This window comes from Carassius gibelio, chromosome B13 (assembly GCF_023724105.1).
Source record: "Carassius gibelio isolate Cgi1373 ecotype wild population from Czech Republic chromosome B13, carGib1.2-hapl.c, whole genome shotgun sequence".
NCBI classification, from domain to species: domain Eukaryota; kingdom Metazoa; phylum Chordata; class Actinopteri; order Cypriniformes; family Cyprinidae; genus Carassius; species Carassius gibelio.
In genome coordinates, this window is record NC_068408.1 from 23,811,991 (window position 1) to 23,956,169 (window position 144,179).

General features: G+C 37.1%; 3 protein-coding genes across 6 annotated transcripts; 2 read left to right on the top strand and 1 right to left on the bottom strand.

Annotated features, from left to right (window-relative positions):
• Positions 1-31,729: 31,729 nt before the first annotated feature.
• phf10 (PHD finger protein 10) lies at positions 31,730-46,290 on the bottom strand. Of its 2 annotated transcripts, XM_052573072.1 has the most exons (13): positions 46,123-46,290; positions 45,634-45,746; positions 44,354-44,484; positions 44,134-44,217; positions 43,792-43,934; positions 42,787-42,936; positions 42,457-42,566; positions 42,178-42,328; positions 40,560-40,670; positions 36,786-36,894; positions 36,372-36,560; positions 32,604-32,723; positions 31,730-32,135 (listed from the first exon to the last, which is right to left on the bottom strand). In XM_052573072.1, the coding sequence occupies exons 1-12, from the start codon at positions 46,273-46,275 to the stop codon at positions 32,638-32,640; spliced, it is 1,530 nt and encodes a 509-aa protein (XP_052429032.1). In that variant the 5' UTR covers positions 46,276-46,290; the 3' UTR covers positions 31,730-32,135; positions 32,604-32,637. The 2 variants fall into 2 exon arrangements, with proteins under 2 accessions (XP_052429032.1, XP_052429031.1); XM_052573071.1 differs by lacking the exon at positions 31,730-32,135 and having other exon boundaries at positions 32,455-32,723.
• An 822-nt stretch (positions 46,291-47,112) lies between these two features.
• actr2b (actin related protein 2b) lies at positions 47,113-62,499 on the top strand. The gene is made up of 9 exons (XM_052572490.1): positions 47,113-47,281; positions 49,782-49,892; positions 52,603-52,818; positions 53,552-53,624; positions 53,754-53,890; positions 55,341-55,490; positions 58,716-58,861; positions 59,037-59,169; positions 60,299-62,499. The coding sequence occupies exons 1-9, from the start codon at positions 47,234-47,236 to the stop codon at positions 60,467-60,469; spliced, it is 1,185 nt and encodes a 394-aa protein (XP_052428450.1). The 5' UTR covers positions 47,113-47,233; the 3' UTR covers positions 60,470-62,499.
• A 2,379-nt stretch (positions 62,500-64,878) lies between these two features.
• Positions 64,879-105,656, top strand: spred2b (sprouty related EVH1 domain containing 2b). 3 transcript variants are annotated; one of them, XM_052572830.1, is made up of 6 exons: positions 64,879-65,295; positions 87,377-87,554; positions 87,784-87,952; positions 90,844-90,908; positions 99,957-100,097; positions 100,916-105,656. In XM_052572830.1, the coding sequence occupies exons 1-6, from the start codon at positions 65,270-65,272 to the stop codon at positions 101,567-101,569; spliced, it is 1,233 nt and encodes a 410-aa protein (XP_052428790.1). In that variant the 5' UTR covers positions 64,879-65,269; the 3' UTR covers positions 101,570-105,656. The 3 variants fall into 3 exon arrangements, with proteins under 3 accessions (XP_052428790.1, XP_052428789.1, XP_052428791.1); XM_052572829.1 differs by having other exon boundaries at positions 64,881-65,295; positions 100,913-105,656; XM_052572831.1 differs by lacking the exon at positions 64,879-65,295 and adding an exon at positions 73,930-74,445 and having other exon boundaries at positions 100,913-105,656.
• Positions 105,657-144,179: the final 38,523 nt, after the last annotated feature.

A 144,179-nucleotide genomic window follows, 5' to 3' on the forward strand; every position in this document is an offset into this window, starting at 1 on the left:
AGTATATTTGCAGCACGTTTACCACTCATTTAACTAGTTTTCTGAAATGTAATAACATGCAAAGTATAGTGTTATAAAACATTTTGTTAGATTTACAACATTGGAAAAGCCTCATCACAATCTATGAAAAGGAGCATTGTTATACAAATGTTGGTGCACTTTTTTTAGAGATCTGAGCATGTATGTCCTCAAACAATGCATGAAGCTATTGTGTTTGTTTAGAGTTTGTTATGAACAGTTTCTCATCTTAATGATGAAATGTAAAGGTCTAGATGTTCTAAACACCCGATTGCTCCATGCACAATGAGATCTCCAAACTCCCACTCCACACATCAGTATGTGATTCCTCAAGATCTGTTCTGATTGTGGCACGTCATGCAGAATTTTCTTTCAGTGAAGCTGATCCTTTGTTCGTGTATTTTCTTGTTTCAGGTTTCACTTGCTGTTTAACCACAGAAGTTTTGTTCTCTTCAGTAATCTGCGGGTCGCGTTTCATGGTGAAGCACATTTGCATGACAAGAAAAGTATTTCAGCTGAGCTTGGTTGTTTAAGTGTTTCCACGTCACGGACAGATCTCGTCACAGATTATAGCTTCTCTTTCTGTCGTATAGGCGCTGTCTCTCGTCTTTGTTCAGGGAAGAGATGAGTGATAGTAGTGTACGACATGCGTCGCAATCGGCCTGTATGCGCGACCTTACTTCTGCTTGGCGTGGTCCCTATAAAGCTATTTTCTGCGGCCAATCCCTTCAATAGCAAGTGAAATTTTGACAGATTGCGGTGAGAGGCGAACACGAGCATCCGTAAAGGGATTTGGCCACAGTGATGACCCACTCTTTGTTCAGGCGTAGTGGTCACCTGTCAGTCCTAACAATGCAGAGCCGCCCCCTTTCAACTCTTGCAACCTGGGCCCTTAGATCTCATTTGCTTTGGTAGAGAAGCAATTCAGAGTCCTGCAAGGGAAGTTTGGGGGAACAAAACTGTTTCATCCAGGACTATTGAGAGCAAACAAAAAGAAGTCAGTGGGTGGAAGAGCTGCTGTTGGTACACAGAACATAAGTAAGACGAACCATTTGAAGGACAACTTTCATCCGCTAGTATCAAACCTATTCACAGTCGCTTTTGTGGGCACACGTAGCCTACTTAAACAGAAACTGCTTTTAAAAGCATGTTATCATGACCCTTTACTGCATCTAATACATTCAATACAAAAATAAAACCATGTGGTAATGCATATTTTTTTGGATAATCTAGCAAATTACATATTTCACAAACACAATTCACTTTGACTCTTTTCTCAGTTGATTTGGATGGATCTGGATGGGAAAAACCCAAAAGATAAAAGGTAATTTATAACAAATTAATGATAAATGTGACTTAAAACAAAAACAGCTTCATGTAAAACCTCAAAACAAAATAATCCACAGAGTAAAAACATTATAAAACATGGAAACATTTTAAATACTGCTAAATTTTGGTTGGTTAAGCCACATTTGACACACATTTCCAAGTGAAACAGTATATCAGGGTTGCCAGGTCTTCACAAAAACCCTCCCTATTGCTACTCAAAATTAATCCAAAACTAGCCCAATCGAGTTTCAAGGGGGTCCCCCACTGAAAATCGTGTCCCAGGGATGAAGTACAGCCGGTGGCAACAGTGGTAAAGTAGCCCAGTTCTGCCGGAAAACCACGGACTTGGCAACATTGCAGTATAATCCAACTTTTTCCATGGGGAATTGATTAAATCATAAAATGAAGATTTTTGCATAAAGTCAATTGGATGGTAAGCAACTGAAGTGTGGGATGGATCGCTGATAAGTACAGCTGATTTACTAACACTTAAGTGCAGTTTTAAGTAGCGTTTTTAATCATTTCTGATGAAAAGTTTAACTTTAAAGTACATTTTAGGTTGTTGTGTTTTAGTAATCCTTTAAATAAGTGCACTTTGATTAAAATGCATCTGCTGTGTGTTATTCAATATTACATTTAAAATGCATATACTGAAAATGTCTAATTATATTCTAAATTCCAGCTTTATCAATGAATAATTACAAATACATAAAAAAAAAAAAAAATGCATGGCACACATTTAATTAGAAATTACATTTATAGTTTGTCTGTATGTAAACAGTTTAATGTAAGTATATTTTTATATACATTCGATGGAACACTTGTCATTTCATAATTACAGTACAATACAAGTCCTATTTAAGTTCAGCTTATTGCATTTAATATAAATTTAGACTATAGTTTCTTTTAATTGCATTAAACATAAAATGTCCAAAACATGAAAACATGAAGTATATTCTTTTAAATATTGTAATACAGTACTCTTTTTTTTTGTATGTAAACACGTATGCTAAAATGTACTTCTTTTTCAAAGATGTGTAGATGAACACAAAGACATTTTTTTTTAGTGCATTAAAAGGAAAATAGCTTGAATATGATTTAATGTTGACCTTAATAGTTCATTATCTTGACTTGTTCGGGGCACAAATTTTCACATCACATTTTAAACTGACAAATTTCTACTGGTAGGCAATATTAGTAGTATATCACTGATTAGCATGGTATATACTAGTGAGATAAAGAGCACAATCTACTCAATCTAGTACTGTTTTCATTACATGTGTCTGAGTCACTCCATGCTGAAAAATCTTCAGGAATGTGTTCACTTCAAACAAGTGACCGACACACTGATGGCATCTGACCACAACATCTGACTTATCCATTGACACATGTTTAAAACAAATGGACGAGTGATTTACACGCATGCAATCAGCAGAACTATTTCAAATGTCAGGTATTTATGGAGTTCAAACCAGCTTTTGGTGTTTGCACAGGCCACACAATGTGTTATTATTTGACCGTTTGACGAAAGGGTTTATTTATCTTAAACTCTACCCAGGTAGGTTTTGAGGACACTTCATGACCTTCTCCATTCTGTCCCAAAAGTGCCCCTTGACATTGCCCAGGAGAGACCACCCAGCCAGGAGAAGACAGTGCACCTCAGGCCCTGGAGATCATCAATCACCCTCGCTCTCCACCGGGGACCCAGAAAACCTCTTGACTGATGTGAACCCTGTTCCAAAATAGAGCCACTGATCTGGAGAGGGTGGCGTCTTTGTTTTTAAAGCACACTGAAAGACCGAGGCTTGTCACAGCTGAAGAAGAAAGCAGCCGCCAGCCTCACAAGCTTATTCACTTTTTCTGAAAGCAGAGACTTTCTGATAATTACAAACTGGATATACAAATTGGGAATGAAAATTTTTTTTTTGATGTTTTTCTGCTCACCAGCGCTGCATGTATTTGATAAAAAAAAAAAAATAAATAAAAAAAAATAATAAATATACAGTAAACCAGTTATTTTGTGAAATAATATTAGAAATTTAAAAAACTATTGTCTAAGTAATATATATATATATATATATATATATATATATATATATATATATATATATATATATTCCTATGGTGCAAAGTTGATTTTTCAGCATTATGACTACAGTCTTCAGTGTCACATGATCCAGATACCATTCATGACCAAGAACAATTTCTTATCAGTATTGTTGTGCTTTATATTTTAACATGTTTGTGCTGCTTGATATATATTGCATTGCTATTTATTTATTTATTTATGGGAATGTAAAATAAAACACATAACAAAATGATATAAAAAGAGAAAGCATTTCTTTTATTCTGCAAGGATGCATTAAATGCTTAATGAACTGATCAAAACATTTATAATGACACAAAATATTTCTGTTTCAAATGAATGCATTCATTGTTAATAATTTATGATAGCACTGATAATAATAAGAACTATGTTAAATACTTGAGCACCAATAACAATTTTGCTAAAAATCAGCATATTAAAATGATTTCTGAGGGAAAATGTGACACTGAAGCCTGGAGTAATGATGCTGGAAGTTCAGCTTTGCATCACAGGAATAAATTCCACTTTAAAATACTTTCAACAAGAACACAGTTATTTTAAATTGTTACAATATTTCAAAATATTACTATTTTTACTGTGTTTTAAATCAAATTAATACAGAAATGGTGTGAGACTTCTTTCAAATACATTTAAAAACTTCACGATTCAGTATTAAAAAAAGAAGTTTGACTAGTAGTGTAAGCAAATAAATAAAAATATAAACAACCAACCAACAAAACAAATAAATTTATTAATTTATTTTAATTTGGGGAATACATTTCTAGGTTTCACTATGATAAAGTCCTTACAAGCTCTAAACGAGTGACCAGCATTCATGAAATTTATTATCAGCAAAGTTTATTATTAACATCTGCCGTGTCTTCACATCTAGTCCTGTGGTGACTGGGGCTTTGTGGAAGATAAAGGTCAAAGTGCCTTTTGCCCCTGGTGCTCCTCTTATGAGAGTCTCCTGGAAGTGTTATCATAGGACAAATATACATGACGCTTATGCCTAGACATAAACCAGTAGTAATATAAATGTGCATCCCAGGCATCACTGTCCATTTCACATGCATTTCAATACATTATGTGACTGCATTGTTCAGCATCTCTATTCTTGCCCCTTATTACTAATCGTCTTGCATCTGATGGTTATATCATGTGTAATATTGAAAAACAGATTGGCTGTCTATGATAAGATGCTCACTTCTGACAGTTGCTGTGTGGTAACAGGTCTGCAGGCATGGCAATAACTTCCTCTGCATCGTGGGAACTGCTCGTAGAAGACAATGATTGAATTCACAATGGTGCATACAAAGGCCACCTTTGGGAGAAACCATATCCCATGGCATGCTGGGAAAGAGGAGCAATAGCAGCAGATGTTGGGAAGACTATAAGCGACAGATGCCTCTAAAGCTAGCATTCAGTCCGTACGAGTGGATCACACATCCCCGAGTCCGGCGTAAAAAAGAAATAGAGCAGGGGGCGAATGAAACGCACACAAATAATAGCAGAGGAGGTTCTGCCATAAAAGACAGACAGCAGTAAATTGTGCGGGGATTGATGTTTGTGTACTTAGAATTGTTTCGGAGTGTTGTAAAAGTTCTTTGTGAACATCTCCGAGCTCCAAGACATTGAAGTGTTGTTGCTGTGACAGTGACGTAAGCTTGATGCGGATCTGACAAGTATTTGGTGAACTTGAAATGTCCGAATGTCATTGCACTGCATTGCAAAATATCGTACAAAGTGGCTAGATAATATCAAGCACAATATTTCACAAAATAATTATTGTAAATGATAAAACAACTGATAAACTGTCCAAATTAAGTAAAATCATATTATAACATCTTGTCAAACATTAGTGGATTGTGTTGAGAGTTAATGTGATGAACTACATCTGTCATGACATTTGTGAACTTGAGTAAAAATGAATGAAAATCACCTGGAAAGCAGAAATGGGAAAACTGGCTCAAGTTTGCAGGTAAGCTTAATTTGCTTGATATTTTGTCCTGTATAAAATTATATTCATGCATTTAAATGAGTCTAACTACTGGTCGACTAAATAAATAAATATATAATTTCATAATTTATAATTTATTTAATAAAAAATATAATATTTTTGTAATTTGAAATAAACTAATAATTTAGTCAAATATATACAAAAGAAAAAAATTATTTAGTTTTTTTTTAGAACAATACATCCATCCATCCATCTATCTATGCATTCCATTATGCATATATCTATTTATGCATCTTTTTTCTCATTATATTCCAGTTCCTGTATTGTGCAATATTAGACTTTTTTTCTGACTGTTTTTGAGTCCCATGTGTGTTGGGTTATAATGTTTTTGTTCTTTTCAAGGAGTTGTGAAAGTATAAGGCAAGTCTCTTTGCTATTATATCCCTCTAAAATTAAATCCGAATTGAATGACAAAAAACAGATGTCACCGATTCAAAATTGGAAACAAAGAATGCCAACCATTGGCTCAACAAAGCTGAATTATATAAAACAGGAAGAGAGAAACTGACACTTGCAACTCTTTCTAATCCCAGGCCATGTTCAACTGGCCCTGGTGACATCTCTATTGGCAAGATTTTCATGGATCAAGAAAAAAATACAACCAAAGCCACCCGATAATGACACGCGAGCGCCTTTAAGAAGAGCACTTCATTGAGTCCACCAGCGCAGAAGATATAAACATGCATACACAATATGCATTCTTCCATAAAGAACACAAAAGCCATGCAGAAAAGGCTCAGAGAAACCAACAAATGCAAATGAAGAGCACGTGAAATGTAGTTGTCACAAAGAGTTAATAGCTATTTATACTTTATGGCTGTTACGCTGTTATTTAGCCTGTGTGAACCAAACTCAGGAGTCACAAGCAGCTGCTGGTCTTGAATATGAAGATCCATCAGTGACCTATGAAGGTCACTGCATAATGAATTCAATAGGCTTTAACTGAAGTATAACTCTCCAAACTCAACCGATGGCATCCGAGTGTCCCGCAAACACAGAAAGTCTACTGTACACTTTGGCTTTTAGGCTCCAATTAAGTGGAGATCTGTGCAAGGCCTGTGATTGGCTGTTGAGAGGGGAGTAGTGGTGCACTGCTCTTCTGAGGCATGATCTGTGGGAATGGACAAGTGGACTGACGCCTGATTAATGACCTCAAGCACTGAATGCCCTGCCCTCTTCACATGATAATCATTTCCAATGCCAGATGGGGAAAGTTGAGGTTTGTATCTTTCAGGACAATGAATGACAATTCTTTAGAGCGAGGGACAAAGGAGGGAAGCCGGCTAACAGGCTCTTGCACAACACTTGGATGGAATGGGTGGAAGCTTTGTGTTTACAGAAAATGGCCATATAGAAACATCTTGCTGTGATCCTCTTTACACCACAGACTTTGTTTGAATTCTGTTTGTGCTTATGAATAAATATTTGAGAGGACTGAAGCCATAACACGAGGATGTTGGGAAGAGAGGGGCTCTTAGCCACAAAGAATCAGCGAAACTTAAGTTTAGACTAAAAGAAAACATAAAGTGCTGTTTTCCAAGACTAGTTTCTAGTTACTTGTTACTGTATAATTAGTGCAAATTATGCCCCTTTTGAAAAAAACAATCTGATAATGCATTGCAAAAACTTGCATCCAAGAATGGTGAAAAACAAAAAATGTTAAATGAAAAATATACTTGTATAAAATTTTATTCTAATAATAATAATAATAATATGCACTACCATTCAAAAATTTGGGCTCTGTAGAATTTTGTGTGAAAGTTTTAAAGAAGTCTCTTCTGCTCAACCAGGCTGCATTTATTTTATCAAAAATACCGTAAAAACAGTAATATTGTTCTCCTTCGAGTGTAAACTAAATGAGCCAGTGCACATTGGCATGCGATTATAGCATCCAGCTGCAGGTGATCACAGCGTGAGTATAAGAAGACAGCAGGTGCAATGCATACCAGTTTCTCGCTTCGGAGCCGAGCTACAACATCGTTCTGCTCCACCCTGTGTCTTCAAGGCATCACCAGGCATCGCTACCTCCAGGGGATGGAGCTCTATTGCCTCTGCCGCGATCTAAGGCTCATCCTGGCAGCTGCCAGGTGAGAACTACTTCCTACAGTAGCATGGACAGCACAGTGGTGGCAAACACCACTCCTCCAGCACCCCCCCCCCCCAGGTCGTGGATGGCACCCTTTACTGCCAGAAACTGACCTGCTGGTCCCTCCTCCCTCACCACTCTTGATGGTGGTGCAGCAAAAGGGATATTTGGCGATTCCCCTAGTGGAGCATTTGGTAGCGATGCAATTGTGTCAGAGGTCCACCTCATCCTAGTAAGTAGACCCTGGCCTGTAGGCATTCATCTGGTCTAAACGGCAGTGCCTATATGGCTTGCGGGGAAGCTGCTTCCACCTTACATGCTATGGCATTACTGTCATCTGTCGGCCGCAGTGCCCCAGTCTCCTCTTCACTGAGGACGGCAACCTGTATCTGCCCCCGCTCTCGTGCAGCATCCACAAAACCCTCCAGCCAAGCAGTGTCAATGGAGCCAAGCTTAGACATGCTGCCCCCGCCTGTCCAGGCCCCCGTCAAACCTGGTGGCGAGCAGAGGAGCATGCGGCCTTGAGACAGGCGACCCAGAGATGGAGGGATCTGCTCTTTAGGAGATGGTGAGAGCACCATCATGGCTTCACAGTCGAATGTACTCAAATTCTCAACAAAAGAGCAGTTTTCACTTTCTCTGGGTCTAAAGAGAGCACGGCAAGTTGCGTACAGCCCAGTTCTGAACCTCACTCATCCTCCTCCTTCATCAGCCGGCAGCGGGTGGTTCGAGAACATCATAAAAAAGGTCCTACTCACGCACCCTATTCGGTCTGCTCACAAGCAGCCCGGGTTGGGTCCCTGGGTTCCACCTCTCTGTGGGTACGGCTGTGGTTCCACTGGTCCTGATTGCACAGTGTCTGGGTGCCTGGCTAATGCTACCCAACCCATTGTGCTGGCTTCTGCGGACCATTAGCCTCTGGTATGTGATTCAGTTTGCCAGACGTCCCCCAAAAGTTAAGCGGCATCCTCTTTACAACAGTGAAGGAGGCTGATGCTCCTGTTTTACGGGCAGAGATCGCAGTTCTACTGGCAAAAGACGCAATAGAGCCAACTTGTTGTGTTGATCCTTCCACGTCACAGACCATTTCTGCGGTTTGCTTTCGAAGACAGGCATATCAGTACAACATTCTCTGTCTTCATGTAAGTCGCGGAGACGGGTCTGGTTCCCCTCAGAGAGTTCTGTTCTCAATGATAAGCTCATACTAGCACAGTCTCAGGATTAGTTGTGCGAGCACAGGGACCTGGTGCTCCGGCACCTCAGCATGTTGGGCCTTTGGGTCAACTTGGAAAAGAGCATACTCTCACTGATGCAAAGGATCTCTTTTCTCGGTATAGAGTTGGATTCGGTTGAACAGACAGCACGCCTCACAGATTAACGTGCACGGTTGGTGCTGACCTGCTTAAATTCATTCAAGGGTAAGACAATGGTCCCACTTAAACTATTTCAGAGGCTATTGGGGCATATGGCAGTTGCAGTGGCAATTACACCCGAGCTAGGCATTGAAGCACAGCACTCCAATGCCAAGTTACACCAGGCTGTCACCAAACCTTCACCCTGTGGACAGATCTTACATTCCTCCGGGCAGGTGTGCCCCTGAAACAGGTCTTCAGGTATGCTGTGGTTTACACAGATGCCTCCACCACCATCTGGAGGGCCACATTCAACAGGCACACAGTGTGAGGAGTATGGACTGGTCCCGGTCTGCATTTGCATATCAATTGCCTAGAGTTGTTAGCAGTATGCCTAGCCTTGGACCGTCTCATTTGTTCATATGTATATTTGCTCCTGATACCTTCATCAGGAAGGAACAGTTCCGCAGCATCCCTGTTCAAAGTGGAACCGGTACGTTTTCCCAGTGTTATCCAATCTCACTTGCCACTTTTCCACTGTTGGGCCAGTGCGAGCCAGTGCTTTAAATGGGCCGGGTGGGGTTAATAGCCTTGGACCTGTAGCACTGAGGTCAAAATAGCACTGCTTTGCACTGGGCCAGAAGCTCCGCTGCGCTTCACTAAAACCCGCCCTTAACACGCCTCTCAAGAACAACTTCACAACTCCATCATTTCACCAACAAAGAGAAGTTATGAGAAAACTAATAACAAACAAGTCACGGGAACTGGCACGATAACAAAACCAACACGATAAAGGCGGCCATTAGTTTGCATGCTTTGTTAAATATTTAAATCCAAAAGCATCAATGTTTTACTATAATAAATGATACACTGATCATAATGAATTAATTTATCAGGATTGAAAATTAGTCACACAGAAATAAAGCTTATGAACATAGCCTGCTTATTCAGTCGAGTAAGCCTATATACATCACATTTAGAAAGAATAAATATTTCTTTTTTTTTATAAAAGCTCCTGAAGAAAAAACATTTTTATATTTTTATGACTGCCTATACGGAGCTAAACTCTCGAGACAAGACTTATGACAGATAAAATATGTTACTTAAGTGGTCGCATTTACCATGTTTACTATGGTAACGTTAATGGATAGCGTGCATAGTCTTTTGCATCACTTACAAATATTTCTGCCTTGTATGGTGATTATATTCCATATGGATCAAGTTATTTCAAACACTCGCTGCCGACTGAAAGTGAGTTTTGAGCTGAACTTATTTTAAAAAGTTTTCAATGTTGATGTTATGTTAGCTTTATGAAATGATCCGCGGCGCTGTCACTCTTCAGATGCTGGGAAACTCCGCCTTTAAGAACCACTCCTCTAGCCCCAGCTGGCCCGCTTTGGCCCAAGGTTTTGGCCCGTTGGCCGTCGGCTCTGAGGAAGCACCGACGAGGCACGATCAAGCATCGTAAATGAGAGTGGAAATGCAACTGGACCTTGTACGCACTATAACGTACAAAGTAACGAAAAGTGGAAACGCTACTACTGAGTGGGTAGTGCTTCGACAATGGTGCCTCGGCCTACAACAAAAAAGGGTGCAGGTGCCTCGCACAGGGTACTAGAAGCGGCAACATCCATGGTGCTTTGGTAGGAACCCCAATTCGTTGTTCACCGCGTCCTGTCCTGTCCCGTCCTGTCCTGTCCCGTCCTGTCCCGTACCGTACCGTCCCGTCCCGTCCCGTCCCGTCCCGTCCCGTCCCGTCCCCAAAGCTGCTGTACCACTGCTGAGCAGCCGGGTCCTTGGCTCGGCTCTTCAGTAAAAACCTGCTGTCTTCTTATACTCACGCTGTGATCAGCTGCAGCTGGATGCAATAATTGCATGCCAATGTGCATTGGCTCGTTTAGTTTACACTCGAAGTAGATTGGCTTATCAAAACGACATCCCAATTCGTCGGTCACCAACTTTGACATCTCCATTCCCTCCTTCAGGGAACGAGGGTTACCATATGTAACCGAAACGTTACATGTCATAGCTTTACATAACTTTATTACAAAATAAATGTTACTGTAATCTGTTTACACACACACACACACACACACACACACACACACACACACACACACACACACACACACACACACACACACACACACACACACACACTTATGGATATGCTTTATTTTTTAATAAAGATATTTTTAATCTGTATTTACAGTTTTTCGCATTTATCTCAAAGTAAAAAGAGATGCTAAATCAGAAGTCTGATTCTTTGGTGGCTGTACTTTAAAAGTAAATGTTTAATTTATTTCTGCGGTGCCAGTCTTCATTATTCAGAAACCATACTAATATATTGGTTTGGTGCTCAGTATTTATTTTTATTTATTTTATTGTTATTATCAATGTAAAAAAAAAAAAAAAAACATTTTTTTTTTCATTCTTTTTTTCTTTGCTACTTAATACTTATTTGGATTTTTTTTTTAGAATTATTTGTTTAAAAAGGTTTAAAAGAGCAGTATTTATTTGAAATATGAAAATTATTAATATTATGTCTTTACCATCACTGTTGATCAATAAAAAGCACCTCTCCAGAATAAAATAACTCATTTTCAAAAAAAAAAAAAAAAACCTCCAAACTTGTGAACACAGTAGTGTATATTATTATTATTATTATTATTATTATTATTATTATTATTATTATATTTTACTCATTTGATACAAATATTACTAAGTAATCAAATCAAACCTAATTCAAATTTAGCTATTTTACCCAACATTTACTTATGCTACGTATTTTGTAATAATGAGAGTATCATGCTGTTAGCTCAGCAACAAGCCAGACTCATTTGAAATAATGTGAGTGAAGTCTCGTTCTTGTGTTAGTTTTTATTAATGTTTCAAATCTGCCACTTATATTTCAGTTAAAGTGTCAGTTTACCCAAAAAGTTAAAATCCTGTCACCATTTACTCACCCTTATGTTTTTCCAAACCTGTGCGAGCTCCATTCTTCGCTGAGCTCAGAAGAACATTATTCTGATGTTAATGTTGATATCCAGACAGTTGCTGGTTGCCACTGACTTCCATAGTAAGGGATACAAAATAAATAAATAAAAATACTATGGAAGTCGATGGCTGTAGCAGCATCTGTTTGGAAAAAGGAAACTCATACAGGTTTGGAAAAACATGAGTGTAAGGAAATGTTAATTTTTGGGAGGACTACTCCTTTACAAGGCAGTTGAGTAAGTCAGCACATGGGCCTTTCCTCCTGGTCTGCAGGTATCTCATCCTCTCATCCTCTGTGCATGTGTCAGTATGCGTCTTGTGAGACCTGTGGCTCGATACTGCCTCCTTCTCAGATCTACAGGCTTCTCCAGCTCCGCAGCGAACAGATGGTGAGCATCGCCCTATAAAGGGATGACTAGCATTGTACCGTCCCTGCCCTGGTAACTGCTGGCCTGTGCTGGTATTTTCTCATCCTCAACCCCCTCCACAGAGCGATGGCAGCTCCGAGCTCTCGCACTGCTTCAGTATGTAAATAAGCAGACAGAGATGACCTGCTTTCATCTAAATATGAATAGAGTGAGAGGAGGCCGCTCCACAGGGAGACTGAAGAGCACAAGGGGGGCAGGGCCTGCTCTCTGCTCCTCCCTACAGACCTCATTGTGACAACATAGACCAGACACGGTAAGTAGTAGACGGAGGCTATTTATACTATTTATGTAAATGGAGGCAGATACTGTTTGTACCTCAGTGTACATTATTAAATAGTATGCAAATAATATTTATATTCAGTGCATATGATTAGATTAATTAAAAAACATTTAATGGATGCAACCTGACTGGAACGTCCCTATCCCTTCTCAGGTTGCTCAGCCACTAGGCACTTAATTTTCTTTTTTTTTTATGTATGAGAAAAAGTGGGAAGAATGGGATCAGAGCTTGGGTCAAAAGTTGGTTTGAAAATATAGTTATGTACAAACATACAATATGCAAAACAGTATCTTAAAGCTGCAGTAGGTTACTTTTGTAAAAATATATATTTTACATATTTGTTAAACCTGTCATTATGTCCTGACAGTAGAATATATGAGACAGATAATCTGTGGAAAAAAATCAAGCTCCTCTGGCTCCTCCCAGTGGTCCTATTGCCATTTGCAGAAACTCCATCGCTCCCGGTAAGAAACAACCAATCAGAGCTGCGGTCCGTAACTTTGTGTTCAAAATGTAGAAAAATGTATATAATAAGCGAGTACACCATGAATCCATTTTCCAAACCGTGTTTTAGGCTTGTCCTGAATCACTAGGGTGCACCTATAATAAGTGTTTATATTTGGACTATTTTAGATTGCTTCGGGGGTACCGCGGCGGAGTAACCCAGTACCTTTGTGATTCTTCATAGACATAAACAGAGAGAAGTAGTTCCGGCTACGATGTTCTTCCGCAAGACGCAAGCAGTTCTGTTTATTAATCTCTAGAGTTTCAAAAGTTACCAACTGCTGCTTTAAGGCTATGAACTTTATTTGAAAGTTTTTTAAGTTTGAGTATATTTATAAAATCGCAAAGTAACATAAAAAATACACTGTCAGAAAACAATGTGAATTTTTTTTCTCTTATTAAGAGCTTGTCATTGGGCCAGTACCTTCAAAGGGACACCTTCATACCTTCTTTATCCCTAAAGAGTGCATATCAGTACCTCAGAGATGCACTCTTATTTTAGTATTATGAACACTTTAGAGGTAAAGAAGGTACAAAGGTGTCCCTTTGCCTCAGTGACAAGCTCTTGTATCCCTAAAGGTTCAAACATTTCTTTGTCTGGGAGTGTACTAAGAACAATTATTTTTGTATCCTCTTTTAAAATCTCTAAAGTTTCATATTGAAGTGCTCCACCTCTTGCAGGCTGATGGAACAACCTTCCAGGCAAACAGCAATGCTTCCTCTTGTGGTAGAATAACAGAGAGTTGTTGATTAAGATGAGCTATGCTGAGAAGTGATAGCAGACGAGCAGTGTTACTGCTGCAGGAAACTCTGCCTGTTTCCTCCCTCGAGTCCCAGAAACACAGCGAAAACAATGCCATCGATTGGTGTATGGATTAGAAGAGCAACGATTTACAACCAACACAATTTAAGTCTGCCTTTTTACACAACGTCCAATGTTAAAATAGCATTATGATAGAGACAACTTTTTATAATTTGCAACACTGCTCAGTGACAACATAGCAACGTTGTGTGTGGTTGCCAGGTTGTTGCTGTGTAGTTGCTAGGGTTGGTGGCCAAATGGCTCATCACAAAAAACTCTTCGATGTCCTGCTCTCCAGACAGGCTTTTTGACAGCTTATCATGCAGGTGAATATTAAAGGTCAACCAATATTGACTGACATCACAAAGTTTTATTTGAAGCAAAAAAAAAAAAAAAGGTCCTGTTTACTTAATGGCTTCAGTGAGAAAAAGAACTACAATCCCATGAAGCGCCATGATTGACATTAATTGAATTAATAATGATGGAGAATTATTTATTGAATCTATACAAACAGTATGTTTTAAGGTCATTGTGGACTATTAATTTGTGTACAAATATTTAAGTACTGATTTAATTACATAATTTGCAGTGCTTCATGGAAATGGGTGGAGCTAAAGATCTCTTGTGGTGCACTTTACTCACTGTGACTCTGATTGGTGGAATATTCTGAGCAGCATCATGGGTAATGTAGTTTTCCATCACAAATTCAACTTTTAAACATTATTATTTAAAAACAATATATATGTTTAATAAATGTGAATATAAGGGTTCAGGAATAGAATACACAACCAATTAAGAACCTCATAGCTCACATCAGGTCAGTCTTTAAAGGTTTATCGGCTATTGTTGCCTTATGAATGGAGTTTGTGCTTCCAAAACCCGAATATTGTGTTCTATAGGAGCTATGACACTCAGGCGATGTCAAAATAAAAGTCCTGATGAAAACCTTATCGGTCGTTGCCGATAATTAAAAACAAAGCCAAATATTGAACCGATATATCGGTCCACCAGTAGTAAAAATTAGAAATGTAATATCACACCACTTTTTAACAAGCTGCTTGATTTAAGGTATCATGTCTTTTGCACAAATTGTACAGGACAATATCAGTTTGAAACTGGTGGTATAGCAATGTTTTACAGAAAAGCAGCAAGCTTTCATTGATGGCAGGGCGCCTTTTGGTATGTGACATCCACTCTGCGGTGACATCCTGCACCGGGCCAAAAACAAACAGAGCGCACTTGCTCTAAGTCCCACCACAAAGCAGCACTGTCAGAGCAGATCAACCCGCCACGTTCCCCAGCCCAGCCGTTTGTTCTCTGGGACCTCTGCTTGCTGTCAGGAGGGATGAACGTTAACGCTCCTAGAGGTCCGGCGAGTGCCACTGACAGGGGGTTTCTGCCTGCCCTGTCTAATGGGCACAGGGTGCTCCGCATGCCCGGATTTGTCATTTGTGAGATTTAATTTGTCCAAGAATGAGCCGGAGTCAGAGGTCAGTCGGTTGGAGAGCCGACCTGCTGACAGGTTGACCGTTCACGGGGGGCTAATGAGAGCGCTCGGCCAAGTGAACGGAACAAAGGCAGACGGATTACATGGACTCATTTGTTGACTGGAATCAGTAACACCAGTCACCCGGACTCACATTTCCTCCCATGCTCAGCACCGGAGGACTCTATTCATGGAACGTCACACACAGACTTTTTGGGCGCAAGTGATACACGTGCACTTTTTCACTCTTTGCACGCATGGCGGCTCACACTGCATTGGGCGTCATCGATTTTGTGGCTCTTTCCACTTGGGTTGCAGCATTGTCACCGGCGGGTCCCCCTTTTATGTGCGTCTTTCTTTTTCCATTTGCCCAATCACTATTTCGGTTTAGCTTATTTTATTTGGCTACTGACCATCACTAACAGGGAGATGACAATTGAGCCAAGAGCAGCAGTGAAACTAAAGTCATCAAACACTTCAAAACATGTGTGTGTGTCCTCAGTAGATTTAATACACCTATACACAATCTATAAAATAGATTTTGAGCGAATCAAACAAAACTGTTAAGTTTAATGTTAAGTAATATGTTCAGGTGGTATTTGATTTTAAAGTCTAAAGGAAAAATGATATTATGATTAATAATTGATAAATATTTTTTTTTACTTACATTGATTTTAAATACATTTCCTCACAGTTATATTATATTAACATGTTTACTGCAATATAGTGAAAGAAAAAGCATTACATTTAAAGAAAGCATAGTTTCAAACGGTAATGGAAATATTAAATACGAATGATGAGAATTAAATAAATAAATAATATATTATATTTTCACTTATAAAATCTAGATCAGGGTTTGTTAAAATTAATTAAATCATAAAAAATTAAATATACTAAAACATTTAAAACCACAGCAATATAGTTGATATACTATTATAGTTTTTGGTTTTAATTGTTTTCTATTTTCCATATTTATTTTAATTTTAGTTCACGTTTTGGTAAAATTGTGCTGTGTTTTTGTCATTTTTATTTATTTATTGTCATATTTTAAAATGTGTCTATATATGTCTATATTTCATTTTTTATTTCTTTTTATTACATCAGTTTAAACAAAATGAAAACGAGAACTAGCAACTAGCTGAAATAAAATTTATCGTTTATCGGTTACCGTTTCTTTTATTTCAAGTTACATTTTATGGTTTTAGATTTAGTTTGAGTTAACTGTAATAATCCTGTGCCAATCTAAATTAACCATTAACTGACATAAGAGAACTGTGAACAAAATTTGTAGCTCAATTATTGAAATATTTATTCTAAATCTAATGGGGAATAGTAATTATTTTATGTCAGAAGGCTTTTGCTGACAAAAAAGTTTGGGAATCCCAGCTGTACAGAATCACTGTGAACTACAAAAAATGTGTAAAAAGCCAGTCTTCAATTAAAACTTCTCTGTATGTGGTGTGTGTGTGTGTGTAAATTTGTTCCAGTGGAATGCCTCTGATATTGTTTAGCCTGATGAGGTCTGGCTAAAAGTTTTACTGAGGAAGTGCATCAGGACCTAGAGGAAGCCCTTGCCAGTATCCGCCCTCTAACTACTGCACAGGGAAGGGGAAAAAGAAATGCTAATGTAAACACAACCACAGCCATAAACTGTCTGACTGAACCTGACACAATGTAGAGTGTTTACCTTTCACTCTTGTGTGTTGACTGATTTTTATTTGCTTAAAATGGCATTATTTTTGTCCTGTTGTTGCTCTCAGGGTCTGAAACAAATGTTTTCGAATCAGAAAGTCATTACAATGAGCCAAACCATGACTTCAAACCTGAAAACAATGAAAGAGGAGCTGAGAAATGCTATCAGGGCTTTTAGAGGTCTCGCTGCTGGTAGTGTTCAGCAGGGTGAAGTTTACCGTGCCAACAGTGTGTGCCAGCATTGTCAGCAATGTTAAAAAAGTGAAAGAAATGTGTGTGTGTGGGGGGGGGGGGGGTATTATTCTAAATGACTGGGTTAGAGCTTAGAAGCAAAAAAGTCCACTAGACAATGAGCAAAAATCTGTGATTTGCAAGGGAAGATTTCTGCTTGCTCAGGATTAGATGTATTCTCATGGAACTCGTGCTGTGAATTAGATAAAAAATGCATAAGCCATAAATCAAGAAATTACTTCTTTTTCATATGCAACAAAAACAAGATTATATAGGTTAAAGGAATACTCATCCCCAAAATGAAAATTTTGTCATTAATCACTTACTCCCATGTCGTTCCAAACCTGTAAAAGTTTTGTTCGTCTCCGGAACACAATTGAAGTATTTTGGATGAAAACCGGGAGGCTTGTGACTGTCCCATAGACTGCCAAGTAAGTTACACTGTCAAGGTCCAGAAAAGTATGAAAGACATCATCAGAATAATCCATCTGCCATCAGTAGTTCAACCGTAACATTATTATGAAGCGATGAGAATACTTTTTGTACCCGTATAAAACATAAATAATGACCTTATTCAACAATTCCTTTGTCAACAGTCTCCTCTGTGTCTCTCCACATCACTCAAACTGCCTACGCTCTTCTGTGTCAGCCGCTCCACAAGGATGCGCTGTTTTCTTTCAAAATCAGAGCTAAATACATGTAGAAACAGCGCATCTTTGTGCCTCGGCTGATACAGAAGAGCATACGCAGCATACAGTGATGGGGAGTGACACAGAGGAGACTGCTGACAGCATGTCAAACACACAAATATAAGCCCATAAAAGCAGTAGGCATTTACTTCCAAGTCTACAATCCGCTACGCCTATTCAAACAGAGCGTTCTGATGAGGGGGGTTAAAGACAGGACAGAAAATAGCCTCTTACTTCTAAATGATGATGTTTTTTTATGTAAAAATCTTGACATTATAAGTGATCTCAGAGAACGGTACAAAAAAGGCAGTTTGACCCCCCTTAAATGTACGTACCAAACTTCAACTTCATCATGTAAATCACGTTGCAAAACAGAGAAACAAATAGAGACATAATTAGCATAGCTGCTGTTCCAATCAAGCAAAAATTGAATAATAATGCACATTTGATCAGATATAACAGCAGAATAAGATTATGAAATGCATTATTTGAATGCTTGGCAAAGAGGTGTGTCTTTAATCTAGATTTAAACAGAAAGAGTGTGTCTGAACCGAACATTATCCGGAAGGCTATTCCAGAGGTTTGGAGCCAAATGTGAAAAAGCTCTACCTTCTTTAGTGGATTTTGCTATCCTAGGAACTACCAAAAGTCCAGAGTATTGCAACTTTAGGGAGCGTGATGGATTATAGATTGGTAGAAGACTAGTTAGGTATGCAGGAGCTTAATCATTAGGGTCCTTATAGGTATGAATAATACTTTGTAACTGATACGGAACTTAATAGGTAGCCAGTGCAGAGAATATGAAATTGGGGTTATATGATCATATTTTCTTGACCTGGTAAGGACTCTAGCAGTTGGATTTTGGACTACCTGTAGCTTGTTTATTGAGGATGTATGGCCATCTAGAAGTGCATTACAACAGTCCAATCTAGAGGTCATGAATGCATGAACTAGCTTTTCTGCATCAGAAACAGGTTACATGTTTCATAGCTTGGCAATGTTTCTAAGATGGAAGAATGCAGTTTTTGTAACATGGGAAATATGATTTTCAAAAGACAAGTTGCTGTCTGATATAACACCCAGATTTTTGTCTGTAGAGGAAGTAACAGTACATCCGTCTAGTTGCAAACTGTAATCTACGAGATTCTGTGCACTTTTTTTGGTCCAACAAGTAATATCTTTAGTCCATAAAGATGCACAGTTGAATGTCTTTTAAATTATTGGTCATCATTTTAACACACTATGTTAGCTTAGATAATTTAGAAGTTTCATCTGGTCTCATTGAGATATATAGTTGAAGATTATCATCATAACAGTGGAAACTAATCCCATATTTTCTAATAATATTACCAAGGGGCAACATGTATATTGATACATACAAATAGAAGAGGACCTAGGACAGATCCTTGTGGCACTCAATATTTTACTGGTGATAAATGAGATGACTCCCCATTTAAAAAACTAAATTGTAGCGTTCGGACAGGTAGGATTTAAATCCATCTTAAAGCCTGCCCTTGAATACCTGTATAGTTTTGTAATTGATGTATGAGTATGTCATAATATATGGTGTCAAACGCAGCACTAAGATCAAGTATTTCAGATGTTTATCTGTTTTAGTGTCTGCATGGCTATTCTGTAGTCAGTGAAGTAGAGAATCAGTGGTGTGAGTCAGACAGCAGCATTTGTCATATTTAAGAGGAACTTCTCTTTCTCTGATGGATTTCTCTGAAATTTCCAAACCACTGGAAAGCACCTTGACACTAATGCGACTCCTGGAAGAGTGGATGGTAAAAACGGGTTGACAGTATGTTTAGACCAAGTTTGATACGTACAGTTTGACAAGTATTATCATGTATTTCAGATTTAAATATCCTAAATGTGCGCACCTAAAATGTATCTAAGTTAACTGGTTAAACACGAATAAGCTGGTTTTATTTATTATTTACCTTGACTGGATCAACCTAAATAAATTAATTTATACCAACAACACTAAATTTTATGGGCGTAATCAGGTAGAAACAGCTCTTTAAGGTAACAGTGATAGGTTACTACTTACCACATTTTTGTATGTAAAAATAAAACATGTGATTGGTAATTTTACATGTCAGTCATGAGGTTGGTTCTTTACCAGAACAAGCAGCAAAGTGGAGCAGATTTTATGTTGATAGTCAGAAGTCTGGCTATATAGTGTACAGTAAGTGAACAGACTGTGCTATTCACAATAAGTCACAAACTATATTCCACGTTGCATTTTAGTGCTCAATTCCTAATGGCTTAGTAAAAATCACAACCCTGATTTTGAGCTTCAACAATGCTACTGCCACTTTGATAACAAGGAGAAAACTCCTCTTGAGACAAACAAGACTGATCAAAGATCCTGACTGAGACTGAGAGGAAGCACACTAATAATGAGTTTACATTCTCAGTTACAGGGACAGCTCTATACCTCAGTTCATTGCCTTTCTTAAACACACCGGCAGCAGTCACCTCTAAGTACTGTGCATGGATGTATATTTATGTATAGAGACAAGCAGCAGTTCCAAAGGATTTCCACCATCACAGGAGGGTCTGCCCAAATTATGAGTCAGGAACAAAACAGTTTCCTTGGAATCTGTGCCCATTTCCTATTTGACAATCCAAAGAATGAGCCTTTCCTTACTGTGGCCATTTCCCTCTCATATCCTGAGACCACCCTTTCCATCCAGACTTGTTACAGACTTAACTGTTTCAACCCCCATTAAAAAAAAAAAAAAAAAGGCAGACAGTTCAAACGATTCTATAATTGAAATTCTTTCCATTTACTAGTGCTGCCAATATGTTAGACAGATAATGGCCTGGCTGATATTGACTATTTAACTGTGCATGCACACAATCAATATTTTTACATTTAGATTTTTTTTTTTTGTTGCTATAATCTACCACATATCATCCTGTAAAATGATTAATAATAATCTTGAATCTAGCAAAAATCAGAATTAATGTTCATTTTTCATATTGTACTGTATATGAGAGGATTTCAAACTATATTTAAAGTGGTTGGTCTGATTGGCTGATTGATTGGAAATTATTATAAATGGCAAAAAGTGTAAATAAAAATAAAATATTTGATCTGAATAAAAACTTGATTAGGTTTGTTCACACACACAATTTTTTTTGTCAGTGTCTAAATTAATCTAATCCGATTTCAGATTCAGAAAGTTCACATACTCACATTGTGTATGAACTCATACAATACAATTTGTACATAAACATGATCATAGAAAAAAGTAAGCAGGTCAATACATACATACATGCATACGTACGTACATACATACATACATACATATATAAAAATTAATAGATTGCAGTTTTCACCTAAAAAAAGTACAAAGAAGTTGCCTGAGTTCCTGACAAAGTGGGGCATGCTTGGAGAAAACATCTTTTGGAGCATGTCCCACTCTCTGGTCAGTTCAAGGAGCCAGCTCATTGGCTTTATAAAGTGGAAAGTTTAATGAAGTGGCAGGCGAGGGAATGGTGGGGACAGTTCTCCGCGCACAGATGGCCCTTTGTAACTCCTGACACCTGCCAGCTGCCTGCTCTTCAAACTGATGGTGCTGGGGGGAGAGGGGACAGCCTCTCTTCTAAGCTGCCTACAGTGGCTGAGGTTGACCCCCTAACCCCTGGTGTCAGACAGGGCCAGCCTATGTTTTCTCTCCTCCCAGTGGGTCTCCAGCTCTTGTCTATGGCTCCTCACAATCCACACAGCGGCCTGGGATCCTGCCTGTTTTGGCAGCCTTTTATAAATGAGCCAGGGATTAAATGCACTGAGTTCATTATGAACTTGATGAATCAGTAATTCTGATACTGTTACCAGCACACTGCAAAGAAAATGTATTTTTTATTTGTTATAACGCAGATCCTGGATAGTGATTGGTCAATACATTTTTCCAGCTGTGCCGACCCCTGTGAAAAAGAAATGTGCTTAATTGCATTTAATGTGTACTTTAAATCTAAACAAATAATAATATAAACACTTGATAATACTACATTCTACATTTTAACACTTTAAAAAAGTGCACTTTTAGAGTAAAAATTAAAAGTTTTAATTGAAGAAGTATCATGTTTTAATCATCTTTTGTCATGCTTTAAAGAAATACACTGAGGCTGAGTTCACATATTTGCTTTGCAGGATATTGCTGGTGTGTTTTGTGAATTCAAAAGAATGAAACATTTCTGAGAACAGCATGAATGAGTATGTTTTAGTCTGTCTGTTACATCTGACACCTGTGATTGAGAAAGATGGATTGCTGTTTGCGAGGTAAATTGGGTAATTGCACTAAATGGTAGAAAGTGTTTTCTTTGGTAAATGTTTGTTGTATTTTAGATATTTTCAGAGGTGGGCGGTGTGAATGGAATCATTAAAAGGATCTAAAATTATATTAGTGTGAAAGATACAAAAGAAAAGGCAAATGTGGGTAAAGGTAAGGTTATTATTTTTTTGTCATAATCTACCACAAATTAATCCTGCATTTATTTGATAAAAAATAAACAGTAATGTTGTGAAATGTGATTACATTTTAAAATAACTGTGATCTATTTTGAAATATTATTAATTCCTGTGATGCAAAACTTTAGTGTCACACAAATCTGTGAACATGAGTAAACTGGAAGTTAAAGGGCTAATAAAAGGAGCTGTAAATGAAGGGACAGTGAGAATTAAGGACAACTTCTATATAATATTCAGATATTAGTTGGAAGTGAGAGGGGAGGTTTTGGGAATTTAATTGAATCTCGTCTTAGAATTGGATTGAAACATTTTAGACCTGGTGATTTCAAGTGGATCCCTTGTGTCTCAGTTGTCTACTACTGGTTAAGGATTGTCTGATCATCTGGCCATTTAGTTTTCCTGTATTTACCTGGTGCCAGTATCTCCTCTTCTCGTATTGTCTCATATCGGAAAAGGAGATCAATTGAGCTTTCTGACTTTTCTGTTTTTATTGATTCCTCATTAAGTGGTTTCTCTTCATCTGATCCTCTGGATCCTCTGCTTCAACTCATCTTTGTAATAAGTCTCTAATAAGACTTGTTTGATACCAAGATTGAAAATGTACGCAAGGGTATATATGCTTTTACATCATTGTCGTCTTCTTCTGTTAATGTTTCTTATTCTGGTACTGTTTTTTCAAACTTCTGCACACTTGATTCATACTCTCTTCAAAAGGAGGATTTTCATATGAAGCCAGTCACTTCTTTACTTGAACCCATACCTACTAGTTTATTTCAGTCATGTTTAGCTTCCTTTGTGTCCAGTTGTTTTGAATATTATATATGACTCATGTTGTCCCACCAGCTTTTAAAACTGCTGCAGTTACCCCAGTACCAAAGAAGACAAATACTGATTATGAAAACCTTTCTAATTTTCTTCCCATATCCAATCCTCCTTTTGTTGTAAAAATTTTGGAGCGAGTGGTTGCTTCTCAGTTAAATTCTCATGTAACTGAAAACAATCATTTTGAGCTTTTGCAATCTGGCTACCGCAAATTCTATAGTACTGATTAATGATTTGTTAATTGCTTCAGATTCCTGTTGTCTTTCAATTTGATCCTCCTAGATCTCAGTGCAGCTTTTGACACTGTAGACCATTCGGCTTTAATTACTTGTCTACAAACTGTTTTTGGGGTATCTGATACTGCACTTAATTGGTTTAAGTCCTTCCTCTCTGATCGTAAACAATTTGTTTCTATGGGTGAATTTAGGTCTAAAATTGGTGTTGTGGAATCTGGAGTCCCTCAGCTATCAGTTTTGGGGCCCTTGCTTTTTAACTTCTATATTTTCCCACTTGGTCAGCTTTTGAGATCTCTTGGTCTAAAATGTCACCTTTATGCAGACGATATTCAGATTAACATACACACTAAACCTAATCAAGAGTCAAGAGTCAAGAGGCATGTATTTGTTATTTGCATAGTTAACACTGGGGAAAACTGGGCATTGAAATGCTTGTGACGAGGCTCAGACACACAGTGACAATAACAAGACATAAGACATAGACGTACATGGAGAGCACTGAGATTGAGTGACTACAGTGCCCTTAGACAGACAGAGCAGTATATACAAATAAGTGGAAGTAACAGGTACAATAAAGGTAAAAAAAATGACACTGTGCCTATTGATTTTATTTCAACATGTATTTCTGGGATAAAAGTATGATTGTCACAAAATTTTATTTGTCTTCGTGAAAAAACTGAGGTTATGCTCATTGGTCCACACCACCAGTTACGTAAAGCTGGATCGGTTGCGTTGTCCGTTGATGGTTCAATTATGGAGTTTAAAACAAAACTAAAGAATTTGGGCCACATGCTCAAAACACTGTCAAAACCTTTTTTTCCTTCTTAAAAATATTGCCAGACTACATCCAATACTGTCTTTACCTGTTTCTGAGAGGCTGATTAACACCTTTGTGTTTACCAGGTTGGTTATTATAATGCCTTGTTGGCTGGGGTGTCAAAACTACCCTAAACAAACTACAGTTAGTGCAAAATTTGGCTGCTAGAATCGGCTACCTATTAGTTTCAGGGTTGATTTTAAAATTTTGATGCTTACTTACAATTCTTTACAAGGGTTGGCACCTCAATATTTGTCTGAGCTTTTAAATCCTTATACTCCAAACTAACTTTAACATTAACCCGTTTACGGTTGATGGGCAACAGGGCTTTTTCTTCATCAGCTCCAAAACTATGGAATTCTTCACCGATTGAGATAAGACAAGCTAAAAGCATTTTTAAATCTCACCCTTAAAACTCATTTTGTTAGGGCAGCTTTTAATTAAACATTTGTAATATTTTTAGATTTTTATTTGTCGTTGTTTTAATTGTATTTCTTTTCAGATTTTTGCTGGTTGTATTATTTTATACAGTGTATTGTTTTATTTGTTTTTGTCCAGCGCTTTGAGATCAACATTTAAAAGCGCTATAAAAATAAAGTTTATTATTATTATTATTATTATTATACATTTCACAAATTTCACTAACATCAGATGTCATGTCCTTTTAATTGTCTAGTTCAACATTCGTTCTCAGGTAATTTACATTGTAACATTTATTAATAGACTCTAGCACAGATAGCAGTAAAGCAATGTCACAATAAACGAAAGAAAAGATTAATATGTAGGTAAACCTAGATGTAAATCTGCTTTAAGAAGTATTAAACTTTTGAACATGGCCAGAATGAACAGGTGCTGAGAGACAATTTCAAATTTGAAGTCTAAACACGGTAAAACTGTGCATCTTTAAGGACTAAAGAAACAGGGCAAAAACTGATACCTTAGCATGGTCAGCATGTCTACACATACAAAAGAAATGTGTTCAAAATTGCATTATTAACACGGACAAACTACGTGTTGCAAATTTCATTCACTCCATTTAAAGGCTTTTGACGCCATCAGCCTTCCATACATATTGACTTACACGTAATACACACAAGTACAGTCTCACCATCTACACAGATTCACATTTTCTTAATTTACATGGAGATAATAACAGCATCATTATTTAAAAATTGGCACTTTGAAACCCATTTTCAAAAGTTTCCATTTTCAAGGCCCCCCAAATGCCATTGTTAAGTAAACAAATGGTCAAAATTGCTAACAAGTTTTCAGTTGAAAATGGTGTTGTGTAAACACCCCCTAATAATATGCTAATTTGCTGCTCAAGAAACATTTATTATTATCAATGTGTGTAATCACATATGGTGTTTAAGGGGGGACACTGTAAATTTTTTGATTTTGGGCTTTTTGGCTTTTCATAAAGTGTTGTTTCAGACTAATGGAACGAAAACATCCAAAAGACACTGCTAAGTATTTCTTTGATAGCACTTTATCTATTTGTGTCAATAGATTTCAATTACAAAATGCATTTTTAAAGGCCGTTTTCTCAAAATAAGTTTTTTTTTTATCAAAGACTGAGCCATAAAACTCCACTTCAGTAGCACTTACACAGACCAAGCTTTACATTTTTATTCCTGTCTATGTTCCAAAGGTTTTTACAGAGGGATTTGTTCATTTTTAATTTTTTTGGTTAAATACAACATTTTATTCCCCCCAAAATTGTGAAAATATATTGTTTTCAGGCAGCTCAAAGTATTTTCAGTGACAAAAAGAGATACGCAGAATTCCCTCTGTAAAAACATATGACTCTAATATGTCAAAAAATGTAACAAGAATATTGAAATTGACTTCACCAAGTGATCAGATTTTTGTACTAGAATGTTATGCAAATTAACGCATATTTCATTAAATAATGCATCATTTGCATATTTAAACATAACATTTTAGAAAACTTGTAATACAAAAAATATTTGCAATCATCAATGTAATCAATTAACTTAGTAAGTAAGGGGATAACTATTATCTTCTTCTTTTCTTTTTTTTTTTTTACCTAATTCTTTTGGGTAAAAAGCTGAGATTTTGTGCAACAGTTCAGTGTTTCCTGACTGAGGTGTTTTACAGATGATTCTTCCTTTCTATTATTTGAGCAAAACATATAAAATATATTTTAGATATTTTGCATTCTGTTAAAATGTTTAACATTTTACTAATAAAGTATGTTGAAATGTGGAGGGAAATACATTATTAATGCATTTTGATGATTCTAGGGATTCATTTTTTTTCCCCCAATCACATTTCAGACTCAGTTTGTTTTAAAAAAATCCAGTTTACTCAAGATGCCTTATAAGGTTATGTTGTATCTTTTTAAATATTTACTTAGCACTGTGTGCAATGACCATTTATTATTCCTGCAACATCTGGCAAGGACGTACTTTCATAAATCATGACGAATATTATCATGCATACTTTACACAAGAGGACGATTCTGGCACAACTTTACATAAACAGTTCAAGTTTCCACAAACACCTTTTCCTATTGACACATCAGACAGGGTGAGATCTCACAGGACGGGTGATGGGCAAGATGTGAGTCAGAGTCTGTAAATATTGGCCACTTGAATTACATCTTCTGCACATGAAGGGCTGGGAAGTGATGTCAGGCCCACAGCTGTCATGCCCCAGCAAAAGGGAGCAGTAAAACATGGGCTAAAGACATACGGGCAGAACATTACCTCATTAAAAGCTTTTTGATATAGTATGAAAACACGCAAAGATGGAAGAGTACCTCCAAAGAAAACAAAAACTTTGATCAAGAGTCATTTTATATCATAGTAACTGACAAAAAAAAAAAAAAAAGTATACATATTTGTGTGTGTGTGTTCACTGCAAAATTAAATGAAAATGGAAAAAAGGATTTATGTATATATTTGTATATATATTATGTGGTAGTAATTGTTTTTGTATAATTGGTGAAATAAGTTATTCTTTCATTTAATTACGAATTCTTATTTTATTTTTTGGACTTTAGTGAATACTTAACTGTTAAAATGGTTCATATTTTTACAAACAAAAGTTTGGGGTCAATAAGATTTTTTATTTATTTTTGGAAAGAAATGTTATTATTATTTTTTTACTGAGCAAAGACATACATTTTTATCAAATGTGACAATAATTTAACAAATTATTTCTATTTGTCTTTCTATTTAAACAAAGCTGTTCTTTTTAAAATACATAAAAATAGAAAATTTTGATATTTCATTATTTCACTATTTTTGTTTCTCTGTATTTTAATTTATTTTTTGCAGTTTTGGTTGAGAAAAGACTTCTATCAAATAATTATTACTGACCCCATTCTTGGAAAAGTGGTGTATGTACTTCCAGCATATGGCTAAATGTAAACAATGTTTTTGTTTTTTTCTTAAAATCACAAATTTTACTGTAATTTAAAATGAAATGACATAAAATCCAATGTTAAACCATTATGTATTTTTGTTTATAGTGAATTAAAATCAATAAAAAAATCACAAATCATAAAAAATAATAATGATAATAAATATGAATAATAAATAACTTTTTCTGAAAAATGTGTGAAACATTTTAAAGTCAAACCGGCCAGCCCTAGGCCCAAACATGATGAGAACGTTTCATGTTAAAGTTTCCTGAAGATCTTCAGATGCTTCCTTTAGAGCCGAACATATCAATGACGGCACTTTTGTGGAGAATCCCAGTGTATAACGGTACGGGATAGAAGTAGGACGGGTGATAATGGACGTGGCTCTTATGCTCCTCTCAGAAGGGGAACGTTCCATCACTGCGCTCCTATAGGACAGAGACAGCTGGTGAGCCGCATCCTTTTCTGCAGATCCCATCATCTTCTCGCTGTGGGTCAGAGTAAATGAGTTCTCCCAGAGGTCAAAGGTAGCGCTCCCCTTCCCAGGAGTCCACCCAGCCAGAACAACATTCCCTTGAAACAGGAAGGGAGGGCATTGTCCATATGTTGTCTTCACTCACAGGGCACGGACCTGCTAGGCTGTGACGTTCAGTTAAGAACTGCGAGGTGTTTGAAACTTTTAGGGAAGCAGAAATGTGATATGACATTATTATGTCAGCCTTTGTATCCTAAAGCTGGCAGAAGAGCTCAAGTAAGATTCCATATGCTGGTTAAACACCCAAAACCTAGCGCCTGTTACCTACATAGACATCCTGTCTGTACCTCAAAAGTGATTTAAAACGCATCCCACGTCAGCTCTCCATTCATTTTTCCCATAGGGATTAAATAATAAAAAAATAAGTCTTTGTTAAAGAGCTTTAAGCTGTCAACCCAAACCGATCAGCAATGAGGTAAATCACAAAATTACAAACTTTGATTTAAAGCAAAAAAGTGTTTGAAAATCAGACAAAAGACTATGCGAAGGGTTAATTATTTTTTCCCCATTCATTTTCCCCATAGGGATTTTTCTTCTTCAATAAAGTGTTTTTAAGCCAAACCAAACCAACGAGTTACAAGGTAAACCGCACTCTAATATTGAAGTATTTTCACAGCTTTGTGAGACTCGATTACATCCGTGGTGCTTCATGAGAGTGGGCGGAGCTAAAGAGCTCTTCTGGTAATGATGTAATAATGCGATTTGATCACTGATTGGTCGGATTTTCTGTTAAGCTTCATGGGTAATGTGGTAGTTCACAAACATGATTATTCAGTTAAAATAATATGAATAGAATATGTTTTTCTATGAAGAAGATGAATGGAGTTACGGTTGCGCTCTATTGGCCATCCTTTTAGAAGAAGCATCTGTACCAGCCATCTCCAGTTAAGGTTTAACATCTCAAGTCCTTGTTTTGGCCCAAAGCAACAGCATCACTCCTCACCAACCAATATCGCTCGCTATGAGTTTGCTCTGCATTATTGTTAAGAGTCCAAATACATACAGAACTAATAAACAGCCTTTATTCACTCCCATCAACAGCTGGACATAACTAGCTTGTTCTTTTGGGTGTTAGCACAAACTGACCTCAGCATCAACGACCCAAAAACAAAGAGACTGAGCATTTCTATTGTGACGGGGCAACAGGTGTGAGGCAGGTGCCCCAGCGACTGAGTTCCTCCGTTGATTAACTGCTGTCTTGTGGTAAGAGTAGTTTTAGCGCCAAAGAAACAGAAACCGAGTGAAAGTTTGGGAGTTTGTTATTTGTTAGCCAGCTGTCCACTCAGTATGCAAGGAGTTGTTTAAAGACCGTTCATTTAAACCTTGTAATGTGGTTAAGCTGTTTAAATATTGATTTTTATATGGCGATACAAGCACTACTCCTTTGTTTGGACACAGGTCTGACAGCAGTACAAGAGGGTGAGTACATTTTAAAGGGATGGTTCACCCAAAAATACAAAATTCTGTCATTAATTACTCAGCTTCATGTTGATCTAAACCTGTAAGACTTTTGTTCATGTTCAGAACACAAATTAAGATATTTTTGAAGAAATCCGAGACCCTCCCAAAGACAGCAATGCAACTACGTTCAAGACCCAGAAACGTCAGACACTGTCCATCTGACATCAGTGGTTCAAAAACGCAATGTTACCAAACTACGAGAATACTTTTTGTGCGCAAAGAAAACAAAGGTAAGTATTTATTCAGCAGTTCTTCTCCTGGTTTATTCATATCTCAACATATGGGCCTTAGCAAACATTTCCAATATTTGTAATCATATACGTTAATAACTAGCAGCAGCTATGCAAAATATAGGTTATAGCATGAGCTATGACAATAAATCACTAATGCATTTGGGTATTTGTTCTGCTTTTGAAGTCTTAACATATTATGGTTTGACTGATAGTTTTACATAATTTGGCTAATCCTAAAGCCATAATTGCTTTTAAACCCACCGACTGCACATTGGGACTTTGTGTGGAGGGTTAAAGAGCTGTGTTTGTGATTCGTGTAAAGGGTTGCTCCTCTCATGCAGCTCATCTGAACTCTGTGACTCTTTAACATGAATAAGATTGTGGTGCAATTCAAGGTGTTTATATATAAAAGGCTATAACTGATTTTCAGTAATACATCACTTGATTATTCACAGCATCACATCATTATATTGTGACACAAACCTTTTTTTAAGGTGATTTTTAGATAAAAAAAAGACACACACGCGCGCGCGCGCACACACACACACACACACACACGCGCACACACACAACATGTAATGACTGCTTGTGCAGCTGCTGTTACGTCACTTTGTTTTTCATAAAGAGATTTTACTGAACACAATTGACTTTAAAGATATAAAGCAGTTATAAAAAAGTTAAAAAAAGCATATATAAAACAGTTAAAGCAATATTACCAAGGAACCATGATTTATTTAAAGCTTCACTGAAGAAAACAGTAAGAAAAGAAAAAAAAACGAAAGAATTGTTAGTAATTGAAAGTTTGGTTATGTTAGATGTCAGACAAAAAGGTTAACACAGCGACTTCTGCTAAAACTAAAGTAGCATAGTAAAATTAATCTGCTTTCACCTAATTATAATATTAGGACAAAAAAAGTGAATAAAACCATTAGTATGTCTTTAAAAACTGCGAGTTTAATATTTCCTCAGATGACCCAGCGCTTCTGCTCTATTAGTGATGTTGAGATGTAAAGAGAGTAACTGCGCCCTCGTGAGGAGCACCTCTCTCTCACACCACAACAGAAACGTTATATATAAACTGATTTAAAGGTCTATTACCTCACTGCGATTGGCAGTAAAGGCGGCATCCATCCGTTTCCTCTCCCACGTGAATGTTATGTCAAATATCTTGCATGCAAACATTAAAACAGTTCAAATATTTTGAACGCATTTCTTACTTTACTCGGACTGTCTGAATCTCCACCGCAGATTCGCCAAAAATAATACACTTTAAACTCCATCACCTACGTCTCAATCATAGACTGTATAAGGTCTGAATACTATTGCATCAGAGAAAATATGCAACAAATTGGCATTTATAAAGAAATTTGCTGAAAAAGAACTGATAAAAAGTGAATGTAGTTAGGCTTAGCTTAATTATTACTATTTATATTAAATATATTTTATATATCAATATTTGTATATTTATATATTATTGTCTGCATATCAGAATCATTTCTGAAGGATCATGTGACACTGAAGACTGGATTAATGATGCTGAAAATGTAGCTTTGCATTCATAGGAATAAATTACATCTTACAATATTTTACAAATATTTAACTTTTATTATTATTATTATTATTTAACAAATAAATGCAGCATTTGGGAGCATGAAAGACTTTTAAAAACATGTAAAACGCAAATTGTATGTGTGTGTGTAGATCAATAGATAGATGATAAAAAGAGTAACACTGTGTGTCATTAGATATCTGCACACACTCATTCAAAGGTTTAATCTTTATGACACCCATAAGACATAAAATAAGAAACACAATAATATACAAGGACATTGAGTTTAAATTTAACATGTCATCCTGTAAAAATGTATTATAACAGATCAGGACAGCCACAGACTGCATACACTTTCCCCGGTTGCATGCATCTACTTTTCTTCAAGGCTGACCGCTCATTTTCTTTCCAAAAGAGAGCTTTTGAGAGTTACCCGATGCTGTTCTGATCAAGTTACACAACACCGAACAGCCAGACATCACCTGCGGCTCGCTCAACACAGACCCCGACTGCTCAATGGAAAGCTGTATCCTTTGTAACGGGGCTGTCACAAGTGTCTCTTTTCTAGGAAGCAGGCTGGCGTGTCCTTTGTGGCTCATACACACCTATCAGGTGTCAGAGCAGCCGTCTCACACACACACACACCTGTTAGCTGCCGCTTCACTATTGACCTCCACGTGGCATCTGCTACACAACACAATACAACACTAAACATACAGCCCCATTCACTAGACAGAGAGAGTGGAGACGGATGACGGATGCTGTTATGGTGTAGTTAAAACACGCCTCCTGTCGCTCCATTAAAAACATAATTACTGCAGCGGGACATTTCAGGTATGGATTAAGACTAACAGAAATAACTATTAAACTCTGGAGTGGGCAATGTCTAATACAAGTAGATCAGTAAGACACACACACACAGAGTCGGTTTTCAAATTTATTTTAAACAATGAACCAATACAAAAACCCTTATCTTAAGTGGAAAAATTGTAAAAAACAACAACAACAACCTGACATTTAATGCAACATACAAAACTCAAATGGATTTCAAATAATAGAAAAGAAATTAATACCCAAGTGTTGTCAAATTGGTCCACTTTTTGGATCTTACTTAGTTTTTTTGGGTGTTTTTGTTGTCCCTTTCTTCTGGGGTGTAGATGGCACTTTGCTGCATAAATCACAGACCCAGCAACCTGTGAGTAAGAGGAAAGAAGGAAAACGTAAATAAATAAACACATAGAATAATATGGAATACGGGTTTTTGGGACTGGGACAAAAATATCCCTTTGATGGAAAACATTTATTTTCAACTTACCCTCACACTCACTCACAAAAAATATAAAACGATATATTTTTAAGTCTATTATAATAAAATAAAATAATTCAGAAAAGGTGTGATTAAATTAAAACTACTTTCAAATTTTGTCACTGTATATGTTAAACTGCTTTAAACCCTCCCCCCCCCACATCAATCTACACTCCATAATGACACCGCACAAAACAAGATGTTACAAGGTTTGTAACATCATTGCAAATGTATTAGAAGAAAAAAAAAACTGAAATGAAATTCTTGGACTGTGAGAAACAAGATTTTCTGGTCTGATGAACCTCAATTCTAAGCATCATGTTTGAAGGGAACCAGGCACTGCTCATCACCTGCAGAGTATCATCCCCAAAGTTAAGTGTGCTGGGAGCAGCTTCATGCTGTGGGTCTGTTTTTCAGGGACTCAGAGTAGAAGAAATGCTCAAAGCACCAAAATGAGATGGCCTTAAGGAAAACCTAGTCCAGGTCATTCAGAAGCTCAGACTGGGCAGAAGGTTCACCTTCTAACAGGACAATGAACCTAAACACACAGCAAGAGTGGTTTATAGACAACTCTGTGAATGTCCGTAAGTGGCCCAGCCACAGGCTGGGATTGAACCCGATCAAACATTTCTGGAAAAACCTGAAAATGTGCGTCTGCCCCCATTCAAGCTGACAGAGCTTGAGAGGTGAAGACATGTGGAGAAGAATGGCAGTTCATTGCCAAATGCAGATGTGCACAGCTTGTCACATCATAACCAAAAAGACTTGAGGCTGTAAAGGTGCTACAGCTAAGTACTGAGTTATGGGTATGAATACTTATGCAATGTACAGACCAAACGTTTGGACACACCTTCTCATTCAAAGGGTTTTCTTTATTTTCATGACTATGAAAATTGTAGAGTCACACTGAAGGCATCAAGGGTTATTTGAGCAAGAAGGAGAGTGATGGGGTGCTGCTCCAGATGACCTGGCCTCCACAGTCACCGGACCTGAACCCAATCCAGATGGTTTAGGGGTGAGCTGGACCGCAGACAGAAGGAAAAAGGGCCAACAAGTGCTAAGCATCTCTTGGAGAACTCCTTCAAGACTGTTGGAAGACCATTTCAGGTGACTACCTCTTGAAGCTCATGAAGAGAAAGCCAAGAGTGTGCAAAGCAGTAATCAAAGCAAAAGGAGGCTACTTTGAAGAACCTACAATATGACATATTTTCAGTTGTTTCACACTTTTTTGTTATGTATATAATTCCATATATAATTCCACATGTGTTAATTCATAGTTTTGATGCCTTCAGTGTGGATCTACAATTGTCATAGTCATGAAAATAAAGAAAACTCTTTGAATAAGAAGGTGTGTCCAAACTTTTGGTCTGTACTGTACTTATTTGCAGAGTTGTAACAAACCTGTTTTGTGCTTTGTCATTATGGTGTATGGAGTGTAAATTGATATGTTAAACTGCTTTAAATAGCTTTTTTTCACAAGGCTGCAACATGAAAAACCGTGAAAAATAAATAAATAAAGGGGTATGAATACTTTCACTAGTAAACTTTTTAATAGTGCTGTCAAATGATTAATTGGGATTAATCGCACCCAAATATTTTGATATATTTTGATGTCTATTTATATTCATATAATTTATATATATATATTTATATATATATATATATATATATATATATATATATATATATATATATATACAATCCAGAAATATATACACGTGTGTGTATTTATACTGTATATACATAATATACACAATACACATACATATGTTATGTAAACCAAAACTACTTTAAGTATCTGTACTTTACTTTAGAAATTTGAAAGACAAATTTCTTACTTTTCACTCCACCTAAATGTCTATCAAGGTCCTCAAAGTAGAAAGTCGTTACCGCAGCAGCTTTGAAAGTCAGGTGGATTTTTTTCAGACAGTCTATCAGTAATCATTCTTGAAGGGTTATGTGAAGTAATTTAGCAAAATTGTTTTTAACACTGACAAGTTACAAATGTGATGTATATATTTACAACAATTCAATAATAAATTAATATTGTAATGTATATTAGACACAATATCATCTGATTTAGCAAAATTGTGCAAATGAAAATATTACATATAAACAGTTTTGGGGAAAGTTACTTTTAAAAGTAATGCATTACAATATTGCGTTATTCCATAAAAAAACAACTAATTACATTACCTGGTTACTTTCTATGGAAAGTAATCCATTACGTTACTTTGCATTTTCTTTTAAATATGAGCAGGGCTTGATTGTTTTTATTTATAAGAAATTATATTTTTAGAAAATATAAAAGCCCTTTAACAACAAAAAGTGTAATAAACAAACTTCAAGCTAAAAAAGAAAAGTAAATGAACTTCTGTACAGTAGAACACAGGAGAAGAACACTCTTCAGCAATAAAAAAAAAACAATGAATCACAATTGTTAGTTTATCTAAAGTAATTTTTGCTCATTTCTGATGCTGGATCATCAAAGGTCAGAAGCAAAGACATTAGTTAATAAAATTGGATTAGATACATTTGTGTTGTTTAACAATCATTTCATGGTTTTAATTAATTTGGAAGAATACTAAACCAGTTTTTCTTTCTTTCTTTTTTTCAAGTGGGTCCGATATTTCATTGTAAATAAAAAGTGATGCGTTACCTAACTACTTACTTGAAAAAAGTAATCTGATTACGTAATTCACATTACTTGTAATGCGTTACTCCCAACACTGCCTGTAAAGCCACAGAAGAGCTGTTGTGCATCTTCTAACAAAACACTAGAGTTTCCCACAGCTTTACACTCTATTTGTGGTAGCACTCCCCTGCCCCCATAATAAAATAGCGGTTTCTCCGGTAATGACTGTAAAGCAGCGCTGAGCTCCCAAACGCTTCCTTATCAAGCATTACATGCAAGATGAAATGAAACAGAAAAGCATGTACGTGGATACGTGGTTTACATTCAGATCAAAGTGTAAACAACATATCTGCGTACATACTTGCATACTTACTTGCATATGTTGTTTACATATGATGCAGTACTCTCCAAAATGGCACTATAGCTAACGCGGTGGAGACAAATTGTTCAATTAAGTCATTATTTTTGATTTCTTTGTGCACAAAAAGTATTCTCGAAGCGTCGTAAAATTACGGTTGAACCACTGATGTCACATGGATTATTTTAACCATCTCCTTGCTATGTTTCGGAGCCTTGATCGTGTAAGGATCCTTGTTGTCTATAGAGATTGGAATTCATCAAAAATATCATGAGGGTGAGTAACTAATGAGAGAATTTTCATTTTTGGGTGAACTATCCCTTTAAGTACTTTTACAAGCGAGTACATCTCAAGTACAAATCTGTCTTTACAACTTTCACTTGTAATGGAGAAATATTTGACCAGCAGCATCTGCACTTTCACTCAAGTAACAGAGTTGTGTACTTTGTCCACCTCCACCGTGATACCATTAGCTCAATATTGTTTTTATCCATTCATATATAGTATACATTTCTGATAAAGAATGTAAGTGGGAGCCTCACCCAGAGGAATGGAGTCCATGCCCACACAGAAGGTGTGGAAACCTCGGTCACACTTGTCACAGAACATCATCTCCTCCTCATGGTGCGGCTGCTCGCACACGGTGCACGTCTTGCACTCCATGCACTGCCAGGGGTACATCTTGATCTGGGACACCAGCTCCACACTCATGTCCAAGCAGGACGGGTGACCTGAGCACAAACCCAGGCCGCTCATAATCTCCACTTGACTCGCAATGTTATAAAAAAACTGTATTTCTGACACAAAAGAGATATCATAACAGCCTCCAGTGAACAGTTTTGGAGCGCTGACCGACCGTCTACTACACTGAAGAGAAATGTTTGAGGGAATAAGCACTAGCAGGCTAAACGGCGAACTAAACAACTTTGCATTAGGAAGAGTGAGTTTGGACTTACCGCTGTTCTGGCACTGGGAGCAGTGGATGAGAGCCTCTGGTTTGCCTTTCCTGTTGGCCTCCTTACCCTTCTGACATATGCCACATATAGCATTGGGAATGACCTTAGGCTGCAAGGGCAGAGTAACGCTATAAACGCCAGGCAACCAAGGTCATACACACCATCTGATAGTCTGCTTGAATCAAAACCACTACGATTTTTAAGATGAAATGAGTGAAAATACTAGAGTAACCTGGGTGTAGGATCTTAGAAGGTATTAAAATAGCCTAATATTTAAATTTCAAGAATAGTTGATGCATATAAATGTATAAATACATAAGCAACAAAGACAAAAATTAAATAAATCTGTTTCACATATATCAGTATAAAACACACTACCGTTCAAAAGTGTGGGGTCAGAAAGACTTTTTTTAAAGAAAGAAATCATTTAATGGAGAAAGAATACATTAAACTGATGAAAAGTGACAAAGTTCAAACATATTTCAATTATATTATAAATGTATATTACTATTCATCAGAATCGTGAAAAATATTCACTTTTTTCAATATTGACAATACATTTTTTTTTTACTCATGACACTGAAGACTTGAGTGAAGGCTATTAAACAGAAAACTTAATTTAAATCGTAATTATACTTGAAAATATTAAAATCTTTTCATTTATGTATTTATTTTATTGAATAAATGACGCTTTGGTGACATTTTTGAAAAAAATCTTACTGACCCCAAACTTTTGAACAGTAATGCATATAAATTACAGTATTTATATCAAGACTGAAATACAAAGGGACCATTTGAATGAAAAATCTTGAAGAGCATTTCAATAAAACACAACATTTAGCAAGACAGAACATAATGCATTGTTGAAAATTCACGTACTTTGGCTAAAAGAAATGACAAAACACATTAAAGTACTATTACATACATACATACATACATACATACATACATACATACATAGCACACGCCAATTTTAAAGAGTAACGTAAGTGCATAAAGTCAGAACACCAAAATATCACACAAGATTGTGTTTCACTTTCATTCAGTGCTCACAGACATTAAGAAATCTCTCTACAGTCTAATGTCTTTAAAACCTCTTTATTCAAAAGGTTCCTCTAAATACTGACATGTCAAAGGCCCTACCATAAAAACCATTCAACTGAAAAGAGCAGTGACAACATTGTGGAAAACCAAACTAATAATGTCAAGAGACAGGCCAGACTACAGGAGACACGCTCAGATGTTAGTGAAGCTCACGGTTACGTTAACAGATGGACAAAACCCAAAACACCAGCTGAAATAAGTGGATTACATCTCCAAAAAAACAAAACAAAAAGCACATTTAATGCTGTTCAACCACAAACACTCTTAACAAGACTCGAGGGATTGCATAAAAGAGGGATGGAAATCAGCAAATAACAGAAGCTGTACCTACCGTCTTTCACATGTGCTGCACTGATTTATGACTGAAACACCACATTCAGATTAGATTAGCGTTCCTCGTTTGGTTTCAAGGGGAACTAGGAAGTGTTTTCAAATGTCCAGAAGGCTAAACGCTACACTATTGTCACGTGACCTTATACAGTTTCATATGAGTGCCGTATAGTTCTCATCTCGCAACAAAACTGGCTAATTACATTTGGGGTATATAGAATAGTAGCGTGCTAATCAGAAAATAGAGTGGGACAGTTTCCACCGCCAACACTTCCAGAGATAACAGAACTACAGGGGAAACCAATAACGGAGACGGAGCTAAAATAAGCCTAGAATAGCTGGGGAGTATTTTAACATTGCTTTAAACAGTCCAACAAATCATGCAAACATGTCTTCCACAAGAAAAAAAAAAAGAAAAAAAAAAGAGAAATTTTCAATCAAAAATATTAAAACCGTCAAAACAAATGTAACTACTGCACAAAGCATAATTTAAATAAAATGCAAGCACGTTGCTAAATAATTTCTTGCATTATAACACAGCCAAATTACTGTCTTGTTTTGTATTGTGGATAATTTGTCATGTTTAAAGGTAAACCTTTTGTTGATCCAGCAAGCATTGTAACAATAAAAAAAAGCAACTTACACAATTTAATCAGAGTAAATCAAAGGAAACACAGATATCAAGCATATTTAAGGTGCCCATAGAGTCAGTGTAGAAACCACTGATAAATTCAGTTTGACAATGTGAAACCAAACAATAGTTTGATAACCATTTCATGCCTGAAAGAGAGTAATGCATCACTAGTATGACAAATAAAGGATAAATAAAACTTTAAAAGTGCACTCAGTAAGTTTACTTTAACCGTTAAAGACACAGTTAAACTATATTAAATTATATTAATTTTTTTTCGAAAAACTTTGGGTGAACTACCCCTTTAAGAGTAAGCGCACATTAAAGCTGCAGTAGGTAACTTTTGTAAAAATATATTTTTTTACATATTTGTTAAACCTGTCATTATGTCCTGACAGTAGAATATGAGACAGATAATCTGTGAAAAAATCAAGCTCCTCTGGCTCCTCCCAGTGTCCTATTGCCATTTGCAGAAACTCCATCGCTCCCGGTAAAAAATAACCAATCAGAGCTGCGGTCCGTAACTTTGTTTGTGTTCAAAATGTAGAAAAATGCATATAATAAGCGAGTACACCATGAATCCATTTTCCAAACCGTGTTTTAGCTTGTCCTGAATCACTAGGGTGCACCTATAATAAGTGTTTATATTCAGACTATTTTAGATTGCTTCGGGGGTACCGCGGCGGAGTAACCCAGTACCTTTGTGATTCTTCATAGACATAAACAGAGAGAAGTAGTTCCGGCTACGATGTTCTTCCGCAAGACGCAAGCAGTTCTGTTTATTAACCGCTAGAGCGTCAAAAGTTCCCTACCGCAGCTTTAATTATATTTTACAATAGTCTAAATAGTTATGAAGACATAACTTTGTACAGTCCTTTTATGATGTTTTAATGGGGTCAGAATTGTTTTGCATTTTTAAATAAATTGCTTATAATTCACAAATAAATATAAAAAGTGTCACAAAAGATAAACCAACGCACAAATAAATATAATGATATGCACAAATATATGTTAGGAGTTAGGAGTGCTTGGTGCTTCGTTTATTGCTATTAGTAACTTGGTTGGGTTGCAAGAGTCTGCATCAGCCATTCTCCCAAAAGTCCTATTCCATTCTTTTTTCTTATGACTATACATCTGTAAACCAGGGAAACATTACTGAGTGCACCCTTAATATTTCTTCAATTGTTCCATATCTATGGATTATTAACACTTTTCTTTTAGTGTTTAGCAGCCAAATGAAACTGCTCACATGCCCTTCAGTTTAACCGACAGGCAAGCAGGCAGGAAGAGAGATAAATAGAGGAATTTTAAGCTATATGAAATACTGTTCATTTTATAAGGGTATATACCTTCACAAGCGCATCACACAGCAAAACTAACGGCAGTAACACACAAAAACGTTATTGCTCCAAAGGTCTGTGCAGAACACAGGAACTGTCACTGGGTTTCCTGGCACTGAAAAAATGGGTGCCATTCTTCAAACGGAAAATCAGTTCCATTGACACGTGCAGTCCTGATCTATGACCACCAGGGGCAGTGTGTGTGTGTGTGTGTGTGTGTGTGAGTGCGTGAGTGTTTGGATAAAGTACTGATCAAGTCAGAAGAAAGAGGACTTCTCTGCTGAAAGTGCTGGAAAAGAGGAGTGGCGAAAAGGGGAGAAGAGAGGTGTTGGGTTATTTTAAAAAAGATCAGGGGCTTTTTTCTTCTACCTTGTACCCAGGGAGCGATTTGTGTTGGATGGTGCGAGGAGGGCCGTCTTTGCTCTTGACTTTGGATTGAACTCCGCTGTCTTCATCCGAAGTGTTTCCTGATGAACTGTCCTGAGAGTAAACATGAAATAAAAACATTCATTTTATACACTTCCTATTATCTGCGAGTTGTAATGTTAATTATAATCAGGGGTGAAGACGTTTTTCAGCCTGGTTCTCACAAGAGCACCTGGAGAGGTCCTCACAGTGAACATAGTGTGAGCCATTAAATATATATAAAAGTTAAATATAAAGTTATATTTTGTTTACATAATATATGAGTGTGTATTGTGTATATTTATTATGTATACATAAATACACACACATGCATGTATATATTTAAAAAATATATATAATAAATAAATGTAATATATATATATATATATATATATATATATATATATATATATATATGCAATATACATTTTATTAATATTAACATATACATGTAAATATTTTAAAAATATATACTATATGTGTGTGTTTTTATATATACATAATAAATATAAACAGCACACACACATATATTATGTAAACTAAAATTTTTATTTTGGATGCGATTTATTGCAATTGATCATTTGACAGCCCTAAATAATAGTGCTAAAAATATTATTGCCGTTATTTATTATACATTTTTTTTTTATAAAATAGTAACTAAATAATAAAATGTAATACAATAATATTTAGACTAGTATTAAATAAAAATACAATTATTTTATAGTAAACTTAAAATGCTAATATTCACTTTTTTCACATTTTCACACTTGAAATCAGCAAGCTTTTATTTTGGCGTTTAACAGCAAGTATTTGCGCTGCCGGGTTTAGCGCGGTGTCGCCAACATAGCAATTTTGTTGCTAGATTTAGCAACTTTTCAGACTACCCTAGCAACCTTTTCTTTAAAAAGCACCTAGCATCAAATTTAGCAATAATTTAGCATTTCAAATGAAACAGGAGGCACTCATTTTACTCTGAATTACACACAAAAAAAAAATAGGAAATTGTCTATCAGAACGCAGAACAGTTACAGCTAGTTGCACCGGTTTAATCATAAGTGTTAATTTATAATAACACCTTGTTATTAGTTTGTACCTGCAATTGTTTATACAGCGCATGTATTTTAGCAGTTTATACTTTATGTTTAAATGCGTTTACGTTACGTCATAATTTGCAACTTATTATTAATAGTTAGTAAAGTTTAGTTATGGGATCTAAAATACAGTCATGCAGAATAAAGCATTTAATTTGTGCTTAATAGAAGTACTTATAAACAGCTAATACGCTATAAATATGCATGCTAATAAGAAACTAGTTAATAGTGAGACTTTGTCCCTAAAATAAAGTGTTACCAATAGTTTTAGCTCACACTAATAATACTTGTCCCAACCTACATTTTTGTTCTCTTTAAATATCACTTTGGATTTTTGGAAATGATCCAGAAAGCAGAAGGGATTGCAAACACTGCTTTGGGAAACATTAGGAAACATGCCAGATTGCAGAAAAATCTTAACAGTTGTACACAAATATGAAAGCAACCGTGATGATCTATTAGCAGCAGGTACTCTTATGAAATCAGCTTACCGAGGAAGCTTTATTTTTTTTGCCGTCTTCTTTACCATCCTCCCCATCGTCTGAATCCCCATCACTGTCCAGGGCAGGCAGCTCCGGGTCCAGTGGAGGCTCGTAGAGAGCCGTGTTCAAGGGCAAGTAGCGGAGCTCATTTGGAGAGTACCTACAGATGTGGATGGGCGAGAGAAGCCCAGTCAGAGCACTGAACCAGTTCAAGCAGATTGGTGGCTACAGTAAATCAGAAGCTCGGGAGGATTTCGCTGTAATTAAATCATTTATTACAAAACTCACCTTTTGTAGAACTCCTGGAACTGGCCAGAAATGAGGGCAACTGGGTACGGACCGGTCTTGGTTCTTTCTGGAGGGAGGACTTTGTATCTTCCTTGAGGTACTTGAATAATCTACAGGTAAAAGAGAAAATGCAAACAAGCAATGAGAAATAGAAAAAAAAGCATGTTTTTAAAATCATGCCAACGTGAGATATAGTGCTTTCAGAGTCACTGCAAAGGTGTTTCCAAGCTATTGGTAGGAACGTCCCTGGGTTTTCTGGGTGGTGAAGCAGTTTTATATGCATTTTCAATCAATCAGGTTATTAGATTAATGAAGAGGATCATATCTTACATGTGTTTGGAGGTCGAAATAAGCCCTCCTCTCCTCCATCCGCTCTCGGTTGAAATTACTGTTGAATTCAGCAGCTTTTTTCGCTGCTTTCTTTATGTACTCGGGCACTTTACTGGCTTCAACCTTTTGGGGATTCTGTTGCTGCATTTGCTAAAAAGAAAACAGTCAGTCCATTAACACTCACAGACTTTTAGCCAGTGTTTATCACTATTTAGATTAGATTAGATTCAACTTTATTGTCATTATGCAGAGTACAAGTACAGAACTAATGAAATGCAGTTAGCATCTAACCAGAAGTGCAAGAAAATAGTGTTTTATATACATATAAGTGCAGAGTAAGAGAAGCTATGGTATACAGAATGTACAGTGGAGTTGCTATATACAGTATTGAGCAGAGTATATACAGAATATAAATATGAATGCAAATGTAGGGATTGTATGTACATTATGAACAGAGCAATGTAGGATTATATACACATTGTGAACAGCAGCAATGTGAGAACAGTGGTAATAAATACAGTTGCTTGAGTGTGCAAAAGTATTGTTAAACAATGTATTCTATGCAAAATAACAGTAGTGCAATGATACTTTTATAGAAATTGTTTACTGTGCTTTGTACAGTAACAACTTTAGACAGTTTATAGTGTAATAGCTTTAACAATGTGCTTCCTGTGCAAAATATGAGTAGTGCAAATAAATGTATGTAAAGTACTGTGACCAGTGCAGTAATAAGGCAGAAGAAATCACTCATGCACATGATTCTTCAGAAATCACTCTAATATACTGATTTGCTCCTCACAAAGCATTTATTATTATTATTATTATTAGTGATTTTGAAAACAACTGCGCTGCTTAATATTTTATGCAAACTAAAACGCGTGAAAACCATTGTAAAAAGCATTTTTGATCAACAGAATGCATCTTTGCGGAATAAAAGTTTTAGTTCTAAATATGAAAGATGAATATGTACATTCTATAATAAATAAAAGAGTGTGTGTTACTCACCGCACTCAGAGTGCTCACAGAGTATTCTTTAGTGATCCGCTGGCGCTCTCGCTCCTGGAGTATGACAGAGTACTCTGCATGTTTGCCTGGATACTCCTTGATCATCAGATCAATGACTTCATCACTGCGCAGAGCAGTCAGACCTGCCCAGAAGAGAGGAATCCTTGCATTTAACTTCTCATCACAACTATTACAGCAGTGACAGGTGGAGCAAATTATGCATTAAACCACGTTTCAGTTTGTATACAGACAACTCCATCGCATACTTTCAGAGTAAGAATAAAGAAAATGTATACATTCAAGATATAAAAGAAACAGAAATGAGAAAACCTGAATTCTTACCCAAAGTGCACTGTGTTTCTGTAATGACATTTTGCTCTCTCAGATAAAGTTTTTCTTTGTGAGACAGGTCTCTTCTTTCCAAATCTGGTATGGAGATGAAAAAAAAAAATAATACAATACAAAAATTCAATAGTAACTGAATGTGTAATTTATAACCACTATTTGACCAATAACATGAAAACTCGATTCAGTTTCCTCTGCAGACAGTGATTGTTCACACCTGGATATTTGCGCTTGAATGACGTGACTCCCAAATACTCGCTCACTTGTTCTTGTAACATGTAATACTCCCCCGTGTCGTCCGGAGGCCACTTGTATTCCGTCAGATTCTCAGCAGGAAAGTATGTAAGTCTGTAATGAAAGAGAACGGCTCTATACACGGTCAAAGTATCAATGTGTCAGAGAAAAAAAGGGATAAAACAGTTTCAGACAGCCAAAAAAGCCATCAACAGACGACACCTGTGGATTCATAGAAATACTGGAAGCTACATCAGTGAAAAACAATGGTAAAATAAATAATATAAAATGAATATGTTACACAAAATAAATGTTTTTGTTTACATAATGTATATGTGTGCGTGCAGTGTATATTTATTATGTATACATAAATACAGACACATACAGCATATATTGTGAAAGTATTTACATCTATAGATTTATATGAATAAAATGTAGATTATATATAAATACATTAATATATAAACATAATTTAAAAAATATATATATATACATGCATGTATGCATAATACATCATTTGCATATAATCAATTATTTTGGTGTAGTATGTTGATATTTACTAGGAGAAGGAGAAAAAAATGTATTCTCTGATGAATCACAATTCTCTCTTCAACGATTCTGAGCTTGTTTATTTTTCCAGATGCGGCGGGCTTCATTGCACAGAATTTGCGCTGTGAGACACGTGCACATTTCTTGACAATCTGTGCTTCCACCCGCCGTGTTTTACTTTAGATATGCTTACATTTCTGCCGTTTGGAATGCAGTACTAGTAGATGCACGAAGCTCGCGCACTGGCAGACTTTCACGTGCACTTTGTGTTTGTTGTCCTGAAGTGCAATTGCGGATGCCGTTAAATGCATTTGCATTTTCAGATACTTTTATATTAAAATTGATGTACACAAAGTCTTTTATGTTTTCAGAGCAGGACACAAGATCTGATATCGAAATAGATCTGTGCTTGAATGCAGCGCGTTAAAGCGGCCATTTTCTATGATCTATGAGGAAAAAATAAAAATCACTTATTTTAAATAAGCAATTGTTTAAAAAAATGAAATAAAATAAAGTTAATTTTGAACCAAATAAATTTTATATAATATTTACCCTATTCACCTAGGTGTCTTGCTTTTAAAGGAATGTAGAGATCAGCATGTGCAAGAGTAAGAGTGTGTGCACTGATCTGAGTCACACAGATCAGCAAGTGTGTGTTGATCTATAATAGAGTCATATATAGATCAGTGTGTGTGTGTGTATGTGATCTCTCACCCCTGCTGTAGCTCGTGGCTGGATGTGTCGCAGCTCCTGGAGCTGTCCCCGGAGCCCATCCTGCGTCTCTTGGGGGCTTGACTGCCATCACTGGAGTTCTCCTCAATGTCATCCTGTTTGAAGGGTCAGAAATATGATTCTGTCAAGGATTTTCCAATCTGGATTGAGTGATATTATGTTTAGAAGGGCTACCTAGGTCTGAAGCCCATCAAATCATAATATGAAGCCTTGAAAACTATCAATTATTGTCCAAAAACAGCTAGGAAGACACAATATATTTATTTTAAAAGCATAATTTCTCAGAGCATCGTATGTTCAACTATATCTTTAGCTCCATCGGCTAGCAGGCTAATAGTAAATAAACAAAGACGACCGTTGCTCACATTCGAGCTGTTATAGACGCAGTTACTGCACAGATGTATGCCTTACAGACTACAATGGTATAAGTGTTGTCTGTGCGACAAAATGTAACCCTAAACACCCACAAACCTTGACAGACTGCGTCCCAGGAGTCGCGGGATTGCTATCGCAGGGTCTCGGTGAGAGAATAACCGCTGCCATGTTGATGTTCTGCTGATGAAAGAGCGTCACATTCCGTTTTTCCGACCGGAAACTAGGAGCGCGAAGAAGCGTTCCGAACATATGAACGCAACACAAACAACACACACTGCGTCAGCGTCACACACTGAGATAATATATTCATTTAAAGATTTTATATCGTAAACAAGATTTCATTTCAGTCAATTTATTATCTACATTTGAATCACTTTTAATTTGAAAAATATATACGTATATTACATGAAATGTGTTACGTGTTTGATTAATTAATTGAATAGGCATAACTTTTTATTCATTTATTAATAATTTATTTATTTATTATTATAAAATTATTATTATTAATTCATTTAAATTGAGCTTTTTTTCTTTCATTTAAGTTTTTATGTATTTATGTCATTTGTTACACTATAAATGTATTTTGAAGTGAAACAATAAATGTCTGGTAATGTCTTCTTGTGTCTTGGAGCATCCTGTTGAGTTATTTTTATTTTTATATATTATTATTTTATATTTTACATTTACATTTAATCATTTAGTAGATGATTTTTATCCAAATAAACTTACAAATGAGGACAATGGAAGCAATCAAAACAGCAAAAAACAACAAAAGAGGACACACAATTATATACAGTAAATAAAAAGAAAACAAAATAAATAGAACAGAAAACGAATATCGAAAGCTAGTGTTATATGTTTTTTTGAAAGAAAACAAGCTGTTAAAAAAAAGAGTACAAGTCTTAAAGAGTAAAACAAACAGATTCACAAATATCTTGAATTGATGTGTATTTTTCTACTACATAATGACAAAATATTATAGAAAATAATGTGCTTACTGCAGTGAAGTCTCTATGAATGACTCCCAAAGTGTCCAATTGCAGACCGCATGGAAGTCATATCATCCAATCCGAACGAAGGAGGCGGGGCTTGTGAAAAAACAGCGTCTCTGTCTGAAACAGGAAGTAATATCTGCTGCTGCTGAGTGCTTTTGTAGCACTTTGTTCAGAAAGTTGGGCTGCCTTTGACGGCTCCGGGGCTTTGAAAGATGGACAGCCAAGGAAGAAAGGTGGTGGTTTGCGATAACGGAACAGGGGTACGTCCGCAACTCTAACACCTGGCATTATTTTTGGTATGACAGACAGACAGACCCCTAACAGGAAGTCATGAAAGCTTAGCGCATCTGGAAGGAATGTCTAACAGCTGCATTTACTCTTCCCTCATATTCTTCTCTGCGTTATCCGACTCTAAAGTGATCTATGTTCTAGATTTATTATATATATACAAAAAACAAACAAACAAAAAAAACCACAGGCTGCATTAGACGCTCACAGCATGCACAGTTCCTGCTAAATGTGGTTTGATTTGGTTATATAACCCTGATATATATGGTTACAGTTAATCTATGAATGCTGCCTGTTATAAAATCATCAACTTGCTTTGATATTAACCCACGCTTTGCACATTGCGAGCACCGGGTGTCACTTCCTCACATCGTCGTTAGAGTTAGTCTTGCTGATATCAAGTTCACTAATGATGGCGACGATATATCTATGTAGATGATAAGAGTAAGTCATTATACACAATATAACTGATGCTTAAAATCATATGTGCTGGAATTTGGGGGCGTGGTCGTATGTCCTGACGTCATGTTTGGCTTGTGTGTGACGTGGGCAGGTTTTAAACTCTGGAATCTGGAAATAATTGTGGTTCAGGAATATTTAGTTTATTTTTTCTTTAGTAATCGCAACTTTTTTAGGTCAGGAAACAGAGAGCCGTGAGTCAGAAGGAAGTGATGTCAGCTGTTAAAACCACTGCTTGCTCCGAGGACCAATAAATGAGCCCGAAAGCCTTCTGACCATTTTTGGAATATGCTAATATGAGAAACAATCGATTGAGTTTAATATAAACAAGTATTTTTGGGGATGTTTGATTCATAGAGCAAATACTGTCAGTGAAGGATAAAACAAGAAGTCAAGAAACTGCATTTCAAACAATTAAAAACACATTTATTAACGTTTACAAACCAGAGAATGCTACAGAAATGAGACCTTAAACACAGAAACACATTGTAGGCCTGGAATAAGGTCTGTGGTTAACACAAGCCCAAGATATTTTCACATTTTATATGACAGCATAAAATTAATCCGTAGTATCACTTTTTATTTTATTTTTTATTTTTTTTTATAACCACACTTAAACTTATAAGTGTCTTAAAAAATTGTTAGCCTGAATGCAATGTAAGTCGCTTTGGATAAAAGCGTCTGCTAAATGCATACATTTAATTTTTAATTTTAATAAAAAAAAAAGCAGTTGCTGAATGTGTCTACAGAGGCTGTTGGTGACATTAAACTTTATCACGCCAAGCTGGGAAACTCATCGACTCGTTATATTTTACTTTACTCGTGCTCTTGCGGTCTAACTCTCTTTCCATCGTTTAGTTTGGAAATAACGAGTTTTCAGACACTTTGTGGTGGTGGTGATACTAAAGTCATGCGACCATCGTATGTTTCTTTTTAGCCTATAATTTGAGTTTATTTTTACATCCGCCAATTGCATTTAGACTTCAAAGTTGATAGTTGTGTTTAACGTATCATGAGGAACAATGCAGAAGTGATGTTTGACTGGTAAATAATAGGACCTGGAGATCTTGTTTATTTTGGCCGATATCGGTTCGGAACTTACAAACATTGCAACTGCATTGCAATCATTTACTAAAATACCATTGGTGTGGAAATATTCTGAAATCTGTAAATGGGGCAATAACACGGACCACAGGTGAAGCAGGAGAGAATAGACGCTCATGCTAAATGTGTGCAGTGTCTTTGTTTGGATTGTGATTAAAATGCAGTGGTCATCTCTAATTTAAGTGGCTACAGATATTTTACTGTTTAAGGCCAGTTCGACTTTAAAAAAGAGCAAATAATCAACAAATAAATTTGCTTAAAAAATAGCAATCGTATATTGGAATAAGCCCAGTTGCTTGTAAAACAAAATCAGAATCAGCTTTAAAAAATTATGATCTGTGCACAACATATGTAAGAATAATAAACCTTTGTGTGTCACAGAGGTTGTTTTTGCAGCAATCAAAAAATCTGTGGATAAAAATCCGTAATGATTTATCTTAAAGGAAACCAGGGAGGTGCCAACTTGTGTATTTTCCTATTTTTTTCGGTGCATTTTCGCATTATTATCAAAAATGTGTAAATATAAGGAAATGTTCAAATGGTGTATTTCCAGGCATGGGTAAGTCATGCTAATTAGCTTAATCGTACAGCGTTATTGAATAAGAAGTTTTTCTAATTATGTTCATCTATAAAATATTTAATAGACTAGAAACTGCTATTTGTGAGTGCGATCTAATTCATACTTTTATCTGGTAATCATAAACGCTTGTAAAAGGTGTGGGAACCCAATTAATAAATACTTAATATCCTCTGCAGCAGCGAGCCACAGAAGTGGCCAATTATCAACATGCAGTCAAAAATGAAGTTTGGTTTCGCTGTCTTGTTTGCTCTCCTCTTTAACGAATTAGATGATGAACACTGTATTGCTTTGCTTTATTACTTTTCTCTCTCTCCCTCTCAATCCTTTAGTTTGTCAAGTGTGGCTATGCCGGATCCAACTTCCCAGAGCACATCTTCCCAGCGCTGGTGGGCCGGCCCATCATCCGCTCCACAGCCAAAGTGGGCAACATCGAGATTAAGGTGAGCTCCGCACTCATCCTCCACTTTCTGGCCGCTCAGATGATCCACTCAGAGAGTTTCTGAATGACAGTAGATAATACTACTCTATCTGTTGATGGGTTATCAGAGTTGATTCTTGAAACTTATTTATCTTAGTTGTTTCAAAGTGAGCCTTCATTCTCTCCTGTTTGAACGTTTAATGCTTACACTCTTCCCTTCTTGTTCTTCACATGAAGTAGAATAAGAAAAAAATGGTAAGTGCAGCCTGACGTGTGTTTTGTTTAACACTGAGCATGTTGCACCATGCAGTATTTCAAAGATGCTCATATAGTCATTTATTAATGAGATTTGAATTCTTTTGATGCATTTTGTGGAGTAACAAAAAAAAAAAACAAATTATATATATATATATATATGTGCAGTAGACACAATATCCAATATAGACATACCATTTCTTTTAATGTTTTTCTTCCCTCTCTCTCCAGTTACATGAGCCATCATTTAAACCAAACATCTTTTGTAGCAGCTGAATTCAAAATGTTTAATACAATATGTACAATACAACATTAATGCAAGTACAAATAGTCAAGGATATATATTTTATGGAATATTTATTTATTTATGCGTCATACAATACTATACAATAGAAAACACACAGTAAGATTTACCAAAATATATTTATATTAGAAAAGTTGAATATATATAATGCTTTGGATAAACAAAACATTTTGAATTGGTTCACTAAAACTGACAGTTTGAGTTAAATTCCAATGGGAATGAATCAAACTTTAATACTAATATTTAGTTGTTGTTTTTTTTTTTTTGTCTTGCATAATTTGTTTTCATACTCCAATATTCACCTCGGTGCATTGCTCAAAGTGCTTTTACTCTGCACTTTGTCTTCTGTTTCAAAGCTGCAAATGTTTTTCACAGATCTTGGCAACTATTCAGATCCCCACTAGACAGCTTTATTTCCTCCTCCTCCTCCTCCTCCTCCTCCTCCTCCTCCTCCTCCTCCTCCTCCGGTCTGAAATAGATTTAGCAGAAGTTGGCCTTAAGATGCAGGGAAATGTTGATGTCTCTGCACTTTGTGTCTGTCTGTTGAGTGTCCTCTGGCCTCTGTAATGTTTGAGGAACTAGAAGAAATCCTAAATAGATGCTGATGCTTTGGTGTTCCAAGATATTGTTTCACACACAGAGTTCCTCTTTTTGAGAAGCCTGCATTTCCCTTCTCAAATAAACAAAATGTTGCTGTAGCCGTGCTGTACTCAGGAAGTTAGTCAGACGGATGAAACTGAAGGACAACAGGCCTCCATTGAAAACACATGACACTACTAAACACATCCTGTAACAGTGCCAAAGAACAGATGGTAGTTGTGCACACTGTGATAATCTGTATTTATAATGTGTACAATTAGACGCCCACAGAACCTTCAAGATTTCTAGAATGGGCCAAAGTCACACCTGAGCAATGCATTAAAATACATTTTCAGTAAGAGTGTTCAGTACTTAATCCCTGGGTCATTCCATTTTATACACAGAACTTAATATTTTGAACTTATTTGTTTTGTTTTCTATGTATGTATGGGCTACTTGTGTTGTTACTGACATCTGGTGAAAATTTCATGTCAGCAGGCCTTCAGAAATATTTATACTGAGAAAAATGGTGAGGTGTTCAATACTAATTTTACCTGCTGTAATTACGGTCTTGAAGGTACATGTTGTACGAGCTGCCACTAGAGGGGGCACTACCAAAACAACAACAGTCGCGTGGTTTCATGACGCTAAGGAGGAGCGTGGAATAATGGGAATTGTTGTCTTCTGCCTGACGGCCATCAATCAGACGGAAAGATAAATCATGGATTTAACGCGAGTTCAACGATTTGCGCGAGTAGATTACATACAAAGTCAATGCAAAGACGCGATCAGACTATGGATCAGACATGTCCTAGTGCGGGTCTAGAGACGCGATGCCCCACATTTGCCGTGTATGCCCAATAATACTAATCTTGTTGATAGTTATAATAGCATACGTTTTCTGTAAAAATACGAATCAAAACAACTGTCGAGTAAAACAAGCGAGATCGGCATCTCTTTCTAGTTGAAGTTTGTCGCGAAGCTACTTCTGCATTTGTCCACGACACTGTTGTCATGTGGTTTCTACGTCAGTAAAGGCGGTAACAAAGGGATAACGTCATTGACAGGCGACTGCACTGCCCCGTGTCACTGTTCAGAATGGGAATTTTCTCATGATTTACAAGTAGTTGGAAACATTAGAGATATTTTTAGTAATCGCCTAGAAAAAATATATAACACTAGCCTAGTGGTTTTTGTATATTTTACTGCAAATATCTTACAAATTGTACCTTTAAAGTCACTGAGCAGAGAAGCCTGTGAATGGAAATGACTAACACTTTGTGCATGAAGGCATGCTGGCTCTAGTGAACGAGAGCAGCATCTGTCTGTACGCTCCTCTCACCCCAGGGCCGTGTGGACCGTGCTCCAGCTTTCCTTGAGGCTTCCTCGTGCCTCATACTGTAACTCCGCACAGACTGTGGACGGGCTGTGACAGATCTGGGACGTGAGATTCCTGCTGCTGTGCATCTGTTGTGGAAATGTTGATTCTGGGCTGCCACATTGAAATGTTTTTGGTGGAGACTGACCTGGGGTTTCGTCATCATAGCTGTGAGGTGAGGTGGTTTTTCTAACCTGTGACCTGTGATTGCTTTAGGATCTGATGGTGGGAGACGAAGCCAGTGAGCTGCGCTCAATGCTGGAGGTCAATTATCCCATGGAGAACGGCATCGTCAGGAACTGGGATGACATGAAGCACTTGTGGGATTACACCTTCGGTCCGGAGAAGCTCAATATCAACTCACGCGACTGCAAGATCCTCCTGACCGAGCCTCCCATGAACCCCACCAAGAACCGTGAGAAGATCATAGAGGTGTGTAGATCAGACCACTCAGGTCAATCACTCCAACACACATTTCACCTATATATATATATATATATATATATATATATATATATATATATATATATATATATATGCTGTATATACTTTTCTTTCCATGCACTCAAATGAAGCATACCCTCCTAAGTTTGTATTATATTGCTATAATGGTGATTTGCACGAGTTTACTTATTACCATAGTGCAAAATTATGTCTTTTAGTGTGAAATCTGAAAGCTAATTCAAGTATCTGATCTGAAAATTAAAGAACAAGAACCAAAAAAAAAACATTAGGCCTACATTATCCACCTTATTTTTAAAGTAAGAGCAGACGCAGGTCTCTGTAACTTGAATGCACAGGGCTTCCAGTTATTTTTAGCTATACAAAATTGCTGCTTAATGTTGCAAAACTGTTTTTTGTTATCATTTTAGATTATTTGAACATAGTATTGTAATCATTACACTGTTTTGTGGCTCAAATAGTTTCTTTTTAGCTATAGTGGCTGTATGAATGAAGTTTCACACATTCAGAGGAAATCCAACACTTATGCATTGAAACTAAATAGTTTTTTAACAGTGTTGTAAAATAGCTGATATACATATGTGATGAGCAGCAGAACTATTCAGAAAAGAAATTCTTTATAAACTGGACTTATAAGGTGCTATTATAATGAGTTTTCTTCATATTTCTTTGGTTCACTTGTCTGTGTCCCACTGTCCTTTAGGTCATGTTTGAGACATACCAGTTTGCAGGTGTTTACATCGCCATCCAGGCAGTTCTGACGCTTTATGCTCAAGGTGAGTCATCCTGCTTTAACCTCTACATGTTGATTTGGCAAACATTTGATTGTACCAGTTTGTGCCAGCTATCAGTGGGTCACTTATTTCAGAGGGTGTCTCAGTATTTGTGTGTTGTGCTACACCCAGGCCTGTTGACAGGAGTGGTGGTGGATTCAGGCGATGGAGTCACCCACATTTGTCCTGTGTATGAGGGCTTCTCTCTGCCCCACCTCACGAGGAGACTGGACATTGCAGGACGGGACATTACACGCTATCTCATTAAGGTACACCATATTCCGGTTGCCCTGCTTCAGCATCTTGTTTAAAATAATGTCTAATTCAAATTAAGTGTCTAATTCAACTTTGTTTTGATTTCCTCATTTGACACGTCAGACCGTAGATGTCCAACATTACCCTAAATTGCTCTGTCTACACACATTAAAGCAAACCTTTTGAATTATTCAGTCCTAGGCGCCACATTTTGTGTTTAAAATTGCAAAATGAAGGGTTGTAGAATGAAATGAGGAAAAAACTAATGATATAGAGTGGGGGAACTATGATTTTCCTATTGGGTTTTATAATAGTGTTTAACAATTTATAAGTAAGATAATGCCTGTTTCAAATATAACTTGAGGATACGATTACATTTTGTTTTAGTGTGTAAGCCACAAATCCATACATTTACATATTCGCGAAGTAGCCGAACATTTGGCCGCTAAACTATTATTTATCATGTTGCACTTCACTTGTGTCCCAATTTCTCTGTAAAACAGCATCCTTTGCTACGAGCAAATTATTACAATTATTTACATGAGATGTGTAGCTTTTTGTATGTTTGGTTAACTGCGATTATGATGAGTAGGCTACGATGTCAAGTAGGGCTGCACATATTGGGAAAAAATGACATTGCGATATTTTATTTTTCTGCGATATATATTGCGATATTTTTTCTTACAAACAAAAATAGAGAGAGTAGAGAGAGAGAGAGCAAGACAGCGCTCGTGTTCTTTGAAGATGGCTCGCTCTGTCTCTCTCGCGCTCTCTCTCTCTCTTTCTGTCTCTCTCGTGCGCGCTCTGTCTCTGTCTCTCTTGCGCGCACTCTGTCTCTCTCGCACGCTCTCTTTCTGTCTCTCTGCCCTATTAAACTTGCATGTGTTTTTCAGTCCTGTCACTGATAAACTTTCTCTCTTTGATGGTTAAGCTGTGCAATTAATCCGCGAATCACATTCGTCAAGGGCCGGGGAGCAGCTGGCATGTACAGTTAATGAATAACAGATCAACTGCGATGTGACTATCGTGGATTCGTGCATCGCGATATCGATGCTTAAACGACACATCGTGCAGCCCTAATGTCAAGTTAGCAGGGCTAGAGCTAATATTTTTTTCTGTGCGCTTTGTGCATGTTTCGCATGCTTGACATCAAATGAATTATATAAGTTGCTTTGGAATACAAGTCAGAGCATGTTTCAGATGATAAAACGATTTTAAAGGTTGCATTGGCTCAAAAGTGCACTATTGAGGAAAAACAAAGATAAGTTGTATCGGTGTGTTAAGTCACGTTTCATTACAACATTCAGAAATAATGTAAAATACTGATATACAAATAAACATGGGCTCATGTGTCTCTCTCGTTCAGCACACTTTGTGCATGTTTTGCGTGCTTAATGTTGACATTTCAGATGATACAAACCGTGACTTATATTCCTTAAAATGTCCTCAATGTTTTTGTCACAGTTGCTCTTGCTGCGAGGTTACGCCTTCAACCATTCGGCGGACTTCGAGACGGTACGCATGATGAAGGAGAAGCTGTGCTACGTGGGATACAACATCGAGCAGGAGCAGAAGCTTGCTCTGGAGACCACCGTACTGGTGGAGTCCTACACGGTCAGTTTTATGTGACGCTGGGAGGAATTTCACGAACCGTTTTAACACAAGCTTGCGTTCTGAAAGGGTGTTAACGGCCTGCGGGGTGAGAGTATCCTTCTCGCTGAGATGTTTGAACGTCACCCTTCAAATGTTGCAGCATGTGAGACAGAAGTTTTTCTGGCTGGGGTTTTTAGTATGTGGTTTCACAAATTTCCCGCTGGGACGAATAAGTGTTCTGCGTTTCTTTGGTAAATGCTCTTTGGATTGGATTTAGCAGCAGGGAAATTCTTCAGTCTATACTTTGACATCCTGTCTGTGAGTCGCACACTCTGCTGGATTCTGATTGGCTGCTGGATATGTGATGAAGCAGAGCGGCCTCAAGGGGGCAGCAGCAACTCTACTCGAGTTTGTAGACATGGGTGTGGTGTTTCTTCTGATTTCCTTTCTAAACCTTTTCTTTTAAAAAAGAAAGACTTGAACGAGCAAGTTTTGAAACAAGGAAGGTTGTGTAGTTGCTTAACCAGCATGTAACATCATTTCCTGCGTGGCCACAGTACTTCCCCAGCTGGGAAGCTCTGCGTTTCAGACCTCTGGACACTCCTCAATGGGCTCTTTATATACTCATAGCCATTTTGTCATTAGTCATCAGGGTTATGCTTGGCTGCGGGTTCCCCTTCAGACCTGAGACTTTGCTCAGTGCAGCCAGTCTAACAGGAACATCCCATGATCAAGTTCAATGTGAAGTAGTGAAGCATGTGATAAGAAACCAGCCAAATGTTGACACGAGGAGATATACCACAGCATTAATCAGCTAGGTTACTTAAAATAAATCATAAATACTCGCTGATGTCTTGCCACTGTGGACAGTTTAATAATGCAAGTCACTAAGAAATGAATACTTTTATTCAGCAAGGATGCATTTAATAAATCAAATGTGACATTAAAGTAATTTATATTTTGTTACAAAAGGTTTTCTGTAAAAAAAAAAAAAAAAAAAATGTTTTGACCTTTTAAATTCACCAGAGAATCCTAAAATATAAATACCACAGTTTCCGAAAAAGATTTAAGCAGCACCACAGTTTTCATCACTGATAATAGTAACGAAATTAATAAGTTTAAAAATAATAAGTTTAAAAAATGTGAAAAAAAAAAAATTATTCTGATTTTCTCAAAGAATAATAAAAAGGATATAGTTTGCTTAAAATAATAAGCAGCAAAAATTTTTTTTTACTGAAAATAAGAAGAAATTGTCTTGAGCAGCAGATCGGCACATTAGAAGGATTTCTGAAGGATCATGTGACACTGAATTGAAGACCACTTTTCATCACTGGAATAAATGACATTTATAAATTTTATATTCACATAGGAAACAGTTATGTTTAATTGTAATACTATTTTATGACATTACTGTTTTTAATGCATTTTTGATCAAATAAACGCAGCCTTGGTGAGCATAAGGGACTAATTTATATTTTATAAAAAATAATCTTGCATGAATGTTGAATAAATCAAATATTTGGTGATTCCTTTAAGAAAGAAATAGTATGTAATATTGTTACAATACCTGATAATTTTGATGCATTTATGAATTCTAACACTAACCTTGCTGAATTTAATACTCAATTTAATAATAAAAAAATAGGGGTGGATTGTAAATCTAACGTCTTTAGAAAAGCAGTCATTTTATATAAGCAGCATTAGCATCAGAAGTTTATTGTGACTTTTTAAAGTATTGGCAGCCCTATATAAATGCTCAATAAAGCTCTTTATATTTATGAATTTGCAGCAGTGTTGGTTAGTTACTTTCAAAAATGTATTCATTACTATTTCTAATTACTTAATATTGTATTTAAATTAATTTATTAATTACTCTGTCTGAAAAGTAATTTAGTTACTTGATAACTTAATAATTGCTAATCAGGCTACATATTAAAACTCCCTATAAACCATAAAGCATAGGCAAAATAAACTCTTTATACTTTCAATTTGAGTCAAACATACAGTAGAATAGTTTAGCGTTTTAGCTTTAAAACAACTGTTATACTTAAACATTTTTATAAAACATTTAACCTTCATTGGTTAACAAACAGAATATCTGAATAACAAAAAAGCTTAAAGGGTTAGTTCACCGAAAAATGAAAATTATGTCATTAATAACTCCCCCTCATGTCTTTCCAAACCAGTAAGACATCTTCTGAACACAGTTTAAGATATTTTAGATTTAGTCCGAGAGTTTAAAGTCCCTCCATTGAAGCTGTGTGTACGGTATACTGTCCATGTCCAGAAAGGTAAGAAAAACATCATCAAAGTAGTCCATGTGACATCAGAGGAATTTTTGGAAGCATCGAAAATATGTTTTGGTCCAAAAATTACACAAATGACGACTTTATTCAGCATTGTCTTCTCTTCCGTGTCTGTTGTGAGCACGTTCAGTGATGCTGCTGATGTATGACGCTGCTGACGTGTTTTCTGGTGCCCAATAACAAAGATAACACGTCAGCAGCGTCATACATCAGCAGCGCCTCTGAACGTGCTCACAACAGACACGGAAGAGAAGACAATGATTCATTAAATGAATCTTAATTCTTTTTCTTTTTTATCTATTAAGGCGTTTGCACACAGGTGACTGCATATAATGAGCTCAGATATGGGAAAAACTCAACCTTGCATTAGTTTCATAAGAATGGCATAATCAGAGAATATTAATTTTCAATTTGTGTCCTCTAGATGATCAGTTACAGATGGCGTGTCCGATACGGGCGAGCGGCGTGTCTGTCTGCTGATTTGAATTTGTTCATTTAAAAGCAGACACTTCAAGCTTTCTCTAGTCATATTTCTCATGTCTCCGTGTCAAGCAGTTTCGGTTCATATTTGAGATGCGTAGAAAGTTGCTCATGGAGACCGAAACGACAGAAAATGCACCCTGTTTGTTTTGTTTAGTTTACAAAAGCACAATGTTTTGTTGTTATTGTCAGTGTACACAAATACCATTTTAGATTCCACTGATTTTAGTCTTATCTGTATCTGAGTATTTAAGGTTTCTCAGTTCAATATTGATTTTAGAACTGTTGAAATTATTTACTGTATGTAACGCAAGTACTTTATAAGTAACTGTAATTATCTAAAAATGAACAGAAATCCCTTACTTTACTCTTTTCAGTGGATAAGTAATTTAATTACAGTTATGCGTTACACCCAACACTGATTTAAAGCCTTAAAGTTTTCACATTCTCTGTTCTCCAGCTCCCTGATGGCCGGGTTATTAAGGTCGGAGGGGAGCGGTTCGAGGCCCCAGAAGCGCTGTTCCAGCCGCACCTCATTAACGTGGAAGGGGTCGGAGTGGCCGAACTTCTCTTCAACACCATTCAAGCAGCAGACATTGACACCAGGTGAGCTTTAACTCTAGTTTACACCACACAGTCATGTGACACTCATTATGTGTCACTAAAATAAACAAAGCATCATCTAAAGATGGCCTTGTCGTTTCACTAACTTCACCCTTCACCCCTCCAGTATCAATGAAGCTGACTGTGTGTTTTTATCTGTGCTTCCCTTCTCTCTCAGATCTGAGTTCTATAAGCACATTGTTCTGTCAGGAGGATCCACCATGTACCCCGGTCTGCCCTCTCGACTAGAGAGGGAACTTAAACAGCTCTATCTAGAGCGGGTGCTGAAGGGTGACGTTGACAAGCTCTCGGTAAGTTCGCCATTTCTATGCACGTGTAAACACGTCACCCTGCAGACAGAAATAGCCTATTTGCATCTAAGTTTGAACTTCTTTGCAAGTAGGGCTGTGTTATATAGTGATTATTCACAATGATTTAGCAACATTGTGAAAGCGGCAAAGAGTCGGTGTCTAAATCAATGTAAAAATGGTTTACTTATAGTTGCTTTTAAAAAAGTTGAATTTGCCAGTGCACTGCAGAGTTTAGCTCCATCCAGGGCAAGATTTGAATAGCCCTGGTCTATAGGTTTTAGTGTGAGGCAAAGCATATAATGCAGTGCAATGGAATGACAATTGATTTTTAATAATAAATGTAAATAATGTAATCAAATAAACCTAAGTTTCTTCAGTCCAGTAAATATTCATAGTGAAATATTGCTAAAGGTTATTCTTAACATTTACTCAACTCTATTTAAAAATCAGCGAAATGATATGCTAACCACAACCTGTGTTTACAATTATACGGAAAGGCCGTAAACTGTCAAGGCATGTAGTAGATTAAAGATTTTTCACTTGAAATTTGCTTATCAAATACGATAAAGTAGGCTTTATAGGGTTAATCCGGGACAGAATGGAGTATTTAAACACTCAGATGTGTTGTAATGCCTCTTGAGTACCAGCAGGTGGAGCTGCATCACGACACCAAACACCTCGGTCAGCCCCAGACTGCCCAGACGAGCTCCAGCTCATTTAAAACCTGGCCACTGGCCTGGAAAAGCATTTCGGGGAGCCTCAGAGTGGGCCGCACGTCGGTCCTCTATACATAGATGATCAGTTACAGATGGCATGTCCGACACGGGCGAGCGGCGTGTCTGTCTGCTGATCCCCAAACTGTGTTTAAGGCAAATTAAAAAGCAATCGACTTTACCCGAAGGCCTGCATGAGACCCTTTCAGCCACCTGTTTATATCCCGTTCAGGGTCTGAACACGGGCTCCGCGTACACCGTACACCTCATTATTCTCCCATTTGGGTTTGCCGCTCGATTCCCGACTGGACAGTGTGCTTTTAATGTGTATTAAAGAGATCCATTCAGAGCGTTCAAGCGTACCTGGGTCAGATGCAGTCCCCTGAGGTCACGCTGTCTGTTTAATACCCCCATAGAAATTCAAGATCCGGATCGAGGACCCTCCCCGCCGCAAGCACATGGTGTTCCTGGGTGGGGCGGTGCTGGCTGACATCATGAAAGACAAGGACAACTTCTGGCTGACGCGGGAGGAGTATCAGGAGAAGGGCGTGCGCGTTCTGGAGAAGCTCGGCGTCACTGTCAGATAAACACGGAAAAAACATCCCACGACCCCGGCGTCTCTTCTACATCACCTGTCTCTTCTGTTCTGCCAGTGAGTCGTGTCATCGGTGTGGATTATGGAGGGTCCTCTGCCACTGCACTGGCACGTGTGACTCTACACCATTAGTAATATGCATTGCTAAGAACTTAATTTGGACAACCTTAAAGGTGATCTTCTCAAATTTATGATTTTTTTTTGCACCCAATAATAGATGTATCTCGGTCAAATATTGTCCTAATAAACCATACATCAATGGAAAGTGTTTTTATTCAGCTTTCAGATGATGTATACATCTCAAGTTCATCATATTGACTCTTATGACTGGTTTTGTGATCCAGGGTCACATGTGTTTGTGTGCAAAGCATTAGTGGAGATCGGGTCATTCCTGCCTTGCAGTACATTTTCTTTTCCGCTTCATATAATGTAGAATATTAATATAATTGATATCATTTAATATATAATTATATATATATATATATATATATATATATATATATATATATATTACCATTCAAAACATTTGGGTCGCTAAGGTTTTATAAATAGTCTTTTCTGCTCACCAAGGCTGCAGTTATTTAAAAAAATACAAATTGTGAAACATTAATACAATTTAAAATAACTGTTTTCTGTTTTAATAAATTTTAGAATGTGTTTTATTCCTGTGATGCAAGGCTGTATTTTAAGCATCATTATTGCAGACTTCAGTTTCACATGATCATTCAGAAATCAGTCTAATTTGCTCGTCATCAATGTTGAAAACCATTTTGCTGTTTTTTTTATTTTTTTAACATTGATACAGGATTTTTTTTTCAGGATTCTTTAATGGTTTCAAAAGTTTAGTTTAGTTTTCGTAATGATGTAAAAGTCACTTTTAATCATTCTAATGTATCCTATATACCGGTATTTGGATTCATTTCTTTCAAAAATCAAAAGAAATAAATCCTACTGACCAACCTTACAAACTTTTGAACGGTATTGTATACTATAAATGACGAATCAAATATATATCTTAAATAAAAAATTTGAAACTCCGTTTTTAAAGATAAAATTCATATTAATTTGAGTTTTTGCAGCATCATGATTAAGTGTACATGGATGTTTCACTGTATAAAGGCCCGTTCCCACCAAGAACGCTTAACTATGAAGATATCGTCTGTTTATTTTACTTTAAATATCAGCAGTTCATTGAATGAAGCCTGTGATGTTTTGTCATTCCTGGTTTAAGCCGAAATTATGATATGATCAAAATCACAAACAATTTCTATGAAGTCTCAGTCCCTTTCTGAGCTCTTTCTTTCCGACCTGGTAGGCAGGCTTCCTGTCATTTGTCTGAATAATACATTTTTAATGAATGACATTTAAGTGTCTGAAAGGACTTTTACAGACAGTACTGCATGACAGAAATGACCCAATCAGCGAAGAGCAATATTAACATCAAAGCTTCCTCATGCTGATTATTATGAGCTGTAATGAATCCTCAGCGCGCCCCGTTCATCACGGGATGTGTTCCTGTGACAGAGACACAAACGTGTTATCATCGGGGTGTAATGTAAGAGCAGTTCTCTGCCAGTGTTACAACAACTGAACCTGACCAGCCAAACCTTCTGCTCTTGCTGTCTCCCAGTGTGTCGTGTGTACTTCCAGAGTAACAAGAGTTACTCACAAGTGTTCATTATTATTATTATTTAGCATTTTAAGAGTTTGGACTAAGAGTCTGTGGGATTTTTACTAATGTATTTATCAAGCAGGCCAGTCTCTGAAAATTATTTTAGCATTCTTCAAAATACTGGTTTCAACATCTACAACTGAAGTTTGATGTGGCTCATATATATATATATATATATATATATATATATATATATATATATATATATTAAGAAGATGGGATTTGTTTTGAATTCTGTTAGTCCCTTTTTATTCTAAGTATTGCTGTTGTTGTTTAATTTTTACTTTTTTATTCATTTTCTCCTGCAGTGCTGTGTCTGGCATGGAATAAAGCAATCTTCTGCAATATGACTCAGACAGTTGCTTTTATTTGGCTAATGATGTCTTTATGTAAATGAGGTAAGAAAGTAAATCAGATTTGGATAATATTGTTCTGGACCAATTGTTACTAAATTGTCTGGACACATTTATAGTTGAGGGATCTGCTTCTTTATCATCTCATGCATATATTTGAGACACCATCTATTATTTTAAATACTTTTATACAGTCCCAAGCACAATTTATGCAAGTGAGTCTTTTTTCTTTCTTCTTCTTATTTATTTGTTTAGTAATATCTTTTTTGGATCACAGCATAACTGCTGAATGCTGATTTAAATAAATAGTGGTTCATATATATATATATATATATATATATATATATATATATATATATATATATATATATATATATATATATATATATATATATATAATAATTATTATTATTATTTTTTTATTATTATTATTATTATTATTTTTTTTTTTTTTTTGCTGTGATTTGTACTTTTTTTTATTACCCCAAACCACACTCAAATCCACAAAGTGGACACTTAAACTTTCTGTAAATATTTCACCAGGTTTCAGGTGATCAAACATTATCCGTAGCCACCAATGAGAGCTCGGGACTGTCAGTGAAATGTCACAAGATCCTGAGGAAGGCATCACAATGGCGTTCTTATCTTGAAGTATGAGTGAAATCACTGTAACTGTTGATTACTACTGAGGTAGTTTATCTATAGCAGAGTGTTCGAAGTTTCAAAGTGTATATGGCCTGAAAAAGCCACTTCCTGATTACTTTATGGCATCTGAGATACTTGGATAAGATTTCCAAAATGCTGCTTACCGGCCAGTGCTGGCAGCTCTCTGTAAGTCAGTGTGTAGTGTGTAGTGTAAAGTGATTTGGTGAAGAATGCTTTTAAGGAAGTCCTGATTTAAAGTGATCAGTAAGGAATCTGGACACTCGCTGGTGACCGTAGCCCTCAGTTCTCAAAATAGCTCTCCAGTCACTTGATCAAAGCATGTCTAATCCTCAGCTTTCCCTCCGAGTCAGAAGTCACACAGATAAGGAGTCTGTGCTGTCCACCTTCGACCCTGATTACACTTTTTAAGAGGAAGTGATGCACTAAAGTAGCACTTCAAAAGCCTTTGTTGTTGTGTAATGTTAGAGATCACTGCTCACATAAAGTGGACAAAAAACATGAACAAATAGGAATTATTTCTACAGCTGTGCTGACCAATAGGCAAATTCAGAAATACTTCAAATTCTGAATTCAGAAATATGTGGAATCAGAAATCATGGATAATATCCAGTTTCTGTAAGTTTTTGCTATAACTGTGTTCAAAGATGTTTATATCCATTCACTAAAAGAACCTATTCTATTCATTTTACTGAGGATCAAGAAGCAAAGCACATTCATATCAATAAAATATTATAAAAAACATTAAATCCAAACACATCTTTATCAAATTACAGAATTGAGGTTCCAATTCCATTTAAATCATTATAATTTAAAAATAAAAATAACTGAGAGGGGAAAAAAATAATTTTCTAATTCCTAACCCTTAATTACAGAGTTACAACAACATTAAAACCGGGTTTATGTTTTTCAAACATATTTTTTATTTTTATTTAATTTTTTTTATGTGAAATTCAACATAAAATTCACAAAAAATAATATTAGAGTCAAAATAAAGTGCTGCATGACAACGAAAAAAAAGTCTGATAATGATTATAATTTTTTTTTTTTTACATTTTTGAGAGAATTAGCAATAAAGCAACATTGAAAAAATAGTCTGATAATTATTTTTTTAACACTTTGGAGAGAAACAACAATAAAGCAAAATTGTTCATTGCTCCTAAATGCAAAATGAACTTTTTGCAGCACATTTGTACAGCGAATGTGATACGGAACAAATGCATTCAATTTAAAATACTAATAATAATAATGATGATGATAAAGTTCTAGCCTAAATCCATGAATGTAAAATGTAAAACTAGGACAAAATATATATTTTAAAAACTGACTGTATAGTATAGTTTTACTTGAGTTTGTGTTTGTTTGTTTTTTTGTCTTGCCTTGTTTTTTATTTTTTGTGTGTGTTTCTTTGTTTCGCTGTTTTTTTGTTTGTTTGTTTGTTTGTTTTTTTGTTGTGCAGCTTAAAGACAGTCAGTGTATCATCCTGTCTCCTTTTCCTCCTTCTGAAATAAAGCACGGCGGATTCTTGATATTATTATAAAAATGTATGAGCGTGAGAATTAGCCGATATGCACGGTCTAACACTTCTTCAGGTGGCCTTAGGTCATATTTTGATCAGCCTTTTCAGACTTTCTTCCAAACCGTCTGATCTGTAAAACGAGTCCCACCGATTCCCGAGGCGCGCGTCCTGCGGCGTGACGTCACCCCCAACCCCCGCGCGCGCGCCCGCTGCACAGTAATCCAACATGGAGTGATCAGAGATGGGGCTCGTCGGGGCCACCCTCCGCAGCACCAGCGCTGATTCAATCTAGAGATCCTCGGAAACACACAGAAGCGCTCAAACTGTGGGGAGGTACTCGGGGGATCTGATTTAGCCTTCTTTGATTCCGAGATCCTCCAAGGTTTTCACCAGCAACTGGTTAGATCCAGTGAAAAAAAAGAAAAAAAAAGAGAGAGAAAGAAACGAAAACCCATCGGAGACGAGGAGAGGAGAGAGAACGAACTATCTCATAGCCGAACGAAATGTGAGGATTTATTGGGAAAAGACGGGCATAAAAAATGACGAACGGACACAGTGCACCCGCTGTGGGATTTGTTTAAGAAAATGATTGAAGAAACGCACTCAAACGAGTAAGTACCTGGAAATAAATGTCTTTTTGTAGAGGGTTTGTCAACATGTCACATCAGTCTAGATGATGGAATCTGAAAACAGTGCTCTGAAGTTTAGCTAAACCGTTTTACGCTGATATGTTTCGTGGTGTTGTCTTCGGAGGAGCTGATGAAGTCTGAAGGAGGAGGGAGATGAATCGGAAATATTTTCTGAAGGGATCTGATGTTTTAAAGGCCCTTCCCGGAGCTTTCCTCTCTGTTTACGCGTCACATGTTGTTTTGCGCCCCAGAACCATTCTGTTTGTTTGTTTGTTTCTGAACAACGGAGCTTGCTTTAACATCCTCTGGCGGTGAAAACCGAGGTGTTTTTCTGTTCTGGAGAGACTGTTTCATTGCTCGGGTGATATCTCCGCCATTAGTTTCTCCTCGTCAGGCGCTTCTCATTTGCATATAGTGCTTCATTCATAAAAACACCGTTGGCTCGCGGACAGTGCGTTACACGTATGAGAAACAACTGCCGTTTAGTCAGTTTAATTGCGCTTGAAAGCGTTAAGAATGTTGCCCTCCGTCGAATAATAGGTTTCTGAAGCGGTTTTGACTCGTGTATGTGTTTTCCGCCGACTCCAAGGAGGACTTGCTCTTACCAGGCCACCTATTATCTGTCATGTCCTCAGCTTTATCTCCTAATTCACTGTCCTCCCCTGACAGGATCGCTGTCTCACGTTCACAGCAGTGTCCTGGCGGATGTCCGACGGTAGGTCGAAGGTCAGAGCAGTTGTTGTTTGCGCTCATTCATAAAAGCTGTAACCTCCAGCCGCTCCATTCATGACTGCAGCGATCAGAAAACACGACTTTCACACGTGCTTGTCAATAGCCTGTTTATTACAGAAACACACAGACAGGTGCAACTGAAAGATGAGTTGCTCTACAGTTGGTGACCAAGCGTATTTACTAGTTAATTACCGCCCATTAATGTATTATACGCTACAGTGTACTTTTATGAAATGTTGCCATGTTAACTATAATATTTCAGAAATAACAGAGCTTCTTACTACAATAAAGTAGCGATAAATAAACATTTATAACGAGCTTATTCACGTTTTTAATATTAAGGAGAAATGTAAGCTTTTTTCTTACATGGGTAGTTAAGCTCAGGTTATATTAGTTATTTTATATTAGTTTTAACTTTGGACAGAAAGCCTTGTTAGAGTTGTGGCTGCTACAGTAGGCCTCAGGTTATATTAACCTCTTAACTGCCACCCGGTCCCTCTGTGGGCAGCCTATGTTTACTTCACTATATTACAATTAAATCCTAATCTAATCATGACAGACTATATCGTTAGAAAGGTCTAAGACTCCTAAATGGATATTTTACCAATCTTTTTTGTTAAAAATGATGTAGGAAAAGTAATAGATTAATTTATGGCAAGAGTGCACCTCAAAAACCATACATCATAACAGGAGTTCTGACCTTTGTCAAAAAAAAAAAAAAAAAAACAACAACAAAAAAAAGAAGTCTTCTTTGTTACCTTTTTCTCTATCACACTTTAGAAATCATCAGAAATGATGTATCACTAGAAAACATGAAATCTTAAAATGCATCCTTTGAAACCCATTTTAAAATCAAACATTGCATTATCATGAAAAAGGTACATCAAAGTCATGTTACAAAATGTGTCGATGTTCAAAAATGTGAGTGACAGTTAACAGGTTAAGTGTCCCTGAATACTACGTACTAACATTTAAACTAATCATTTGATACAAGACACCTATTTTCTGCATGCTATTATTATATATCGATATATAAAATACCTAATTAAATCATTATTTACACTGTTGACCCTAACCCTATCCCTAACATAACCATATCCCACCTAGATATCAGCAAAACTGTTTTTTTATACAGTATGTCAACACTGTACCAAACAACAATGATAACAACTATTATTATTATTATAATAGATTATGTTTTTATTATTTACTTCAGTGAATAGTAGTTAAAGACATTTAATATGTCTTTAAGTGTTCCTGTAGCTCAAGTGGTAGAGCATTGCATTAGCAAACGCAAGGTTAACAAGAACATGTTAGGAGAAAATTGTTAGCCTGAATGCAATGTAAGTCGCTTTGGATAAAAGCATCTGCTAAATGCATACATTTTAAATTATTTTAATTTAAAATGTAATATAAATAGGACCCTACAATAAAATTGTTATGGCCTCTGTCATCAAAACATAAAATGAGTGAAATATTCCTAAACTTCTCACACTTTCGTAATTCAGTTCTATTTTGCATTAAAAGTAACTAGCTTCCGTGATTCATGTTTATATACGTTCTCCTGTCGTGTTATTTAGGGACTAGTATATGATTAAGGCCAATAGGATGAATGTGATGCAGCACTCAAACACAGTCATACCAATGGTATTGATCTCTGTAATAATGTTCCCAAACTAACATTTGACTCTGCCAGTAAATAGTGTAGAAGACAACAGTGCAGAATGACTTTCAGGAAGGTCACCCCAACCGGTCCCAATCCGCTGCCCTGAGCAGGAAAAGTCGATTTCAGATCCTCGTTTTCTCTGTGACTCATAGGAACAGCCTCGGCACAGACTGTGTGTGCCGTAAACAAAAGTATTACTTTCTGTCTGTGGATGATTATCCCTAAATTTACTCTTCAATTCACATTCTTGGTTTTCTTGGTCTATTAGAATCTGTTTATACGCTTTCTATTACACAGTGTAATAAGAAAATAATTGTAGAAAGTAAAAGTCATATGACATAATTGTTGACATGCTTGCTTGATCTACAGCAATAATTAACCTTAATGCCTTGAAATGATGAGTGCTCATGTTACAAGGGGCAAACTCAGCAGTTTTACAGCCTTATGTCTCGCTTTCTATTAATTTGATTTAATATTGGTATAATGTTAGTCATATAATTCCCTTTAAGAGGATGTTGTACTGTATTGCTTTCCCTGGCTTTTGTCTGGAAATAAAGAGCTTTACTTAAATCTGCTTATTTTCTGATCGTGTGTTTTGAAGTGTTATGAACCGGGGATTGACTGTTAAGCTACTACAACCAGAAGTGTTATAAAGTACTGCTTTATTGTTAAATGGGATGTTTATGTGTTTGGAGCGAGTTTTGCTTCATGAGTCATGCTTTGTTTGAAGGCCACAAAAATATTCATTTCAATGGCAATCATGGTTGAAATTAGATATTTAAGGACACAGATATATTTATTTGTTGATCTTTTTTTTTTTTTCTCACATCCTGCACTACACATGCATTTAGGACACAAGTTTTAGTCCTTCCTCCTTAGAAGTTCAAAGAGTCATTTAAAGATTATGTAACTGATGCATTAATATTGAAGCTGGCAAGGATGTGCTTCACATGACAGCGTTGAGTAAGTTTTTTTTCTTCTTCTCCTTAAGACTCTAAATATGTGATTAAGCAACAGTTCATAATGACACATAGAGGCGCTAATCATGGTTCTCAGTATTTTGAAATGAGTGGAATATTGCAAATATGCTTAAAAAGAAAAGCAGTGAAAAAAGCTACGAGCTGAAACGTTTCACACTTTTTTTCACATGCAAAAACGAAATCAAAGAACAATTTGAGATTGGGCTTTATTTGCTTTCGTTTCAGTGTGTTATCGATTTAATATTGTAAATAACAACGCTAACTGAATGATTTAAGTTCTTCAGAAAGTCAAAGAATATATGTTTAGCAGAGAATATATTATTGTTACTTGGTGTGTGTGTTTTTGTGCAAAAAAAAAAAAAAGTTGTGACACTTTCATAAAAAGAAATGAATAAAAAGAAATAGCGAAGGCGCTGCTGTCAATGATTTAACAGCGAAAGAATTTGAAGCATGCATGTTGATTCTATAATTTTTAAGTAGCTTTTAAATATCGTTTAACTTTATTTTACACACTTAAGACTTTATTTAACAAGTTATTGCATACTAATTTTTCTACAATACCATGCAGAACTAGTAAAGTGCATCAGCTCATCGGAAATTTCACAGAAATGTCGTGAAGTAAGCTTTGCAGCTGTCTGACAGATTTCAGAGTTCAAGAAGTGCTTTTCTCATTCGCCGTTATCAGAAGTCCAGCGCTTCTTATGAATGTGTTTCACATCCTGTGGAAAAGACACAAGGGCCAAGTTCTCCAGTCTTCCAGGCTGTTCATTTTTTTTATTCGATTGTTTCCTTGAATGTTTTTTTTGGTCAAACCTAGTGAAATGCGATGGTTTATTTGTGAAGGCCACTCTGCTGCTGTCCAAACACAGCTCCCGGTCCTCGAGAGAATGAAAGCGTTGTCAACTTCTCACCCCTCCGTGGTCCTGCTGAGAAGGGAACACAGATAGCTCTTCTGTCGCGGCCCAGACAGGAAGCCATTATCTGCGCTTTATTGAACCTGTTGTTCTTTTTCATTCAATCAGTCCTCCCCTCCACCCGAGAAGCATTGCAGAGCCAAATGCGGTCTTGAGAATTTCCCTGCTCTCATATGGAAATGTGCAAGTGTCCACTGGAAGCCCAGTCAACTGCACAGCTCCTTTTATTCAGTGCGTTTCCACGGCCCAGTGACCAGCCATTCAGAAATAAGCTGACTTTTGCCAACGCGTTCCCAAGATGGCAGTTCCCAGTCCAGTCCAAGTCCAGCCGTCAGTCCCAGAGATTATTATCTCTAAATCAGGATTCAAGTCGAATTGAATATCAAATGCAATGGGACGCCTGGACACGAACAATAGCTTTGGTATTACTTGCCACCATTATTTAGTGCTCTTTGTGTCCTTTCTGGCCTTCAGGCTTGGTTTTCCCCAGTCTCAGGTTCAGGATGGAGTTGATATGACACTCAGATCTGTGGCTGAATAGCACTGTATTCTGCTTGTAACCGATGTGTTTTTGTGTCAGAATCTAAACATTGCAAGTGTTTCACACTAAAAACCACCATATAACCTCTATAGCAATCTTTCAGTTTGCGGATATAAATATATATATTTTTTAAATAAGGTTGTCAGATGGTATAACCATTAGATTCAGAAATGAATGCCAAATTCTTGCTGGTTATACCACTTGACACTGCTAATAAAAATGAGGTCTAAATTTTCAGCAGCCATTACTTTAGCATCTCGTTCCAGGAGCTTTTTGTTTTATTAGACATTATGTTAAGTTGGCAATAGTTCTGCTTTTGATGCATGCTTTAAAAACTGTTCAGGACACGGGAGTAGTCATGAATCTGAGGGTGAGAGAAGCATCTTGAGCTTATTTGATATTTGCATGAGCAATAATAATAATTTAAGCACGTGATTTCACAGGATTCCACAAAACTCCCTCATGTACTAGTCTTTTCAAGATTCAAATTCCTTCATTGTATCGCCTCAGGTGTACAAAATAGACATGCTGTAAAAAAGAGAGTCTTGTTTCCTCTTCCCTCTCTTTTGTAGATGGCTGTAAGTAGAGCCAGGCAGGGTTACACAGACCTTATCTGAGGAAGTAACAGTCTGCCCTTATCAGGTTTGGTGCAACTGTTTAACCCGCACCTGCCAAAAGAGGCGGAAACCACTCTGCCCCACATTTATAGAATTGCTTTTCATTTCTTTCTTGTTTTTTTTTTTTTATATGTGTGCCTTGGGGTGCCTGTGTCTGTGACTAATACACATGGTTTAGAAACTGCCCAGAGTATACAGAATATGCACAGAGAAAGCATACAGTGTTTGAACAAAATGACACTGAGCTCTTTGTCTGAAGAACAAACTTAAATGTAAAGTTTTCAAATCTCGTTCACGTTATTCATACCAGTTCTGTTGGTACTCAGTAATGTCAAACCAGGCTCATCTTCATATGACCTCTCTATGCTGTCAAGAGATGTGCAAACTTCTAAATAAGAGCAGTAACCGGTAATGAGCAAGCACGTAAGGTCTCTCTTAAACCATTTATTGAACTTCGGTGTCTTTTATAAATGCATTAAGCCACATAAGGTAGGACTTATATACCTGGTAAAATCACTTTAATGCACCGCCCGTATTGGCTTATTGCTTGAATAACCAAACATAATTTCAGGTAAATGCTTTTCGTTCTTTCCTGAAATCATATTTTCCTATGAAGCCCCTTTCACACTGCACGTCGGACCCGGCATATTGCCGGAACATTGCCGGGTCGCCTTCTGTGTGAAAGCAACCACGTCCCGGGATTGATTCCGGCATTGAACCCGGGTCGGGGACCTAGAAACATTGCCGGGTTCAACCCGGGACGAGCACTGTGTGAACAAAAGCCAGATCTAATGCCGTGTCGAAGTGATGACCTGCGTTTCGCGCTACTCTTTTACCGGCTGTTACGACTAAAATATATGTGCAAACTGTAATGAAGCAGAGATCAGTTAGTTCCTCACTTTCCACTCTGACGCCAAGATCATTTGCTTGCTTCAGTGAAAGTATAACGTGCCTAACGTTTTCGACTCGTACATTACACGTCACGCCCTGATGTCACGTGTCATTACGGGATCTTTACGGGTTGTGTGTGAAAGCACGCACATATCCCGGGTCATCACTGGCAGTGTGAAAGTGCAAAATCTAGCGACCCGGGAATAATTGCCGGAACACTTTACCCGTGTATTTGTCGGAATGGCAGTGTGAAAGGGGCTTTAGTTAGAGCTGGAATATATTCAAAAGCAGAGCAACACTCTTGCTGATAGAGTGGCTACATGATTGTGTCCCATCCCCCAGAATCCACGTGTTTGAGAGAGAGAGCGAGAGAGAGAGAAAGAGCGCTCTTCTGACTGCTCTGAGTGTTGCAACACTCATGTGATAATGTCATGTGTTCACACGTCTACTGAACGTCCACTGCACCACTGGACTGGATAGCAAGGGCGGCCTGTATTCCTGTCCATTCTGCTCTTGTACAGCTATAATGCAATTTGATGGCTGTTTTTTTTCCTCTTTACATTGAAAGAGTTGCAAAGAAAAAAATGCAGGCACCAAATTGCATCATAGAAGTATAATGCAATAGACAGTTCTTAAGTGTTGTCCTGGATGCATCTGGATGCAATGACAAAGTCTGTTTTGTCACTTTATATTATTTCGTTATTCAAGACTGTTTTACAGTATAGCCAAGTTTTTGATTATGACAGAAAGTCCAGTCTGCATCGCAACTGATTTTGTTCAAGAACTGGCCATTTAGACAAGGAGAGACAGTCTGACTGACTTGTAGAGCAATGAACCAGTTTGCTTTCATGTATCGCTTAGGTTTTTTACCTATAGATTATACATATATATGAATTATATTTGGAATAATAACTCAGCATCAGGAAAATAAAATAATAATGTAACAGTCATGGCAAATGGTTTTACAAAAAAAAAAAACCCTATGTGGCCCAGACAGCAGAAAAGCTTCTACTATACAACTGTTACAATTTGAGACTGATTCACATTTAGTGATGCTTTAAAATAAAATAACCATAGATACAGTATAGATACAATCAAAAACATTCATGTACTGGTGAAATGTTGGCAAATAGCAAAATAAATAAATAAAAAATTTAAATCCCATGGAATAAAAGTGCTGTAAATGCAAGAAATGCAGCAACAAGATAAGATGTGAAATCATATATCTGAAATAAAATCAATTATTGGATTTTTTTTTAAACCAGTATATGATTCTGACTGCATGTAGCAGAAATTGCAGAAATGCAATTTTAACTGTTCCAGCATCTAAAGTATGTGAAATATTGATAAATAACACCAGAGGACAATATACAGTACCTGGCAAAACCGGTTGGAGCGCAGCGTTCTTCATTTCATATGTGAGATTCCATATGCATCTGTTATCATGTTTTCATTAAATTACTTGTTTACATGTCAGATGAAAATATTGTTTTTGATTTGTAATTTTATTTAAATTTGTATTTTTTTTTTTTTACAATAATAAGTATACTAGTACATAGTACAAAATATACTTGGATGTTTCTGAAGTATACGTAATAAAATAAACTTGAAGGATCATGTGACACTGTAGACTGGAGTAATGATGCTGAAAATTCAGCTTTGCATCACAGGAATAAATGGCATTTTAAAATATATTGAAATAGGTAACAACTTTTTAAAATTGTATAAATATTTCACAAAATAACTTTTTATAAAAAATAAAAAATAAATAAAAATGCAGCCTTGGAAAGACTTATTAAAAAAAAAAAAAATACAAATAAAAACAGTAATGTAGGAACTGAAATAACATTATGCCTAAAGCAATCATTCAGCCAAAAATCCAATTCTGTCATCATTTACTCACACTCATGTCATTCCAAACCTGTTTGAGTTTCTTTCTTCTGCGGAACGCAAACGTATTTTGAAGAATGTTTTGGTGAGTAAATGATGACTGTGAACCTGTATACCATCCATCTAAATAGCATTCATAGGATTCAACTTCTGCACGATTCCCTGGAAGTACATGACTCTTCAGTGTATATATTGCTTATAATGAAATATTCAATCGTAAAACATGTCTGCTTTTGAATGGCCTCCAATGTAGAAACCATTGGGTCAAGGTTCAGCTTGTTAGTAAATGCCACAACTGCACAATCTAACTTCCAAAAGCATCTTTCTTTATCGACGGCTCTCTTTGGTTCATCTCCTACAGTAGATTGAACAATGCTATGCGCTCAAACAGCGTTCAGGACCAGCTCTCCTGTTCGCATCGATGATTGACGGTTAAGATGTAGGTGTTTACACAGCGTATAGTCGGCTCTCGGCGTGCGTGTAGGTGTGTTGTTTGATGTAGAGGGGCACAGTAACTGCACTGGTTCATGTTCGGTTGAGCCCACACCCTGTGCTTGTGTGGGTGTTGTTGGTCGTAGCTTTAGCTAGAGGTGTAGGCGATTGGAGATTATATGCTCTGCACGTTAGACCGTGAGAGAAAGAGAGAGAGAGAGAGGGAAAGCTGTGCTGTAGGCCGCCAGCTCAAGGCAGAAATGGCTGCTTGCGGATGACTCATACTCCAGCACTCCGAGTGTTTGTCAAGGAGACTGAATCATACAGTGTGTGAAGAGGAGGCTTTCTCCCTGCTTTCTGGACACAGACATGCTCGGTCTCCGTCCTCCTGAGCACGCCCGGGAGATGCTCGCCCCACCGATGCTGTGAGCGCTGCTGCTAGATACGCAGAGATGACCGAGAGCAGTCGGTAAGCCCGGTCCAGGCAGGTTTTTCCAGATTGTTCTGTTTTCATGTGGCCTTTTGCTCTGCGTTTGTCTGTCAGTGCTACTGTTTCTTTCCTTGCAGGTTCGTAAAGAACACAAGGTGCTGTTTTGAACGGCGAAGGTGGCAGTAGTGTGGTCCATGTTGCGACGGTTCAGTTTCAGTTGTAGTAGTCTGATGTAGTCAGTTTTCAGCAACTCTGTGCAAATCTGTGTAAAGATTTAGTATGAAATAAGTCAGTGTTGATTGGCTGATAGGAACAGAATAAGCAGCTTTACTAAGCTCTCACTCTATAGCCCCTTTCCTACTGCATGTTGGTCCCAGAAACACGACCCTGGATTGATTCCTGTATCGATCCCGGGTTGGGGACCTAGTGACGTTGCCAAGTTCAGTCCTAGATCAAGCTCTGTGTGAACAAATGGCAGAATCAATGCCGTAAAGGGTTTGTCTTAGTGATGATGCACGTTATCGTGCAACTCTTTTACCGGGTGTTTTGAAGGCAGATCAACGTTTGCGACAAAAAAATATGTGCGAACTGTAATGAAGCAGAGATCAGGTATCTCCTTACTATCCTTGCTGAAGCTGAGTTCGTTCGCCAGCTTAAGTGAAACAGAACGCGTCACATTACACATCACATCGTAATGTCAGTGATTTTCCGGAATCTGGAAACGTGTCTTTACATCCCGTAAAGACAGGTTTCCAGATTCCGGAAAATCACTGGCAGTGTGAATGAACCACTATCAAACAATCCCGGGACAAATCCAGGGACACATTATCTGTGTATTTCCGAGAATTTCTACATGAAAGAGGCTTATGTAAATGAAATGCTGAATCTCAGACACCTTAAACTTGGTCATTGTTTATGATGTGCATATAAGCATGATCAACTTGTGAGTCATGTGGACTGAGTTGTTGTTGGTTTTCTTCATAATAATTTTGTAGCATTTTTGCAACATTGTACATTGCATGGCACTTATTTGTACCTGTAATATTTTATCCTAAGTTTTCCAGTGGCCAGAAGTATTAATAATTATTTTAAAATTCAACAGTGAGAGTCACCTGTGTGTAGGATGGCCGGAGGAGCTTTTTGCCGTATGGGAATTTTTCATGTAACGTAGATTAACCGTGTTCTTTACACAATGTTTTGTACAGATGACGTTTGAGTGCCGATTGCTAAATAAATATTTCCAGGTTGTACATAAACTATATATATAAATCATGGGTAATTAACTATCTGACGTCAACTAGTTTCCTCCCTCATGTTACTTTACAGAGTTGGGAATAGCAGACTAAGGAGCCATTTACACAACAACGTTTTCAGCCAAACACTGTAAACGTTTTATGTGGTTTGCCTGTTCGATTACATGACTACAGTGTGTTGGGGTTATCGTTATCGTTATCGCTTCCATGTAAACGCCTGGCATACATAATACAGTGTTTTTGGCCATTTTCGCGGATATGTGTATGTAATTTTGAAAACATTGTTGTGGATACGTCAAACCTTTCAAAAAAGCGAGGGAAAAACTTTTCAGTTTTTTCTACATCACCTAAAGTACTATGTTTCTGTGATTTTAGTTAAATAATTAAATTTAGCTGGTATCACGTGTATACTTTTAAGTCTCTTGCTACTGTTTACATCTGTTCAAAATCATGACATAAAAAAATTAAAAACTCCTGTTTCTCAGGTGTCTTTACCACTGTTTGAGAAAGACTGTGTGTTAACTAATTCCATAGTATGCTGATCATGCAATCATTTAATGAATATGCAATTTTATGATTATAGCATCCAATAATGATGTGCAATGCATTTCATGAATCACAAAGGACCATGATTTTACCTAAAAATCTTCTTTACTGTTCTACTAAAGAAAAAATCAAATCGGTTGTCCTGAGAGTGAGTAAATTAACAGCAACTTTTAATTTTTGGGTAACTATCCCTTTAATTGAGTTATTGCTTTTATGGAAACAATATGATAAGGTATACTAACATTCAATTAATAGTTTTATTAATATTTTAATAGTGTTTAATAGAATACATAATTTCTTAATAAAAAAAAATATTTAATTTAGTATTTAATTAAACCAATAATAATAATATTAATGGAAATAACCTATTCTTCCACCAAGTGATTCACCATACAGAGTTGTTTTAGAGTTGGAAAATAATATATCATCCAGAATCAAACACACAAATGGTGTAATTGTAGCATAGTTATTTCTTTCATTTGTTTGACCTGTTTTAACTACTTCATATAGGTTAATTGTTATACGAAGGGAAGGAAGCAGTGTTCTTAGCATTCTCAGTGGTACACGCTTAATGGAGGGCTAGTACCCTCCATCATGTTCAATTGTGTGTTTGGAATAAATCATAGTAATTAGCCAAATATTTGCTGTTTTGATTGAATTGATTTGGGAGTAATGTTTCCAGCATCTCATGAATGTATGATGGTAAATGGACTGCATTTATATAGCACTTTCCACAGACCCCATGGCCATCCAAACCGCTTTACAAGTTGCCTCACATTCACCCATTCACACACTCATTCATACACCGACTGCGGTGGTGTCAGCCATGTAAGGCGCCATCCAGCTCGTCAGGAGCAGCTGGGGTTAGGTGTCTTGCTCAAAGACACCTCAACACTTTGCCAGGTGGAGCCAGGGATTGAACCACCAACCTTCCTGTTTGTAGACAACCTACATGAACCACTGATCCACTGCCGCCCCAAATGATGATCCTATATTTGGCCGCACAGGAGAAGATTCTCTGAGTTGTCCATTGTTGATCTCATTGAGACTCTGGGAAGAGGTGGCGAAATATGATTTAAAGCCTTGAGAACATGGACAATTCCACATTGTGAGGAAACCATTGTGCTGCATTGTGATGCTGATGCCCCCTGATGGTAATCAAATAGACTAAAATCATGGTGAGATATCCGTTTATCCGTCACGCTCTCCTGACTTGGGCCAATCTACAGGTACACCAAAATACCCATTCAGTGATTCTGCTGAACGTTTTGCCATTCTTAATTCTGTAAACTGGAACTTGTAGGCCTTTATCTTTGAGTCGGTTTCTAGTTTTTTTTTTTTTTTTGCTGGCTTTTAGAGGACACCTAATAAAGAACCCCAGTGGTTTTCTATGACATTTAATATGGTTAATTTGGAAATATATACATTAGGGCCGGGACTTTAACGCGTTAATTGAGATTAATTAATTACACAAAAAATAACGCGTTAACTAAGATTAATTAATTACAGAAAAAAAAATTCCCGCATTTTTAATAACTTATTTTTGCACCGCGGAACGTTTCTCACTGGATTTGTTTCGGCGGACCGATTATACTGAAGCACCAACTAGCGTTCGCTCCGCATATCACTGCAGCCTGCAGCACATCGAGCCTCAAGTATCACCTCAACGCAAAACATATAGCAGCTAGCGTGGACTTTACACTTTATGTTGTATCATATTATTTTGTTGGTGCAACAGTTTATGTTGAACTCTTTATTGTTTTGGCCACGGTTATTGAGAGTTGGACTTAGTATGTTATGGCCTCTGAAGCAACAGAGAGATGTTTTCTAATAGTCAGGGTTTCCAATGTTCTGAATGTAATTGACAGTATTGTGTTTTACTTAAAAACACTTTTTTTACTCCACAAATTTTACTCCATTCATGTTAAGCAGTTGCTTTTAACACTGATATGATCGTTAGTTAGCTGGTCATCTTTTCCAAGTAAATAACCGGGAATATTTATCATGCTGGGACATCTACCATCTGGCTTTCTAAGGGGAAAAAATAGTCATAGAACTACAGGCATGTGACAGACACATGTGAATCGTGTGCATACACACATATAAACACACACACACAACAGAATGTACGAAGGCAGTGAAAGCCACGACTCGCTCTGCTCGTTGCCATCCCCGGCTGGAAGGTGTCTCAGTGGCTTCTCTCCCATCTGTGCCACAGTGGGCCTCAGGCCAGCGTAAGCCAAGAGCCAACACAGGTGACACTCCATCAACCGGAGCACAAGCATCTCCATTCAACTGTTATATATAATATTTGTAAAATGGTGCCTTTTTTTAAATACGCTTTTAACATCAGTCAGTCAAGCTTTATAATAATCAAGTATTATTTAATATAACTTAAGTAATTAGAAGTAAATTTGATAACCATGTTTGAATGCTTATTAGTCATTTTAACTGAACATTTAAACTTGAGAGGTGTTTTTTTCTATTATTCAATGTTTTTGACAAATAAAAAAGATTTAAAAAATTAAGATTTATACACCATCTGAAAAATGAATAAATTAGCTTTCCATTGATGTATGGTTTTGTTAGGATAGGATGATTTTTGGCGAAGTGTTAAAAGTATTTGTAAATCTGGAATCTGAAAAAAAAATCTAATTAATGATAAAATCGCATTTAAAATTGTCCAAATGAAGTTCTTAGCAATGCATATTACTAATCAAAAAAGAAAATATATTTACAAAATGGAACATGATCTTAACTTAATATCCTAATGATTTTTGGCATTAAAGAAAAACCAATAGTTTTGACCCATACAATATATTTTTGGCTTTTGCTACAAATACACCCCAGCGACTTAAGACTGGTTTTGTGCTCCAGGGTCGTACATGTGTTTATCATACAAAGAGAACTTGTCTCTTCAGACTAGATTAACTGCTTGATTCATGTGGATAACAATGTTTTTTTATGAACTTTATGAAGCATCAAAAGTTTGATTGCATAGACTTGCAGTTGAAGGGACAGTTGTGTGTTTCAAAAATGTTTGGAATGACATGAGGCTGAGTAAAAGATGACAGAATGTTACATTTTAAGTGACTCTTTGGATTTCAGTCTGTTTCTGAAATGAAACTATTATACGACTCCTTAAAAATTGGATTATAGCACAGATGGACCACTTTTAGGATACTTTCGTGGTGCTTGACAGCCACTGGTCACTGTGTGCTTTCACTGTATGGAGATGAGCGTTCAGCGTTCCTCTAAAGAAAGATTTATACAGGTTTGGAACAACATGAGGGTGAGCAGTTTTCATTTTGGAATGAACCAACACTTCACTGAACCTTTAATATTTAACTGATTTTATTTAACCTCACAAGGAGATTTTAGAAGATTACCTGTGGTTCAAACAATGACACATTCTCCATTGCTTCAATAAACAGTTAGACTTTCCCCTAAACTCACTTGTGTTACAGTCAGTCCAGTCAGGCACTTTAAACAGCATCTGAGCAGGTGCCACAGAAATTACCCACTTCACCTTAAAATGGAAGTGAGAAATTTATAAACCAGACTCAATACAACATAATGTATGTATATTAGGGCCGGGACTCGATTAAAAAAATTTATCTAATTAATTAGAGGCTTAATCGAAATTAATCGCATATAAATATTTGACCTGAAAACAGTGAGAAGTAATTTTTTTTCACATGGATTTATAGTATACCATTGAATAATGACTGAATAAATAAGCTAAAGCAACAAAATATTGTTTATTTTTGTTCAACCAAGTCTAGCAGACCAGAGCAATTTTTGCCATGAAGTGTAGCAATAGCATATTTAGAAACTATTTAGAAATAGTACATTTCAGAAATTCAGGAAGCTTATAGGTGCGGGAACCTTACAGGAACAAGCTTACACCAAGCGCAAAACAGCGGTGTTTGGAGAAGCTCTCAGCAGCTCCCTGCAGCGGCACAGAGACCTGAACCATTTACCTCAGTGCTCACATATGGACATTGGGAATAATATTGTTTACATTGTAAGTCACCTTGCGTTCACGCTGTTAATGGCTTTAATCTAACCCGGACATTTACATCTCGCAATCACACATTTAACTACCCTAGCTAACCCAGAACTGGTTTGTCCACTTTGCAGCCCCCCACACAAAAACCTGTTACAGTATGTGTCATTGGGTTAAAATCAAATTATAACTAAACATACACAGCTTTAGCCTACATCAAAACATGTTGGAAACGTTCATATACATTGAACATCTCGTTACAATCTAGTCTTCAGTCGCAGTTACTTTGTCATTTTGGTCAAGAAGTGTGCTAAATGCAATGTAATTACAAAACGCTAAAACGCATGTGAATAAACTTACTTTGGCCAGTACAACACTGTTTTCATCACCTGCTGTAAATGGACCCAGCTACAGCAGAAAGCCTCGTAACTTTCCAAAGACTTGTGGCTTTTAAACTCCTGCATTGTGTTGTAACTTACACCAAAAACAAGATAATTCACAATGTCCCAATATGTGCGTGGAAGTATTGTCCACGTCTCTGTGCCATTCCACTGCAGGGAGCTCGTATGGGACGATATTTTGGATGCCTGAGAGCTTCTCCAAATACCACTGTTTTGCGCTTGGTGTAACCTAAAAAAAAACTGTATTCCACTGTTCCTATGTTTTCCATATGTATCGTGAGAGGTACTGGAGCAGTTTTTAACGCAGCAGTAACTTCCAGGCATGGTAAAAACCTCCTCTACTACTGAGTTAACAACACATGTAAACAATCCTGTTTCGCCGCCGGTGTCCTGCCAACATGGCGGACACTGTGATATCGAGGGGAGGGGCTCTGTGCTATGACGATAATCTCCTCATTCTCAATAGAAAGATTTTTAAAAATCCTTACAGTGATCATGAACGACTGGAAAGGTCATGGAAATACATCGCTCAAACAGCACAGGAATTTGTTCTCAATATATTGTAGCATGATTTTGATGTCTCTGTCTGCATCAAATATCAGAAAGAATATGTAATGCCTCCTGTTTTAAATGTCTGTTGTCCCTAGAAGGACAAAGGAGATAAACAACAGGAAGCAACAATTACATCACGCAGGAAGGAAACAGCCGTCTCTAATTTTAATCACACATTTCCTCAATACCTTCACTGACTATAAAAAGAGCATGTTAGAAATTTTGCATTAATTGTTCAGACTGACAATCATTCATATTTGCGTTTAGTTTTCTAATATATATCTCACCCACTCACCCCATCATGCCCTCCAGAGTGTAAAGGGGTGCGATCTTTTAAACTGTACGAGGGAAAATAAGGAAAAAATGGCTGTTTTTTTGTAAATTTCCACATCACAGATGGATAGAATGACTCACTCTCTCACACACACTCAGACATAAACACTCACACATACTTTAGTGACATTTTCACTCGCCATTCTGCGTTTAACATCCAGGTTTTCTCATGCGTCCTCTTTTAGATCTGTCATGATACAGCGTATCAGGTAATATTAGCAATGCTTTTAATCAATATATATGCACCAGTCGAGTAACTGACTGATATTGGACATTTTGGCATAAAGGACATGGTAGTTTCCCTTTATGTAAATGATCAAGAATCATTTGTTTTCTGGTTTTAATTATTTATTGGTTTATTATATTTTTTTCTTCTGGTTTTAATTATTTATTGGTTTTAATTATTTATTGCTTAATGTCATTAAATATTGTGTAAAAGATAGAATTTACTAGTACCTTTATTTTGTATTTTTTTGCCATGCATTTTTTTAGGTCTCATTTCACCAACAGAATTATATAAATTGTATGTTGTCTAAAATAAAAAAAAATCATGTATTGATTCATCAATATGTGGTTCTTTTTTTCTGAATTTCAAAAGTTTAACATTTACTTAGATCAAATTTACCTGAGCACTATATCAAACCATGCCATTTAACTACAGATAGTGTAAGAGTTTTAGGTGAACCAGTGGTTAAATATAGCCACATATCTCTGAAATTATGCATAGAGAAACTCGAAAGAATGAACTCAGAAACAAAAACATGCGCCACCATCACATAAGCAGCACTCTGGGCACTCTTGTTTTTGGGGGGTGTTCATTTGCTCTGCCACAATACTTTAGGATCGATATTTTCACGTTCTGAAGGCTTCAAGTGCCAGTAAAACCAAGTAAAAATGCATATGCTTTTCAACAGCTGTAATTTTCGTAGGTGTTCTGCGCTTGCGCAGTGTGAAACACAGGACGCTATAACAGGAAGAAGAAGCTCCAGCGTATCAACTACCAAAGTTGTCTCTGTTTATAAAGCTTGGCATGAATGTATTTGAGAGTAACTGGGGTAAAACCTTAAGCTTCTTCAAAGTTTTCGTCACGGCGCCCGCCGCTGTTTTTTACTATCTTGAGAATTCAGAGATCGACGAGACTTTCCTGACCTGAATAATTTGTCACACTGCGCATGCGTGAAATGCGTTAAAAAATTTGACGTAATTAACAACAAACAACTAATTAACGTAGTTAACGCGCTATTTTTGACAGCCCTACTATAAACACACTCCAATAAAAACATATATATATATATATATATATATATATATATATATATTTCTTTGCTTTACAACAAGGAAAGATGTTTAATTTTCATTAAAATCTTAATTTGATATGATACATAAATGTTAATACTGTAACAAAACAATTTTTTTTAAATAAAATATGGATTAGATGAAAAATCTAAACTAAACTTTAGATGAAAATAAAAATGTGAAATTAAATGAAAACTGAAAATAAAATATAAGAATAGAAGATTCATTTAAAAATATTATTGTTCTATAATAGTATTTAAAGAATACTAAGATAATGATGTTACATTATACATACATTTTTATTGTGGTTTTGAGGTGATATATGACCATGACAAGTTCTTGAAAGATTACAAATCTATATCATATCCGCACACTGTGTGCTTTGATCAGACAAAATCTCCATGTGTCTGTTCAGGTATAGTTTGACACCTTTTGTCCCCAGTACCCCAGACACCCGACGGGGCATGAAGGACGTGTGGTGTGAAACTGTGAATCCCACCGACAGCTGCAGCTTAGAGAGGAGTCACCAGCCCTCCACTTGTTCAATTATGAAAAACACCTAGTTTTATTAGGAGTTACATTTGATTTGATTTTAATTAGTCGCTGATATTGAATGGCTCTGGCATAGAGTCAGTCCCCTGGCCTGGCTCTCTTAGTCTAAGTACATTAGACACTGCTGCTCCACAGGACTTCCTCCCTATTAATTCTAATCTCACAGACAGCATTTCTCTGTTTCTTTCCACTGGAAGAGCCACATCTACATAGGCTCAATCACTGTGTATACTAATAGCAAATGGATGATGGTATTACCATCATGGCAGGTGCTGTCTATGCCATGGCTCTGTGTTTTGTAGATCATGTTGTATTCTCTTTCATTAGACAGAATCTGCTTGGATTGTTCTAAACAAGCGCATTAACTCCTCATCTGCACACGCTGTCTTTGAAATAGGAATCGTCACCACATTTCTTGTTAACATCTTTCATTCATCGCCGTCTCGTTTGTATTTGGACATAAATGGAGATGGCTCCAGATCGGCAATATGTTATTTGGTTTCCCAACAAGGTACATCGCCCCAACACAAAATCAGTTTGCTGAATGCATTTTCCTGCGCTCAAACCCTGCCAATCTAAAGGAAACGCTGTGTATGGCGTTTGCGGCAAATTGTAAATTACCATAGACCAAAAACTTCAGTGTTCTACAGCAGGTGATTTTTAAATCAAATTAAGTCGATGTAATTTTAAGGTAAAATAAAAAGAATCATCCTATAAAGAACTGACGTTTACTTCTGGCTTTTCAAACATGTATGCAAGTTCTTCTTTACAAAAAAAAAGGCACATGTCTGTGCCTCAGACATGTAGCTCTGCACTTCCAGTGCTGAACGGCTGCCCGTGTCCTGCACACAGATTTCGAAATTCTTCCACACAACCGACATGATAGTGAATGGTTACAATGTAGTCTGTGCATGCCAGTGATGCATGGGTCAATGTATAAACATCCCGCACCCGACCGACGTTTTCAACTAACCCGCCCGCAACTCGGGAAGTAGAAAAAGAAAATGAAGATATTGTACCCGACCCGCTTCCTGACCCGCATTTTTTGTAAAGGAGTAAATGCTCATCGTAGCAAAGATGAAGTTGACGATGCGGACTCGCCGTGAACGCCAGAGAGAAATGCAAATTTCATATGGATTACATAACCAGAAAGTAGTATTTATTTTGGTTTGCATATTTTTGTTTAAAAGTAGACATTTCAATCATTCTGTAATATATAGCCTATATTTCTCAAATCTGTGAGGCACACACTGAGTTTCGGCGCCCTCCAGTTCACATGCAATGCAAGTTATCGTGTCGGCGCCTCATTAAATTGTCTGCTATATATTTGCTTCTTATTGTTAAATACAGGCAATTGATTGATAAAGCATTGATCAAAATTAAGATACAATTTATACAAAACGAAAATCTTTTAAAAATAGTTTTCTATAAAACAAAACTTAATCAAGTCGCCATCATATTTTACCAAAAACAGCGCTGTTGCTCCCAAGACTTCATCTTTTCTCTTGCCGCCTCCATCTCTACCTGCAGACTGAGCTCATGCGTCATCTTCACGCCAGTTATTCAGCCAATAAAGTGTAGGCCTATGTATTTAAACATTTTGTCTAGTACTATATAAATTACAAAGGTTTAATTGGCATCTTTATTTCAAACGACCCGACCGACCGCGACCCAAATATTTTTGGATGACTCGTAACCACGGATAACCGCGGGTGACCGCAGGGACCTGCTCATTTTGGATCAACCCTCGCATCACTGGTGCACGCGGGCGCACTTCCAGAAAAAATCCAAGAAAAGACAAACACCGACCGATCGCGTATTTTAAGCAAAAACCGTCCAGTTCCGATTTATGGCCGGTCAACCGGTACATCCCTAATACTAATAGTACAGCTGATAAATCCTCTTTTTCTGTGGAGGTACAATAAAATGGATGTGGAAGCATTTCGCAGGCATCGGCGGGGCTTTATACTGACTTTATACTGAAGTCTTGCAGACTTGGAATATCTGAGCCAAATTCCCTTCAAACGTCTGTTTTTTAAAAACATGGCAAATCATTATCTGATTAAATTTCTTTACAAGATTGCTTCCAAATAATGTGCATGCTCTTTTAACTGATTTACTATATTGAGTGTTGCGGTTTCTCCCAGTCATTTCTCCTCTTCTGCTCTATCTGTCTGAGCACAGTTTGAGACCTTGTGGAGATCGCTTCTGAAATCCTAGAGGAGACATGTCTGAGAGCTAAGGGAAATATTTAAGATATTTAAAAGTGGCTTTTCTTTCTAACTGGTTATTTATGAGTTCGTAGTTTGAGGGCTTAATGTAGAGTGTGAGCGTTCACACGTCCACGAGGCCCTTTCCTTCCTCTGGCCCAAGCTATTGATTTGGTTGCTCTCTGCTCTTGAGACTTGCCCTCACCTCCTCGACCGTCCTCTCTCCAGCGCTGGTTAATTATTGAACACGGCAGCTCAGGTTACCATATAAGGCTGACTGTTGGCTTTCATCGCATTACAGAGGAAGAACGGTTGAGTTAGTTTGAAAGTAAACCTGGCTCAAGCTCTGGACTAGTCTGAGTGCAGATGCCTCTAGGGAGGACTTTTTAAAATGTGATTTTAATTTTGCTTTCTTGTCCCCTGGCCATGTGTAACACTTGTGAAATTTGTGAGTTTCTTGCTGACAAGCCGTCTTGTTTGGCCTGAGGTGTTGATGCTTGATTTCCCCTTTGGTGTGTCTGACATCACTGTGTGGAGCCGCAGAAGAATGGAAAATATACAGCTGGATTTAGAGTACAACTGGACAGTGAGGCTAAAATAAGATATTTTATTCATTAAAATAAAATGCATTTCAGTAAATGAATAAAATTACACTTCCATTCAAATGTTTAGGGTCAGAATGTTTTTTGCGTACTTTTAAGAAATTAATACTTTGTTTTCAGCAAGAAAGCATTAAATTAAATTGTAAATTTGTAAAACAATTCATAATGTTGCAAAATATTTTTTTTTTAACAAATGCTGTTCTTTTGAACATTCAGTTTATCAAAGAGAAATAAGTAGCTACACAAAATTATCGAGCATCACAAATATTTTCAACATTGATAATAATAATAAACGTTTCGTGAGCATCAATTCAGCATATTGATGCTGTAAATTCAGCATCGACTTCACAAGAATAAATTACATTTTGTAATTATTTAAAAAGATAAACATTTTTTTTTTTAATAAAAATATTTCACAATAAGTCACAGTATCCACACTTATCCACAATTCCACTTCTCCATACTATTGAAATCATTGGCTTCAGCCAATGCTTACAAACATTGTATTCAACAACTTGAGGGTGAGTAAATGATCACATAGTGTCGCGTAGATTGAAGGTCTGGAATTCATGGCAGCTTTCACTGGCTAAGTCCCGCCCATGAGGCCATTTGACCGACATGTCAAACAACCAATCACAGTTCGTTTCATTCATTGTCACATTTCGAGGTGTGGAAATGTCGCCACAAAAACAGACCTGTGTGTATAACTCTTTGACATATTTTAAAGATTCTATGCCGCAAACTTTAAATATTTAATACTTTTGAAAATCCACTGTTAAGTTGATCCTGATAAGCGCTCGTTGTCACAGTATGTATTGTCACGGCGGCTTTCTTCTTTCGTGAAGGGGTTTGGCATCACGGTATCTTTGTTTCCAGGCGGAACGTTAAAGAACACAACATAAACGTCTCACAGAATTCCTGTGAAATTCAACCAATCCGATGACGACTTCGACACTCCTGAAGTGTTTCCACATCATTTTCATTTTGGGTGAACAACCTCTTTAAAAGAGAGTAAATCTTAAAACTAGTCTTTAAGAAACTTTATGGTAATAAATAGCATTAAAATGGTCACCATTTTTACAGTGTATTGTTTTATCACCAACAAAATTGTTGCAGATACATAGCAAATGTTAGATATATGACCCCAATTTGGATTATGTCCCACTCGTGTGTCTTTCAAAGTTAAACTCTCTCTTTCTCTCTCTCTCTCTCTCAGTGACAGTTACATTGTGCGCGTCAAAGCGGTGGTCATGACCCGAGATGACTCGAGTGGGGGATGGCTAGCACAGGAAGGTGGGGGCCTCAGCAGGGTGGGCATCTGTAAGGTGATTCCTGCTGAGCTGCCTGGCCGCAGCGACTTTCTCATCCATGGCGAGCGCCTCAAAGACAAGCAGGTGTGGCACAAATATTCACAGTCTTCCTCCCCTGGGGCTTTTAGGAAATCAAGCTGATTTGCAACCTGGGGAGTTTTGCATGCTGGGTTCTTTTCCAAGACAAATCTGGTTATGAACCCATTTGTTATGTGATTTGCAAGACTTTCCTCGGGCAGTGACCTCTAGCAGAGCAGAGCAGCGGCAGGCTGTGGGCTCGTCCCTGATATCTCTCACTTGTTTTGGCTGGCAGGTGATTTTGGAATGTTTCGTGAGGAAAGATCTGATCTACACCAAGGCCACGCCCACATTTCACCATTGGAAGGTCGACAACAAAAAATGCGGCCTGACGTTCCAGAGCCCCGCCGATGCCCGTGCCTTTGACAGAGGTGTGCGGAAAGCCTTGGAGGACATAACGGAGGGTGAGAACATTTATATTTAGACAAAACCCATGTATACAGGCTTAAAAGTGCAATAGGGATTTGTATATATCACTCCGCAAAAAAGATTTACTCCTAAAAAAAACATATTTTACTTTTAACAAGATTCTTTAAAATTCTACACACACAAATAAGATGAAGACTCTAGTCATGTAAGTTGGGTCCCCCCTCGTGGTGGCAGCTATCTTGAGATCACATGACCTGCTGAATAACTATTCACTTAATTTCGCCCTTATTATTTGTTGGCTTGGGTATCGAGAACTGGTTCTACTTTAGAACCGGTTCCAAAATTCCAAGAACTGTAGATATCCACATTTTGGACATTCTGCTTATTTATTTGTGTGTGCATTTTATTATGATTTTAAACCATTCAAGTGCAAGAAGAAATAATCTAGTTTTCTGTACTTCAATCACACATCCAAAGCATGTACACAAATAAAAGTCGCCTCTCAGATTTCAATTTTCTTTTGCGACTTTTTACTTAAACTGACAAATGCACAGAGAATTGTGTCAAAATAGCTTTGTGAACAGAGAGTTTTGTTTTAAGTTGAAATAACGCACGTAACAGTATATTGGCTTTGTGCATTAGGTCTTAAAGTGACAGCAGCCTAATAATACCACTACTGTCTGTCATTAATGTTAATTAAAGAACAATAGAAAAATAAATATCTCACAGATCTTGATTTGAAAACTTAATAAGGGGTTATCTATATTGTATTTGTAAAAAGAAAACTATGCAGTGGTATTTTACATTTGATTTCTGTTCCTGTATTTAATTTTGATATTGCTAATTTGTTTGTTTTTATTTTATTACTGACTGTTTACTTGTCTTTAATAATGTTTGAAATCTATATTTGTTAGTCTAGCTTATTTCTGCTGAAATGTTTTTGTTTTGTAGGCTGTTAAATTTTGTTAATGGTAATCAGCTACAACATAATGTTTTGCACAAAGACAGCAGAAATATGTTTGTTTTTTTAATACCTTATTGGAATCGAAACAAGGAATCACTAAAATGTGGTTCCCAGCTCTAGTTATTAGACACTTTTGTATGTGGAATAAATTAATCATAATAAGTACGATTTGTATGTTCAACAATTGTGTGCTGCATAGGGTTGTGCCGATAGACGATACAACGTGTATCGATGATAGAGATATCGATGACAGCAGATGTCTCTGTCGATAGACAAGACAATATTAGGCTCATTCTCCTATTTATGTGTTAAATAATAATAATAATAGCTATTATTATTTTTATTAGGCGGACTATTATAATTCGGCTATCAAACTGCCCAGCTATTTCACTTCAGCACCGCATTTCTCACACACGCACACACACACACACACTTATGCATGCACGCACACACACAAAAGAGGATTAGAGCCTGTAGTTCATAAAGAAGTTGTCTGCTTTGACTCGGATAACTCGTTAAATCCATGAAATGAAAGAGATAGAAAACGTGGGGTTGGTGTCCCACACATTTCATGGCTGCTACACGGCAGCGCGCTCTTCTCAACCATGAGAGATTAACTCAGATTAAATTATAACAAGGCGGCAGAGCGAATTTATCATCCATACAGTAGTGGTTCTCACGTAGTCCTTCTACGTCATCATCACAGAGTGTGCGTTATAAGTTAATTGAACAGTCTCTTAAAGGACACACCGCATTATAATGTGATGCATGCAAAATACATAGTTTTGGCCGTTACGAAGTCTCCATCCACAAACAGACGTACATCGTCTGCAGATATAAGGTATTTCATTGCACTTTATATGCCTATATATGTGGAATATTTTAAACGAGCCCTCACTAACTGAGTTTAATGCCACAGTTATGTTAGAACGCATCTCATTCTTGTTTCTATTTCGGTGCATCGATCTCGTCATGAGGCGCGCGGTCTGGAACGCTGTATGACTGATGCAGCAGTTCAATTAAACTTTACTCCAAATATATGAACTTGCCTGTTTTGAATACTTTATATTTAACATGTTAGTTTATGTGCTATATTAGTGTCAAACTGTTGGAATTTAAATTAAATCTACTATTGATTTTCACTGTTCACCGTTTTACAGTTCACCGACTGATTTTGCAGAACATTTAGACTGATAACTTGCCTGCACAGATGCGGCAGATTTGTCACAGGACGCATGATATGACAGTTGCGTCCAACTATATATGTACTAGCAATTTTAAAAACAGTACTTTTATATTTAATATTATTTTAGCATTATGTTTGAAAGTATATTTTTTCGATTATTGGTGATTCCATAGGCTCTCTCTCGCGCACCTGTGCGGTTTAAAACACCAAATAGTTACTCTATGACAAGAACAAAGAGTCTCTCTCTTGGTCCACCCATGCACGATAATATCGTGTATCGTCGATCTCACGGGCTGACGATATGAAGATTTGAAAAATTACCATATCGCCCAACACTAATGCTGCATCCACACCAGTAGGTGTCAGTATAAAGTCTAAGAGCACTGTTGTATTAGCTAGAAAGACAACAAATTTTTTTTATATCTAAATCAAACAGGCATGTTTACAACAGCATACTACCAAGCTATGTTTACTATTTTGGAAGCACTTTGTTTTTTAGAATGGCAAGTGCAAATACGTATTTCATAGTCTTAAATGTGCTGCAGGACTGTAAATGAAGTATAAGCACCTATGTGAAGGGTGGAGAGGACGTATGTTAGTAATGTGTAGCCAGTGATCCACTCTAGGACATCTGGATAGTGTTGTGTTTCATCCATCAATCAATCTTTCACTGTCTCTTTGTCCGTTTCTTTCTCCAACCTCAAATACCACCATTAACTGACAGGATATGTAAAGGTCTGTCAGCTCATGTCTCCTTTTTGTGTGTTTTATTTTAGGCTCCACAACTTCCTCTTCAACACTCCAGAATGAGGCTGAACTTGGGGACGATGATGTGTTCACAGTAAGACCCTTTGTTTTATTACCATTATTTAATGCATCATAATTTTATCAATATACTTTTACAACATACAAGTGAACGGATCCCATAAAACACAACCAAACAAAAATCCCTAGAGCACCTGAAAATTAATAGAAAAAATTAATTATGTTTAGATTTTTTAATTTTTTATTATTACATTAGATTTTGTCTCTCAAATGTTTTAAATCATAATGTGTCCAGACATTTTTTTGAAATTCCCATTATTCTGTCTAGGTTTTCATTTAAAGGTGCTGTAGGGAACTTTTGTAAATAAATATTTTTTACATATTTATTAAACCTGTCATTATGTCCTGACAGTAGAATATGAGACCGATAATCTGTGAAAAAAATCAAGCTCCTCTGGCTCCTCCCAGTGGTCCTATTGCCATTTGCAGAAAGTCATGCGCTCCCGGTAAAAAATAACCAATCAGAGCTGCGGTCCGTAACTTTGTTTGTGTTCAAAATGTAGAAAAATGTATATAATAAGTGAGTACACCATGAATCCATTGTCCAAACCGTGTTTTTGGCTTGTCCTGAATCACTAGGGTGCACCTATAATAAGTGTTTATATTCGGACTATTTTAGATTGCTTCGGGGGTACCGCGGCGGAGTAACCCAGTACCTTTGTGATTCTTCATAGACATAAACAGAGAGAAGTAGTTCCGGCTACGATGTTATTCTGCAAGACGCAAGCAGTTCTGTTTATTAACCGCTAGAGCGTCAAAAGTTACCTACCGCAGCTTTAATTAATACAAAAGTTTTATATAATATATATATTGATTGACTGATCGATCGATTGATTGATTGAACAAATATTAAAGGGAATACAACAGATACAAATATTATGGGTAAATACTTCAAAAATAAATATAATTTAAGTAACATTTTAAATAAATAAAAAAATCCAGTTTAAAACACATTTAAAATATAGAAACAAATTAATATATTTATTTTCACATTACGGTAATGAGAATATTTGAATAAGATTCAATGACTAAGTTACAAAATGTAAAAAAAATAAATGTCCCAGAATGCGCTTCCTTTTTTCAGCTAAATTTTCTTTCTTTTGACTTAGATATTATGGAGCCCTGCACAGGACATACAGAGGAAAACAATATATAATAAATATATTAATTTGTTTCTACGTGTTTTTATTATTATTATTATTACTTTTTTTATTTGTACCTTTGTTTTAGTTAAATCATGGCCACATTATTTTTATTTGTTCCCTCGCGTTAATTTAGTTTAATTTAAAATGTAACTAGATTTAGGTAAAAAATTTCTACAACTAGGCCACGATTTGTTGACAACAAGAGACTGAATTAGAGAATGTTTTTATTGAATTTCTAAAGCAATCAAAGAAATGACAAGTAAAACGTTAAGTGAAATGCCTGAAGTAATAATAATAATAATAATAATAATAAAATAGTATTTTCTTGCTCCAAGAACCTTTATTTTATGAATTGTTTTATCTTGTTTTTTTCACCTTATGACCCAGACATGTTCTTGACGTGTCATGAATTTTGCCCAAACATATGGGGTGTGTGTGGTTTAGTTTCATGCTATATGGGCACGTACATTTTGAAAGCAATATTTAGTAACTTCCTCTTCCCTTCAGCTTTCATGTCTGCGGCTTTGGTTTGAGTGTGTGCGCAGCGTCCCAGAAAAGGCCGAGTCCTTGTGATATTTTTCCCCCGCCGAGGCTGCCGTGGAAGAGACGGGCCTTTGTTTTTTGAAGATGGTTGATGCGATAGCAGCGCAGGCAGCTTTCCTGTGGTGCTTTCAGAGCAGGCTGTGCCGACACTTGGCTTTTACCCACTTACTGTCCTTTTGTCACAGTCACAGGAGACCAGGAGCAGCAGGCGGGTCAGGAGACGACTTCCTGCTCTCCCCAGTAAAACTATCATTAGCAGCTGCTTCCTAGCTAACTGCCATCCTGATTTACTGCCGCCCAGGGTGGAAGGAGGGGGGCACGCACAGGGGAAGCCTCATGGCTCCTCTTTCACTCGCTGTCTGTCTCGCTTTCAGGCCAAAGGGGTAGACTGCTAAGCCAACGACCCCGAGCTTGAAAGGAAACTTAATCCAACGTTTCTTTCCTTCCTGGAATTGATGCTCTTCACATGCTGTTGTCCCTGCATTCAGAAAACAGAATGAGATTTACCTGCCTGTTTTGTGGGACACACGCGCATTGTGAAGTTGAGGCACAGAGTTGTTGGTGTTGGTGACCTTTCCATTTATTGCCTCAGACAGCAGAAATGCGCGTCTGGATTTACAGCTCGGGGTGATTATGTCGAGGGAAGTTGTTCCTCTGCTGGGATGTGTATTCCTCCTGATGGTTCCTCGTGAGCTAACCTATACTTAACCTCAGCTCGATTTAGCTCATTCAGATCAGGGAAAGGACTCGCTCTGCGTCTCTGAACGCCGGGCATTTAGCAGGGTGTGTCGCTTTGAGACGCCTGGTTTTGGGACGCTTGTCCTTACACAACACCTCAGTCTAGAACTGATCAGAAAGTTCACTTTTAAAGAAGTAATTTCGAGTTTTTATTTTTATTTTAAAAGGAAGAATATTCATTTTTTTATGCACCAATGCACACACATAGATTTGCACCAAATACATAAATATTTAATACACAGTATTACATTAATAATACAGCATTACATCGAAATTATTGCTGTATTGATTCATTTTACTTTACCAGCAAATAAAGAGAAAATTATACTTTTACACCTCATGGTTTTATAGAAATTATTTTTAGACACGTCTTTTATATTTATTTATTGTATAGCGTGCTTGAGAAAGCCAACATAATGGTGTTATTAAAAAAATTAAGTCGTAATAATAATAAATTAAGTCGTAAAGGATGAATATTTTATTATTTTTAATTTTATGCACCAGTGTAACTATAAACACATATACAGTACATAGTTTTACATTTATAATACAGCATTAAAATGTAATGGAAATGATTGCAGTATTGATTCATTCTATTTCACCAAAAGAAAAGATAATGAACAAAAGAATGAAAGAAAAGAGGAATGTGAATACTGGATGAACTTAACAGTATTAGACAGAATACTTTTTAAACACATTACTTTTCTATTTATTTATTCTATTATGTAAGCTTGAGAAGGCCAACATAACTGATGTTGTATTTATTATTATTTATTTTTTTTGAGACTTAAAATGTTTCTGTTTTATTTTATACTAGCTGATCCCAGAAGCAGAAATTGGTAAATTAGAGAAATGAAAAACAACAACAAAAATTATTTTAAAAATAAATGTATACATCAGTGTACCTATAGTTACTGTTATTTCACCAAAAGAAAAAAAAAAGAACAATACTGAAAGGAAGAAACATTTTTAAATTATTTCTGAATACTTTCCAGAAGTTGTTTTTTTTTTACATCATCATGATTTCATATTAATTATTGTTTGTAAATGCATTACTTTTCTATTTATTTATTGTATTATACATGCTTGAATTTTTTTTTTTTTTTTTATCTCACTTTCAGAATCAGAATTCCAAAGATGCCAAAATTCCGTGTGCTTACAGTGATGGACTGGTGTAAGAGTAGTGAGCACCAAGTGATTCATGAGCTCCACAGGTCATAATGCTGACGTAAACCCATCACAGCATCACCCTACACCAGTGATCCTCAAATCTGGCTCGCGAGATCCAGTTTCCTGCAGAGTTTAGCACAGACTCCAATTAAACACACCTGCCTGTGATTTACTAATGATCCTAAAGACACTGATTAGCAAACTCATGCGTGTTTGATTAGGGTTAGAGCTAAACTTCGCAGGAAAGTGGATCTCGCGAGGATCACTGCCCTACACCATGATAGAAGCAGCGTGGTGATGCTCAAAAAAAAAGAGTTATCAGTTAAGAACAATGAGTGTTTTGTTAGGGTTTTTTTCAGCCAATCTAGGTGTCCTCATCATTTTACACACAGAATGGAATTGGTCAAATCAGCAAGAAAGAATGATGATAACCACCGTTGTTTTTGATGCACCGCTAATCTGAATAGTCAACATAATGTTAATTTGTTAGCTTAATAACAAAGGACTTTATGCTATACATAGCATGTAAATGTATAGGTACAAATATATGACCAAAACACACAACAAAATGAAACTAAAATTAAAATAAATGACTTCCTTTCTTCTGTGGAGCACAATAGGAAAAAATTCACGTCCAAACCACTAAGACAGTCTTGTCAAGCAAGTTTGTCATGACAATACTTTTAGTGAACAAATCTTTTCATAAAGATTATAGTACAACATGTAAACAAGTGCTACATTCTTTTTTAGTTTAGTTATTTGAACTGTTCGTATAAGGTTTCAGGTGTGTGTCTGACTTCCAGAATGCAAGAATAGACGCTTTACTGTACACTTCAATAAAGTAAGTGAGGGTTCCAGACTTTTTTGGTTGTGTGTGTGTTGTGTGACAAAAAACAACTTCCTGTGCAGAAGTCAGGCAGGATAAGGCTTCGCTGTATAGAGAGCTCCCAGCCAAGGCCCTGGAGGATGCTCAGAGGAAGTGGGATGGGGAAGACTAACAGTTCTGGGAAGAGGGAAAAAAAATAAGGTGGAAAGAATCAATGCTCCTTTATGCAAGAGGTATAGAAGCTTTATTTAATTATCGTCTCCGGTCCTTCGCAGCACTGGGCATCTGTGTGTGGAGTATGTGTGCGCAAAGGATCGCAGCACTAATCACAGCAGTGGAAAAGATACTGGTGGCCATCCACCCTGCCCTGCCTCAACCTCAAGGTGGCTAATTATGGGCAATTTGACTTGGAACTCAATTAGTTCCAGCACATTTTTCATTCCCTAGTTTGTCTTATTGAAGAATTATAATTGAAAACACCATAAAAACCTTGTTGTCAGTGGTTTGGAGCCCTATAGAGAATAAAAAACCCTTTCCAGATAGCATCGGTCATGCATGTAGCTGAGGACACGCTTACTGTATATCCAGGTGTTTGGAGTGTTCAAACCTAATTGCTTGAAGCAGAAGAGCTTTTGATGGACTGCAAAACCCTCAGACCTACAATGCTAACTGCTAACCTGTAAAGCATGCAGCTCTCAAGACACGTTCCTCTGGCTCGGCAAAACGCTATCTGAAGTCCTTCAAGATCCCCATTTAGCCCTGCCATAGTTTCAAACTCCTTTAAACTATTTGGCCAAATTTTGTTCAACATGATGACACTCCAGTTTGTGCTTCAACTTCTTGATAGAATATGGTTGCATCACGCACATAAAGAGAATCTTTATACAGATTGTCATCTCTCAAACACTTCAAAAATTGTGGCTTATCACGCACTACAACATATTGAGATTATCATCATGCCTCACGTGATCTCTGTTCTTCAGTGGGAACTGGAGGTGAGATTTATATGCCAGTTTTAATGCCTGTTAACTGTAGTATGCTAGCTAACATTAGCCTTAAGGGCAAAAATTATCACTGTTGATTATCAATACCATTAGCACATTAGCTTAAAGAGCTAGCAGCTTTTTAAATTCAACTCTGCTCAAAATTGAGGGGATTTCTCCCAAGCTCTTCTCTTTTTCCATACACTTGTGGTATGTATGTTATACAGGCGTGTTGTTGTCATACTTTCACAAGCCATTCCTCCATCCCCATTGTCCAACAGACCTATACGGCAGCTTGTTTTGCAGTTGCTGTTTCAAACCTTCACTCATTCAACTCTGTTTCCTTGTAGACTTGTCTCTCATTGGCTACTGTGAAATTACTGATGCAATCATAGTCGTAATCATTCTGATTTAAAATCCTTCCGATCAGCTCTCAGACACATTGGGGCCACTCCGATAATGTTTGATATTATCGAGGTGGCCCCAATGTGTCTCGGGAGGCTTTCAGATTGAGTCTGAAAATTGGGCAAACATCGGAACCAACCGAGGTCCTGGAAAAGATGTTTTCTCTGATTGTGGGCAGGAGTAATTTGGGGATAATCCAGTCCAAAACTCCTGTAGTCTGAGCCCAGCCTTAACATACAGTCAAACACATAGCCTTTCAAAGTGTACTCAGTGTGATAGCATGAAAAAAAGATACTTAATGGACAGAAGAAAAGACACCCTAGTGTTCACACAAAGACAGAAGTATATGATGGACTTAAAAGTCAAGCAATAGGTAATAAAATACCCTTTGACTTACATTAATGAAGGGACCCACAATATCTTAGACACTTGGAGATGGGCTCACAACAACCCAGAAAACCCTACAACCCCATAGCATCATGCTAAAAACACTCAGAACTTCTTAATAACCTTCTTTAAATATCCAGGCAAGCTTTCATGACACCTTTGCATCAATGTAGCAAATTTTGCACAAACAAAAATCGCACGTTTCCATCAAAAAAATAAAAATTAGCTTTTCTTAATACTGTCTTTTCTAAAATTCAGTTTTTGTTGCTGCTCGTGTAGGCATTGGTCCTTTCAATATGTTGTTGATGGCTTACATTACTGTCACTGACCTCTGTACCGAGTTGTGGACTATATACAGGTCTGGTTTTGACCGCTGCTTCTGTATTTTGTGCTCTTCATGCTGGTTCTCTCTCAGCAGGTCCTATGGGGCCACATTATGCTATATCTGGTTACAGCCAGTTTGTTGCTCCCACAGCTCTGGCCTGCCCATTTTGGATTGGTCTGTTGTGGTTTCGTGCCACAGGGTGGCCAGCCTAGGACTTAATGAAGGGGGGCTCATTTGTGAAATTACCCAAAAGACTTCAGGTCTCCAAAGCTTTTGACCCCCTCCCCTCATTATCTCTCCACCCTCCCCTACTGCGCCACTGATTGCGTGTCATTAATGGGCCAGCATCGGCTCTGCTGCTGAGGTATGCCTTTGAATCAGTGTTGTGCCACATGTGACTTTGAACTCTCTTGTTATCTGCACTACGCTACACACATTAGAGATTTTCGATAAGAAATGCAGAATTTGTGTAGGGGGTTGGCCATTTATTTGCGGTGTGCAATTTTTGGTACATTTTTGGTGCTTTGTTTCAAAAACTAGTGAACTACCTATAGAGTCATTTTACAGTATCATAGACATGTTTCAATGATAAAAACAGTTTGTAAACGCATGTTGAATGATAATGCTGCCTACTGAAGCCCAAAGTACACTTAGGTTTTGCGCACATTTGCGCATTTTTTGTAACTGTAACCACAGGTCGCACTTTTGCGCTTTGACTTGATTCTGCACTAAACAGTTCTTCCACAAGGTGGCAACACTATCCTGAGTCACTGTTTCAATTTGTTCATTACAAATTGTTCATGAATTTATTTTTAACACTGCACCCCCATTTTTCGTGGGCAGCACCCTCAGCACCCCTACTTCCCGCAGTACTGTAAACGATCACTGTAATACATTTATGTTGGTTCTGTTCATGCTAGGCTGCATGGATGTGCAGGGAGTTCTTCCCCAGAACAGTTCCACCCCACCAATCCAAACTGTAAGCTAATTGTCAATCATCTTTGATGATAGTGGTCCTGATAGGTCCTAGGCCTTTAGGTTTCATTTGGTTCTGATGCTGCGTCAGAGGACAGCTGCCCATGTAGGCGGTAGACAGCAAGGCAGCTCACTATTTTTTAAAATCTATTTTAACCTTATACTACTTGAGTACTTTGGCCCAGAGGTTTTTAGACCTGCAGTGTAAACATCTGAAAGGGTCTGTGTTTTTAATTATCTCCAGCTTTCCTCCTAAACATATTTTTAAGTCATGTCGGCTCAGGCTTTCTTGGCAGTGCTTTGAGGGACGCCTCTATTATTTTTGGCCAGCAGTTCTGAGGTCTTTGTATGAAGGAGAAACCAATGCCTGGCCAGGCTGGACCCAGAAAGAGAGAGAGAGAGCTCGGGTCAGGGTGCAGGGACATGTCCAGCCACCGGAGACTCCTGTTCCTCTCGCCTAGCTGGAGTTTAGCCTCAAACATGGAAAACTCAGTTTGAGGGGCACAACATTATCAGATGCCAGTGATCTAACAGTGGACGGATTCTACAGACCCCATGAATGGCTTAATAAACATGGGTTATCAAAGTAGAATCTCTGTTTATTTGGCATATTTTATATAAAGTCAAATTGAAATACAGTCTCTCTCACACACTTTTAGCTACACCAAAATAAGACTGGAAGTGTGTGTGTGTGTGTGCGCGTGTTTATGCTCACACTCCACTTGGCAGGTGGATGTTGAAGGCATCCGGTTCAGCCAAAGGAAGGATCTCGTCCAGACTCTCTGCCACTAATCATTTCCCAGCCGCCCTGCCTGTCTGTCTTTCTGTCTGTCGTTTCTATCTGTCTGTGTAGTCCACCTCCACAGGCAGCTGTCTGACTGCACCATTCTTATGTTTTGTGTTTAAGACTGGAAACTTTTTTGCTGGAGTCTCAGTTTTACTCCTACAAGAGCAATTCTACACAATGTGTAATATATTATACATTAGATAAAGTTTTGTCGCTCACTTTAGCAGTACCTTTTTTTCCTCAGTAGCATTGATTGATTTTGATATGTATGGCACAAGCACCGAGGTGTCCTGTAGGTTTCTCTGGTGATGTTATGGTTCAGAGCTGTTGTGTGTGTGATGGCCTGTATCCCAGCATGCTGGAAGCATTTGAGTTCCTCTAATAACAGGGAGACTTCAGAGATTTTTACAGATCCTGCGGCCTGGGGCCTGATTTTTTTTAATTGCACATTGAAGTTTAGCCACGTCACGTCGGATTGACTGCGTGTGTGTGTTTATGTGCAGTGTACGGCCGTGTGTGTGGTGTATTAATGTGTAGCTGTGAATCAACGCCAGGTACCCATGACATCATGGAAAACCGCATTTACTCTGCAAAACACCTGTCTGTGATAGGGATTGTCTCTTTGTTTTAAAGTTTCCTGGACAGTACATGTACTGGTTTCAACACTGTTTTTTTGTTGTTGTTTTTTCTGATGTGTTTTTGGAGATGATGGTTCTTCATTTGTGAATGTCTGTAGGTCGTTTGAGACCGAGTTTGTCATTTTTCTCTTTTGTTGTTCAGACTGCCACCGACAGCTCCTCGAACTCATCTCAAAAGAAGGAGATCTCTACACAGCTAGTGGCCACCTCCACCTTCTACGAGCCTCATCTACATCGCTGTATTCTGCAGTACAGACCACCTGAGCGCTACAGCCTAGATCAGGTGCGATAGCTGGAGGCGCATCAATATTTGCATGAATTAATGAATATTCATACATCATCTAGATCAGGGATACTGAAATGTCATAGCTCAGAGTGTTTTTTTTAAAGAAATGTATACTTTTATTCAGAAATGATGTATTAAATTGATCAAAAGTGACGGTAAATATATTTATATTGTTACTGAGGACTGCTATTTCAAATGTATATATGGCAGAAGTTGAAAGTCTGGTAGTGTGTGATTCTGATTCAAATTTTAAAAGCGGTGTAGCGTATTCTAGCCTTAAATCAGATTTAGTGCTGGCATACAATTAATTGCGATTAACTGCATTCCTAAACAAAAGTTTTTGTTTACATAACATGTGTGCTGTTTATATTTATTATGTATATCTGAATACACACATGTGCATGTATAAATTTACGAAAAATATGTCAGGTTTATATATTAAATATATTTATATATAATATAAATTCTGTAAATACATGTAATTATTTTCAGTGTATATTTATATACTGTGGTTCCACTTTATTTTTTGTTTCGTGAAAATTCTAGTGGCCTAAGACTTTTGCACTGCACTGTACATAATAAACATACACACAAATATTATGTGAAAAACTTTTATTTTTGATGCGATTAATTGCGATTAATCGTCTGACAGCACTAATCAGATTACGTAACGAGTAAAAGATTAAACATTTAAATAACATTTTCAAATAAGTGACACAATCCAATATTGTGGGAGGATACAAAGAGCTACGTTCTGTGATCTTACAGACACAGTCGTCACTTTTGTGCTCTTGTTTTCTCTTGCCTCTCAGAAGTTCTCCAGCAGGAACCCCTTCCCGTTTGAGGACGAGGAGATCGTCCGAATCAACCCCCGGGAGCGCTGGCTGATCACAGGCTACGAGGACTATCGATACGCCGCCGTGCCGGACAAGTTCACCCAACCCTCGGACTCGGACTCGTACGTTCACATCGCTAAGAACGAACCCTTAAAGCATGACTACAGCTACCCCTACGTGCCCAGCTCCGACTTCAGCCAGTGCGACCTCAAGAGCCACTGCGGAGGCGTAGTGGCCACCCAGCCGCCGGCGTTCAAGCTCAAGGGCAAGCGAAGGAAAGAGGACGGAGAGCGATCACGCTGCGTCTACTGTCGGGACATGTTCAACCATGAGGAGAACCGGCGCGGGCAGTGCCACGACGCCCCTGACCCCATCCGGACCTGCATCCACCGGGTCAGCTTCATGTGGTGCGCCGACAGCATGCTCTACCACTGCATGTCCGACCCGGAGGGAGAGTACTCGGACCCGTGCTCGTGCGACTCCAGCGAGGAGCGTTTCTGCCTCCGCTGGACGGCCCTTCTGGGTCTGTCGCTGTTGGCGCCTTGTCTGTGCTGCTACCCTCCGCTCCATGTGTGCCACCGCTGCGGCGTGGCCTGCGGTTGCTGCGGAGGGAAGCACAAGGCCGTCGGCTGAACGAACCCTAAACACGCCCCTTGGAACGCTAGCACTGAGATGCGCAGGAGCAGACTGTACTTCACTTTACGTTCTCTCCTAGCTCCAGAAAACAGTTGGTGCATTGAAAACGTTCTCTCTTAGTTGTTTTTATAAATATGAAAGTATATATATATGTGTATGTTCTTTTCTTTTCCTTTTGTTGTGGATGCTTCTCTCAGTTCCTCGGCTCTCCTGGAGCCCTCATGTCATTGCATTACTTATGCAGGTACTTTATATTTTTTACACTGATTTGACTTTTCAAGAACTTGAATCGCTTGTTGTTTATACGGCGCGCAGTCGTTTGGGAGGAAGTTGCTGTTTACTCTTCCTGAACAGGTCCGTACATAAACTGGCATTTATATCCCAAGCCCTTTAACCGTTCAGAACAATAACAGTGAGATTAGCTCGAGACACTAAAAAAAGTCGGAAACGTCCGTTTGTAGTGCGATTGTGGGAGAGCGTGTCGATGCATGCATGCGTGTTGTAAAGGAATGATAACATTGTATCACAGCATAGTATTGTCGTTATTATATTTAAGCCAAATTTACATAAGCTGCATCCGGAGTATATGTAAATACTGTATGTGTTTCAAATCGAACTATTGTAATCATCTTCAAGAGCCACAGCTGCGCTTCAGACATGGGACATTCGCCTTAGAGTTGACTTCTTTTGGACGCGAGGGTGGCTTTTGAGTCTGATGCATATTTGATATCCAAAGATTATTTTTGTCATATTTATTCTCGCAGTTAATCGAATCACCAGCCAAAGGAAGGAAAATAAAAATTGAGAGAGAAATCATCAGACTGTAGGCAAAAAAGCACATCCATATGGACAAAGAGAGGAGTTTCCAGTGAGCCCACGCTGCTTCACCTGCAAAAAATAAATAAATAAATATATTTTTTTTAAACATCATAATTTTTGTCTTGTAAAACATAATCTAAATATCCTCATAACAAATTACTTAAGAAAATATACCCGGATTTGGGAATGCTATCAGACGATTAATCGTGATTAATCAAATCAAAAATAAATGTTTTTGTTTACATAATATATGTGTGTGTGCTGTGTATATTTTGTATGTATATACAAATGCACACAACCACACACACACACACACACACACACACACACACACACACACATACAGTATCTATATATATATATATACACACACATATATTATGTAGACAAAAACTTTTAGTTTGGAAGTAATTAATCGGTTGACAGCACTAGAATTTGGTTGGATTTGACCTATTTTTTGTTTATTTATTTACATATTTATGTTTATTTAAACAAACCTCACACAGTTTTATTAAATTATACGAAGACCTGCACGTGGCATGCAAGAAAAAATAAATAAATTGTGCGCACAATTTATTAATTCGTTCCCTCAGTGTAATAAAAAATACAAATGATTAATATTCTGTTCCCTCGATTTAAAAAATTCTGCGCACGATTTACTAATTCGTTTGCTCAGTGTACTAAATCTTGCACACAATTACTGTTTCGTTCCCTCGAATTACTTTAGGGAAAGAATTAGTAAATCGTGCGCACAATTTTTTAAATCGAGGGAACTAAATGGTAAATGTGTGCAAGTTTTAGTACATCGAGGGAACAAATTCGTAAATCATGCGCACAATTTTTTAATCGAGGGAAGTAATAGTAATAGTAATCGTGCACATGATTTAGCCTGCTATTTTTTCCTGCATGACATGTGCTTTGCTTCGTAGATATTTGCTTACAACAAGAAAAAAAAGGAAACAAGTCGATACAAAATAATAGTTTGTACAGTTTTGCTTCTCATGTAATCCTTGTTTGTTTCATTCAACTGTTGAGATATTTTACTGGAAAACAAGACAAAAATATGAATGAATGAAATTATTTTATGCTGTCTACTCGATTTTGTTTATTCTCCAGAGGGAAAAAACACTAAAGCGCTATATATTTCTTTCCCCTTATTGACAGATGGCTCATAATTTGTTTCTAGAAAATGGAAGGAATTGGATTCTCAAAGACGTTTTACCTGTTCTCTAAGAAAAGCAAAAGGAAACACAAAAATAAGCTTGATTTTAAGGATGCTTTATAGAGGGACGTTTTCCAAACCGATCTCCAGTTTCTTCATGACAATAACTCAACGCCTTAATTTTTGAGAGGACATTAAAACGAATCAATGCAGTTCCTCAAAAAAGAGAAAAAAGTGAAAAGATATTTTTTAATGTATAAAACCCCAATAGATATGCCTTATGTGTGTGAGCAGTAAAGAGTGTACAGTATATGTGCGTCAGATGCTTCTTCAGTGACAGCGAGAAACTCTTCAAAATAAAGGTTCTTTAATGGTTTGTTGCAGAATACTTCTCCTCAATTTAAAGGTCAAAACAAATTCTTGATGTTACGTTATTGGTATAAAGATTCCGTTCGGAATCGCATGCTACTCTCACATAGTTTTTTTGTTTTTTGTTGTTGTTGTATGCAACATTCACCGGATTTGACTTGACCCTCTGTTTTCAGTGTGATTTTCAGGCCTGTTCACGTTATGAATTATTACTATTGTCCACACCATCTGACTCTGATTGGCTGTCAATGGTTATTAAAACTTTATATAGTACGAATTCTTGATGTGAGCAGGCTTAGAGAGTCAGACACAATTTTGACCATTTCTTTTTAGACTCATCATTTGATCGGATTGGAAATGAATATATATTTGACACAAAATTGGATTGGATTGAAAAATGTTTTATTTAATTATTATTACTTATAGTGTTTCAAAATAATATTTTATTGTTGTTGAATTAATCATGCAATGTGATGAGGTGATGTCAATAACGTGAATTAGATTGTATCCAGTAAAATTACTGTGAATTACCGTGCTGTATACAACATTACATTCAGTTCTGCTAGTGTTCAATTCCCAACAGTCTTCAATTCATCGGTTTTGTGTTTCTGAAGTGCTTCTATTTTGTATTTTTTACATGGAAATTTTGTTTTCCGTTACATATTCTGTACACTGGAAAAAAAAAGATCAGTAATTCATGGCAACTTATGTTTTTATATTACCTACGTTATCAAAATAAGCTTTTATGAAGTAGTTTTTAAGATTTTCAAATCAACGTAATTTATGTTGAAATGACTGAAGTTTTTAAGTTGAAATAGGTGGATTTCTTTCTTTTTCTACAGTGCAGAATATGTATTGAAACATTTAAGATTCAGTGCCTCTTGCACTTACTATATTCTCCTTGTTTCTTTTCTTTTGATGTTTTGAAAGCCTTTATTTTGAAGAGTGAGGTGCTGCTGTGTGGTTTCACTCGCAGAAAATAAAGCTACAGAAGCTGTCACTGTGATGCTATTTATTTGAAAAAGGTACAACTTTGTATCTTATTTCCCCCTAAAAAGTGCATTTTAGTACCTTAAAGGTACATATCAGTACATAAATGGTACATTTTAGTACCTTTTAAAAAGATGCTGGCCCATTGGGAAGGTTTGTACCTTTAATTCTGCGAGTGTTGTTAATGTGTGCCCCTGTGGCTTCACTGGAGTCCTCTCGCTGTCCTTCATTCACCATGTGTCCTTTCTGTATCTGAGTACGTCAGCTTCATCCGAGCTTAGAGAAGAGCTGTGTTTATTTTTCTATCTGTGGTAATGGAAAGTTAACCAGAAGCAGGAACATCTGTCCTGGTGCGACACACATTTACCTGTTAAAAAGTGCCTGAAGCATCACGTTAATCTGTCTCCTTGTATACTAAAAATGAGAAAAGAAACAGAAAAAGGTTTTTTATTATTATTATTTTTATTGAAATTACCCTATTGTATTGATTAGTTTTGTTTTTTACAATGCACATTTTTACCTTTAAAAAAAATCTATATCAAGTGTATGATGTACATTTGTGTTTTTATTTCAAATTTTTTTTATCGTTTCTAACATGTACGATCAATGTAGCTCTTGATTTTAGGAAAAGATGGAAAGAAGAAAGTACGTTGTAAATAGCAGTTGATGGTATGGGAGCTACATGACGCTCTGCAGTTCTACATGTCTGTCATAGGTCCCAATAAAAATGAAAGAAACCTGTAACCCGTCTACGTTCATGCTGTTTGCCGAGCTGTTGTTCACTTCAAAATGCTTGTTTGATCAATTTGGTTGGGTTTTTGACCCAGAATTACTTTAGTATCATTATTTGTAGATTTTATCTATGTAGTTTTTATTAATATTTCAGTTTAGTTTTCTATTTTTCTGTTTTAATTTTTAAGTATTAGCAATTTTTGTAATTTGTCTATATATTTTTTATTATTTTGATTTAGTTTTTATATTACTGTTTTCTCTTTTAATTTAAATTTTCAGGTATTGGTAGTTTTGTCATTTTTGTCTATATAGGTTTAATTAATATTTCAATTTAGTTTTTATTTTTCTATTTTAATTTTAAAGTATTAGTATTTTTTTGTAATTTTTTGTCTATATAGTTTTTATTAATATTTCGATTTAGTTTTTGTTTTTCTATTTTCTATTTTAAAGTATTAGTAATTTTTTACATTTTTGTCTATATAGTTTTTATTAATATTTCGATTTAGTTTTTATTTTTGTATTTTCTGGTTTCATTTTGATTTTCGTTTTTTGGCATCTTTGTTACTTTCTTTAATGCAGTGTTATTTTTACTAATTTATTTGATTAGTTTTTGCATAGTCTTTTTTTGCATAATTTATGCATAGTCTAAGTTATTTTGTTATTATTTTAAATACGTTTATAAATTGTTTTATTACTTTTTCAATTTTTATTTTTAGTCAAAATGAAAATGAAAAATGCAACTAGCTGAAATAAAACATTATATAACATTTTATTAAATTTTTTATATTTTATTAAATGTGTTAGTTGACTAAAGTTAGCCTAAGATAACCCTGCTTTGGCCTCCTATGTCTCTTGTTGAACGCAGTGATGTTTCTGTGTCCGTTCTGCCGTATGAACTGGTCACTGGTCCTCTGTAAGCTGTGCTCAATCAAACTTGCAGATGGACCACGTGACTCTCTTCCCCGTCTCTTAATGTGCTTCTAGCCAGACGTGACTGCAACGCTTGCATCTGGATCCAGAAGTCTTTGAGCAGCTCAGACATGTGAAAGCCATACAGAACATTAAGCTGTTTCACTCGGGATGTTTCTGAAAGAGCATATGGACGATTATCTGGCAAGAAAAGAGGTGTAGGGGGGAGAAATGTCCCCAAAGGCCTGGCCTGCTATGCTGCTTGGTGACTGCAAATAGCATCAGCCTCCACATGTGCAAACATTTAAGATGTATTTTCTCGTAATGAGGTCACTTTTTTTCTTGCTTTAAAAGAAAGGAAACGATTCCTTACCTCTGCTAAGGGCACTTTTGTCTGCAGCTTTTGGAATTCTGATAAAAAAACGGCACTCCCAACTGAAAACAATAATAATAAAAAACATAATACTTTGGTGAACAATGCGGCCTAACTTAAGCATTGCATTTTTAGAACGCTGCAAACGACGTGAGTTTTGAGCGCAATGGTCGAACACGTCCATCTAGTGCATGTTCACACAGATAAACAACAGAAAAACTTGTTCTGTATGACCGACCCCTTACTCTGTTTATAAGGTGCAAAAATGTCACTTTACGGTAAAATACTGTTAAATGTACAGTTCTAGCAAGAGAAAAACAAGTCTTAAAATTTACATTTACATTTACAATTGACATTCCCAGAATTCCATAAGAGACCTCCAGGCTCATGCTTGAAATAACTGTTTAGTCTTCAGCGATGTGCATTCAGTGGGGTATTATGTTACATCTCGTGCTGTTCAATGAATAGTTATCACATTATTTCAGCGTCATGTGTGTTTTGCATTCATGTGGAAGATGTGGGAAAGCTGTTTGTGAACCCTTTTAAGGTTGTCAGTAGGCTACATTATCAATTGTAAACAGTTATTCGATACATGTAAGTTCTATAAAACTTAACATACTGCTACTGTAGTTTTTAAATTTTTGAATGTCAATATCAGATTTTCACACAAAGTGACTGTATAGAGCATATAGAGGGCTAGTTTTTTGAGTTTGGAATGGCATGAGTGAATGTAATTATTCGTTAAGGAAATCTTTCTTCCTGTGTTCTGTCAGGCCGCAGTGCTGTTTGAAGCTGGAGGCAGTGTGAGACAGCTGCTCCTGCTCTTTCCTGTTTGCGTGTTTGGGCTCGCTTCTCCACCTGTTGTTTGTCTCCGGCTGTAGGTGTTGTTTTTAGAGCCATTCAGGCGCAGATTCTTGTCTGGACCCATCAGGCAGTGCACTTATCATCACGGACGACCTCCTCACAGACTGAATCTCATGCCACATTTCACCTCGAAATCAAAAGAATGAATTATATTTTGAATGAAGGAAATCAAGCCTTTTTTAGGGCCTTTTTGCACCCTCAAAATGACTTTACAGTAATGTTTCTGGATGTTTAAATTTGAATTCATTTTCTTTTTATCACTTATATTGTTTTCAGTAGTTATATTTGCATTTACACACACACACACACACATTACTGTTTGGGGTCTTTAAGATTTTTAGCTAACGTAGGCTACATTTATATTGCAAAACAGTAATATTAAGAAATATTATGACAATTTGATAGAACCGTTTTATATTTTAAAATAGTTTATTATAGAATTTATTTATGCGATGCCAAAGCTGAAAATTAGAAATGATCCTAATATGCAGATTTAGCCCTCAATAAATATTTCCTATTATCATCAGTGTGCTGCTAAATTTTTGTTTTTGTTTTGCAGTGATACTATTTTTTTTTTACAATTTGTTGTTGCATAGAAACTTATTTATCTAAAATCACTTAAATAGCTTTTGTAATATATATATACAGTATTGTTCAAAATAATAGCAGTACAATGTGACTAACCAGAATAATCAAGGTTTTTCGTATATTTTTTTATTGCTACGTGGCAAACAAGTTACCAGTAGGTTCAGTAGATTCTCAGAAAACAAATGAGACCCAGCATTCATGATATGCACGCTCTTAAGGCTGTGCAATTGGGCAATTAGTTGAATTAGTTGAAAGGGGTGTGTTCAAAAAAATAGCAGTGTGTCATTCAATCACTGAGGTCATCAATTTTGTGAAGAAACAGGTGTGAATCAGGTGGCCCCTATTTAAGGATGAAGCCAACACTTGTTGAACATGCATTTGAAAGCTGAGGAAAATGGGTCGTTCAAGACATTGTTCAGAAGAACAGCGTACTTTGATTAAAAAGTTGATTAGAGAGGGGAAAACCTATAAAGAGGTGTAAAAAATATTAGGCTGTTCAGCTAAAATGATCTCCAATGCCTTAAAATGTAGAACAAAACCAGAGAGACGTGGAAGAAAACGGAAGACAACCATCAAAATGGATAGAAGAATAACCAGAATGGCAAAGGCTCAGCCAATGATCACCTCCAGGATGATCAAAGACAGTCTGGAGTTACCTGTAAGTACTGTGACAGTTAGAAGACGTCTGTGTGAAGCTAATCTATTTTCAAGAATCCCCCGCAAAGTCCCTCTGTTAAAAAAAAGGCATGTGCAGAAGAGGTTACAATTTGCCAAAGAACACATCAACTGGCCTAAAGAGAAATGGAGGAACATTTTGTGGACTGATGAGAGTAAAATTGTTCTTTTTGGGTCCAAGGGCCACAGGCAGTTTGTGAGACGACCCCCAAACTCTGAATTCAAGCCACAGTACACAGTGAAGACAGTGAAGCATGGAGGTGCAAGCATCATGATATGGGCATGTTTCTCCTACTATGGTGTTGGGCCTATTTATCGCATACCAGGGATCATGGATCAGTTTGCATATGTTAAAATACTTGAAGAGGTCATGTTGCCCTATGCTGAAGAGGACATGCCCTTGAAATGGTTGTTTCAACAAGACAATGACCCAAAACACACTAGTAAACGGGCAAAGTCTTGGTTCCAAACCAACAAAATTAATGTTATGGAGTGGCCAGCCCAATCTCCAGACCTTAATCCAATTGAGAACTTGTGGGGTGATATCAAAAATGCTGTTTCTGAAGCAAAACCAAGAAATGTGAATGAATTGTGGAATGTTGTTAAAGAATCATGGAGTGGAATAACAGCTGAGAGGTGCCACAAGTTGGTTGACTCCATGCCACACAGATGTCAAGCAGTTTTAAAAAACTGTGGTCATACAACTAAATATTAGTTTAGTGATTCACAGGATTGCTAAATCCCAGAAAAAAAAATGTTTGTACAAAATAGTTTTGAGTTTGTACAGTCAAAGGTAGACACTGCTATTTTTTTGAACACACCCCTTTTAACTAATTGCCCAATTGCACAGCCTTAAGAGCATGCATATCATGAATGCTGGGTCTTGTTTGTTTTCTGACAATCTACTGAACCTACTGGTAACTTGTTTGCCACGTAGCAATAAAAAATATACTAAAAACCTTGATTATTCTGGTTAGTCACATTGTACTGCTATTATTTTGAACAATACTATATATATATATATATATATATATATATATATATATATGTATATATATACTTGTTTGTCTTGAAAAATTACTGCACAAAAAACAAAATGTTATAATATATATTATTGCGATTATTTTTTTAAATTTTTTATTTTATTTTATTTTTTACCCTTTTCTCTGCAGTTTGATATAAACTCTTTGTACATGTCTGGGCTGCGTACTGAAGATTTCGGCAGTAATATTACCCTGCTTTGACCTCAGTAAATAGCTCTTGTGTTTACTGTCACTCCCTCCACCCCTGTCCTTGATTGTGCCGTCTTTTATTTGTGTCCAACTTCCCTTGGCCAGAACAGTGTGGTACACATGCAGCAGGATGTTATTGTGAGCAGATAACAGCTTTGAGCCTCCACATCCTCTGACGGGACGGGGAGGGGCGAGCGCTTTCCCACAGCGGCCAGCTGACGCTCTTATCACTGTCAGTGGGCACCAGGTCATACACTGCCTCCTTCATGACCCCGTCACAATAACACACACACTTGGTTTCTGAGAGCTTTTCTGATAAGTAACCACTTGGTTATGTGCTAGTAAGCTAACACCTAAACACAGCTAAGCACCTCCAGTTCTGAGGTCATTGCAGAATAAGGTTACTTTGTGGCAGTGGTGTTTTGTTTCTGTGCGCTGAGCTGCAGAAATGGCCATTGAATGAGATCTTTTGGATTTGTTTACTGAGGCCCGTCTCAAGCTGTCTCCATGGACAGGAAGTGAAAAGTGTCCAGATCCTGATGAAAGTTGCAGCCCAAGGAAGAAAAGCTGGACTCTGTGCTGACTTAATAAGTTCTACCTCTGTAAACGCTCAGGATTGTTATTTCAAAGTCATTTCATATTTGTTAAAATCAATGATTTTCCCTCCCCATTGAGGCCAACTTATTATGTATATTATTTTTTCTCTCCTTATGTATGCCACATATTTAAGTCACAACATCATTGCAAACTACACATTTGGTTCCATAAAGAAACTTTTTTTAAAGAAACTTTTTTTAAAGAAAAAAAAAATCTATGGAATATTTCAGTTGCACAAAAATTATAAAAATTTGTAACTAAATCTAAAACTATTATAACATTTTTGTTAATGACATACAGTGAAAATAAAATATAAATATTTTATAGTTGCCTTGAGTAAGGTGAATCACTAACATTATTAACAATGAATACACACATCAAACCTGAAACAGAAACAATGTAAAAATTACAAAAGCACATCACAAAACTTTATAAAAACTTAAAATATTAAAATAAAAACGAATCAAAAATTATAAAAACTATGATATGTAGCACTTTATTTTACAGTTCTGTTCTGTGTGTACTATTTACTTAGGCAAGTGCATGTACTGTACAAGAGAGTACATAATAATAATAATAACAATAATAATAAATAACACTACTTGATGCTAAGAAAAAAATCTTTTAGGACCTGTTCACTGAAAGGTTCTGTGATTCTTACATCGCATCACTGCAAAAAACTGTTTTTTTTTTTTTTTTTTGTGAAAAATTAATTGTTAAAATCTTCCTTTCAAACTGTTAGGATGAGAAACCAGGATCTTGTTCGAAATAAACTTCAGCTGCTTATCGTTTGCTGCTTCTAAAGAATGACTGACTGAATGAAGCTGCTTATAAACAAACTCTGACAGGAAGTGCAGAGCAGTAGGTGCTACACACAGCCAGAAACAGCAGATCTGCTGCACTTCTCTTTAATCATTACTTGTTTTGGCTTTGAGAAATAACAGCATTTTTCTGACTTCCAGTTTATTACCTCACCACGTCTGCATGGACCAAGTTCCTGATTCCCCAGTAGGTGTGTTTGCTTCGAAAAATCAGAACATGGTATTTTTAAAGCTTACTACTTCTTCTTTTTTTCACAGGGGAGGAAGTCTTTAGGTCTGAAAGTTTCAGTATGTTTTTTTCAACAGCAAACTCTTTTCTCAGAAGATGAAGGCAGACTGGATTCCTCATGATGCGACCCCTTTAAACCAAAGCCCAGCTTCAGCGCAGCACATTCTTCACTAATGGATGTTCCTCTCAGGTCATTCATTCTGAGTGGAGCAAATCAAGGACGGAGCTTAACCCGCTCCCACACTCCCTAGTATGCATGATATCATTCTTGGGCTCAAGAAGAGACTGGAGAAACCCTGGTGCATCTGAACGCTCGCTCCCTATTCCCCTAATGTGTGTGTGTGTGTGTGTGTGTGTGTGTGTGTGTGAGGAATCCGCTCCCTCCCACCAAACCTCTACTGCGTCTTCCAGCCCAAAACCAGGGAATGATTATTAAAACAAAAATAATTGTTATAAAGACCAAACTCGGAGACCATCAAAGGGCTGCTTTTGATTCGATTTGGGCTTTGCGAGAGGCTCTGGGCTTGTGGATTTGACAGATCTTATTGGGGCCTAATTTAAACGGGCCCCAGCGTGTCTGCCTGCCTCCCTTTGTTTACATGGCTGAAATCTGAAACAAATGTGAACGTGATACTCGCTGTCATCTGCGCAGGAGCGTGTGTGTGTTTACACGTACATCCATTGTGTCTTTTTTGATTGCAGTACTCGACCATCAGCGTCTACAAATACACTCTTCACAAGTGTCAGTTACAAACCCTCTCTGACCCAGTGTCTACTGATGTATTTATACAGAATCAACTGATCTTGACATCTCTGGAATGAAAGGCCTTTTTAGGAACCTGTCTTTTTTTGTGTATCCACATTTACAGATGCACAAATACATACAGTGTTAGTTTAGTATAAGTGATGTATTAAGGTAGAATTAAATAATAACCCTACAAATGTGTATGTGTATATATATATATATATATATATATATATATATATATATATATATATATATATATATATATTTACAGTATATGTGTGTGTATGGCTGGGACTGTGTGTATAAACAAAAACACATTCAAATAGTCTGAAAATTCATTGATCCCTATATATTCCATGTATAAATGTACATAAACTATGATCAGCACAATAATGTTGTAATATACTTTCAATCAAAGTTATTATTAAAATAATAAAATGTAAATGTAGGTTATTCTTGTTATTAAAAATGGTATAATATGCATGCTTGTGTATTATAAATCATTTTATAATAGTTTCATAAATAAAGTAACTTAGATGTATTTATTTACCTGTATTATTTAACAATTTAAATATTAAACTTCTAATCTCATTGTGAATTTAGGTACTTTAGTAATTAGTAATTTTGTTGTCCTTGTCACTATAATTATATATATATATATATATATTATGTATGTATATATGTGTGTGTAATATGTTGTCGTATCTTTTTTGTATTCAGTTATTACATTCTACATAATTGTCGATTATTTAAATTAACATTTAAAATGTTTGAAAATGCTACTTAAGTTGAAATGTATTTTATTCATTATTTATAATAATGTGTAATTTAAAGGTTTATTTATTTAATTTCTTATATATATATATATATATATATATATATATATATATATATATATATATATATATATACATATATTATATACAGTATATATATATATATATATATATATATATAAACATTTAATTTATGTATTTATAATTTATATATATTATATTTATAATTATAATTTATATGTATTATCATTTAGTTAATTTATAAATCTATTTCACGTGTGGTTTTGCTCATTGTGACTGTTATTCGGAGTGTTCCTGTCTGTTGGGCCCATCAGGACGTCCCGTGTGTTGCGCTGGGCTGCTGCTGTACCTGTGTGGCATTGTGTGACAGCGGGCCATAAAGCAAACGCTTCCCTCGATCTCTATTCCAGGCACGGATACTGAGCCAATTCCTCTGACGGTTCCTCTAGACCATGCCACATTTACATTTCCTTATTCTTTGTCCATCTGCCTTTGTTTTCTTTTTCACGAACAGCCTTTTTTTTCCGAGGCCTTTTCTGTTTTTGTTCTGAAAATGACTTCCTTCCTTCCTTTACAAGCGGACCCCCTGAGGCCGAGGGGAGGTCGCTCCCTCTCATCTCAGACTTCATACTGTGCTCCACACCGTTTCTTCTCATCTCCTTTCTTCTCCTAGTTTTAAAAAGATGTGATATTTCTGTTTAAACACATTATAGTTTGCCTTGATCTCTTTCAGTCTCACGCTGCAGTCGACCAAAGAACTAATCTAAGATATAAACAACTGAAGATCACAGGAGTTTAGACACGCCTCGTTCCTTACTATAGTTTTCCACATTATTATAATATTAAAGTCATTAAAACTATGAAATAACACAAATTAGAAGTAATTATGCAGCAACCAGGAGTAATGAAAGTGTTGGACTAATGAAAGCTAGTTTCTTGGGAAGGTTTGCGTCCTGCAGTCGTGGTTAAGGTCTGTGCTGTTACTCAGGAGAGAGAGAGAGCAGGGCAACATCTGTGAGGAATTCATGCCACATCAAACACTCAATAATGAGCTGCTCTCCAGCCTCAGCAGTCAACTGAAGCACAGACATTTCCCAAAATATTCCACAAACGCTGCATCTCAGATCTAATACCATGTGCAGTGCAGTGTTTGCCCCTTTTTCTTTCTTTCTTTCTTCCTTTCTTTCTTCTTCTTCTTCTTCTTCTTTTTAAAACATAAAATAGTTTTTTTTTAAGATCATGAGTGTAGGTCCCTTTGAAATGAAAAATTTACGATATGCATATATACAATTGTATTTAGCAATAATGCAAATAATTGATAATAATGCATTACAATATAGCAAGCTATATTTTTGTCCACTAAAGCATCAGTAATAAAATACAAAGCACAAATGCAAAGTTATTTTAAATTGCAATAATATTTTACAATATTACTGTTTTTAAAGTATTTCTGATCAAATGAATGTATACTGTCTCATATATATATATATATATATATATATATATATATATATATATATATATATATATATATATATATATATATATATATATATATATACACACACACATAATAACTACATAATTATAAATAATTCCAATGTTATGTTATAATATAATATAATATAATATAAACATTTAGAATTTATGTTTTCATTTATTTATTTATTTTTGAATATATATATTTATTGAAATGTTCGCTTATTCCAATTGATTTAATTGAAGAAATATGTCTGGACTTTTTTTTCTTCTTCTTTTACTTATTGCAGCTGTTGCTGTTTTCTAATTAAATTTATTATATATTTATATTTATAATACTTTATTACATTTTTTTTTTTCCTCTGCCATGAATGCCATATTGTTACAAATGTAGAATATGCTTCATTGTCATGAAAAAAGTGAAGAATTGGCTTCATTGTCTTTAAGCAACATATGTTTCATATATTAAAAAATTGGTTTCAGAATATGTCCAGGTTATGTTTTTAAAGCTCAAAACATAACACTAGTGTGTCCTGAAATAAATCCGTGTCCTTTAGCGCCACCCTGTGCTGAACTTGGTGTTTGCGACAGACACACATGCACAAAGAATCAAACTTTAAAACCGAGCAATAACCACACATTTGACAAAGTAATCATCTATTAAATATCGACAACAATAATCATGGGATTATAGGGCAATAAAAGTAATTTATTATCATAATGAATGACAAAATATTTTTCTGGGTCACTGGCAAAGGCTGAGATCTAATCATCTTTATATTGCATTTCAGTCTGGCTGTAATTGAAGTCAACAATATAATTGGATTATTTTCCATGTGATTTTATGTATGAATGTTAAAAACATGGGGGCAGTTTAACTTTTTTTTTCGCCCACTTGAAACCACATACAATATTCTGCCACGCTGTTATGAACAAAACGTCAAGCAGTGTAGAAAAAACAACACAGAGGAGCCGGTTTAACCAAACCACACATTCATTTGGCATGAGTGATGAAATGACACTGAGGCTGTTGTCATTGGAGGACTGTAATGTATAATTACACCCAGAGTCGCCCGCGGGGCAGCGAAGAGCGGCTGGAAATATGTAGTTTGACTGGTCCCATGGAAACACTCGGGTCAGAGAGGACATATTTTTTGTTTAGGCCTTTTGAAGGAAGAAAAGAAAGCAGCTTTGAGAGAGGAACTGCCAGGAGACACAGCATGCTATCACATGAAGGAGGACTTCATTACGCTGGTGCAGTGGGCCGAACACTAACAGTAACCTTCGAATGCATCCTCGTGGGCCTGTTTCTGACGTCCTGTGGAATGCTGCCTCTGTAAAACAACACAATAGACCGATCATGTGTGTGTGAACCGAAGTGACATTTCACAGCAGAGCTACACTGAACTATTAAACGAACAGATTCTGAGACAACTGCCACACAACTAGCTTCATTCACAAACTCGCTGCACATGCTCAGTTCAGTTCTCTGAGATCAAAACAAAAAGCTGTCCAACTTTATTTCAATGGCGCTGAAGCTGAATATCCTGCTGAAATCGAGATTATTAAAAATAAATACATTAAACTCACTGTTAAAAATATGGTGACAATGTTTCAGGTATTTACAACTTATAACCATATATTAATGTTGGTATAATGATTATTTAGGCTACTACTTTTTTTTGCTAAACCATAACAAATAATGATAACCACCGTAATAAGGTAGCTAACTCAAGCCTCAGAATCAGAGTTCATTGTAAGTGATCTAGTCATAAAACATGGCCATAACTTATAAATTGACAGCGCACAGAGTCAGACAGACAAAATGCATGAAAAAATTAAATATAATCATACACAGGATAACTTGTAGGTCTTCTGGAAATGTGGTTTTCCACCATGAAATTATAAGGTTAAATCCATAAAATTTGCAAAAACCACACATTTGACTCTATTTTATGGTGAAATTACATAATGTGATGGTAAACCATTAGAAGATATCTGTTCAATAAGAGTTAAAAGTAACCCCAAACCCCCAGAGTTATTTTCTAAAAATTTTGAAATAACATTCAAAGGAACAACACAACATACAGAACAATCACAACTATATTTAATTAAATAAAAAGTCATAAAAAAAGAATAATAATAATAATTACTAATAAACTATACATACAAAACAGCATTAGTTAAATATCACATATGTGATCCTGGATCACAAAACCAGTCATATGTTTTTAAATGTTTTTAAATGGATATTTATTTACAGAATAAATAAGCTTTCATCTGACGTATTGTTTGTTAGGATTTGAAACTATTTGGAAATCTGGAAATTGAGGATACAAAAATCTAAATATTGAGGAAATAATTTTTAAAGTTGTCCAAATGAAGTCCTTAGTGATGCATATTACTAATCAAAAATTAAGTTTTTATATATTTACAGTAGGAAAATAATCTGCATGGAACAAGGTCTTTACTTAATATCCTAATGATTTTTTGCATTAAAGAAAAATCTATAATTTTGACACAAATTAAAAAAAATTTCACTATTGCTACAAATATACCTGTGCACTTAAGGTCACATATGCTTTTGAAAATTAAAAGGGGTGCTTGTCTACTAAATCTGTACATCAGTTTTCCATGATTATTGCAAGATTACAAGACATTTCTTCAATCTATTGAGAAGAGGAAGGTCCCTGAGTAATTTCCCAAGCTAAAGCAAAAACATCCTTAGCCTCTATTAATCTGAAAAATAAGATTGCATTTGCAACTACATGCAACTATTTTTTTTTTTTTTTTACAAATTATTTATCATTATTATTAGTAAGTATTTAGTATTACTATTAACAAAAATTATTATGCAAAAAGAAATCTAAACTAAATTTAAATAATTATAATATAGCTTCCACTGAGAATGGCTTCAAACACAAATTATTCCTGACAGCTGATGTAATCATATAAAAAGGCAAAATATCCCCCAGCTGCTGTAACTGTAGCTGTATAGTTGAACATTAACATTATGATCAAGTCTTTAATGTAAAAAAAAAAAAAAAAATTATATTAATGTCACAAATCCTGTCCATGGACAATTTCCACCAGAGAAAATTACACTCTCACACTACACAAACAGTTGCATGTCATCCCGGACCACATATCCCATCATCCATTGCACTGACTACATAAGCCATGAACTTCCTCTCTCTCACTGCCGAGCATTGTTAGCATTATCGCTGTCTTCGCTCAGCTACACTACGGAGCCTGTTCATTAGCCATTGTTTATTTTCCAAGTCCTAGTCTCTGTCTAGTTTTGCATCACAGATTTTCAGGTCCTTTGACTCTCGCCTGTATATATTGGATTACCCATTTGCCTGAACCTGGCTTGGATACTGTTTACCCCAGCCTGGACTATTGCTTGTGTTTACAGATTACACCTTTTGTCCAGACATCTAGATTTTGTTCACCGATCGAAGACCCACGCCTGTCCTAGGAATACTCTTTGTCTTGCCTCATTCATGTCTGTTTGCTGATTATTGACCCATGCCTGTTTGTGACCATGCCTTTGAATAAAGCTCTGCATATGGATCCGAAGCTTCCTCTGTTCCTTCCCTTACAATTACAATGTTGTTGGCACAATGTTTCTCATATATCATGGTTCTGATATAAAATATAAAACAAGACCTGGTTTAAATTGATTTTTTTTTTTTTTTTTTTGCCTAATATAAGATGGCACAACATAACAAAGATGTCATATTGACCGCAAGTTTGTGACAGTTACAAGGTGTTGCTGTCATCCTCAGAGAGCTCAATTTCAATGCGCATAAATTGCCCCTGATGCTCTTCTGCGTGGCAGGCAGTGTGGGATTCATGTACTGGAAAAAAAGATGGAGGCAAAGGGAAACTTGACCTTGTTTACAGCTGACTACTGCTAATCTGCCAGTAAATAAAGGCTGATCTTACTGAAGCTTTCATCCATATTATATTATTATGATTATTTTTAATTTCATAATGAATAAACATGGTATAAAAAGCTGAGAGTTTCTGAGTGTAAGAATGTGAGGTTTTAATCCATACGCTGTTAAGGAGATTTTAAACACACACACACACACACACACACACACACACACACACACACACACACACACACACACACACACACACACACACACAGTTCCCCAGTGGTGTTTTGGGTTTACCTCCATGTGTTTGTAGAAGATGATTGTTACAGCAGCATAATCAAGAGTGAAAGCACATACAGCACATAATCACAACCGGATGATTAATGACTCCATTCAATAGTTTCTTGGGTTCAGATCAGTCGATTTTAAAACCATTAAAGCTGCATTTTGAGACACACACAGAGAGAGAGAGAGAGAGAGAGAGAGAGAGAGAGAGAGAGAGAGAGAGAGAGAGAGAGAGAGAGAGAGAGAGAGAGAGAGAGAGAGAGAGAAAAGGTACAATTAGGACTTATGCTGTCAAGTATTCATAAACTTCAAATGCGTTAGTATATTCTGAAATACTGAAATAGCAAATTAATAACTGAGGCCAGTAGGGGGAGACAGAGACTTAAACACAGCAATTCCCAATACTTTTCCACTTTGTTAACAGTAGGCTGTTTTCAAATAATCCTACATTTGTGAAAATTGACGATTTGTAAAAAAGCAAGTAAAAAGGAGAGTTGAAGTGTTCTTGAAAAGCCGTTTTAATAAAAGTGAAATCTGAATTAAATGAGGTTCAAAATCTTGCTTTCAGTATCTTATTCGAAAATCACACTGGTTTAACTGGCATTGAAGTGTACTTTACTGCTGTACGATTTTAAAATGTGTATTACATTTGAACAACTATAACGATAAAAATAGATATTTTTGAAGACTGGCTATTTCACCGCCATAAAATAAATAACACGACTGTTTGTAGTTTTTTTAATAGGAAATATAGCCTAAGCAACTCTGAGTTATTCTAAATACCTTCAATAACTGTAATCTACAAAGAGATCATTGTTTTTTTGCGGGTCACGTGACTGAACGTGACCCCTGGGGTTTAAACCTGAGCAGGTCGCAGTGAAATTTGAGCGCTGATATTTTTTATGTTTCTGCCTGTCACTCAAACAAAGCATATCGTATGGCTTCAGAATACTTTCAATTTAGCACATACCTCATATGGACCCACTGTTATGATACTTTTATGGTGTGTTTTGACTTTATTGGAGAGTCATTGTATGAAAAAGAGCAACATGAACATTTTCCATATTAGTCCATCAAGGTCTATAACAACATAATGATACAAAAAAATTATGATTAAACTATTAAAGTCGTTCTTCATCTCACTGGGGAGTTTTCTGAACTTGTGATGCCTGTGGTTATATAAGTTGTGTTAGCTTTCAGTGAAATATGTTACATGTGATTTATACAGTAAATCAACAGGTCTGCCCTCACTATTGTCCATGATTATGCTCAGCTTAAACATCCCTTAACCTGTAATAAACTCAGATTGGCTCATGTGAATGCCGCCTGAAGTTACTTCTCTGATGATTGATGGCAAAGGCTTGCTGAAGTGATATGAACCTATCTGTGTCATAGGTACATTTGTGAAATGCTGTTTAGTAAGACCTAGCACGATTTAGAAGCACAAACAATGTGCAAGATTAAGAAAGACTAATACTGAAGTTGGCCAGAAATGTGAGTGTTGAGGTCAAGAGGTCAGCGCAACATATAGAGATAATAGTAAATGCTTCTTCCTGTTTCTGTAGTGTACAGTATGGTTGTTATGAACAGTATGCAAGCAGCAGCCACTGAAGAAGTGGAAAGCCACATTTCCACTGAATGGCTGTATCCAAAATCGCATACTTTCCCACTATATAGTAGGCAAACACACACACACACACACACACACACACAAACCTTTTTGATTAGTGTATCTGAATTCACATTCAGTACACTGCTGCAAAATAATTACTTGTTCAAAGTACCTATTCATAATGTATGCGTTTTTAATGCATTTTATTGTAGGATTCATGATTCCATGATAAAGCATATATTCTGCTGTATACTGTACTGCTACACATTTTGGAAAATATAACTAATTTGAAATGTTTATCAGTGCAAAATGTGTACTGTTTACATACTTCTTCTTTAAACACTAGCTAGTGTATACTGTTAAGTAAGCAGCTATTTTTATGTTGTACTGTCTCCTTTTGTGCACATTCCAAATAAACTGATATTATTTGGGGTCCGCTGGAAGAGTTTTCCTTTTTAGGACATTAGAATACTCTACTCTAGGCATATCTAATATCTCGTAAGACTTCATATTCAGCATAAAACTGCACAAAGATGCTTATTGCTCATTCAGCATTGAACTGTGATTTTATAATTTCAGGGAAAACCATATTATTCAGCTTAAAGTTAATTGGTAGCAATGCTACAGTTTGTGATGAATATTAACCTTATACTGTATATCTCATGTCAAATGTATATGGCAAAAGCATATTAATTTCAGAATTAGTGTTCTTACAATTTTTGAGTTTCTAAGTGCGATACAATATAATAAATATTATACATTGTCGAAAGACAGAAATGCACTACCTGGCAAAAAAATAAAATAAAAAAATTACTAAACAGTCTAGGATTGAATCATTATTGCAGTGATTATTAAGATTCTGTCATTTGGCAAATATGTATTTAGGCAAAGTGGGCAAACTAATGCAGTGTAGTCTTCATTTCTTAAACAAACATATTTGAAAACATCCCCATGTACATATTCCAGGATGGTAATACCAAGATTCATCAGTCAATATAGGATCTCAGCCAAAAATGAATGCAACTCTTGATGGAAATAAATGGTATGACATTGCATCAAGTTGTCAACGATACTGCTGTAAATGAGTATTGAAACCATTTAAAATGTGTCAGTATCTACAGTATGCATTGACAAAACTGTTAAAATTGTTTTTCAACAATTGAAAAAAAAAGGTGTTTGTCTCCTCTCAGCACCTTCACCTTGGCTTTCAGATGCTAAAACAAATCCGGAATTAAGCCGGAGACACTGGACCGTTTTGAAAAGAATCCACTGTGACAATGTTCTTCCCCTTAAGATCCTATTTAGAGGTGGTTTGTGAGGATTACAGGGTGTTTCTGTAGTTTTTATCTAGTATTTGAGCACTTGATCACAGAGGCGTGCCCTAATCCGAACATCAATGTGGCCCCATCAGCGCAATGGCTCGAAGCTGCCAAGTGACAATGGACCACGAGCTTGTTTGGGGCCGGCTGTACGCGTGCTATTAAAGTTTCGGGGCTGCTCGCTTTGATACCTCTTGTAAAATGCCTAATCTGATAAAATTCAGGTCTCTCTACACATTGAAGTAAACGCTACATCAGTGGAGATTACATGAGGAGCTTTTTGTTTTTGTTTTGTGAAGATTAGGTTAGCTTGGTCGAACATGAATAGGTTTGCTTACATGTATTAGTCAGAGCTGATTTATTGTATGGGATTATGAGTTCTGGTTTGTAGATAAGGCTTTCTGTTGGTGACATGATTAATGGCATGCCTTCAAGTATCGGATGCGATAAGATTGAACGACTGCGAGCACATGTCTAAAACAGGATTATGACAAGGCTGTGTGTAAGGCTTCGTAACTTCACCTCACCAGCTGTGTTTGTGAGGCTGATGGGTGCTTCAGATAAAAGAACAACAATCCATGGTCAACATAACTAGTTGTGGCCAAAGTGACAGCCGTGTGAATCTGTGCATGACAAAGACCAGATGCCGGTAAACTTCCTGTGGGAGAGGAGTCATGTTTCAGTCGTTCTTGCTGGATGTGTGTCAGAGGGGTCAGGGCTGTTTAGAGGCTGATCTGGATCATCGCATAAAAAAAAGCTGTTATGATCACAAAGACTGCATTTATTTAATCAAAAGTACCGTTAAAAAATGTGAAATATTATTACTATTTAAAATAACTGTTTTCTATTCTAATATATTTGGAAATGCAATTTATTCCTGTGATGCGAAGCTTAATATTCTGCTTTATTTACCCCAGTCTTCAGTGTCACATGATGCTTCAGAAATCATTCTAATACGCCGAATCGCTGCTTATTTCTTATTATAACTGGAAAGAGTTGTATTGCTTAATATTTTTGTGGTAAGAGTGAGGATAAAACATAGCCTAAACTTCAGAAATCATTCTAATGTTCTGATATGCTACTCAGAAACATTTCTTATTATTGTCAGTGTTGAAAATGGACGAGTTGCTTAATATTCTATGGAAACCATTTCCTTTGATGAAGAGAAAATTTAAAATAAGCATCTATTTGAAATAGAAATACTTTTTTTTCAGATTATAAACGCCTTTACTCTCAGCTGTCAAACTGTCTTTACTATCAATTTAAGTCGATTTTAGATTTCAAATGTATTGTTATTTAATATACGACTATTGAGTTACATATTGAATCTTGTCAAAATGGAAGCAGCATATTTTTTGTCTTAGTTCAAACATCTTTTTGGACAGCTTGTGTGCCATTTTTCAGTCACACGGCACTATATCATTCCCTCGTTTATTTTAATTGGCAGTGAAATGACTCTTTTCGGGAGGTCAGGGTGTGTGTGGAGCGCAGGGCTCTCGGTTTGTCCCTTTGGTGATCTTAACAGAAAAACTATGGTCTTTTTCTGGATTCTTGGGAAATCTCTGTCTTATACACAAGGTTACGTGGGGGTTGGCTGCGGAGTCAGAGGCTGTCCCAAGAGTTCATTACTGGACTGGTGTAGTCTGAAGGGGGGGTTGTGAAAAGTGGCCAGGTCAGCAGTGGGGTCAGTATTGTTTAGTCTATAGGCTGCTCCCCCCACAGGAGAGAAGGCACCAGTTTTCCGTTTCTAAATGGCCAAGATTTATGTACAGGACTTCCAGTCTGTGAGATCACACGGTCTCGGGCTCCAGGAGCTCTGAGTGTCTCTTACATCCCAGTATCTGATCACACACACACACACACACACACCCTCATTACACAAGCCTCTTTTATAGGCTTTAACAGCAGTAACAGGCTGGATTAGGCTTTCATAAACTTTTCTTGCTTATTTTAAAACTACTGTTATTATAACAGAAATATTTATACACACAGCTGAAGCCGTTGTAAAGTAGCTAGAATACACACACCTGTCACCACACATCAGTTCTGTAATATCGAAGCAAGCATTTAACAAATAATGCCCCCCTTTATCCATAATAAAATGACTGTAACCAACAGCTTCTTGTCACTTATTAATGATGTACCAATATTACTGCTGAATGATATAAATGGGCCTCTGACCCTATTAAACTTTAGCATGTAACTCCCACATCATTTGTGTTAGAGTACATCAAATCATGCAGCTTGAGGTGTAAATGAGTTTAAGTAGTGATGTGTGTCCACTGACCACTTGCAATGAGTGGTACATTGTCCCCAAAAGCATTGTTAGCCAACTGTGATCTCAAGCTCTGTCATAATTTAATGATTCAGTGTTAGCCGAAGTCATACTTTCAACAAACACTTGCAAATAGCAACTTGTGTGTTTGGAATTAAAGCTCTTGACCTGTGTTAAGAAGCTTATTTTCTTGTTAGACTTATTGACTTAAGTAAATCATGTTCTTGAGCATAATAATCTAGTTAGCATGCAGTTCAATCTATATATTTAATTCCATATATATATATATATATATATATATATATATATATATATATATATATATATATATATATATATATATATATAAATGCCATTCTCTGTCTTGTAAGCCCCTGGACACATCAAGCTGATGATCGGCTGTTTGCCATCGAGGGGCAGATGGCGAGTCACTGTCGGGCTAGTTTGTTTGGTTTATTCTGCTCATCTCGTCGAGCTCACATCAGCGGCAGTGCAGCTTTTTGGTCTTTTTGCACTTCTGGGCAGAATCTGGCTCCAAACGAATCACTACTGTGCAGACTCTGTCTCCAAATGATGTCATTTACAAGATGACAGTGGCCATACTGGGATGCTTTGGCTTTACTTTTCTATGGTATAATGAAGTGGAGATTGATCGTCCATCTTTATATATATATATATATATATATATATATATATATATATATATATATATATATATATATATATATTTTTTTTTACAGTTTATGGTGTTAATACATTGCTATGATGTAAACTTACCCTTCGTTTTTCCAGAAAGCATAAAAAGCAGTTTTTGAAGAATGTGCATGTGTAAATATGCTATAGTAACCAAGAAGTATGACATAAGATGTTAATACGTGATTGAATCTAACATCTGTAAATAGGCCTATTGCAAAATAGTATTCCACAGATGTCATCTTCATTATTTATAGCGATTATCCAACATTAATTTGATCTAAAATGGATTAATTAGCTAAAGTTTTTACTACACCACCTACATGAAATCATTCTTGAACCAATGTGGTTTGAATAAGGGATGTGCAACAACACAACACAACACAACACAAAACAGTTACTACAGTTTAGGGAAACAGATGTGGTTAGCTAGTTATTTTCTCCAACAGTGCATTGCATTATGGTAGTTAAACAGTGGGTTTAGCCAGCCCAGATCAGCCAAGACAGATTGTAATAGCAAGCATAAAATGGGCTGTAGACACTTGAGAGTCTTGGCCTGCTAAAGAAACATTTGCAAACTGCCCAGAACAATTTAGCAATCATACCGCAATGTGCAATCAACTGCTCCACTTAGCAGTTGCATAGACACAACCTAATTACTTACCTGACCATACTAACACCGTGGCACCATTTTTTAGAAAATATACAGCATAAAAACACCTTCATTCAATATTTGAATGTTCTGGTGAGTGAGAACTGCATTGACAACAGAGCAGAAAAATCTAAGTTGTTATCATATCATTTCCTAAATCACCAATATCATTCAGCTACAAGCTTCAATATACCGTCAGATTTAACAATGCATCATAATACGATTATTTGATCATTAATATGAGATACAGCCAGAGTTTAATCAGCTTGCAGAAATCAGACCGAGCAATCAAGCACTCCTGCATTGATCTTGATAGTGACGCTTGACAAACTATGAAAACAATCATCTGTGAGATAACAGGCAGTGTTCAAAATGATGTTGATTATCTGGACTTGTAATCTTGAACTTCATAGTTGTCTGGGTAATTTTTCCATGCAGCTCCAATTTGGTAACATGATTAGCTGTTGTTATTTTTAAGGGCCAGGAGGAATCAATCACTGGTTCAGTCTCTATATTTGTCGACTTTTTGGCCCTTTCGAGAAAAACTCCAGATGGACCAATAAGGGAAAATGAGGCTTGTGTTTTAAACCCGAACACAAACTTCACATTCTGAAGCTTGATTAATATCATATCTGATGATGGATATTTTTCAAGTGTGTTATGGTGGTACGCTCAATATGAAGTCCCATCCTGTTTGCTTTGTGTTTCTCAGCTGAAATGGAACACTTTCGCTCCACTAAACAAGTAAAGGTGATAGTGATACACTTGATTTCTGTTTAACTAAACCTATTGAGACCTACTGAACAGATGAAATGTCAACCAGTGTGGGTTTCAAATGGCCGATGCAATGCTCAAAAAGGTGGCTGATTGCTTGGTCCAGGAGTATACTCTATGAAACAATAATTAAATGATGTCTGTGTATGGAAAGAAAATAGTAATTCGATTAAAATAAAATATGTCACCCTGGACCACAAAACCAGTCATAACGGTCAATTAAAAAAAAAAAAAAAAAAAAAAAAAAAAAATTAGAAATAAAAAACCTGATTAAATATATTTTTTCCCATTATTGTATGGTTTGTTATGATATGACAATATTTGTCTGAGATACAATTATTTGTAAATCTGGAATCTGAGGGTGTAAAAAAATCTAAATATTGAGAAAATCGCCTTTAAATTTATTTAAATGAAGTTTTTAGCAATGCATACTAATGCATATTAAGTCAATTTTGACTTTATCACTAAATTCACAAATATCATGAAGTCCAGTTCTGGAGAAAAAAAGTCAGCTCACAATTCTGACATTTCCATACAATTGCGAGTTTATATCTCGCTATTCTGACTTTATAACTTACAGTTGCATGTTATAAACTCAGAATTGTAAGACACAAACTCGCCAAATAAAATGCTTTTTTTAAATTGATGTAGGTTTAGAAATGGAACATAGTTTAGAAATATATATATATATATATATATATATATATATATATATATATATATATATATATATATATATATATATATATATATATAAACTTTTAGAAATAAAATACAGTGTACCAGTCAGCTGTTTGTTTAGATGCCTCTCTCAGTGCCACAAAAACAGCCTTTTCTCAAAATAAAATGTAATAGGACATGTAGTTAAGGCAAAATGTCACAAGGTCACTGAAATAACAGAGAGCACAAACACATTACCCAGGTGTCAGCATGATGTTAGACTTTCTGCTGTTTGTTGGCCGCAGGCAGTGAGAGGTGAAACACACCTGGGAATAATTGGTAAGCATCTCAGGAGGAAGCAAAACCAAGCCTCTCCACCGTCAACTGCAAACTCATATTCATGTTCGAATTGAAGCCACTTTTTATAATCCAGTAAATTTCCGATGCTTTATATATTTGTCTTTATTTGTCTGCATTAGATATTCAGTTTCATTGAAGTAAAAAGGATTATGAATGCTGTTTTATGTTGGCTTCAAAGTCTTGATATAATATAATATAATATAATATAATATAATATAATATAATATAATATAATATAATATAATATAATAATAAATTAAACAGAGCTATTTAATGTTTTCTCACCTATGAAAAAATCTGTAATTAAGAAACTAACTGCTGTCATAGAGCATCTTCAGTGCTGCATATCAGAGAGTTTATTGAACTGTATCAAAATATAAATATACCTGTTGGCAAAGAAGGCCTTTATAATGTCTGGTGAGCCTGTAGTGTACAGTAATTATAGCATATCTGTGATGTTAAAAAGCAACTTGATATTTCCCCAAAGACTTCAGTGTGATTAACACAAACACTCGCCTGTTTGATATTCAAGCAACGGAATAAGGAGGAGCAGATATGCTGTTTTCTGTCGTTTTTTCTATGTCCTGCCCCGAGCTTCTGTAAGCTGAATACATAAAACATCCGGGTCCCTGGTGTCAGCACAATTAGCTGCTAAATAAAATGCCACTCTCCACTGTGTGTGCCGTTTTAATTATACAAACTGGGTGAATTAGTGGCCCATTTAAGTGAAATAAACAGCCATGTTTGCCAAGACAATATTTCCCCAGAGAAGTGAGGAAAGAGGGCAAATTAGCTCAGGAAATTCCAAATATCAGCACATTAACTTGGAAGTGAATCAAGAGTAGATCTCCTGACAATTTTCAGGAAAGAAAGAAAGCTCAGATCAATAGGGTATAAGTAGTGTAGCTGGAGGACAGTGTTATTGCTCAGAGGTTGCTCTTTCATAGCTCAGGAGACTTAAAGGAGTGCTTAGTTGTGTTTAAGTATATAGCCTATCAGCTTGATCTTGTTTTTTTTCCTTAAAGTTTCTTAGGAGAAATAACAATGGCACCATGACATATTGTGATAAGATTTCAGCGACAAGAATCATAATAATAAAAAAAAAACAGTGTTTCTTTTTTCTTTCTGAAACTAGACTAGGGGATTGTAAAGTGAGTTTTTGTTTCTTGTTCATTATTTTCTTGTCTTATTCTGATATTTTTGCCTTGTCATGGTTCCTTCCTAGTCATGTGATTACCTTACCCTCATGTTATACTCCCATTGGTTCTATGGTTCATGTGTCATGTTCTCATTGGTTGTCTTAGTCATACGACCTGTATTGTTTGATATAAATCGTCCTAATTTTGCTATTGCGTCCTGATGAGTATTGAAGTTGTAACCTGTTGTGGGTGAGTCAAAGTCTGTTCGTGCCAAGCCAAGCCTGTTCAAGTTTGTTAATGCTAAGTCAAGTCTGTTCTAGTGATTCAAAGTCTGATTCATTTCTGCAAACCGCTTCTTTTTGGACAGATCGACTCATTGAACCCACTCTAAAAGCTGATTCATCGGTTTCTGACGTCATCAAGCAATAACATCTCTACGCATTTATTTTCAAACAACTCAGTGCAATGTTGTATCAATATAAAAATTTCAAATAAGTAATTTGTCTCACATACTGAAACTTTAAAAAATTAAGTTATTTGTGTGAAAGCCTATGGCTGACTATTACCGTATAATTAATTTAAGTTATTGGTGTATGTGGTCACAGTTTCATTCGCGCATCCTTTATGTCAGATACGACTGACTGACCAATATTGATTAGTCTACAACTTGGATAAAAGTTTTTAATTAAAAGTTAATTAAAAGTTTTTCTGAAAAGTTTCACAACTACAGCACACATTACAGACATTGATGCACAAATGTAGATACGTTCTACATGTCTACAGTATAAAGAATGAATAAACCAGTCTTATAAACTCCTTGATTTTAATTAAGCAACTTTAAATATAATATACATGCACAAGAAACTATCGTAAAATTTATTTACATCACTCGACAGAAAAGTTTTTGCAGATTTTAATAAAATGTAAATTTATTACAGTCATAATAATCATATTTCCAGTAGAAAAGAATCCTCAGGCTTGCACAGTATCATCACCTCACTCATCACAATCTTCAGTAATCCTTGGCAAACTTCGCCACGGCTCATTCTGTTCTTGTTGAGTCTTCGGTAATCCTTGACAGACTTTGACAATTTGTTGAATCGGCTCAATCGGTTCTTTTTGAGTTGGACTTGCTACTTTGCCTACGCGTCCTGAATCATCAACCCGGAACTAAAGTTAGATTCAGTTCTATTTGTGAATCGGCTCGACCGTTTACTTCCTATGAACTGGCTCAAAAGAACAATTTGTTCAAGAACCAAACATCACTAGTCTGTTCATGTCAAGTCAAGTCTTTCTTCTTTGTTTGCATTATTTTGAATGAAATCTGGAGATGGATTCATCACAACTCGCCTTGATTGACGGTTCATTACAGACTCACGGCTTAAAGTTCTCCGGCACCATGCCAGATCTTCGCAGTGTGCGACATTTGGCTGTGGGAATAAAAAATAGCCATCCTACATTTAAAAATCACGTTCAAGTTCATGAGTTCACCTACCAATGTATGAGAAAAACAGCTTTTACTCTCAACAAAACTAACATTATTAGCCAATCAGAACATGAGACGTGCATAATAGTATCCAATTGCAAAATCGGAGCTGATGAATGGAACCGCGAAGTGCAATTGTCAAAGATTTCGATCTAGTGTCATATTTTACATAGAAAAGCTATTAAAAAGCAGTGGAGCTTTGTAAACAGCTCAGAGTAATCATTTAATCTCCATAAGAAAGACATGATTGCCAGAATGAATTTACCAAGATTTTTAAAGAGGCCCTATTCACACATGATCTCTTAACGGTAATTTACCAGTAAGACTGTATGTGTAAAAGGGGCTAATCTCTTCCTCTGCATATGTGGTGAGTTTGGGTTGTGTTATGTTCATCTGGGAAAACTCACTTGATTTGTAGCGGAAATCATTTCAACCTATGCCAACAAAGGAGAATACATCAAAAGTCTAAATATGTGATTTATTGTACATCGCGATTTCAAAATAAGTTTGGAATAAGTTTTGACCAAATATTACAATTAAATGGGTTTAAACCTTGTTGAATCACATGAAACATCACCAGGCCATTGGCACCCTCTGCAGGTATTTGTTATAATATAGGCATATTATATTGTGAATTGAACAGTGTTGTTCAATAAAACCATTCAGATTATAATAAAAAATATCAGATTACTCACTTGTCAAAATAATCATTAGTTAAAGGATTAGTTCACTTATGAATTAAAATGTCCTCATAGTTTTCTCACCCCATTTCATCCAAGATGTACATGTCTTTCTTTCTTCAGTCAAAAAGAAATTAAGTTTTTTGAGGAAAACATTCCAGTTCTTTTCAAGCAACCCCAATACCAACAAAGTGATATTTAGCCCCTAAAATGTGAATTTTACCAAGGCAACCATGCTAAAAAAACATATACTTTAACCCCGGGAAGCAATTTTAATCGGGGAACCTCCCGGAAACGTGATTTGGCTAGTTTTGGACCAGTTTTAAGAAGCAACTGGGCAGGATTTGTTGTAAAAACCTGGCAACCCTGATCTGAATGCACGTGCTGGGGATATACTTCTAATTACAGGAGCGTCTTTACTGATGAGATGTGCATGAAAATCGCATTCGATTTTTTGCACAGCCCTAGGTCCTAGCCTGGAGACTCCACAGTCTCCTCTCTGATGTCAGCAGACTGAAGCAGCTGTGTGACGGGTGTGTGCGATCACCTGCAATGCAGAGGGCTTTACGGATGAGATGGGTTCCATAAATGTCCTGGAGGGAGGGGAGAGAGACACCAATGATCTTCTCAGCTGCTCTCACTATGCGTTGAAGTGACTTATGGCAGGAAGTGTTGCAGGCGACACACAATGATGCAGCTAGTCAGGATGATCTCGATGGTGCCTCTATAGAAAGTGCACATGATGGGGGCCGGGGCTCTGACTCTTCTCAGTTTGCGGAGGAAGTAGAGACACTGCTTTGCTTTCTTGGCCAGAGTTGACAGTCCAGGAGAGGTTCTCTGTGATGTGCACACCCAGGAACTTGGTGCTGCTCACTCTCTCCAGAGTCGCACCATTTATGGTCAGAGGAACATGTTGAGTGTGCACTCTCCTGAAGTCAACAACAATCTCCTTCATTTTCTCCACATTCAGAGAGAGATTGTTGTCACTGCACCACCCGGCCAGGTGGCTTACCACGCTCCTGTAGTTTGTCTCATCTCTGTTGCTAATTAGACCCACTACAGTTGTATTGTCCACAAACTTTAAGGGGGGGGGGGGGGGGGGGTGAAATGCTATTTCATGCATACTGAGTTTTTTACACTGTTAAAGAGTTGGATTCCCATGCTAAACATGGACAAAGTTTCAAAAATTAAGTTGTACGTTTGAAGGGGTATTTCTGTTCCAAAAATAGTCCTTCCGGTTTGTCACAAGTTTCGGAAAGTTTTTTTCGAGTATGGCTCTGTGTGACGTTAGATGGAGCGGAATTTCCTTATATGGGTCCTAGGGAACGTCTGCCGGAAGAGCGTGCGCTCCCGTATAGCAGAGCACTGAGAGCAGAGGCATTCAGTGATCAGATCTGACTGTTAGCCATGGTTTGTTTTGGTTGGTTTTTTAGCCTCACGGTGTCACAGCTTCCAAACGCTCTCAACGCAAAAGCTTACTCACGCTCGTGATTCTTTAGCTCCGCCCACACGTCACGCCTCCAGTCGTTTATGTTTTTCCGGGAAAAATCGGTACAGACTATCTTTCTCTTATGAATATAATAAAACTAAAGACTTTTTGGAGTTATGAAGAATGCAGTACTACTCTATAGGTACTCAAGATTAACAGGATATTGAGTGAAAACGAGCATTTCACCCCCCCTTTAATGAAAAGGTTGGGTTTTTGACAGTGTGCAGTCATGTGACAGCAGAGTGAAGAGGAGGGAGTTCAGAAAACATCCTTGGGGGGCCCCAGTATTCAGTATGATGGTGCTGGATGTGTTACTGCTGATCCGTACTGCCTGAGGTCTTCCAGTCACAAAGTCCAACAGCCAGTTGCACAGCGAAGTGTTGAGCTCTTGAGGGATGATTGTGTTGGAATGTTGTCAGGACTAGGAGTTTTGCGTGCGCTGATCCTGCTAAGGGATCACCTGGTCACCAGGAGTAGGTGGAATCTTCTGTGCAGTTGTGCTGTTTTGTTCCTCAAAGTGAGCAAAGAAGGTGGTCAAGTCATTCAGCAGGGGGATGGTGCTGTCACAGGTCTGCGGTGGGAGCTTGTAGTCCGTAATGTTCTGTATCTCCTGCCACAGAGAGTCCCTGCTGTCACTGGATTGATGAGCTATCTTCCTGGAGTACTTTTTCTTAGCCTCTCTTATGCTGCGGGATAGGTTAGCCCTAGCAGTCCTCCACCTCATCTCCAGCTCTGAAGGCAGCGTTTCGAGCCTTCAGGAGTCTGTAGACCTCCTGTCATCCATGACACAGTGATGTCTTTGTGACCGTTACATCATCAGTACACTTGGTGATGTAGGCAGTGACAGTCTCAGAGTATTCCTGAAGATCTGTGGTGTTATTTTATGTGGCAGCCTGCATTCCAGAGGTGGGCCTCTGATGACCCTTCCAGCCACACATGTATTTGTTTGTGAACTGGTTTGGCGACTTTAACAAGCGGTGTGTATGCAGGCATTAGCATGACAGTGATGTGGTCTGAGTTCTGAAGTGAGGAGGGGGAGGGCCGTATAAGCTCTTATCTGGGTGTCGTAAACAATGTCAAGCGTGTTGACTTTCCCGTGATGGTAAGTCAATGTGTTGGTGTATTTTTAGGACAAACTCTTTAAGTCTACATGGTTGAAATCCCCAGCTAAGATGAGAAAAGCATCTAGATGTGCTGTCTGCTGCTTACTTATGTGCCGGTACAGTTCATTTAGTGCCTTGTTCCATTTGCTGTTGTTGAAGCTGGGAGGGATGTATACAGCAATGAACAACATGGCTGTGTATTCCCTCGGCAGATAGAATGGCCGGCACTTAATGATCATAAACTCCACCAGGGTGAGCAGTGTTTGCAGAACTTAACAGCATCGCAGCCCTATGCACCATTGATGTAAACATAAAGCCCACCGCCACTAACCTCCCTCGACGAGAACTCAATAGCATTTCAGCTGATCGAGCTGAAAAGTGCAGTCTGGAACATTGTTGCTGAGCCATGTTTCCGTGAACACAAAAACACGACAGTCTTTTACAGTCCTCTGAGTTCAGCTTAGTAGTCGGATGTAATCCAGTTTATTGTACAAAGAGCATATGTTAGCTGGTACGATGGTGGGGATAGCTGGCTTGTGTGGGTTAGCCGTTAGCTTAGCCCGGATACCTCTGTTTTTACCCCTCTTCTGCTTTCTCTCACGCCGCTTGTGGCGCCTCCGCTGTGGGTGAGATTCAGTAGTGGGGGTCATTGATGGTGTAGGCCTCCGGAGCAGACAGAGACCCCGCAGCTCTTTTGCATGTGTGGAGCTTAACTCTAAAAATGTGGTCTGCCGTCATCAAAGAGAAACTCACGACTGTATGTGTGCTTAAAGACAGGTAGACACAATGAAGACACAAAAACACTGCGACTCAAGACAAGACAAAAAACAACGTGTTGAACAACAGATATACATAATAGAACAACGATGTCTGTCATGTTGGTGATATACAACATGAACTGCAGCAATAACCCACTTTCAGTCACCCCTGTAGCTTCTTGCAAGCAAAGTCTCTCCAAATACAAAGCTCTGGTCGAGCTCCTCAGGGTTTGATCCATTTGCCTGTTTTGTACAGTTTGTTTGAGGTTCGGCAGTATCAGATCTGGAACGAAGTGGATGCCCCATGAACAACATACTGTAGCTGGAGTTTGGTTTGTAGTTGCTTGGGTGGCATTTCTGTATGCGAACAGAAAGTTGGACACCTTTTGCTGAAGTTTAAATTTCTTGAGTGCCATAGCTTTGACTCCTCGCGGAAGGCTTTGTACAAACCTCTCTGCTTGTCCATTAGTTGCTGGGTGCCATGGGGCAGACGTGACATGTCTGATGCTGTTTCTGTGAAGGAATATCTGAAAATCAGAGGCAGTAAATTGTGGCCTGTTGTCACTTACTAACTGATGAGGAACTCCAGTTCTGGCAAACAAGTCCCTCAGTACCTCAATGGTGCGTGCAGAAATGGTGGTACTCATGAAGAAAACCTCAGGCCATTTGGAACAGGCATCAACTACCACCAGGAACGTCGATCCCATGAATGGTCCTGCAAAATCGACATGTACCCAATCCCATGGAGATGCTGGCCATTCCCAATGGTGAAGTGGCGCATGTTCTGGCTCATTCTGTGTGATTTGGCAGCCATGACACTGCAGTGTCAGCCACTCTATCTCTAGATCCATCCATGGCCACCACACATAACTGCTGGCAAGTTCTTTCATCTTCACCACTGCTAAATGTCCCTTATGCAGCTCATCCAGGACACTAGATCTTAGTCTGATGGGTATAATGGTTTGCAGTCCCCACATCACACACCCACCATTTAAAGAGAGGTCATGACATTTTGAATAGTATATAGCAAGCAGCGATTTGTGATCCGTTGTCCAGTGTATAAGTGTTGCCAAATACACTTGTAACAGAATTTTGTCGTGTTTGGGTTCTGTTTTCACATATCTACTGTGACAGGCAGACCTTCGTTTTGGCTGAAAGAAAACATATCCAGGACTCCTTCCTCTCCATATTCATCTTTTGCCATTTCTGATGGCAAACAAGACAGTCCATCTGCATTAGAATGACTTGCAGTGCGTTTATATTCAATCTTGTAATGATGACCACCCATATACGAGCAGCTGCTGTGGCAGGGATTGCTTTCTGCAGGCTGAAGACAGAAGTAAGCAGTTGATGATCCGTGACAAGGGTAAATTCCCTGCTGAAGAGATAGTGGTTGAATCTTTTGACACCCCACACCAAACTCAATGCCTCTCTGTCAATCTGGGCATAATTATTTTCAGCTGCAGACAAGGACCGTAATGAAAAGCAATGGGCATCTCGCTACCATCTTCCATTAGGATGGGATTCACTGCCCCAATCCCATAAGGAGAGGCATCACATGCCTCACATCTTTCGCTGCAGTCTCCATTGAAATAGCTATTTGTACCGCTCGTTTCAATGTCAACAGTCTCTTTTGAATTTCTTCATGATGAATTCCACATACTAAACAATCACGTAACGTGCCGTTTAACACGTCCCCAAATTGACAATGCTCCGTGAACTTCTTTAATTCGGCCACATACGTGGAAATGCTCTCTCCCTCGTACTGATTTCGTTTATAGAATCAGAAACGTTCAGCAATCAGTAATGGTGTCGGTGATAAATGCTCTCACATTATTTTAACAAGTTCTGTGAAAGTCTTCTCTTCAAGTCTGCGTGGGGCAGTCAGGCTATGCAAGAGAACATTACACTTAGGAGTACAGCATCTGTCTGTCATGTTGCTCATATACAACAAATGAGATTGTAGTTTTTCAACCTACCCTAACTGTTTCGAATGAGTACGCATATGGATTGCAGAGCTACACAAGATGAGCATTTGAGATTAAGAAGTATATTTTTTTATTATTGTATTAAGAAGTATAAGTATTTATTTTTTATAGGAAATTTTAATTAAAAAGTGAACTAATACACTAGATTAGTTTGAAAATTTCAAAATGCAACTCCATTGTTATACTTTTTGTGATTAAAAGACAAACATATTTCATTTGAAAGGTCCTAAAGTATTAAAACATTGTCTCATTTTAGTGAACAAATGAGCCAGTCCAGAGGTGGGGGCTTCCGCTGCAGAACCTCCTGAGGTGGTGGTGCACTTTGCATGTCCTGTCACATCCATGGAGGCCATCCATGAATTCTCTGCCATGTCCTTGTATGGCCCAGGAGGTCCTCCATGAACTCTCTGCCTGTATTGTTATGGCCACAGAGACCACTGTTAACCTCTTTGTGCTCTCTGTTACAGTCCCGCCTGATCCGCCTTGGTGTATACCTGCTTTGCTGTGGTGGTCATCTGTTCCACTGTGGGGATTTTTGCTCCTGTATGCTCTGCTGGCCTGGTGGTCCTCTGCTCCACCATGGCTTCCTGCTTTGCCTGATCCACTATGGCTTCCTGCCCTGCCAGCTCTGCCGTACCTTCCTGCTCTGTTGGCTCCCCCATGGATCCATGCTCCTCTGAATTTGACCAGGTGGTCTCCTGATCCACTGTTCCACTGTCTGCTCCTGCTCCATGGCCCAGGACCTCCATTGTTTCACTATCTGCCAGTGTTCCATGGGCCTGGTCCACCAGGACCACGACTGTTCCGCCTCTGCTCTACCACCCTCCTTTTTTTTTTTTATAAGGGAGGATATCTAACATGGCTTTTTGTCCCTTGTTCATTACTTTCTTGTCTTATTTTGATATTTTGCCTTGTCATGGTTCCAGTCCAGTTGTGCGATTCCCTTACCCTCATGGTTCTTTGGTTCATGTGTCGTGTTCTCATTGGTTTTCATGGTCATATGTTCTGTCTCTCAGTGGTTGGTTCTTGTCATGTGACCTGTATTTTATGATATAAATCGCCCTCATGCTGCCATTGTCTCTTCTCAAGTATTGATGTTGTAACCTGCTGTCAGTGAGTCAAGTCTGTTCTTGCCAAGTGAAGTCTGTTCATGTCAAGTCTTTCTTAGTTTGTTTGGATTAACTATATAAAGTAAATAAAGTAAATAATAAAATAAAGTAAATTTGTTCCAGTGATAGTGCTATTAAAGGTGTTACAATATTTTCAACAAATCAGTCAATCAATCAATGAATCAATCAGCATTTAATCAATCAAAGAAATACATAAATCACACACACATACAAAACCTATGTGATTAGTCACTTAACATTTACGGCTGAAAAAAATATTGTGCAAGGCTGTGTGCTAATGAGATTGCAGTATGCAGTTACAGTAGCATACATTCTGTAGGATAGATCTCTCCAGCATTTCCCCAATCCAGGACAAAAACCTTCATAGACATTGAGGGGGACATGGCCCTCAGTACTTAGAAAAGGCCTAATTGTCTCCTCCAATATTTCTGCTGCACTCCATTATGCATCACTGTTAGGATGACAAAAAGGTTTAAAAGATACATTTTAAGGTTGGTAAAGATGATCTTAGGGTGACCATATGCACCGTTCATACGGGACACGTCCCAGCCAGAATTTTAATAATGCCTTAAACATCCAGAGCAGCTTGACCAATAACATGCAGGTATTGTACATAGTCGACTAATCCTGGGGCTGCGTGTGAGAAGGTGAGATCTAGAGGGAACAATCAAAGCTATGAAAATATGCGCACGTGTTTGTTCGTTCGATTGACTTGAAGCGTTGCTGAGCACAAATCCAAAAAAAAACAAAAACAAAAAAAACAAAGTGCGCCACAATCCTTCAAGTCAAACGAACGAACATACACGTAAAAGCGATTCAAAAGCATAAGGAGCCGTCTGCTCTGCTCTTTATAGCTCTCATGAATGTATCACAATGATCAACCTGCACAGTACAAATAGCCAAAACCTGGATATTTTAGGCAGTATTAAAATCCTGGCTGGGACGTGTCCCGTATGAACGGCGCATATGTTCACCCTATAAAGATGTCTAACAGCACTCCTCAGTGTCAAAGTTATTGAGATGACCAATCAAAATAAAGTAGGCAGAGTTTACTTTTAACAAAAGCAGAGATTGAATTCTAGTACAAAGTGTCAGATTTATCAATGAAAAAAAGTGTGGAAATGTAATATTTGACTTCAAATTTATAACTGAAATGTTAATATCCAATTTAATATCCAGTGATGCAGTGATACTATTGACTCCTTTTCCCTTTAAATTTAACAGTTTTTAATTGAGAATATGATTTATCTTCCATTATTCATGTAGTTTCTAACTGAATGTGAGGAGACATGCACTGTTCTCTTCATAACTAGAATAGGATCAATAATTTCCTTCACCTCTGTATTTCTTATGTAAATTTTTTTCCATTGTTCTAAATATGATTATGGCCGTGTCCAAAACCATCACAGGGTTTCATGTTGGAATATGAAATCAGTCCCAAGCACCTCAACACTAATGAGACAGAACTAAGATGCTTGGAAGGACAACAGGAAGGTATCATATAAACAAACAAACAAACACATACACACTGTCCTTTCATTAGTACATCCAAATTTTAGATGGATTCTGTCAAGCAAGCACACACTGACAAAGCCTGCTTGGACTGTAGGAAGATCAGCTTTTGTCCAAAGAGAATACGTTAGTCAGTATGATGGTGGGGATAGCTGGATCTCATAAACCAAAAACAATATTCTTCAACAAAATCCTTCACATGAAAAACAAGACATCTGCGGCCAGAAAAAAAAAAAAAAAACCTGCTAATCTCTCAGACCCTAGACAGACTACATTCCATTCTTTCATTACTGCCAAATACATCCTTAGTATCTCCCCCCAAAATGGCACAGGTTCTTTCCCTCCCTCCCTCTCTCCCTCTCCCTCTCTCTCTCTCCTTTCCCTTGAGCTGCGCTCAGCGTGGCTGAATCTGTGTCATGCAGATTTTCCTCTTTTGGACAGTCACTCACATTATATTCACATATCTGAATAGTTTACGCTTTATTGGCATAGCACATACTAATGAGATTTCTCTCTGGCAGTGATGCACTTCTATCTGGCAGCTCAGCACTTCCTGCTCAGACTGCACACTGTTGGATGGGAGAGAGAAAAGCATCCCTGTCTGCTTCAACACAACTTACTGTTCTGTTGTCATTTTCCACAGTTCCCTTTCTGTTGTTCACTCCGATGTTGTGCTGAGTGTACAACACTAGGGGTCGCTCTTGGGAGCCCAAACACCTCTGACATCTTTGAGAAAAGGCAAATTAAATTGGGTTTGCAGAATTTGAATTGCTGGCCACGCCCTGAACATCCGGTTATAAATAGGACAGCATGGCATCTACTCACTCGTTCTATTTTTCAGAATGCAGTTTCTATCATGGAGAAGTTGTGATTATTCACCTCTCGATTCCTCGTCTTTTGATCCAAGGCACGGTCATTGGTGTCTTCCTACTCATACACAGATAAGTGTTGTGCTCCTTTAAAAGAGTACAGTTCCTCTGAAAGAGCTGCATGGGTGCAATTGTGTGTTTCAACATGACTTTTCGTCCATGTGTTTCAGGTCACGGTTGGAACGTCTCCAAAGAGAACCAGTATGAGCGTTGTATTCAGTGTTTGGAACATGCTCAGACTGAGGCAGCACTTGTGGATGGTTCGTGCCCCGATTGTGGCTGTTCGCTGCTCTGGTTCTTCTACAAACGAGTATGAGGCCATGGAAGAGCATGAGGAGGAGGGATTAGTTTTGCCAGGGCAATCCCCGTGAGCTTCCCGTTCTTCCTTTGCTTCGTGCTTACCGGTCAAGTTTCTGAATGAGTTTGAGAGCCTGTCCCTGGGTTGGCTCACTGTCTCATTTGGGGCTCGCAAGCAGGATGAGCTGTCGTTCATAGCATCGTAAATGGGCTTGAGCCATCGGAAGCAAATGACTCGGCTGAGCAAGCACCTATGGGCTCTGAGCCTTGGTCCGAGGCTGACTCTGAGATGGCAACCATGCTTTTGCCCGGGCAGCCAAGAGCATTGGGCTGGAGTGGTCTGCCCCACTCTGGATGATGATGGTTTGTTGGTACTGAGCACAACACTAAGCTTGGCCCTGGTTCCTTTCTTTCTTCCAGCCAGGGGGATATACGGAGGTTCCCCAGGTGGAGAGAGCAATTGCGGTGAATCTTTGCCCACAAAATGCCGCCACGTGGCAGGGCCGCCTGAGACGTCCATCCAGGGCCTGGCAAAGGCTTATGCGGCTTCTGGACAAGCTGCACCCACCCTGCACGCTATGGCCGTCTTGCAGGTCTACCAGACCAAAGTTTTGATAGAGCTTTGATGACTGACTTTGCCCTCCTGACTCTGAAGATCACGGTGCACGCTCTGGGGAGGGCAATGTCCACTTTAGTGGTCCAGGAATGCCACCTGTGGCACAACCTAGCTGAGATGCGGAAAGCCAAGAAAGTATGCTTTCTTGACATCCCCACTTCACAAGTTTGGTCTCTTTGGTGACACTGTGGAAAAATTTCCCACCAGTTCTCCACGATGAACACATCTTTCCCCCGGTGTGGATCAGGTCCTGCAGCCCAGACACCAGATGCTGAAACCATACATCAAAACCTGTTTGGACACAGACACTCTGTCCCCTAACATTCAGATGCAATGGTCCTGGCTGAAATGAAGAAGAGGATTTTACAACCCATACTTAATTGCACCAAAGCATGGTGGGGGCCTCAGACCAATCCTGGAATTGAGGACTCTGAACTGGGCCATTCACAAGCTTCTATTCAGAATATTAACTCCATGGGGTCGACAAATGCAAAAACGCGTTTGTCGGCATTTTCTCCTGATAATAATGAAAATAACTTAAATTACACTTTCAGTTTTGATTGTACAGATAAGAGCAATCGAACCTGTAAAGAGTCTACTTATGTTTGTATACACACATAATAACAAAAAAAACTTTGTGCATTTATAAAATAAAGAAAACAAACAGGATGTTCTGTCTGCCATCTTGGTCTGCGTGATCTTCATTTAGAAATGCTTTATTAAACTGCAACTCGGCAAATGCTCAACAAAGAGACATGAAAGATATATCTATAGAAAGCTTCACGTCTACTTTTAAAATAAGCATGTCCTATCAAAAACAAATAATCTGTGAAAAGTAATCCATATGAAACCCAACACGATGTCCAGTCTTTCCTCTCTCCCTTCATTATATCTAATGCGACCACGCCCATGCACTGAGCGTGCTATAGATATTATAATAGTCCACATGAAGTGTGCAGCATGTAAACGCCCACATCAAAGGAAACAAAGCAGCAGACTGTACCTCACGTTTTTTTTACATTCTACTGTTCGCTTCACACTTGAATAAAACAGAATTTACCCCAATAAGCTTCGGATTACCAGCGGCTTGATCCAGGAGAGATCATAAACATGAGTAAGTCCTTTTATATTAACCTACTTGTATTAGTTTTCACATAACTTGTACAAATTATAATGTTAGATCTTTTCAAAACTATAATTCCTGACTAAATGTATAATCAAGTGAAACATTATGAAGTTTCTTTCACAGTCTGACGATGCCAGGATGTTTTTTTTTTTTAATGTTCTATAACATAGACAACAATACGACAATTTGAGTTATAATGTTTCTAGCCAGACGTCAGTAATAATGATTAGACAAAACTTTACTCTGATAGGATATTCTCTGTTCACAAATATAGTCGTATATCGTAATAACTATAGTTTTTGGATTGTATAGGCCTACATACAAAGCATGCTTGTGTTTATGAATGTTACTAAGATTCTGTTCATGATTATCTGCTATGGTTTAAATATTTTGAATGTGCTATACCCGTCATTGGTGTTTGCGATCATCTGAGGAGTAAATGTATTAACTAAGCTGTAAATATCACAGATAAAATGAGTGATATGTGGTAATTGTGTTCTTTTTTTTCTCTTTAAATTAGTACTAGTATTAGTGACCATCATAATAATGCTAACAATGTAATTTATTTGTGTAAACAGCATGCTTACTTTTTTATTTCAGATGTGAGGATAAGAGTGCAAAAGAACCTGTAGCAAAGCGAGCCAATGCAAAGAAACGGCCAGCTCAGGAACTTGGAACACAGCTAAGACCAAGCGAGGCACACACTCCCATAAGTCCCTTCAAAATGTTTCTTTATTTATTTGGTTTTTTTATGTCCTTCAGAGCACATAAATAATATACATTTCGGGTATGTGCCAGGTATGTGATGTTCATTTATATATTTCAACATGACTGTGACGAGTGGAGCGGGACCGAGAGATGTGGGAACGAGCGAGGCCGGTAGAGTGATTGGGAAATCCGCGACACCTGCGCCCCACCGCCGGTCTCGAGTCCCACAGAGGAGATGGAAGGATATAAAACTGGAGCGACGATAGTGAAGGACGAGAGAGGACCAGGCCTGGGCCATTATTTTGTGTTTTGCTTTTTATTTATGCGCACCAGTTGTCCGTGAGGGGCTGGTGCACTATTTTGTGTTTATTTGTGATTATTAAAGTTTCATTTTGATTGTGCGCCAGTTCCCGCCTCCTTCTTCCCGACGATTATGGAGTTTTTATCATTACAATGACACAATACCAGTCAAAAGATTTTGAACAGTATGATTTTTTATGTTTTAGTAAATAATTATCTTACGCTCACTGAGCTTGCATTTATTTGATCCAAAATACTTAAAGTTGCATTTGTTAAAACAGTAATATTGTAAAATATTTGTACTATTTAAAATAACTGCTCTCTATTTGAATGTATTTTAAAATGTAATTTATTCCTGTGATCAAAGCTTAATTTTCAGCATCATTATTCCAGTCTTACTCCGAGTGTAACAATATACACTATACCATTTAAAAGTTTGGAATCAGTATATACAGATATTAAAACTTTTATTTAGCACACAAGTGCTGATAACGTTTTGTTTATCATGCTACAAATGATGCTGTTCTTTTGAACTTTCTATTTATCAAAAAACCTGAAGAAAAAAAAAAACATACCTAGATCTTACTCAGAATTTCATAAATTCTAAACAGCTCTTTATCTGCTTTTGAGGGCAGCAGCTGGGGAATGTTGTCTCCAGACAAAGGATCTCCCACTGGATTGTGGATACAGTCCTAATGGTCTATCAGGTCAGAGACCTACCTTGCCCACTGAGAGTGAGGGCTCACTTTACCAGGTGCATGGCTGCATCAGCAGCATCATGCATCTGTAGAGCTGCAGGTTGGTCTGAACCTAATACATTTGCTATATTTTATAATCTACGAATGGAACCAATTTCTTCTAGAGTTCTGAATGTCGTTTTTTTTTTTTTTTTGACTCAGGAGACTGGCAGGTTGTAAAACTTGCTACCAGCACTACTCCCCCCTGGGTAATTGTGCACTTATTCAGTCCAGCTTAGGTTCCTTAAATGAACTCTGGATTACCCTTCTATCACATAAGAACTTTTTCTTATCAAAGTTCGATGGAGGAACTTGCTATTAGAACTCATTATGATTTATGTTTCCTCAAGTGAACTCTTGTATTGGGTTAGTGCTCCACAAGTCTTGGGCGTTGGTGGGTTATGAGGAGGAGAGATGGACGTGACATATTGGCTTGTCAACATCTGTGCCCTTGTGGACTCGTGACGCTGTAAGGCAGTAGAGACATTTAGTATAGAGACCCCTAGTGTCATACACTCAAGACCACATCAGAGTGAATGACAGAAAGGGAACGTCCCGGTTAAGTATGGTAAATTGTCAGTGGCTGATGACTGATTTAATGCTGACGTGTTATGAAAAATAAATTGAATGATGGGAAATTACTTGAATACAATTGCTTATTTTATTATTAATATGACTTAAAATGAACGAATGCTTATTTTACACATTTTTCACTCAAAATACATATATATAACATATTGCTCAATATAGAGTAAAGCTTTTCTG

What these genes read in the sequence shown, in the direction of transcription:
- actr2b (XM_052572490.1), top strand. Translation starts at nt 47,234, where the DNA reads ATGGACAGCCAAGGAAGAAAGGTGGTGGTTTGCGATAACGGAACAGGG. An exon ending in TTTGCGATAACGGAACAGGG is followed by an intron (nt 47,282 to 49,781) that starts GTACGTCCGCAA and finishes TCAATCCTTTAG; the next exon opens with TTTGTCAAGTGTGGCTATGC. An exon ending in ACCGTGAGAAGATCATAGAG is followed by an intron (nt 52,819 to 53,551) that starts GTGTGTAGATCA and finishes ACTGTCCTTTAG; the next exon opens with GTCATGTTTGAGACATACCA.
- phf10 (XM_052573072.1), bottom strand. Translation starts at nt 46,275, where the DNA reads ATGTTCGGAACGCTTCTTCGCGCTCCTAGTTTCCGGTCGGAAAAACGG. An exon ending in CTGTGAGCACTCTGAGTGCG is followed by an intron (nt 42,937 to 43,791) that starts GTGAGTAACACA and finishes TTTTCTTTTTAG; the next exon opens with CAAATGCAGCAACAGAATCC. An exon ending in AAAAAAATAAAGCTTCCTCG is followed by an intron (nt 40,671 to 42,177) that starts GTAAGCTGATTT and finishes GTTTACTCTCAG; the next exon opens with GACAGTTCATCAGGAAACAC.
- spred2b (XM_052572829.1), top strand. Translation starts at nt 65,270, where the DNA reads ATGATTGAAGAAACGCACTCAAACGA. An exon ending in AGCGCCTCAAAGACAAGCAG is followed by an intron (nt 87,555 to 87,783) that starts GTGTGGCACAAA and finishes TTTGGCTGGCAG; the next exon opens with GTGATTTTGGAATGTTTCGT. An exon ending in CTTGGAGGACATAACGGAGG is followed by an intron (nt 87,953 to 90,843) that starts GTGAGAACATTT and finishes GTTTTATTTTAG; the next exon opens with GCTCCACAACTTCCTCTTCA.